Below are 121,896 nucleotides of genomic sequence, written 5' to 3'. Positions count from 1 at the left end.
AGGTTCTCAGAGTGTGTCATTGAGATAGCTGAATGCTATGGAATTCATTAAAGGAAAAGGGAGTTAAAGCCTTTCCACTTGATGATGCCCTTCTTAAAGTAATATAGAAGTGCCATATCTTAAGGTGGGCATAGCTCTTTGCCTGTCTGAATTTAAAGGATGCATAAGGGTATGTAGCTCTGCACCCTTGCTTTATGTGGTAGATGAAAAGGATCTCCCAGAAAGGTTATGTGATTAGTCCTATGCCAGCAACAGACAAGGAGCAGAGAAGAAAGTGACAAAGCCAAGCCTTCCGGTTCCTAATTAATGGTCCTTTCACCAAGCTTGGCTTCAGATCGTCTTGAGAGTTGCGGTATGTTGCTGGAATGATGTCACACATGAGAAGGCAGGTGGTCTCAAGGGAACACCAACTTTCCATTTTGGAGAAGACAATTTTTCTTCTTCAAAGAAAGAAAGAAAGAAAGAAAGAAAGGTATTCATTTGAAATGTACAAATCTGTGAAGTTTGAACAATTGCTTTGCTTAAGCAGTCAAAAGTAATGGCATAAGTAAAATCAAGTAATTTAATGTTCACATTTTTATTATGCAGAATCTATATATGTTTATCATTCTCAATGGGGGGAAAAGAAAAAAACAGGCTTCTTGTCAGCACAGCTGAATTGAGCTTTTTTTTTTTTTTCTGAATCAATATCCTCATTATTAATAGCAAACACTCTTCTGAACTAGTCTTGCTATACAAAGTAAAGCATGTTTGAGAGGAAGGGGCAGGCATGCTGAGAAGCTGGGGAGGAAAGTGATCTCATGACAGGATTCCTTTAAGTGACAGGGACATAGATGATAGGTGGGTAGGGTGTTGTGAAAGGGTATGATTGTTTCTATAATTATGATTTTGGTTTTGGTTTTACAAACTGGACAAGCCTTTTCAGCTTCACACAAATGATTAAGTAATAAGATACATCAATTTCCCCCTGAAGTTAATACCACTACACCACATTTTCATGGACAATATTTCTCCATTTGTAGGTGTCCCTTGTCTCAAAAACACAATCTACCTTACCAGTTTGCCTCTCCTTATGTACATCTAAAAAATGGATCCAAAAAAACTGGATGACCCAGTCACAAAAGCGCTAGTTTTTGCAGGGACTCACCTTTAAATGAACCTTGACCTTCAGAAACCAAAACCAGGATTTGTGTACCACTGGGGCATTTAAAAATCTCAGAGAAAATGTAATTTAAAAATAGGCAGAGTTTTCCAAAGACAACAACTACTCATTTAGACACCCAAACCAATAGATAAAAAAATACAGCCAAACCAATAGAAAAGCATGAGATTTCCATCAAACCATTGACTCCTTATGAGCCATAAGTGGTTACAGGAAATGTCTTCCTAAATTAGTATCACACCAATATCAGTCTTTTACAAGACATTTTAAAATGTGAACTTGTACAACACTTTATGTGCCTTTGTCTTGGTCTTTTTATTTAGACTTTTGCTAGTACTGGGGAGAGAAAGAAGCAAACGATTTCTGTTTAAGAAAAATAATTCAGGGAAAATCTCTTCTTAACCTTGAATTGTAATGTGCTCATGCGTGGCCATTTTTTTTTTTTTTTTTTAATTTAACATTCTTGTTCTCATGCGGAAAAGGCACACACAACCATGTCATAATATTAATAAGCTTATGAGCTACCAGTGAAGAAACTGAAAATCAGTTTTGTGGAACTTGTGGTATAAATAAAAACTGGTTGCTATCAAGGGATGGAAATTTACATAATTAATATCTAATGGCTTTAGCAGAGTGTGTTTAAATCTCAGTTGATACCAATTGATGAGAGCTATTTAGAAGGTTGGGTAAAGGGGTTGGAGAGATGTCTCAGGTGGTAAGACATCTTGCTGCTTTTTCAGTTCCTAGCATCTAGGTAGGGTGGCTAACAACCACCTGTAACTCCAGCTTCAGGTAACCTATCACCCTCTTCTGGCTGCTATGGGTATTGCCCTGGTATGTACATAGCCTAGCCCACATTTTTTTTCAGACTCTTTATTTTTATTTTTGTTTCACAGATATTGTGTTTTTTTTATTGTATATTTTCCTTATTTAAATAAGAAAAATATCCAAATAAATTTCAAATGTTATTCCCTTTCCTGCCCCCCCCCCCAGGAAACCCTCTATCCCATCCTCCCCTTGATTCTATGAGGGTGTTCCCCCACTCACCCACCGACCCAAACCCACATCCCCGCCCTGGAATTCCCCTACACTGGGACATCAAGCCTTCCCAGAACCAAGGACCTCTTCTCCCACTGATGCCTTACAAAGCCATCCTCTGCTACATATGCAGCTGAAGCCATGGGTCCGTCCATGTGTACTCTTTGGTTGGTGATTTAGTCCCTGAGAGATCTGAGGAGTCTGGTTGGTTGATATTGTTGTTCTTCCTATGGGGTTGCAAAACCCTTCAGCTCCTTTAGTCCTTTCTCTAACTCCTCCATTGGGGACTCTGTGCTCAGTCCAATGGTTGACTGTGAGCGTCTGCCTCTGTATGTCAGATTCTGGCAGAGCCTCTCAGGAAACAGCTATATCAGGCTCTCGTCAGCATGCACTTCTTGGCATCCACAATAGTGTGTCTGCGTTTGGTGACTGTATATGGGATAGATCCCCAGGTGGAGCAGTCTCTGGATGGCCTTACCTTCAGTCTCTGCTCCACACTTTGTCTCCATATTTGCTCCTGCGAGGTTTTTGTTCCCCCTTCTAAGAAGGACAGAAGCTAACCCACTTTTTTAAAAGTTAGGTAAAAGCAAGATCAAACTAAAGTTTAGTTTTGATATAACAAAATGAAACAAATCTATAACTAGATTTTTGAAGGGCAAAAAAGATGAAATAATTATGAGCTAGATGTATCTAGTAATTTTCAGGTATTGTAGAAGATGTGTCAGATCGAAAAAAAATATAACCACTTTGATATTTCCTTTATGCTAAGGAGTACCCTGTTGTTCCTTCCTGAATGAGGGTTGGTCCCCTGACTGCCTGGGTTAATTTCAGGATGGATCCCCCAAGAAGCTATCCACATCTGATTCTGTTTCCTAGAACACTTGTTTGAAGCCTGGAGTCTCCTGCCTACCTAAGTAGAGCTTGTTGAATAGGTCTTATAGAGGCTAGGGTCAACTCTCTTGCTACCCAGTCCTACTACCAAGATCACACATATGAGGGGAGGCCTGGGGCCATCTTTCAACTAACTCCTCTTTCAGCTGATTACCACAATGTTGTGTGTAATCTTCCAACTGATTACCTAAGTTGTGAAAGCTGAAGAATGAACCTGAAGTGTCTCTTTGAGTTCTGCCTATAGATCTGACACAAATAGTGTTACATTATCATTAAAATATCTTTTAATGCTGCCTATATGAGATGAACATCAAAAAGTGTAATATTTGAGTTTCTCGCATGACTGTGATTTAATTCTTACAATGTCCTAATCATATAGGTAATATGATTTTATTCACATCAGACCCAAAGCTGAAGAAACTTGAGGGTCAACACAATGAAGTATGTTCCCCTCAATCTCAACACTGGTGAAGGACGAAGCAAAGGCTTAAGTCAGGGAGTCTGATGCCAGTAACCTTAGACTTAACACGGGGACAGTTATCACAATAAATTTTGAAATTTTGAAATAAAATTATGAATCAATAATTGTGGGCTCTTGAATAATACCCTGGTTCTCGGGGCCTTCGCTCAACCAGAAATTTCTGGAAATGAGACTACGATTCACGGTCCACAAATAACTATTCATGAAGTGCTTGCAATACTGTAAAACACAGTTTTAAGGAAGTGGAAGGTCCATGAACACATATGTTAGTATAATAATGCATCTAATAAAACAGAAAATTTCCATATTTTCCAAAAAGATTCAATGGCCTTCATTAAACTATCCAACCTCCTTTCTAGTGAGTGCTTCTCTACTCCAATTTTTATTATTATAACCAGGAACACCGCTGGTAATTTTTATGTTGTTCACTTATTTACCTGTTTATTGCCTTGCTCAGCATTTTGAAAGTAAACTACATAGAGTTAGTGTGGTATAGTATGAACAGCCTTGTATCTTACTTCATTTTATTTTTAAAATATTTTTAACACAATGAGCTGACTTTTCTTCTCTTCCTTTGTGTTTTTTTTTTTAACCAGAAAATGCTAAAGGCATTGCAGCTAATATGTTTAAATACTGGGGTGAGGTGGGAGCATAGAAGGGTCTCCTGGGCTATTTCTTCTCTTTCAAGGGAAGTTATACTATTTTAGCTAGAACAAGTGTCCTTACTGTAAGCTAAATATGTGGTCCAGTCCTTATCAAATTTTAACCATAACACGTGTCTAGAATTTTAAGCTTTTATCTTGAGGATACATGACTTGTATCATATTATCAAAATAATCAATTAAGATAGTATAATTTTCCATTTATTTATTTATTTATTTATTTATTCATTCATTCAGTAATTGATTGATTTACACGACACTGGAAATTGAATCATGCTAGGCCTTAATCCTGCTAGGCTAGTGTTCTTTCATTGAACTATATTCCTCTCAAGGTCAGTTTTATAAATATGGCTTCTTAACACCTTTTAAATTGCTACCCAATAAAAATGTCTTTTTAGATGACTCTACTAGGTAAATTCTAAAATATTCAGTGATTTTAAAAGTTCATAAAATATTTCTTCTCATTTTATAGTGTCGTCGTATAATGTTTTGTTTTATTTTACTCTATGTTTTAAATATCTATACAATTTACTTCACATTCCCATAAAGAAATGCACTGATATAGAGGCAGCGAACACCTCTTCCTCAGTTTTCCATATGGCATTAGTATCCGTTGAGAGAAGCAGGTGTAAAATAACACAGGCAGACACATAACAGGGTAGATGTTGTCTTGAGACTGATCCAATAGCCCTGTGGATCAGCTGATTGCCAATCTAAGGCCCACTTGCAGCAAATGTAAAGCAACGTGGCGCCAGGCGGGACTCTGTGAGCAGACATATATCTGCACATCCGTCTGTGTGCCCTGGGGCTTCAGTGGGAACAGAGTGAAGAGGGTGAGGAGTACCACTGTTTGATCTTTTACAAAGGAAGTGCTTTGAGAGCATATCCTGTGGTGCACCTACCTGTTACCTACAGAACTGTATGCAGCATCCTGCAGGGGCGCTGAATGGAGCGCGAACCAATGCAAGCAAAGATCACTGCACTCCAAATCAAAAGAAGGGTCTTGTACTCCTAGTTCCCTGACTTGATCCACTCACACAAGCTCTCTGAGTTTCAAATCTTTACCTTGGAAATGATAAAAATCAATCCTGTCTACCTAAAGGCAAGGGAGAAGAAGAAAAGCAGCGATGGCCGGAGGGACATAGTGACTTTGATGTCCTCTGAAACTAAAGCTCCTTAGTTGAGAACCTCAAATAATCCTTGTTCAGTTAATAAATGTATTTTCATACTGAGTATTATAATGGTTTTTAGAACTATAACTTAAATAATGTATATTATATATAATTAATATAGTTTATATAAATATATATTTATATAGTATATACAAAATATATATAATAGTTATGTAATATAATATATTAGAATGGTTTATAGAATTATAATGGTTATTATAACTCATTTTAGGAATTGTACTTACAGGCTACCATTTCTTTTCTTACAGCCATCCACACTGTCTCCTCAGGAGAGAAATGACTTTAATTCCTTCAAATCTCACTAGCTACCCAGCAGCACCTTGGGATGGTAGCAAATGAAGTCACTTAATGAGGTGGAATGAAAGCAGTGAAGAAAAGAATTAATGGAACAGGAAGCTGTGGTGTTGGGGGGATATCTGGACTTTGGAGAAAAAGCATCCGTCGTTTCACGAGCAGAAACTCCACTTACGAGCTGCCTTCATCAGCTGAATATTTTCCCTCAAATTCAGATGTTGAGTTTTTCACCTCCACTACTTTAGAATGTAGCTTTATTTAGAATTGGGGTCTGTGAATAAATAAATTAGGGTCTGTGACTAAAATAAGTCCAGGTATATCCAGCTGGATGGGGGTAAAGTCTCCTAATGGGAAAAAGAAATGGGAACAGAGATGAGGTAGGAAGACCATGGACGGGTCAGAGAAAACATCCATCTATAAATTGTACTCAGATCCCTAATAATAGCCTGTAGAACTGTAAGAATACATTTCTGTTACTTGGGAGAACTTAGCATGTATTATCTTATTATAATGGCCCAGGAAAACTGCCAATTATATAACCTCAAATGCATCATCTGAGTTAAATTTGATGAGATACACCCTTAAATAATTATAGACACCTTTTTCCCCCCTCACAGTTGAAGGGGAAAAAAAGTTTTGTTACAAATCATCAGGAAGACAAGTACTTACAGATTTGTAGAAACGTGAGATGCATAACTGTTCTAAAGGAAATGTAGCATTTGTTATAGATAGGCTGAAATCATATTCAAACCATGTTTGAAAACCTGTCTCATTTCTGCATTTGGTAAGAATATACTTTTGAATAAAGAAGAATCTTATGGTTGCAAACTAATAGTAAAAGTGAATTATAGCAATTTCATAAATGTTTGTGTAGTTACATTATAGGGACAAGAGCCCTGTTGCCCGACAGTAGCCTAGGAATACCTAAACGTTTGACAATAGGCAATATCTCCCTGTGATCTTGGGGCCTAATTTGAACCAATGAGAATTCTACCTCCACAGTGAAAGACAAAGAGGACTCAATACAGAAACGAGGCAGAGTTTTATATGGAATGAAGGAAAAGTGAGACTCTATCTTCCATTGAAATAGAAACCTCCCGTTTCTTCAGTTATATAGCACCCATCTGACCAAATACTGAAATGCATAAACTCTTCACATACATTCGCCAATGGCTATAAAATTTATGTGGAGATTTTTTTCTTAAATAACCTTTATAGTTTTTTTTTAAATCTTCCAAGTGTTCTACATTATTATATATTGAAATTTAACTTAATAATAAACATTAAACTTTGGTCAACGATTAAAGTTGTGAGTCACTTAAAATACACTAACAATGACTTGTTCACCATTGATAATTTGAGAAGAATAGGTAATTTTCAAAAACTACTTCCTTTCCCTTTTTGGTGAATGATAGACTCATTCAGAAGTCACAGAGAACGCCTTGGGACAGCATACTTTTTCACAGTGGCTAGGCCGAGTACTGCTACATGCTATCCTGTTCTATGTGTCTCCTTCAAATCTCCTTTTGATGCATGACTGCAGATGACCCTCTCTCCAAAGACAGTGTGTTCACATCCATCAATCCATTTCTTTAAATCCTCTCTTGCTGTGTCAAGGCGCTGCTATTCAATTCCTTAAAATTTCAACTTTATTGGGCATTATTTTAGTCTTATGATCACAAAGTGTGTTTTTTATCCCTGTAGATTTAGATGTGATAAGCAGAGGCACATCGTGCTATGATAAATGGGCAGTGGGTCTCCTCCTACAAAAGCACATCTATAAGTTTCATAGTGGCCTCTGCCCAACTTTTAGTATGAAGGTATTTTAAGGTTTGTCAGCAATATAAAATATCCGTAAAATTTCCTTTATGTATCTCTTACAGAAAACAAACCAAAACGATACTTAAGGCTTTAAGCTATCTGCATAATAGTCTAAAATAATTATATCAGACACAGATTTTACAGCATTTTTAAAAATCACAATCATTTAAATCAGATATCTTTCCTTGGAGAGGACAGATTCCCTGCTGTATAATGAAAGTCTGGAGCAGTAAACAGAACCAACCCCCATACATATTGGGATTTTTTTCCTATACAGACACATAATAAATATTTGCAAGTAATTAATAATAAAGCAAAGTGCATAATCTGCCTTAATAAATGTTAGGTGGATACGGTTTCTCTGAAATATCTTATTGCACCACACTCATTCTTGCAAAGATTCAGAACGTACATGATGATATATGACATGAATAATGAGGCACTCAGAACAACATGCAACCTAAAACTCATCAATTGCTGTGTCTGGGATTTTCCATTTGATATTTTAGAAGCAGGATTAATTACTGGCAACTAAAACCACTGAAAGCAAAACCCTGAGTATAGCGTCTGCATTCACGTTAACACTTCTTATTACTGTGTAATCCTATTAAATATTCCATTTATTCAAGAACTATTTACTTTTTTCATATGTCACATACAGGATTGTTCTTCTGATCATCTCTTTGATGGATTCTGCTACTAAGAATCTTACTAAGAAGAGAGACATTTAAAAATGATAACAAAAATAAATGTAACAGAAACAAGACAGTAGGTTACCTCCATCTCTGCATTTTCTGAGCCATTCTCTTGGCTGGCTTATTTCAGGAGGACAGCCACCAAAGCTAGTAAGCTGACCCTAACTGTGGGCCAAGCACATTGTAAGACTTGTTTACTGGAGGTAAGAGCACTAGACCGGCAATGGTGGTAAGTGTGAAGTGGATCCTCAGCCCAATCTCAAAAGAAATTAAGAAAAGATGGAACAACAGACACATGTAATGCATGAATGAGATAGCAAATATCAAATGCACATAACTGTTCATTGTATATGGCATTATTATAAAGATAAATACAAGAACACTTTAAAATTACTTGAAACCCTTGTCTATGGCATTGAAAACAGTTTGGGTCTAGATCATTCCCCCAGAGTCCCTAGAGCAGACACTGGATATCCAACATGGATCTGTACCAAAGCCTTAAAAGGTGAAGTGAAACAATCAACAAGAGGGGCTTCATGAAGTTTTTACAGTCTCTGAGCAGAACAGGAAACTGTCAACTAAGTGAAGAGACTGCCCATAGAATGGAAGAAAATACAGGCATACAGTTGACAGAAAATTAGGCCCTAGATTATCTAAAGAATTCAGAAATTAAATGTCAATAAAACAAGCCAATTAATAAAAATGGGCTATAGGGCAGAAGAACTGGATCGGTAGGTGAGAGTGCTGGCTGCTTTTCCAAAGGACCTGCTTTGCATCACGGCACTCTCACACCTATCCATAACAACAGCTCCCAGGCTTCTGATTCCCATGGGCTCCTGTTTGCATGAGGTGAATACACATTCATTCAGGAAAATACCCATACACCAAAAATAATTTTTTTAAATGAGATATGAAACAGAACAGAAAGTTTTCAAGTTCTCAAAAGAGAATCACAAATGACCAAGCAATATCTTTCCAAGTGTACATCTTTCACCATCATGAGAATTCAAATTAAAACTACTTTGAGATTTCATCTTATCTCAGTCAGACTAGCTAGTCAAGACAATTAACTAGTTATCCCAGACCAAATGGTCAGTTCTGACAATGTACATAGTCAACTAACCTTATTTGACTGAGCAGGTTGTATTTGTATATTTATGGTGTGTGTGTGTGTGTGTGTGTGTGTGTGTGTGTGTGTGTAACAAAGAGAAAGAGGCCATGAATTTAAAAGAGAGAGATGTGAGGTACATTGGAGGAGTATGGAAGGGGAAAGGGAATAAAAAAATTATAAAATTATATTTCAATCTAAATTTTTTAAATAATATTTTAAAGAAAGAAAACATATGACAAGAGATGCTGGTCTGGGTGTAGAGAAAGAAGAAGACTCATTTCCTGTTTGTGGGAGTGAAAATGCATACAGCCACGATAGAAATCAGTATGGAGAGTCCTCAAAAAAGACTGATACAGGGCTATTATCTATCTCAGCTATGCCAGGCTGGAGCACATATGCAAAGGACTGGATGTCCTACTCCAGAGAGACTTGCTCACACATTTTCATTGCTACTGTATTCAAAATATGTAGGAAACTAAAACAACTTGCAAGACCATCAACTAATAAATGAGAATTCAAAAACGTGCTAATAAGCATAATGGAGTTTTATTCATCTGTATAGGTGAGTGAAATTTGTAGGTAAGTGGATGATACTGGGAAAATTGTACTGAGTGAGGTAACACAGAACCAGAGACACAAAGATCACACAGTTTCTCTCAGATGTAGCTTCAGACATGTCTGTTTAATTTGAAGCACCTGTAGAAACCAGGAACCTGCAAAGGGCCAAAGGAGGAGGGTTCTAAGGAGAGGGTTGTAGTAGAACGCAGTGGGTATAAACTGGGAAAGAGGGTTATGGGATGGCAAGTTTTTAGAGGTGGGAGGGAAGGAGAAAAGAGCGTGTTTAGAGGAGAAATAACTAACACCAAGAATGTTTGAAAAGTGATACAGAAACTTGCAATTTTATTTTATTTCTTAATGAAGAGTTCTTTAAAAAAAGATTTATATGTGAATATACTGTCGATGTCTTCAGACACACCAAAAGAGGGCATCGGATCCCATTACAGATGGTTGTGAGCCACCATGTGGTTGCTGGGAATTGAACTCAGGACCTCTAGAAGAGCAGTCAGTACTCTTAGCTCCTGAGCCATCACTCCAGCCCTAAATTGCTATTTTATAAGGTAACTAAAACTATATGGTGATACTAATTTACACTTTGAATAGAGGCATCCTATACATGGGAGAATGCTCATCCCATAAGCCAAAAATTATTAAAGAAAATTCAACAGTCTTAATCAGTTATGAACCCCAGGAAGTAAAGGTTCCCCCTGGCAAGACAGGCCTTCACCAGAGAAGATCTTTTTCCATGGAGAGCAGTTGATACGGAAACCCACAAGTGGACAAAGATCAGAGAATAAGTGGCTGGAGTGTGTGACCCTAACTGGAACATCTATATCATTGCCACATGAATGCAAAGCTCAAAGACCATCACAGGAACTGGGGCCGAAGCCTGGGAGGCCTGCTCCAGGGCAGTGGCTTTGGAACACCAGCTAGCCAATGCCCTCACGAACTCACTGCAGCTGCGGTTACCTGTACAAGACTGGGTTACCTGTACAAGACTGCAGGTTGGGGTTTCATCAAGGAAGCAGGAAGAGCTCATGACATCGCATCCCTAACTCAGGGGCTACGAATAATTAATCCTAGCTGAGAGGAATGGGGTCACGGTCTTTACGACTGTGACGATTGACTAACTGCCCATGCTCTGGTAAATAACCCCCACGAGTGTTCAGGAAACCTTATTTAAGTGAGGCAGATCACACAAATATAAAGGCATGAAAGGAGGAAGAGGATTTGAAGATGAGGCTTGAGAAGGGGCAAGAGGGGACAAGAGGAACTAGAATTCACTGTATACATGCATATAATTGTATAAGAATAAAAATAAATATTGTTAGAGAGGTGGAGCCAGTGGAAATGGATAGAACTTAGAGGTATTGCCCTTAGAAGGAACCAATGCTCATTTAAACAACATGTAAGAGTCAGCTGTTATAAAGTAAGGCTAGCCATACGATGTGCTTAGCCCCATCTATAACAAGGTCAGTCCTCTCAATTTCTATTTCATTCTGCAATTCAGCCAAGTGACACCCCCCCCCAGACTATTTTGCTCTGAATTCCCAGTCTTTATGATAGCAACATAGCTTTTCTTGTCCTGTAAATGAAGGACAGGTAATTTGGAGTCTTTGAAAATGTTACCGTTTTCCTATTTTTTTCTTTTTCATTTTGTAATAAATGCTTTGCCACATCCTATAAGGATCTTCCAAAATGAGAAACCTGTGAGTGCCTTCTGAAGACCCATCCTCCCCCCCCCGCCAAAAAAAAAGATGACAGAGTAAACAAACCTGAAATATTTCAATAAAAACTCACCTCCCAGAAACCAATTCACAGTGTCCACAAAGGAGGTGCATTCATTATGATGCCCACAAACTTGACTGTGGAGATTTTGGCAATCTAACTCCTTACATTACAGTAAGATACATTTGAGATAATTCTGAGGAAAAAAAAAAAAGTAGTTTATTATATGACAAATATTTGACCTTTTGTGAAGAAGCCATTTTCTCAACATGACTGCCGGAATGACAAGTGTGGCGGAAGGTCAGAGATGCCAAGGAGTGAGGGCTATTTGCATCTTGTAGAAATAAAGGCAGTTTGCACGAGTGCTGAGCAGGAAGCTGAATTTCGGATCCTTCATGGACAATAGATCTTCACCTCCTCACCAGGGGCTTTTGGTTGTTTCCTCAAGCAAAACGAACACTGAAGGAGTCATTCACCTCCTGTCAACCTTGTTTCAGAGGCTTTGTTTGTGAGCAAGGAAGGAAGCACGGGTGCTTCAGGTGATCCAGACTCCAGTCATGACAGGCAGGCAGGCTTTCTCATGGCGTCTAGCCAGCAGAACTACAAACACAGCACTGACCCTGACCCTGACCAGAGATGACCTCAAGTCATTTATAGATATGTAACGGGCCCATGGAATTAATCATCTGTATGCCTGGTACTCACCATTTCATATTTAAAAGTTTCAGCAACAGTTAATTGGTTCTTATTGGCAGTATCCTCCTATGGAAAATCGCTGGTGTAGTTCAATAGTGTAGTATCACCATTACTCCTACGTGTTGGGTTCTGTGCTCTGCAAACTTATCTTCACTCTTGAGAGCTCGTAAACAGTTCAGTTGTTCATTCTTTGAAAGTGTTGCATATGTCTATAATGTACGTGGTCTCATCTGCTCTTCGGCTCCCACTTCCAAGTCCCCTGTAGTCCCTACATAATATGTCCCTCCAAACTTCATACCCTCTTTTTCTTAGTCTATTTTTTTAACTCATAAGTCTAATTACTACTGCTCAGATACATATGAGACAGGGAATATCCACTGAGTTATAGGAAATCTACCACCTACCACCTACCAGAGGCCTCCAGCAAACACCAACTGATAACAGTTTTCCTTTAGGGGTGAAACCTCAGAATCTCCTTCCCAATCCATGTCTGAATTCTGCTTCGCTTGATTTTTAAATAGGTTTTGGGAATATATTTACTACTCTTGAGTTCATGTGTGCAACAGCCATGTGGAGTTCAAAGAAAGTATTTTGCAATATTCTTCCCCATCTACTGGCTCTTAAACTCTTGCTGTCCCTTCTTCAGTGATGTTTCCTGAGCCTTGGAAGGGACAGTAGATAGAGATGTCCTGTCTATTACCAAGCGCTCAGTCATATAAGCTCACCATTTTGAACAGTAATGCATTTCTGCATTGACCATTTCCAACAGCAATAAGAAGCCACTCTTACCAAGTTTTGGAGCAACATAAATTTATAGACAAAAATAGGAATATTTAAAAGACAGTTTCGCAATATCACCATTTAGAAAAGCATCCATATGATCATCTTTATGATTTCTCTAATCATGTTTTTGGTACTAAGTTTATGGCATTAGTTATGAGTTCCCTCCTGTGGAGCAGGTCTCAAATCTAATCAAGAGAGAGGCTGGTTAACAATCTTACAAATATAGCCCTGGTAGGTCGTTATTATATCATGAATTATCCAAGACTTGTAAGACAATTGATGCCTTTTCACCCACAGAAGTCTATGTAGCACCTTCCAGCCAGCAAGGAGAATTTCCTGTTAAGTTTAAAACACATCTCTCTGTGTCCTGCAACCAAAGAGTATGGTCTTTTCATCAATAGAGTCTTACGATGTGGTTATGGTGGGCAACCATGGCCAATGGGAATAGCCTGTATTGCACTGATTGTCACTGGGGCCTCTTTGACTAAAAAGTTGCAGACAGATAACCAGTGCCTGGGACTGAGCTTTTTAATAACCTGGGTTAACTGAAAACAGAGCTGTTCTATAATGCTGGCTACTTCAGATTCCCTTAACTTTTTTATTTTTAATTAGCTCACAAAGTGCTTGGGTTTCAAAGGACTAGTTTGTACATCCTTACTTTTTGTTAATCCACACTTTATCCCCCTTTTTTTGTTACCACCATTACTTATCCTGAATGGACTTTTAGCTCTAAGTATTTTCCAATTTCTCTTTCACATAGCATATGTTCTACTATCCTGTCATGTATTTTAATTTGGGTTTCAAAGTATAGGTTCCCCAAGTAGCTTCATTTTGTTGAAATCTTCCCTTGAACCTTCATCTCCCTGTTTCCATCTCTCCACTACCTGCCTGAACCCTCTTGCATCTGGTGTTTTTCCTCTCATTTCGCTTCACCCCATTCTCCTATAGCCCTCACAAATACATATTCTCAACAATGCCCTGTTTCTATTTTCTGAGTCTCTACATGTAATCCATGTTAAACAAAACAAAAAATTTGGAGCTAGGATGCTCACATGAGAGAGCATGAAACACATCTTTCGCCACCTATGTTACCTCACTCAGGACAATTTTTTTTCCAGTTCCATATATTTACCTGCAAATTTCATGGTTCCATTTTCTTTTATATCAGTGTAATATTCATTTGTATATATGTACCACATTTGTATTAACCATTGATCAGTTAATGAACATCTAGGTTAATCCATTTCCTAGACCTTTTGAATAGAGCAAAAGTAATGAATGAGGCTATGCAATTAGCTCTGCAATAAGACATAAAAATGATACAGCTGTGTCATACATAGATATCTTCCTCATATTTGCCTTTTGCTTTTTGCAACCTATCTATTGACTTCCAAAGCAGCTGCACTAGTTTACCCAGGCACCAAGAATGAATGAGGATTTACCTCCCCAAATTCAATCCAGTCCAGTCATTTGTGTTCCTAGTGATGGTCATTCTAACTGGGATAAGATGGATTTTTAGCATAGCTTACTCCACATTTCTTTGATATACAGGGATACTGCACACATATTTAAGTGTTTACTAGTCACTTTGTTTCTTCATGTGGAACTTTCCATTAAGTTCCATAGTTAATTTTTAATTGAGTAGCTTTTGTGGAATTTAGGTTGTGAGTGTGTGTGTGTGTGTGTGTGTGTGTGTGTGTGTGTGTGCAATCTTTGAGCTAGTGATTTTATCCACTGACTAGTAACGTAGCAACTTTCTGTCCACAACAGATGAGGGCTATAGCAAAGATACCTAGTACTGTTAGCAATCACCCCCCCTCAAAGAATGCAAGTAATAGGCAAATCCATACTACCTACATGTAGTGCCAAGACTCCCAATGGAGGTGCAAGAGCACCCTAGCCCTCATGCCACCTTCTACAATGATAAAAATAAACCCTAAGAATTTAAATGGAGATGCAGAGGCAACTATCACTATGAGGCGATGGCCTCAGAAGAATCATTATTTGTAAGTAAACCAAATGTCCCTCAATTATATGTTATACACATGTGCCTCTTCTGCAGCAGAAAATAACCTGTTTCTATGTGCTTTGTGCAATGCCTAGAGAGTGCTTGCAGAAGACGTGTGTGAGTGTAATTGAACTCAATCCAGTTAAAGAAGGATTGCTATGCTCATTTGGCTTCTGCCTTTCATCAATTCAATATAACATCTGCTAGCATGCTTATGACTTTTCAGGTGCAAAAGGTAGGCATGTTGAGAACTGACAGCAGCTCCCCTCTTCTTCCCAAGGCATTGGGTCTTGGCCATGGGAGACTGTGGCAATAATCCAGAAGTAAAAGCCAGAACATTACAGGGAGGAGAAATCCCTGCATTAGACTAATGTTTGAAAAGTACACATATAACTCACCCAAAGATAGCTGCTACTACTAAAGTCATTGATTAGTTACATTTCAATTCTATAATATTCTTATAAGATCATCATAAGCTAAAACATAAGACAGCAGGTAGCTTAACTGTACCTCCAGAAAAATCTCTGCATTTTACATTTTGATTCAAATCAAAGATCCATATTTAAAAGTAAGCGTTGTACTTGATGCAAATCATGTGTTTCTTTTCCATCAAAAGTTTGTAACACTCATACTAACAAAAGGAAATGAAAACACAACATAGAGGAGCCCAGCATTCAGGGATGAAGCTACAAAGCACAGTGCTCATGTCATTCCGAAGGCTGTGGTACCTACAGTCCTATCAAAGTGAATGGGTCCCTGATGCCTCTTTCACAGAACTAACTCTATGGCTCTTGCTTTTGACATCTATGAAGAAGGGTTTAAGAAAACAATTTTTTAGTATTTTTATGCATTTTAAATATGTGTGCATAATTTGTGTGCTCCAAGATACCACATGCTTGCAGGATGTCCTGAGAGGTCAGGGGACATCTCAACTCCTAGAAGTTGAGTAGTTATGAACTGCCTATAGTGGATGCTGGGAAACAAACCCAGGCAGGTCCTCTTCAACAGCAAGTTCTCTTCAACTTTAGCTATTTCTCTAGCCCCATGATAATGGTTTGTGATAGCAGTCGTTAATCTTATTACAAACACAAAACATACATACATACATACATACATACATACATACATACATACATACTGTAAATATTAGATGTATCAACAAAAGGCACCTACATAAGCCTTACTTTTATCTTTTACTTGACCAGTACTTGACCCTCCCATCAATTTGGTTAATAAAATTGCATTGGCAACAAGTGGCAACAGCATTTCTGTCTGATGCTCACAGCCATTTGTATCACATTCTGGTCATTTGGCTTCCACTTTTCACTCTTATTTTTTTCACCTGTCAGTTTTGTATCTCATAATCATTCCATGTATTCTTCAACATTGCCATCGATCTGTGCTGTAACCAAAGCACAAAACTGAAACAAATTGATAGAGTCATAACTAAGCTTTTCTTGATCCGTTTTGTAGTTGAAAGAAATGGACTAGATATAGAGGAATTTCAATGAAGCAACATGACTGCTCTGGAAATGGATCATATCCAAAGACCTAGGTCTGTGTGATCTGGCTAGAATGCAGACACATCACACACCTTTAACGCCCCTGGATACAATATAGGCAGGAGAATTATCAGGAGAATAAAAGTTACTTTTACACTACCAGCCAAAGGAACTATATACCATCCCAGGCCCTGGGTGCCCAAATGATTAGCTTAGGCTACATGTGTCAACCCTCTAGACTGCTTCAAAAATTGACCCTCTATTCTTCATTGCAAAATGGATCTAAAACTTCTTTTATGGCTACTACATAAGTCTGTGAAACCAAATGTCACTGTGTATATGAAATTGTTTTGTAAACTGTAAAGTGATGGAAAATACTGAATTCGTACTGTCCTCAAATGTGTAACTCTTACCTCAAAGAGTTGAAATGACAGCATGAGGTGATTAGTTTGAAGTGTAAAGATAAAAGCCATAAGATTGTTTGTAGGAACTAAATCAAAATTATGATAGCATCAGCAATAAGAATGTTTAATGTGATTCTATTTACACTGCTGCTGAAGTAAGACAGTGCCTGGGTAGCATTTGAATTTTGAACCACTGTCAATAAAGTGTTGATTTAATGCCTAAAGTTTGTTTGCCTAACAAATATCACAGATGCTAAGCTAATTTTGAGAAGCCATAATGCCACCTTTCTGTGACCCCCCAATCTCATCCCCATGCTTTACATTTCATTTTAGATTCATTATGCATTGCCTTCAAGGTTACAAGAAAGGGACTAGAAAGGATGAGTCAATAATGAATATTCCTGCCAGAAAAACAAATACTGAATTGGATGATTGTTCATAAGTATCACACGCAAAAACAAGTGAGGTAATTTTTCTGCCCTACTTGGCATTTTAAAAATGTTCAGCATTCTTTGGGGTTTCTTTGTTCCTTCATTCCGCCAAGAAGCTGGAAGAGAATCACAAGCAAATTAAAAAGTTAAGTAAATAAAAAAGGGTTGTAAGAATTGGGCAAACTTACTTACAAGGAAAATAAAATAACTAGCATGCTAAAAGGTCAAGGGAAGACAGAAGATTTAGAAACCACTTATACATCATGCAAAGGACAAAGAATCAAGCATTAATGATCTTACTAACAGGATTTATTGTTGGAAAGGAGAATATACTGTGGCATGTCAATTATTCAATTTTATTTGAGTGCGAAAAAGTATCATCTTGAAGATCTAACTTGAGAATCATCGCTCTGATAATCCTCAATTCCATCTTGCTTGATACACATGCCCAATGGCTTCTATTCTTTATATCCCTCCACTGTTACACATGACAAAAATAGGCACAAATACCCTGGATGATATCTCTCAACACTCACAGAAGGCTAAAGTGTAAATAAGCAGAGTAAGAGAAAGTTATACCTCACAGAACATACAAGTTTTATTTAATTGCTAAATTTTTCTAAACCTCAGAGAAAAATAAGTCTGATAGTATTATAAACAGTAACACCCTAAAGCATGATTGCCAGGAGACAGCTTAATGATGTTTCATCAAGAATATCATGACTTCTATGTTTCTACACAGTGGGTAATTTATTTTCATTTTGGACACCATGCAGGAAGTGTTTATTCCTGCCAAGGAAGATGTAACGTTCCCCTTTCCTCCCTGGAGCTGATGAGGCCGCTGCTACCACAGAGAAGAGTTGCCAAGTAGAGCACAGATCCAGATGGAAGATTGGAACCTGAGAAGAGTGCCACAGCATCACATGGATACAAAAGACATTTGGTGAGATTTTGAAGAAAACCAAGACTTCAAATGGAAATCATTTAAGAAAGTTTCAGTATACTGGGCACTCTGGTTAAAGATGGAAACATAAAATAAAAAGAAACAGCAAAATAACAATGAGTGGTAGACATTGTACTGGGACAAAGAAATTACATGTCTCATAGCAAAAGACATTAGTCTAAGGGTGTTTTCAGGAGATGTAAGATTATTTCTAGTTTTTAGTTTACAGATATTTCTAGATCCTTTTAACACAAGAATACATGTAGACCTAACACATGCAATCTAATATTATAGATTCTAAATGCATGTAACACAGGCATATATGTAGATCAGAAGAGAGAAACATAAAACAGTCGTGTACTGAGAGAGTCACTAACAAAATCTAGAAGAAACCACCCATGGACCAAATGTCTCCAACAGTCTGGAAAGACTAAGTAATTGAACTTCAGATAAAAAGAAAACAAGGCACTATCACTTTCAGATCATGTAACTTTTATCAGTTTATGACAAAATAGAATAATTTTCAACCAACAAATAAGTTATATAAAATGGTTCTCTGTGATAAAATATATAATTGAAAAGGAAAATGGACAGGGGCACATCAAGTGTTCATTAACTCTTTGAAATTAATCAGTACTTCTTCATTAATCAAAAACTATAAGAGTGTTGGAAAAGATTCAATTTACATAAAAAATGATGGTATGAAATTAATAACAACAGCAACAAAAAAATCAGAACTCTTTAATAAGACTCTATACTGCATTCCAAATGGATTCACTATTTTCCCAAGTAAGAAAACTTAACTTCATTCATGTAAAATCCATGCCCAGCTTTAAATAAATGCAATGGTATTCCAAACAGATGCTTGATATTGTTTCATTTTTGTTTTTTTCAAATAGACATGAAGACACAAAAGCTAAGGAAATATTGAAAAAGAATGACAAGAATCTATGTGTCCTGACAGATACTTAAATGGATTTCCTTGTTGTTGTAAAATAACATCTAGAATAAATACAAGAGACAAGTAAATCAGTGGACCACAATTAAGTTCAGAAATAATACAATTATTTATTAGAACCTATAAATAATAAATCTGACATTTCAGATCAGTGGGAAATACATATTTTACTCAATACATAAAATTTAAAAATTTGTCATCATATAAAAAGAATAGTTGGATTTTTTAAATCAGTCTATACTATACTCAATGGCACAAAGTAATAAAAGTTTTGAAATACTGAAAAGAAAAACAAGAGAGAAAATTTATAATACAACCACTCATTGTCAGAATAATCAAAAAGCACTCTTCATGTACCAGCTTGCAAAAAAAAAAAAAAATCCTCATATTCTCCTATATTTCTGGTAGAACTACAAAGTAATATTAAATGTGCACACCATGTCATCATAGACTGTTATGAGGCCCTAGCTCAACACACTTACAGATCCATGAAGGGTGGTAACAAAATATGTGTTTAGAGATAGATTCTTATATATCAATAATCAGAATACTAGCATATTAGTTACATTCCTTATTCCTATTACAAGACACCTGGCAAAAGCAACTTAAATATGGAGTTCATACTGTCACTTTGCTAACTTAAAAATAGACCTGCAAGTTGGTCCTCAGTTTGAGGGTGTATAGTTGGGAAAACCCAGAGTGGCAAGGGCACCGACGTAAGGCAGCCAGTTGGTCCAATCCTGTGCATACACTCAGGAAACAGAGAATAATACATTCTGGGGTCACTTTTTAGTCAGTCCTGGATCTCAGTTACCACATATAGGGTTAATCTTTTTATCTCAACCAAAATTTGCTAAACTATCCTCAGTCGTTTTCCTATGTTTGTCTTCCAGGAGATTCTAAATCCTACAATGTTGGGATCAGAGAGATGGCTTATCACCTAAGAGTAACTGCTGCTTCACCCAAGTTTGGAACTTCAGGCCTACAATGTGGCTTTGCAAACAAAATAAATAAATATGTATTTTTAAAAACAGTCTTGTCAAGATTAACAATCACAAATGGGATTCAGAAGTAATTTACAAAGAAAGCAACACAAATAATCACCTGGCATATGTGGCAGAAATTTCCCTGTCCAATCTATTTGTAGTGGGAGGCCTGTGATTGGACAGGGAAAAAGGAGGTGAAGCTAGGAGTTGAGAAGAGAGGAAAAACACAGGAGACCAGAGGAGAGGAGTGGAAAGAAGAGAAAGGGAGGGGAGAGGAAGGGAGGGAAGAGGAAAGGAAGGGAGGGAAGGGGAAAGAAGAGGAGAGGGAGCAGAAGATACAAGCCGATGTTAAGGAGCATGGCTTTAATCAGCCTTTGGCAGAGATGATATGAGGTTAGGATACTTGGGATAATTTATTTAATCTGTGTAGGCAACTTACCACTATTAATTGGCCTTGAAATTATTGTGTGGGGATACTGGGATTTGAGTAATTGATGATATATAAATCTGATTGGTTAACTACAAGCATTTAGAGTTTTGATTTACCAGGTTAATGGGTATTATGTTATCTAACTGAGAGAATGGACATTATTGCATGGGGCTAGCCTAGTGCCATGGAGGTGGTGGAGTTGGCATAGGGACCCGGCCAAGAGCTGTGGAGGCAAGCAGAGGCAGCAGCCATGCCAACGTCTCAGGAGCCCCAGCTGATGCTAGAGAGACTGCCTGCCGATGATGAGTTTAGTGTGGGAGCAAACCAGATGCCTCTTTTCTTCTTTTTTTTTATTGAATATTTTATTTATTTACATTTCAGATGTTATCCCCCTTCCCCATTCTCCCCTCATCCTCCTTTTTGCTTTTATACCATTTTAATTTCATGCAAGTATTAAGGTCAGTTCTAAGTTGAGGAATTAGCAATACAATAGATGCAAATAGTCAAGGAGCAAGCAAGACAATAAACATAAATAGTCAAAAAACAAGCAAGGCAATGAACAAAGTTCTGTCATCACTCCCGTCATTACTATTTCTAAGGGCTTATCGGGATGACCAAAATATCTGAGCCTACTTCCCTGTCCTAGCCCAAAGTCATTTTCCTGCCTGAAGCCTAGTTCTTTGTTCTAGCCTAAGATTTAGATTCCTGCCTGAAATTACTTCTTTGTTCTAGCGTAATGTCAGATTCCTGCCTGAAGCCCATTTCCTTGTCCTTGGCCAGTGTCAGATTCCTGCCAAGCAGCCCATTTTCTTGTCCTTGGCTCATGTCAGATTCCTTCCAAGAAGCCCCCAAAGCTCTCCACATCTTCCCCTTTTATATTTCACAAACAAGACTGAACCTGTCTTAGGTTGTGCTAACAAGAATGCCTTCCTTACCTGTCATGAAATATGCATTATCAAAAGCAATGCACCTCTGTCTTAGGTTGGTAAGGTTCTTTACTAACACCTCTCACTACAGGCATACAAAATCATCAGTAGAAATTCATTGCATTTTTTATTGAATTATCTTAATATTTATCAGATTATAATATACCCCAAATTAATTCGGAAATAAATGTCAGTGCTTAATAAATGTATAAACATAGAGTGTAGTGCTTCTTAGTATATTTTCCTGACACATACAAAGCAATATTTGGAGAACTCTGGTGGATAGAATAAAACTTCAGTCTAGATGCCTTTGGATTGGGTTCAGGTCTGGTTTTGCACCATTAGCTTTATGGTACTGACTACATCCCTAGATAGTGCTACTTCTTCCATATTTAACAAATAAAATGTAAGAACAGTAACAAATCAAAGGAAATGCCCTACCAAATTACATTACCCATAGACTCATCATGTTGGAGAAAAGCTGGTATAATATGCAGAAAATCAGAGTAAGCTTTATCATAGGCATACAAATGTATGTCAAAATTTAGGTTAATTTTATAAGGATAATTAAAATTCATTAGTATGTGCTCATATTATCTCTTAAAACATTGTAGAAATATTTTAATCTTCCTCTCATATTAATTTCAGTAGTATGCTCCAAATGTCAGAATCTTTGATTTATGTTTTCAAATTCTTAAAAATAGACTTATTCTTAAAAGCAAGTTTAGATTCACAGAAAATGTGTGACAGTGCAAGTGTTCTGATGTCTCTCATGCCCAGTAACTTAATTTTTAAAATTACATATGTTATAGTCGGTAAACTAACACAATACATTGTTAATGATCTAAGTCCTTAATTTGCTCACATTTCCTACTTTTTTCCTAAAATGTATTTTTTATTTATATCTAGGTTATTTCCAACATCTCATATTATTTTTAGATGTTGTATCTGTCACCTTTCATGCATGTTTCTTGTGATGGGTTCTTAGACCTGGGTTGTATGTTTTAGAAGCAAGTTATCATCATGCATTTGAAAAAAAGTGCAGGTCATACTTTTGTGAGAATTTATGCTTTTGTTTCTTTGAGGAATTATCTATATAAACTTTTCAAAACTCTATATGGGAGATATACCCTTTCAAATTAAATGATTGATTGAATTAAAAATTTATCATGTCAGTGATTTCATATCAGTGCTATCTAATACTTCCTTATATTATTTCTCAAATTAATCCAGCTATTCCAGTTGTCTCTTGTGTGGTTTCAGACATAGACATTGATATTGATTTTACCTACTCTCTGACACTGTAGTGTTCTTGAAGCTGAATTTGTATATTTTCTGCCAAATTCTAGAATTAATCATTTCACTAAGGAGTCCTAATTATCTTGAAGTTGTGTTTTCACAAAAACATGTAATACATTTGAGCATCCTGGCTGCACAATTTAACATAGAATAAAACAAACATTTTGAAATTTCTTACAATTAATTGCATAAGGAACACTGATGAGGATCCAGTATAAAAAGACACTGGAAAGCTGAATCAGTTCACATCAAAGAAACTAAATGATGATACATAGTTTGTTACAAGGGCTTCATTGATACTATTCATTATGGATTAAATATGTGTCTCCAACAGGCTCAGACAGGCAGATCTCATCACTGGGCTCTGTCTTCTGGGAGACTATAGATCCTTTAGGCATTGAGAACTACCTGTTTGAAGTAGGTGTCTTAGAGCAAGCCTTTGATAGGTATACCCCACATTCTAGTTCTATCCTCCCTCTCTGCTTCCTAGGCTACTATGACATGAATAGTCATGCCACACTCATTATGATATGAACCAGTCTGCCATGCCTTTCCAGCTATGATAAAATTAAACCATCTGAAGTTATGAGAGACAAATAAATCTTTCCGCCATTAGTTTGTTTCTGTCAGGTGCTTTTATCAGAGATCTGTAATGTGACACTGAAAGTGTTGGTTCATGATTATAAATAAACTTGACCTTGCGGTATTTGAGCTTGTGGGACTGGTTTTCAGGAGGAATGTAGATAAGTCTAGTAATGAAATGGATCAACACTGTTCTAGCAGGCAGCCCACTTGGTGTTTCTTTGTTGGTCTTGAATACTACCAGCTTTATAGGTATGCAGAATTATAGAATTATGAGGGCTTCTGTGATTTTCATTTTTTCGGAAACTTGAGCAATCTGTAATAGAAATGGATTCCCCATGAGGGGTTCCTGACAGGGAGATACATGAAGCAGATTAAGGTAATTGGAGATCCCAAGATTTTTTGAAACCAGGATCATGGACATTTTGAAAAAGAAAGCTGCAGGTCCCAAGTGCCTCTATCAGATGAGATAGGCTACACAAGCTGCTGCAGTCAATAATGGAAGAGTGGAGCAACTTAACCCTATTAGAGCATACAGCATACCAAATGCCTTGGATCCTGACCATGGAGATATAAAATTTAATGGTTTCCCTGCAGGGTTTGTATACTGTTTTATCCAGATTTTTCATTGCTGTCCTTCAGTTCTTTCCTTTGAGAATAGGAATATTTATCTTGTGCTCTATTATATGAAAAGCATCTAATTTTGACTTTGAGTTTATAAGGGCTTACAGGTTAAGAGTTTGTCTTGACTAAGAAAAAACTGAATGCTGGAATTCTGAACTGTGCTGGGAAAGTTAAGACTTTGAGGACTCTTAAAGTTGAATAACATGCATTTTGCAATACAAGAAAGCCATTAGCACTAAGGGTCCATGTCAGAAATTCTAGTTTGGATCTGAGACATGCCCTAAAGTCTTATGTTTTGATTCTCATTACCAGAAACTGACATATGCTGAGAGCTATAGGAGCTTCAGTGAAGTTTTGTTATGGATTGAATATGAAATATTTCAGCATGGGCTCAGTTATTTAAGCATTTGTTCACCAGCTGGTGATTCTACTTAGAAGAGTGAAGCACCTTTCTGATATTTGGCCAATAACTTGTAGAGGAAAGGCTTTATTTGGCTTACACAGTCACATCACTGTTCATCAGAAGAAGTCACAACAGGAACTCAAACAGGGCAGAAGTCGGAAGGCAGGAACTGATGCAGAGGCCATGGAAAAGTGCTCCTTACAGGCTTGTATATCATGGCTTCCTCAATCTGCTTTTTTATAGAACTCAGGACCACAAGCCTAGGGACAGCATCATCTTCAATGGGCTCAACCCTCCCTGCCCCTGTCAATCATCAATTAAGAAAATGCCTTATAGCCAGATCTTATGGAGGCATTTTTTCAATTGGGGTTCCTTCTTTTTAGATAACTACAGCTTGTGTCAAGTTGACATAAAACTAGCCATTGTAGTGAGTCATGTTGGCAGAAATGGATCCAAAGTGCACACCTAAAAGGCCTGTACATTCTTGGCCTGGGCATCTGCTTTTCAATCTACCAAGATGGTAAGAAACTATGTCTTACAATGCCACTGCCATGCGTTCCTCACGTAAGGGGCCTGAAACCAGAGCCAAGTGAAATTTTCTTTCTGTAACTTGTATCTGCCAGAAAGTTTATAACATAGGTAACAAAAATAAGCAATATTGCCTTAGCTTTCAGTAACAGGTCACTAGGGTGAACATTTGACTTCAAATAACCTTCAAAATTCTAAAACATTAAATAAAATGTTGCTAATTAAATGTAAAAAAAAGACAGAAAGAAAGGAAGTTAAGAGAAAAAGAAAAGGAGAAGAAAAACCAAAAGAAGAAAGAAGGCCAGCCCTACTCGCAGCTTCATTGCCAGCCATGAAGTGAACAACCTGCACCACACACTTCCGAAACATAAACAGTCACTCTACCATATCAAATTGAAACCCTCCAGAAGTATGAGCCAAAATAATTGTGACTTTCTGAAATTCTTTATGTGGAGTATTATAGTCATAATAACACAAAAATAACTAATAAGCCAGTAATCACTGAAGCAGAGGTAAAGGGCAAAAAGACCCCAACTTTAAACCTTGAGTAGTGGCTCCATATTGCAGGAGCAAAGGTACTACTAATAAAGGATTGCTTTACTCCCTGAGAGAAGGAAATTCTGTAATGTATAAGTCTACTCTGCTATACTGAAGAGTACTGGAATTTGAAAAGTGTGAGGAGCAAAACAAAACAAGTGAACATATGTCCCTTAAATACATATGAGTACACACACACACACACACGCACACACACACACAGAGAGAGAGAGAGAGAGAGAGAGAGAGAGACAGAGACAGAGACAGAGACAGAGAGAGACAGAGACAGAGAGAGACAGAGACAGAGAAACAGAGAGAACGAGAAAAAGAGAAAAAGAGACAAAAAGAAAAAGACAGACACAGAGAGAGACAGAGACACAGAGAGAAAACAAAAATCAAACCATCATTTTGGGCCATGAAGAAATAAGGAAGCTATCTTTTTCAAACAACAGAACAAAGGTACTAGAAGTAACCCAATGTGCATCAATTCTGGAAGGTTGTTGTAATAACACCACAGATTAAGTAGTATAAGCAACATGTGTATTTTTTCACAGTGTCAGAGACTAGAAGTCCAAGATCAAGGTGCTATCAGGGGTGACACCTTCTGAGGTGTCTCTTTGGCATGAGGTAGCCATTCTCCTTGTGTCTGCCCATGGTCTCTCCTTTCCATGTACTTAGCTGTTCCTAATTTGCTCTTATAACATAGACAGCAGTCAGATTGGATGAAAGGGCTTAGTCACCCATCAGCCTCATTCTTAGTTTGTTTCTTCTTCAAAGGGGTTTTTCCCTAATACAGACACAATCTGATGGATAATTTGAAAAAGTTATAGACTAGAACTATAACTTTGATATTTTAATTTGAAACCAATACGGTTCAGTCCATTGTGCAATCCAAACATCATTTTACAAAAGGGAAAATCCAAAGCCTGGGGATGTAAATGTATTCATCAAGGATTATAAAAACTTGAGATTAGAAGTCAACTTCTTCAACAAGGCTAAGAAGAAGAAGCCATTGTAATATTAAAATATATAAAGATGATATAGCTCAGGACAAAAAAATCTTTATAGTAATGTAAATATTCTGTTACTTTTTGTAAAAAAATTTGCTAAAGTCAGTGGTCAGACCAACAAAATTTAGTTGACCCAAAATTCAAGACATTATTTCATTTTGTAATTAAAATTTTGTGACAAGGCTATAGAAGTGGTATCTTGGTTTGCTTCATATTTTTGTGATTAAACACTATGACCAAAAACAGTTTGGGGAAGAAAGAAATTATTTGGCTTATAGTGCCCAATAGCCATTCATCCCTGAGGGAAGTCAAGGTAAGAATCTGAGGCAAGAACTGCCACAGAACTGTAGACAAATTTCGGTCATGGACTTGATCCTCGTGGCTTGCAGAGGACTCCCTGCCTAGGGGTAGTACCACTCAAAGTAGTCTGGGGACTCTCACATTAATCAGCCAAAAATATACCTCAGATTTGTCTATAGGTCAATCTGACAGAGGCATCTTCTCAGTTGACTCTACATCTTCTCAAATTACATTCTCAGACTAGCCATGTCAAGTTGAGAAAACAATAACCACAACACTATCAACAACAACAAAGCTAACCAGTATAGAGAACTCTGTAGTTAATAGTGCTTATTGTTCTTGCAGAAGACCCAGGTTTAGCTTCAAGGAATAATATGGCAAGTTATAACCATCTGTAACTCCAGTTCTAGGGATCCAATAATTTCTTCTGACCTCTGCATGCACACAGTACACGTACACATATGTAGGCTAAGAAATAAAATGTTAAAAACCTTTTAAAATTTATGAAATAACCCTGATACTTAAATATTCAGAAGATACTATAATACCTATCATATATATAATAGCTCTGAATATAATATGTTACTTTTATATTGAAAATTATACATTCAAATTCCAATGCCTTCTATTTTAAGACTTACTGTTATGAATGTATGTATATTATTCTCACATTTTAATATGCAAGCATATGTAGATATACATTACTACTTATGTTTTAAATTTATGTATCATGCTCTATTTTATCTTATTTCTATACACTTTGATCTCTATATATGGAACACTTATTGACTTTTACTTATTTTAGTTGGATGATTGTCCTATATTCTATGAAGATTAAAAAGTTTGTTTCCATGAGTATCGATTTTTTCCTTTTCTATTATGGCTTATACTGAACATATTTTCTTGGGAATATTTTAAAAATAATTCTGTGTTATAACATGGAAATAAAATTATCCTTCGGAGGCTATGTGTTTCTTTCTTTTTCCTAGATCGCCCAATTATCATCTCAAGCACATCAGTCTATCAACCCACCAGCAATATTTCAGAGTTTCTAGAAAATTATATCTTGCCAAGGCTTATATTACCTGACTATTTTTGTCCAGCTGATATATGTGAAATGATATTTCAATTTGGTTTAATTTGCACTTCTCTAATTAGTAGTTAGCTTGAATGGTTAATTTTCAGTCTAGTGGGCATTATGCTCTTCTTAAAAGTTCTCACTAGTGTCTTTTGCCTATGCTTTTTTTCCTCTACAGTTTGAGGACTTTTTCTTATATTAATACTTTATTCTTTATAGTCTATAATCTGTTGATTATAAGGATTATATATTTCAAATGTGTACTGTAATTATTTAAGGTATGCTACATGACTTATTTACATATGCATGATAAAACAGCTATTGGAGTCAAGCAAAATAGCATACCCCTTACCTCACAGTTATCTTTTTTTTATTAAAAATCATCTAAAATATGAAACTTTTAGCCTTGCTGAAGGTACAGCCTTGCTGAAGGGAATTCATCACCTGGAGTAGGGTTTGAAAGTTCATACTCACCCCCAACTTCCACCTCACTCTCACCTCCTGAATGTGGATGTAGATGTGACCTTTCAACTCTCTACCCTAGGCATCTGCTGTCATGTCTCTACCACCATTAGGAAATCTTTCTCTGGAATCATTTGTCCTGAAATAATTGTGAAGCTGTTTTACAAGTAATGAACTGATTTCTTAGGCAGAGTAAATTCCAAGACAGCATAGTTTTCAGGTTGTGTCCTGATTACTATTCAGTTATAATGAAGGCAGGGACAATGGTGACGACAGATAAGAAAGAAATAGTTTGATGAGGATAGCAGCATGAGCAAGTTTAGACTGTAAACAAGACGGGGACCAGAGACAATAGCAGTAATTGTTTAAGAAATAACACAATTAAAGTGAAATCTCATCTTTGCACTGGGAAAATAGGGAAGAATCTATGACAGTAAAATCCCACCTGTTGAAGGCCCCAGCTTACACACATTCAGACTCATTTGAAAGGAGAGAGAACAGTTTAGGCATGCCACTGCAGAGCTTCTATGATTAATCTAGGAAAGTGCACTCCCAGGTTCAGCAATGGAGATGCACATAAGATCTGTATCTCCATTCAAGTGAGATGCATTAGCAGGGAGACAAACTACATCTTGAGCTAGCAAAATAATGTCTGAGGATCATCCAGAGGGTGCTGGGTTTGTTCCTGTTCAAAGTATCAGTGAAGCTATGCAGGTAGGATCACATTCCTTCTAAGGAAGCCCTTCATTAATTTCTGAAGGTGAAGGTTAAGTAGTCCTGGAGATTCCAGAACGTTGGAAATATAAGAAACATTCAGGAAAGAAAGTTGTAGACATGAAGTTGATGTAAACTAAGACAGATGTGACATGTGATGCAGGCAGTAGAGCTGGAAGAGAAAGGGCTACAAAGACTTTGGAGACTAGTTTATGCCACCAAGAATCCAGAAGCTGGACATGGAGCTGCAGGGTGTAGTGCTTTCCCTTCTGGCTTTTCTTTCTATACATTCATTCCTCACTCTGGGAAAGGAAAGTTTATTCTGTTGTTGGACACTGGAGGTATCTGTAGTCACTTATGTTTTTGTTTTATATAGGATCACACTTAACAGTAGCTTTGAGCCTTAGGAGAGATCTTGCATTTCTGGCTTCTGAGCAATGTTCAGTCTGTTAAGATTTTTACGGCTTTTAGAGATGACCTAAAAGCAATTTGCATCATGGGATGCAAATGAGTCTTTTGAGGCGCTAGTGGTAGAATGTTCTGGATTAAAGTGACATGGTATGTGGTGAACTGAAAAGGGGTCAATGGCTAACCTTCATTGTCAGTTTGGTTGGATTCATAATCAGTGAAGAGACGCAGCTCTGGTCATGTCCATGGAGATGTCTGCAGAAAGGGTAATTAAGAAAAAATGGTATTTTCCCCTCTGATCTTATTTTTCCCTTTCTTTTCTTTTTTCTTCTGTTTCCTTCCTTCCCTTCCTCCCTCCTTCCTTCCTTCCTTCCTTTCTTTTTCTTTTCATTCTGTCAGGTGTAAGGTTGTTTGGATTTTTTAGTCTTTTTAAAACATAGGTATTTTTCACTAAATATTCCTCTTAAAACAGTTTTTTTTTGTTGCACCAACCTACTTATGCCTCAGAGTTTTTAAATTTTCTCCTTGAATTTATTCTATGAATAATTTCTCTTCAAGAACACATTATTGACTAATCTTTACAAATCAATGAGTTTTCCAAGTTTCCTTCTATAATATATTTCTAATATCCTATCATTGTGGTTGGAGAATATACTTAGTCCAATTTCATCTTCTTAAATGTATTGCGCTGTTTTATGACCTAACTTATTTCTCTCAGAGAGTGTTGGTGTGTGTTTGAAAAGCATGTGTATTCTGCTGAAGCTGCCTGGAATATTCAGTGCCTGGATGCTATGTCTGAATTGTTCTAAACTATTGGTAAAATCCAACATTTCCTTATTGATTTTCTGTTTGAATGAGCTATCAGCTATTAGAGGATTAAAGTCTATAATACAGAATTTTCTGTATATTTGCTTTGTATATTTAAAAGTACATTAGGGCATATATCATTTCAATTATAATACCTTTTTTGCTAAATCATCACCAGTAACTTGTGTCTCATCAGAATTTTTCTGATAAGTAGATCCCTCTCTTTTCGGTCTTTTACTATTTGCATTAAATATCTTTTTATGCTACTCACTTTCAATCTAGGTATCTTTAAATTAACATAAGTCTCTTATAGGCTGTATACTATGGAATATTTTTAATTTACACATTCTATGTCTTCTGAGTGGAAAATTCAAACCATCTGTACTAACAGTAATTAAGAATAGCTTTGCTGGTAATCCATTCATATTACATGAGCCAAATAAGAAATGCTATCTAAACAGCAACCAGTTGTTCACCTGTATATCTGATTTCTTTTGTTTCATACTATAAGATACATCCATTTAGTTAGTACAGGTTTTCATTCTTTCTACAGCTAATTTACTTTCATTTTGATGATCATTTTTCATAGTGTTTTTCTTTGTTTTTGAGATATGATCTCACTAGGTAGCCCAAGCTGGCCTAAAATGTATAAGCCTCCATTGTTAGCCTTTAACAGAAAGCTGGGATTATATGTATATGCCATCATACCTGGCATAGTTGGTTTAAAAATGATAGAAACATAATTTAATATATTTATTGTTATTGAAAGTATTGAATGTGTGGATCTTCTTAACTATATCATAGGCATTAATTTAGAATACATACTGCCAACAATTGTATGAAGTATCACAATTCACAGTCCCATCAGTATAGAAGTAATACTGCAATCGTAATTTGACAGATCCTTTATATTTTAGTCAGTGTTAGAAAAATATGGGCATCTCATTGTTCAATGTAACATCTATAAACCCTTAACTACCATGAGAACATTAAAAAAGTTTACCTCTGACTCTTGAAATTTCTCTGTGCAATTAGATTATAAAGTCATTTCCTATAGTACTAATCTAAGTGTATTTTCTAAAATGTTCATCTTATTTTTCACATTTACCTTTTGTTTGTTTGTTTGTTTTTCTGTTTTGTTTTTTGAGACAGGGTTTCTCTGTGTAATCCTGGCTGTCCTAGAACTCACTTTGTAGACCAGGCTGGCCTCGAACTCAAAAATCCACCTCCCTCTGCCTCCCAAGTGCTGGGATTAAAGGCGTGTGCCACCACTGCCTGGCCACATTTACCTTTTTTAACTATGTAAAAATTATTTTTGTATACAATGATATGCAAGTATATAGATTGACCATATTTCCAAAGATGCCTCAAATTTCTAAGGCCACTTACTGAATAGTCCACTCTCATTGCATTGATTCAATAATATACTGTTTTAATGACAGAAGATTTTGCTACCAATCTCTCAAAATGCAAACCTCAGAAAACATTACAGCTGGGTAAAGCAAAAATAAGCCTAAGAAGTTACTGTGCTCATTTTCGATTCCATTTGACTTTACTTTCTTTTAGATTTCATTGCATGAATTTTCTGAATATTATTACACCTGCCTTTTTAAATTTATATTTCTATATGCTTCTGTTATCTTCTTATATTTCTTTCATTATTTTTATGTGCAAAACAGAATTTCAATCTGTAATTAATTCTTTGACATTGTCATACATAAATAGGATGGATTCTGGTCACTTTACTCCCATTACCTTCTCTTAGCTTTTGGCCATCCTTGTCAATCTTCCCATCTCCTTATTTATCTCATTCCCAGAGTTTTGGGTTTTGGATTGTGACTCAGTATGTCACTAGGCTGAGACCATGCATTTGAGCTTAGTTCAGTCACCAAGGAAACACAACTAAGGTCAATGGCCTCCCCTCCTCCCCGGCCCCCAATCCTATCAGCAGCATGTAGTTTATCAGTGAGGGGTGAAGGATCATCAGTGATTCCTCCATCCATAACTGGCCGCTGATGGGCCCATCCCTGTTTAGTCGCTACAAGGCTGGTCTCTGTCTGTCTCTGTCTCTCTGTCTCCTCCATTCCCTCAATAAAGCATACATTAGGCTAAGCATGCAATGTGATTTTTTTTTTCAGATTCTCCCACCCCTGCCTGGCGTACTCGATAAACGATTACAGACATGTGCTACTATGGTCAGCTTTATATGGTTATGGGGATTTGAAATCTGGCTTTATACATGCATAAGAAGTACTTTATCCACTGATCCATACTGAATATTAGGTAAAGACTACTACTACAGTCCATTGAGTTAAGAGAAGTGATTGTACTGCTCTATTCTTCTATAGCTAATACTTTATTTGATTAATCCTTTATTAAATGAAGGCATTTAAATCCTTAATAATGAGAATGAGGTGTGACTTAGTGTTGAAACTTTAGAGCGCTTCCTTAAGATGGTGGGATAAACTACAGAAAGACAAAAACAGTTGTGTGTTTGTGTGTGTGTGTATGTGTGTGTAGGGGGTGTTCCTCAGGATATCTGAAGTAAAAATAAATATACATTGTCTTTATCTGTTTATTTGTGAATGTTTACTAATAGGAAACACTGTCATGATAACTTTGGGTACAGCAGTATAAAAGACATAGGAGTTCAATTTTGAAGTTTTCAAGGACCTGCATATTGATTTTCAAAGTGGTTAAACTAGTTTATGTTTCCACCAACTATGCCTAGGGCTCACCAACCTTTGTTACTGTTTGCCTTCCTAATGCCTTCCTAACACCCCTGCAATGGTGTGAGAGAATCTCAATGTACTTTGATGTGTCTATCCTTTACATATGACAGCAAAACCCAACTACTTGAAGAAATTATTCATGAAACACTTTCAAATTATATAAAATTAAAAATGTTTGAAAGGTTTTTATCACAATATTAGTCTTGCCATTAGAGTGGTTAAAAACTATATTATTTTTGTTCATTTAATCTATATTAATTTATGTCATGAGACAAAAATATAGTCACATATTATTATTTCAATGTCAGATTTTCTATTTGTTTTCAAGTACATAATAAAATATGAATTTTAGGATTTACTATAACCTGTCACTTTTAAAAACTTAAATGTTTCTATTATTTTGAGATTGTCATACATAAATGCAATGTGTCATTATCATAACTACACTTTTCATTCCAAATCCTGATGAAGCTTCTCAGTCACCCTCCCTAATTCATATCCATACAGAGGGAAACAGAGAGACAGAGAAAAAGAGAGAAACAGGAAGAGAGAGAGGGGGAGAAAGGAAGACAGTGTGAGAGAGAGAGAGAGAGAGAGAGAGAGAGAGAGAGAGAGAGAGAGCGAGAGAGAGAGAGAATCCTAATGAACCCAGGTAATGTTGCCAACATGTAATATAGGGCTGGCTACTTGGGTATGATCAACCTGTAAGATGTTTCACTTCTGAAGAGAACTCCCTCTCTCAGTGGCTACTGGTGGCCTATGGTTCTTCAACTTGGGATGGGGCCTTGTGATTCTTTCCTTCCTTGTCCTTGCTAGATGTTGACCGGAGTGGTCTTCTGCAATTGTACTGCCCGAAATGTGTAGCACAGCATCCATGTTATGTCTAGAAGACACTACTTTGCAGCAGTCCTCCCAGTTCTCTGGCTCTCTGTTTCTGCCTCAGTCTTTTGTGATTTTTCCTGATCCTTGGGGGTAAAGGTGATATTATAGAGGTCCCGTTTAGCCATGGGCACTCCATGGTGATTATGGTTGGCAGTTTGACCACTTTTCTATAATAGTCTCAATCTGCTGGAAAAAGAAATTCCTTTGATGAGGATTGAGAGCTGCACTTACCTATAGGTACAAGGATAACCATTTACAATGCACTGAGATACTACACCAATGTAAGAGAATGATAGTAGTTAGTTCTCCTGTAAGGTCCATGACCTCTCCAGCCACAGGTCTTGGCTAGCTCTATAGCACAGGCATGAATTCCTGGTTGTTGAATAGGCCAATTGAATGCCTACTGAATAACCCCCAAAACATTACTGCTGCTATGGTACCATTGGGTATACCTCTCCAGGCTGGTCATTAATGTAGTCTGCAGGATGTATTACTGAGCAGGACTGTGGATAACTGTTCTCCTCTAACATCTTGCATAGCATCTTCTGACAACGCGGCAGACATCACGGAGGAGGATTCTAGGTAAGTACCAGCTTGGTTTTTTTTTCAAGTCCTGTAATTGAAGCATGTATTGTCTTTAGAAATAAGGTCTTACCTTCAAATTCTAAAAGGCAACTGAAAGCCATGGCAATAGCCTGCATTGTTTAGTAGGGGGTGTCTTGAACTTCCTAAAAAACAATTTGAAGGGATGCACCATTACCTCCTACAGGGCATTTTGTTTGCTAGTTTAAGGCTTCTGTGGGAGAATTATCCCTTCAGTGTGGTGACTTAATAAAAGAAAGCTTATAAAATAGTTTGTTTCCCTGTGGCATTTTCAAAGTGTTACCTAATCCTCAACACACACACACACACACACACACACTCCTTCATTACCCTTCCATCTCTCCCCTAACCTACTTTTTTTCTTAAAAAAGAAATAAAACGATGGTAGGCAATATCACATGCAAACAGATGGAAATCAAACTTGTTTCTTTTAGCTATTTTAATGTTATAATATTTCAAACTATTCACATGATTTTCTTCAATATGATCCGGAAGGGTGTAAACTCAAAATTCTTAAGGAGGAGAAATAATTTTTGTGGAATAGTAACTTTTTATGTGGTGTTAAGACAGACAAAGAGATTTAAGAGTTACTTCTAAATTGGCTCTTAAATATTTTAAACGGCTGTGACTTGGCAGTGACTCCTTTGTTTAAGTTGTTTCGAATGCCACTCTCACTGCCTATATTGTTTACACTGCCTTAGTCTGTACTGTATTGTATAAGAAAAGGACTTGTATTTGCTTCCAAATTCCTGAATCGGACAATGTATACAAAACCATGTCTGTCATATGAAATGATGTAAATATGAACTTGTCTAGGTGGTAGGTTTTATTGATCTGTACACAAACGTCAACCCAGTTATCTTAAGGTATCTGTCTGAAAAATGATTAAATGAAGTTAATTGTACGCCGTATGCCTGGAGACAGAAACAGAACAAAGCTAACTGTTCTATAAGTTCCGTCTCCCTGACCTCATTAGTGTTGTTCTCAACCTCAGCGTATGCTCAGCTGTGACTTCTTGCAGACATTCTGGTGGACTAAAAAATTTTGTATAAATTTGATCATTCTTAGCATGCCAGCAGGAGCAAGAAGGCTCAAAATTACATGTATTCTCCACAAGTAGCTGTTTGTATCAATAAGACAGCTGGACAAGTGCAGGTCATATATCAGCACTGTCGCTACCCTTCAGCTTCCAGGGTATTGCATTGGTTAATGCGAACTGCTTATCTGGATCCCAAGTTTACTCTCAGAAAAGCCCTTTCATGATGTGTTTCAACAGCCAAGTAAGATTTACAAAAGGTTGACAAGCTAAATGCAGAAAAATTATCAACTTTATTTATGGAAGTTCATCGTTACTATCAAACATTGGTACCGGAAGTTGCAAAATGCAACACACTTTACTTACGTTCTTATATTTTCATATGTTCCTGGAACGCCGATAAGCAATGGGATTATTTCTCCCACATAAATAAAGTATAAATTCATGAGGTAAGCAGAGACTTGATCCATCCAACAGTTCCAATGACTTCTATCCTGATGGGACTGATTCTTATCCGATAATTGTCAAAGCCTAATTCGCATACCTTTAAGCAGCCTGAATGTCTGTTCACACAAACAAGAACATATACAAACAAAGCATATGACAAAAGTTAAGAAAACAGAATTACACAAAAATCTCTAGCACAGATACATACACACACCCCTCCTCCAAAGAATAAACACACGTGATTGTGATTTCTCTTGGGAAGCCTTGAACAGTAACAACAAAAAAAGGAGAAAATTATTAAAATGGAAAAACTCTGGGACAATTACGGGCAAGTATTTGATGCTACTTAGAACTAGAGTGTGGCCCTCTCCTTCACAGTCTGCAAAGAAAAGCAGATTAAACTTCAAAAGATTTGAATATAATATTACTAGAATTTTTCCAAATATATATATATATATAAATATATATATATAAATATATATATATATATATCCTAAATTTAAAATACTTAAAAATTTAAAAATCATATAGTTATGCATGCTTACAAAAATATCATTGCCAAGCATGGTGACACAAGCCTGTACTATTAGAACTTGGGAAGCTGAAGTAGAAGATGCAGGGTTCGAGGCCAGCCTGGGCTATAAAGTGAGATACTGTCATAACACAAGAGAAAGAAAGTGAGAGGGGGAGAGAGTGGGGCTGTAGTTGCTTTGCTCTTGTATAGAGTTTTCAGTTCCTTCGCTTTTTAGTTAAAGAGGAGAAACAAGTGTCCAGCTTCCTTACTGTTCCTTTACAGTGCACTGCTGGTTTTATTTAGTGCACATATTTAATTTAATTTAATTGTGTGGTCTTGCAGTCATTTCACTGCTTAGGGTTTCTAAATAAAGATCTTGATCTACGTTCCATTCTAAAAGTTGATACACAGTACAACTTTTACTTGCAACATACAAGATGCAGGGTAAATATTAGACATTAAGAAGTAATTTTAGATGCCACATTTAAAAGGAACAGAGTATTTTTTTGTATGTAAAGGACTTAAGGAGGAACAAGGATTCTTCATAAAAAGTAGAATAACTGGAAATTCAAAAGGGATTTTAGGTGTGAAATTGGTCAAGCTCAAAAGCCTTCTTTGCTGTGTAACAGAGACACCTGCTGGTCACTAAATAGTTCATGTCTCAGAACCCCAAATACATTTGATCCTTTGCTCCTAATGAAACACTCCCACACGAAGTCTTTAATCTCCTGGAAACTGAAACATAAATATGATGAACAAGCTCCATAAAACAGACAATAATTAAATTAATTTCATGTATATTGATTCATATTAAATCTTGAACAGGAAGTGACCCCTGCCAGCTAAGCAACTACACCTATCCCACTTTCCTGGACCTGGTTTGTACGACACAACTCTAGAGGACACACAAGAGACACGTGAGCATATCATGTGCTGGTGCTTCAAGAAGAAGTGGGCATTTTTGTATCTGAAGGTGTACAGTAACACCATGGTCAACAAAAGAGGAAACATTCCACAGCACACATTCCCACGACACTTGTTTAGGATTGTGATATTTGAAAAGTAACGTAAACTGTGATTATATAAAGGCAGTGGAGTTTATCTTATATTCTTTTAAGGGGATTAAACAAACTGACTTGCTTTTCTCACAATACTAGAAGATTATCTATACTAGATGTGTCCATAGAAACTAAATCAATTCTTGCAAGGTGTCAGATACGAGGACTGATCAGCTGTTATGAAGGGTACACGGGGACTCCTCCCCTAGCAGAATGTTGACTCATTAATAATGCATCCCTTTTCCTTAAATAATACAAATTGAAAAAAACCCACTCTGGTTAAACACACTTTTGGATAATGAAATATTCTTTGTATTTTAGAATCCTGATATTTAATGTTTTGTGGCACAAGATCTGATTGACACTTTAGAAGCCAAGATTTACAATTACAATCTTAGACAACACATCGCACTAGTAAGTTAGATAACATACACACTAGATTCATAGTGTAGGCATGTGAAGTTGCTTATTGTAATCAACTAACTCATTAATTAAAAAGTAGTTATTCACACTGTGCTCAATACTGCACTTAGCAGCATTCAGACACAGAACTTATAAGAACGTTTCTTTTCAAAGGGACCAGATTTTAATTGGAAATGTCGCTTATTTCATACAAATAATAATGTGCAATAAAAGTCAGAATTTAATTATCAGCTAAATTAAGTGATGATTAACCAAAGTCATGAAGACATTTGAACATGCGAGATGTGTTACTCAGGACAATGGTCCCAATGGACAGGAGCACTGGGGGGCTGGGCATGGCAAGCTAGATTTGTGTAGGGGAACATCTAGAGAACTGTTTCATGGGATTCCAGAACCTCATCTTCACTGTGTAACTAAAGAGAAGTTACAGAAAAGGGGCTGTTGTTGAATAACAACAAAAAAAATGTAGGCAAGGAGCTCATAGTCTTTAAGCAGAGAGTGGATTGAGGGTTTTAGCAAATGTTTGACTGGAAAAGAGTGGGCCAATTGAAAGAATTTTTGAAAGCCTGGCAATAAAATTTAGATTTGATGCATTAAGGTATAAAATGAGTTTTGATAAATTCAAAGAGAGTGACTTAATAAATTCAGTCTTTAAGAGAGATTAGTTTGGCAGCAACATTCACCATAAGTGGTCTAATATGGATTGGTTCCACTTGAGTTACTTTGCTAACAATATTTGGACTCAAAATTCATCTACAAAGAAAGCATTTCATATATCTTTATATATATTTTACAGGATGGTTAAATTATTTATTTGGTGTCTACACTAATAATACATGAGGAAGACAATGAAGTAATAAGTTTAACCAGAGTTTACAAAAAAAAAAATTCCCAAACTTATGCTCTTCTGCCCTGATTTTTCCACCTTATGATAAAACAAAACATAAGAAAAGATTCACTTTTACTCATCCATTGCATTTATTAAAAGTAGAGATATTGTTCTGGAGTATGTGTGTGTGTGTGTGTGTGCGCGCGCGCGCGCGTGTGCGCACACGCGCACATGCACGTGCATTACGGTTATATTTCTCAAGCATTAAACATATACCCTTTCACTTCTTTCTTAAAATACACCTGCTGGAGAGTCAGTATGATTTGTATTTCTGTAGCTCAAGACTCTGAACCTCACAAGGAGTGAAAAGGTCCCTTATATTGTATTTTGGGATATGAAGCCAGGTCTTTCTGGTCAAAAAGCTTGTGGTCTCTTGCATGCTCTTATTCAGATAATGAGTCTTGCCCCTCCTTCATTCTCACATGTCAAACTAAAAAGTTACACTTTGCTACATCAATATTATAGCATGCCAAACTGTGGGTGGAATTCCCCAGCACTGATCATGGAAAGCATGTGAACTGATAGCCAAGCCTGGCTAAGGAATCAAATGGCACAGTTCCAATTGTCAATTACAAAATGTATTTTGTGCATTCTAGAGACAAAATAGGGCTTGCTATTGAATACTAGATAAGAACATCAAAACCATATGATACCCTTTTAGGTTTCCTTCAGTTACTTCTCCAGTTACTTTTACTTTAACTTCAGTTACTTTTACTACTTTAAAGGTATCACTCACATAATTCTACATTCAGGCTTCATTTTATAGTTCTTCATATAAAGCACTGGCTTCATTTTTCAAGGCTGACTTTCATCTTGCATGATTTTCACTATTATTGATGAGAATATTCCTAATTGGATATCAAGCTATCTCTGATTCATTATTTTATTTTGGAAATAAAATAATAAATATTTTTATTGCAGTGGATACATTAAGATGAATTATAAATTATAATTTGTACCTATTGCTTCACATAAATTTATAAGCTTAATAGAATATTGAGGGACTATTCAACATTAGTATAAAGATGTAGTCTTCAAGTACTATTAAAACTTCAATAATACAGTCAAAATAATACTGTTTTTTTAATGTTGATCAAAGGCTTTATAAGTTTGGTAATGCTCAATAACAAGATGCCCATACAATCAGAAGTGCAAACCAATACCCAACCTACATATACCAATTATGACTGGTGGAGATACTCGAACATCCACCTCCATGTTTCTCTCTCTCTCTCTCTCTCTCTCTCTCTCTCTCTCTCTCTCTCTCTCTCTCTCTCTCTCCTCCTAGCTTCTCCTCATTTCCTTACTCCTCCTTTTCCTCTCCTTACTCCTCCCACCTTAGCTCCTCCTACATATCAACCTTCCTGTTAAAATAAAACTATTCTCTCAAAATACAATTAGAGCATAACTATACCAATTTGTGTCAGTAAAGTACAAGAGAGCTTAAGTTTAAAATCAAAGTACTTTTTGTACCATTTAAGAAATTGTAACTTCATCTTAATAACAATTATACATATTTCTACCAATAGGTCACAGCTATGCAATAAATCCTAGCTAATCCTCCCTGTTCCAACAAAACCACTACATTTCCCTAGAAAGACAGCCCAAAATTAACCACCTCAGTCCCCAAGACCAGGGAATAGGGGCACCACCTCTTCATTAACTTCTTCAAGCTGATTATGGGCATTGAAATATTAGAAGAGGGGCAGGGGGAAGAGAAAATTGATAAGCATCTGACACTGTGTCTTCACTGCAACCAGCTAAAATTGCAGGACATCAGGGGTTCAAGCAGGTCTGCTCAGCTTGCTTGATGAATAGATACACCTAGGCTGTGTATTCTGCTATATACAATTCTGAAAACAAATTTTAGTATCAAGATAATTTTTGTTTGAATTCTGGAATCTAGTCTTCTGGCGGCCTGCCTCTGTCATGTCTAATGCATATAATTTTGGGATTTTTTTTATGAGGGTGTGCTCCCACCATCCTCCCATTTCAGCCTCCCTGTTCTCAAATTTCCCAACACTAGAGAATTCAAACTTTCAGGCACTAAGGCCCTTCACTTACACTAATGCCTGACAAGGCCACCCTCAACTACCTATACACGTGGAGCCATGAGTCCCTCCCTTTGTGTTTTTGAGCTGAAGGTTTTAGAATGGCTACTCCAGCTTGTTTCTTAGGACCATTTGCTTGAAAAATTGTTTTCCAGCCTTTTACTCTAAGACAGAGTCTGACTTTGTCACTGAGGTGGGTTTCCTGTATGCAGCAAAATGCTGGGTCCTGTTAGCATATGTCTTTTAATTGGGGAATTGATTCCATTGATGCTAAGAGATATTAAGGAACAATGATTGTTGTTTCCTGTTATTTTTGTTATTAGAGGTGGAATTATCTGTGTGTGGCTATCTTGTTTTGGATTTGTTGGAAGAGGATTACTTTCTTGCTCTTTCTAGGGTATAATTTTCCTCCTTGTATTGGAGCTTTCCCGCTATTATCTTTTGTAATGCTGGGTTTGTGGAAAGGTATTGTGTAAATTTGGTTTTGTCGTGGAATATTTTGGTTTCTCCATCAATAGTATTTGAGAGTTTTGCTCGATATAGTAGCCTGGGCTGGCATTTGTGTTCTCTTAGGGACTGTATGACATCTGCCCAGCATCTTCTAGCTTATATAGTATCTGGTGAGAAGTTTGCTGTAATTCGGATATGTCTGCCTTTATATGTTACTTGGCCTTTTCCCTTTACTGCATTTAATATTCTTTCTTTGTTTTGTGCATTTGGTTTTGATGATTATGTAACGGGAGGTATTTCTGTTCTGGTCTAGTCTATTTGGCATTCTATAGGCTTCTTGTATGTTTATGGGCATCTCGTTCTTTAGATTAGGGAAGTTTTCTTCTATAATTTTTGTTGAAGATATTTATTGGCCCTTTAAGTTGAGAATCTTCACTGTCATCTATACCTATTATCCTTAGGTTTGGTCTTCTCATTGTGTCCTGGATTTCCTGGATGTTTTGTGTTAAGATTTTTTTTTGCATTTTGTGTTTTCTTTGACTGTTGTGTCAATATTTTCTATGGTATCTTCTGCACATGAGATTCTCTCTTCTATCTCTTGTATTCTGTTGGAGATGCTTGTGTCTGTGACTCCTGATTTCTTTCCTAGGTTGTCTATCTCCAGGGTAGTCTCCCTTTGTGATATCTTTATTGTTTCTACTTCCATTTTTATGTCCTGGATGGTTTTGTTCAATTCCTTCACCTGTTTGGTAGTGTTCTCTTGTAATTCTTTAAGGGATTTTTGTGTTTCCTCTGTAAGGGTTTCTACCTGTTTACCTGTGTTCTCCTCAAATTCTTTGAGAGTGTTATTTATGTCCTTCTTAAAGTCCTCTGTCATCATCATTAGAAGTGATTTTAAATCTGAATCTTGCTTTCCCAGTGATATGGGGAATTCAGGACTTTCTTGTTGGGAAAACTAGGTTCTAAGGATGCCAAGTACCCTGGGTTGCTGATGCTCATGTTCTTGCGCTTGCCTTTTGCCATCTGGATCTCCTTAGTGCTACCTGCCCTGTCTCTGACTGGAGCCTGTCTTTCCTATTATCTTGATTGTATCAAAACTGTGTTGGGTGGGTGTTACTACTGGGGTTAGATCTGGGGCCGAAGATCTGCTCTGTGCTCAGGAGCAGACAGGAAGGAACCACTGCTCTGGAACAGGAGTAAATTCCTCGGTCCCAGTAGGTCCCAGTTACTCCCTGTTTGGGGCTGGTGTTTGCTGTCTCCTTATGTAAGATATTGCCCGGGTTAGAGCTCCTAGGAGGCCTGCTTCCTCTGGGTTCTGTGAGATTGGTGGCAGAGTTGCTGCCCGGGATCTGCTTGCCCATGATCTGCTCAGTGTTCAGCCCAGACCGGAAGGGGTAGTTTCTAAATAACTAAGAACAAAATCAGGGCTTCTAGCTATCCTGTTGTATAATACTATATGATTTCTACAATAATAAGTAATACAGAGAAGAGAAGTTCACTGACTTAAATGGCAGAACATAAATCCTCTCCCCCTACCTACAAACCCTAACCCATAAATAAGAACTGGCACTTCACAGAGCATCAGTTAATTTCAGTACTGTAAATCTGAATGAGTTTTAAGGTTGTACCATAAGACATCTAGAGAACTGACATTTGTAAAAAAAAAAAAAAAAAAAAAATACATGTCAGATAGAATAAAGGCTTTTATTGAGAAAATAGTAGCATGCATAAAGCCTGGCTACATTGGATGCTAAGCTCTTGGGAGGTTGAAGAAAGCCTCCAAGGAACTAAAAAGTGAATCTTCTGAAACACAAAGAAGGACACTAAAAGGAATTCACAGAAGCAGAGATGTCCCAAAGCCACTGTCAGTCTCAACAGGTCTCAGATCAATGATGATGATCAGGTGGAATGATGATGGTAAGACTCACAGACTGGATGGAGACCTCGGGAAGAACTCTGCAGCCCTATGATTGTTGTCCTAATCAAGTTGGGTCATCTCACACATTCTTTTTTAATAAAAAATAAAACAATAAAATCAGACAACAAACATTTGAGGAAGAATAAAACAAATATATTTATTTGTCCAGAGAAACCACACAATTTAGTACTAAGCTGTAAGAATATCGGATAACTTGTGCAGTAAAACAGAATAGAGCAAGAAACAGACCTATGTACCCTGTAACCCTGTAAAAAAGAACATTTAACACTATGGGATTTATGTTCAGTAAATAGTCCTATGCTAATATCTATGCAGGAAAAAAAAGGAGTAGCATCCTCACATACTATCAGTCCAAGCTTGATTAGAGACCCAATATGAAAGTTTAAAAAGGATAACATGGTATAATATCCTAGTAAATTTGGAGTTAATAGTTAATGATATACAAAAGGAAACAACTATAAAACAACATTACATAATTAATAATTCAGATAATCTTAAAAGACATTAGTAGAGATATTTACAACACATATGGCCTGCTAAATACTGATGTTTAAAATATAAAGAAACATTATGATTTGGAAAGGGAAAATTACTAGAAAAATGTCCAAATGTATATGAATGGAGAAGGAAAAAAAGACAAAAATACTGAATTTCCCTAACAATCAGGAAAATTCAAATACATGTCATAGAAACACACCATTCTTTTTTCATCAGATAAAAAAAGATACTGGTGAATATGATGATGTTGAGGCTTCTCTCTGATGACTCTAGGCTGTGTCAAGTTGACAGTTAAAGCTGTCAATGTCAACTTGACACAAAAACAGATCACTTTAAACCATACACTTTCATTCCTTGCCAAGTCTCATATTAATATAATGGTAGAAAATGAAGAACTTTAAAAGTGCCACAGTCTTTAAAAAGTTCCAAGAATTAAAAAGTTCAATGTCTCTTTAAAGGTCCAAAGTCTCTTAACCTTGGATTCCTATAAAATAAAGTATAAGTTAAATACTTCCTATACCATAAAAGAACCAAGGCATAGAAAAAAGTTAGATCAAAGCAAACCTAAAACCTAACAGTGTAAATCCCTTTCTCACAAGCCCAATATTCAACATCTGCTATTCCTTCACTGGGAACTCTTCTGGCCACCTGTGACACACACAACTTGTCTAATGAGCTTAGGCCCACTCTACTCTACACCTAGAAATGTCCCACAATCCTGGCATCTGCAATATCCTATAGTCTCCACAGCAGCTGAGGTGGCATCTTTACTACTGGCCTCTCCACAGGCATCATGACTCTGCCATATGGTGTTAGGCTTCAACTATTCTCTATCATCATGTCATGCTTTCAAAACCAGCATCATCCATGTGCCATCACATAGTCTTTACAAAGTTCTGTTGTCAGCCTGAAATGCAACCTACCAACTCCCCCAAATAAAACAAAACAACAACAAACCAACCGCCAATTGTATACTATGACTTTGGGGAAAATACTACTTTGCTAATGATGTACAGTAAGTTTCACTTCAGTGACGCTAATTCCTTAGTAACTGTAGCTTATTCTTTAGTCCCAACTGATTGGCACATTCAGATTCTTAGCTGAAATGCCACACAAACGACCCGTCCCAGTTCTGATAAAAAGCTTTCCCTGCTTCTGAAACCTTACAAGCCAAGCTTCGATGGGTCACATTTCTCTTGGCATTCTTATCTTCCAAGTTCCTACAGAAGGTCTAACAAGCTTTCAGCGCTCAATGACTTCCCCATCACAACGTTCCAAAACCTCTCACATTCTTTCAATAAGAGTTCAAAAGTTCTATGGTAGTTTGAAGGAATAATGACACATACACACCCTGTCCAGACACACACAGAGCTGATGAATTTCAAAGCTTGATCCCTGGTTGGAGGCACTGCTTAGAGGCCATAGGAAGTGGAGCACAGATGGCAGAAATATATTATGGGGTGTATTTTGAGACATCCTTGTGTTGCCCTACTTTCAGTTTCCAGTCTCTGCTTCTTTACAATTGAAGATGAGCTGCCTCGGCTTCCTGCTCTGAAAGTTTGTCTGTGGCTTGTTGCTGTGCCTCTCCACCATTCTGTACTCTCCCAGTGCAGCATTAAGCCCAAACCAACTTTGCCTCTATAAGTTGCCTTTGTCATGGAGTTTCATCACAGCAATAGAAAACTAACACAACAGAACTGTACGCGGCCAGGACCACGGTCATAATATCCCATTCTTGGGACCAATTTTTGTTCTAGCTGAATTCTAATGACAAAAATACTTGTGAGTAAAAGCAACTTAGGGAACACGGGAAGGATCTGACTTGTACTCAAGATCATAGACCATTATGGAGGGAAGTCAGGGCAGAAACTTGGGCAGAATGTAGAAGCAAGAACCATGGAGGAGTGTTTCTTGTTGGCGCCCTCACAGGCCCATGCTTAGCCAGTTTTCTTAAACAGCTCAGGAGCATTTGCCCATGAAATGGTGCCAACATAAGCAGAGTGGACCAGGCTCTCCTGAATTAAGTAACCATCAAGATGACCTTCACAAACCTGCCTAGGTTAATAATATAATACAAGCAACTCTTCAATGGGCCTTCTTCCTTTAAATGAATTTATGCTATGTCAGGTTGGTAGTTCAAGCTATATATATTCCTGTATGTATAAAGTATTATGTAAGATTAATATAAAACAAAAAGGTAGTAAGAATGCTGGCTCAAACCTGTAATCTCAGCCTAGGACATGGAACCAGGATGTTCACAGTGAGTTTTCAGCTAGTCCAACAGTAAGCACAATGGATGTCAGGCTAGCTTGGACTATGGAGTCAAGGCACTGTCTCTACAAAACAACAGCAGCAACAACAAAAGATATAAAACAAAACAAATATAAGCACTGAGCCAAGGGGAAAAAAAAACTGAGTTTATGGGGAAAAAAAGTCAGTAATTCAGCAAGAAGACAGTGAGCAGAGCAGAAGGCATACCCATGTTCTGAAGCATCTCTGCAAGAAAATTATCCTCTGAAACTGCAAAGGGCAGAAACATGAGCAGACACAGAAGGAAGCCGTACGGTGATCAGCATAACTTAGGAGAGGAGCCTGCCCTTATATTCTTGAGTTTACAACACAACAGCTTGTCTGTCATATGTGCTAAAGCTACAACTGAGGAAGACTCTGTCTTTGACAACAATGAGTCTTCCAGCCAGCAATGCAATGGAATAGTGCCCCTCCTCACTCTGCTCCATCACAGTACACAGCAAGAAAATACAAAATGTGGGTAAGCTTTCACAGTTGCTTTTCTGTCATTATTTTCTCATGGGAGACCAGAACATAATTCTTAGTACTTAGATAGATGCGAAAGTTATTTTGATCAGTTATATAGCAGACTAGATAGATAGATAAATATAGAGATAGAGATAGAGATAGAGATAGATAGATAGATAGATAGATAGATAGATAGATAGAGATAGAGAGATAAATAGATATGGCTGTATTGTGTGCCTGGTTACCAGGGCTGCCTTCTGCTCTGTACTTGGCAAAGTGGAGATTGTTGCTATCAACAACACCTTTATTGACCTCAACTACATGGCCTATATGTTCAAGTATGACTCCATCCATGGCAAATTCAACAGCACAGTCAAGGCTGAGAATGGGAAGCTTATCATCAATGGGAAGCCCATCACCATCCTCCAGGAGCAAGATCCTGCTAACATCAAATTTGTTGATTCTGGTGCTGAGTATGTCGTGGAGTCTACTGGTGTCTTTACCACCATAGAGAAGGCTGGGACCCACTTGAAGGGTGAGGTCAAAAGGGTCATCATTTCCACCCCTTCTGCCAATGCCCCCATGTTTGTGATGCGTTGGAACCATAAGAAATATGACTACTCACTCAATACTGTCAGCAATGCATCCTGCACAACCAACTGCTTAGCCCCCTTGGTCAAAGTCATCCTTGAAAGGGCTGATGATTGAGGGCCATGCCATCACTGTCACTCAGAAGACTATGGATGGCCCCTCTGAAAATATGTTGTGTGATGGCCACGAGGCTGCCCATCATCCCTGCATCTACTGGTGCCACCAAGGCTGTGGGCAAGGTCATCCCAAAGCTGAATTGGAAGCTCACTGGCATGGCCTTCTGACTCCCAATGTATTCGTTGTGGATCTGAAACCTGCCAAATATTATGACATCAAGAAGGTGATGAAGCAGGCATCTGAGAGCCCACTAAAGCATATCCTGGGCTACACTTAGGACCAGGTTGTCTCCTGTAACTTCAACAGCAACTCACACTCCTCCACCATTGATGCTGGGGCTACCATTGTTCTTAGTGAAAAATCTGTAAAGCTCATTTCTTGGTATTACAATGAATACTGCTACCATAACAGATAGTGGCCCTCATGGCCTACATAGCCTCCAAGGACTAAAAAACCCTGGACCATCTACCCCAGCAAGGACACTGAGAGCAAGAGAGAGACCCTCGGTTGCTAAGGAGTTCGTGTCCCAACTTGGCCACCAACACTGAGCATCTCCCTCACAATTTCCATCCCAGACCCCCATAATAACAGGAGGGGCCTAGGGAGCCCTCCCTACTCTCTTTAATATCATCAATAAAGTTCACTATACCCCTCAAAAAAGACTTATTCGCAGTACCCCAAGTGTTAGAAAACCTTAATGAATCTAACAAATTGTGTAACATCTATTGAAAAAGTACTTCTATTGAAGTACATCTATTGAAGAAAAGTAGTTTAATGAAATCCTCATTAAAACAGAAACATACCGCCTTCTGGTCTGGGCCCAAGCACTGAGCAGATCTAGGGGTGGCAGCTCTGCTCCCAGTCTCACAGAATCCAAAGGAAGTGGGCCTTCCAGGAGCTCTAACGCGGGCAGTATCTTAGGCAAGGAGACAGCAATAACTTCCCCAAACAGGGAGTAACTGGGACCCACTAAGACCCAGGAGTGCCTGGCCCAGAGCACTGGTTGCTTCTGGTCTGGGGCTGAGCACTGAGTAGATCTTCAGCCCCAGCTCTAACCCCAGTAGTAACACCCACCCAACACAGTTCTGACACAACCAAGATAATAGGAAAGAAGGGCTCCAGTCAGAGATAGGGCAGGTAGCACTAAGGAGATCCAGATGGTAAAAGGCAAGCGCAAGAACATAAGCATCAGCAACCCAGAAACTAGGCATTATTAGAACCTAGTTCTCCCACACAAGAAAGTCCTGAACTCCTCATATCACTGGGAAAGCAAGATTCAGATTTAAAACCACTTCTAATGATGATGATAGAGGACATTAGGAAGGACATAAATAACACTCTCAAAGAATTTGAGGAGAACACAGGTAAACAGGTAGAAACCCTTACAGAGGAAACACAAAAATCCCTTAAAGAATTGCAGAAACCAAACCAAACAGGTGAAGAAATTAAACAAAACTGTCCAGTATCTAAAAATGGAAGTAGAAATAAGGAAATCTCAACAGGAGACTACCCTGGAAATAGAAAACCTAGAAAAGAGATCAGGAGTTATAGACACAAGCATCACCAACAGAATACAAGAGATTGAAGAGAGAATCTCATGTGCAGAACATACATACCATGGAAAACATTGACACAACTGTCAAAGAAAACACAAAATACAAAAAGCTCCTAACCCAAAACATCCAGAAAATCCAGAACACAATGAGAAGACCAAACCTAAGGATAATAGGTATAGATGACAGTGAAGATTCTCAACTTAAAGGGCCAATAAATATCTTCAACAAAATTATAGAAGAAAACTTCCCTAATCTAAAGAACGAGATGCCCATAAACATACAAGAAGCCTATAGAATGTCAAATAGACTAGACCAGAACAGAAATACCTCCTGTCGCATAATAATCAAAACACCAAATGCACAAAACAAAGAAAGAATATTAAATGCAGTAAGGAAAAAAGGCCAAGTAACATATAAAGGCAGACCTATCAGAATTACACCAGACTTCTCGCCAGATATTATAAAAGTTAGAAGATGCTGGACAAATGTCATACAGACTCTAAGAGAACACAAATGCCAGCCCAGGCTCCTATACCCAGCAAAACTCTCAATTACCACTGATGGAGAAACCAAGATATTCCATGACAAAACTAAATTTACACAATACCTTTTCACAAACCCAGCATTACAAAAGATAATAGCGGGAAAGCTCCAATACAAGGAAGGAAATTATACCCTAGAAAGAGCAAGAAAGTAATCCTCTTCCAACAAATCCAAAAGAAGATAGCCACACAAAGATAATTCCACCTCTAATAACAAAAATAACAGGAAACAACAATCATTGTTCCTTAATATCTCTTAACATCAATGGACTCAATTCCCCAATTAAAAGACATATGCTAACAGGACCCAGCATTTTGCTGCATACAGGAAACCCACCTCAGTGACAAAGTCAGACTCTATCTTAGAATAAAAGGCTGGAAAACAATTTTTCAAGCAAATGGTCCTAAGAAACAAGCTGGAGTAGCCATTCTAAAACCTTCAGCTCAAAAACACAAAGGGAGGGACTCCTGGCTCTTCCTGTATAGGTAGTTGAGGGTGGACTTGCCAGGAATCAGTGTAAGTGGACGGCCTTGGTGCCTGAAAGTTTGAATTCCCTAGTGTTGGGGAATTTGAGAGCAGGAAGGCAGGAATGAAAGGTTGGTGGGAGCACAACCTCATAGTAATTGGAGGAGAGGGGGTGGGGTAAGGGGTTAGGCATCAGTGGAAGGGAAGGGACTTGGTGCCTGAAAGTTTGAATTCCCTAGTATTGGGGAATTTGAGAGCAGGGAGGCTGAAATGGGAGGATGGTGGGAGCACACCCTCATAATAACTCCCAGAATTATATGCATTAGACATGACAGAGGCAAGCTGCCAGAAGACTAGATTCCAGAATTCAAACAAAAATTATCTTGATATTAAAATTTGTTTTCAGAATTGTATATAGCAGAATACACAGCCTAGGTGTATCTATTCATCAAGCAAGCTGAGCAGACCTGCTCTAACCCCTGATGTCTTGCAATTTTAGCTGGTTGCAGTGAAGACACAGTGTCAGATGCTTATCAATTTACTCTCCCCCCTGCCCCTCTTCTAATATCTCAATGCCCATAATCAACTTGAAGAAGTTAATGAAGAGGCGGCGCCCCTTTCCCTGGTCTTGGCGACTGAGGTGGTTAATTTTGTGTTGTCTTTCTAGGGAAAAGTAGTGGTTTTGTTGGAACAGGGAGGATTAGCTAGGATTTATTGCATAGCTGTGGCCTATTGGTAGAAATATGTATAATTGTTATTAAGATGAAGTTACAATTTCTTAAATGGTATAAAATGTACTTTGATTTCAAACTTAAGCTTTTCATTGGTATGAGCTTCCTATTGATATAAAAGTGAGATTAATATTGTTACTCTCATAGGCATTGTGCCTATATAACACATTTAGGAATACAAGGCTTAGATCCAGTCCTTCTTTAACTTTTCTAACTGATTTGAGATGGTTAGCCTGTGAGTTAAGGGCCTATAGCAAATTCATGGCTCTGAGTTTTTCGTTTGGGTGTTTTCTATATTTTATTTAGAATTAGCGGATAAGAGTTAACAGACAACAGTCCAGATTGTCTTGCATGAATAGTTGGTTTTCAAAATGTCAGAAATCCACAGAATTGACATTACAAACATTTCTGTATTAATGTTCATTTTGAATAGAGACCTGTCTGCTCCTGACAGCTTCCTGTCTTGTATTCTAAGAAGAAATTGAGCATCTTTGGAGTTACTCCAGTTGTGGTGAGACAACTACTAGGCAAGAATTGCCTTTTTTCATCTACAGACAAATTACTGTCCAGAAAAAAATACACTTGCAGAATAGTCGATTGATTATATCTGCCAAGACAGAGTAATCGGCCCTTAATAATTCTGCATCACTAGGTCTGTCAGATGATCCTGGGCCAGAAAGCTGAAGATCAGATGCTCCAACGTTCTGTAGTATAGGAGCTTTCCAGGTGTTCAGCGGTCTCTATAAAATGGTTAAGTTTTAGAAGCTATGCTTTGTGCCTCCCATAATTTCAGTTAATTCAGTCATTCTGGATTTCTGACGCAGTTGGAGTCTTATAGTGTCATAGCCAATCCCAGCTTTTTACTTTGAGAGAAAAGATTTGAAAGGATGGTTTTCAGCTGACATTCATTCTAAAGCCAAGAAAAAAGCCAGGTTCAATACTAAGTCTTTTAGTTAGGAGGGATGACAGAGGTTCTGGTTAGTCAACGAAATGATGGAGTGGGTATTAGGTCTATCTTGCACCTTACTGACACAAATTGGTATAGTTATGCTCTAATTGTATTTTGACAGAAAAGTTTTATTTTAACAGGAGGGTGATATGTAGGAGGAGCTAAGGTGGGAGGAGTAAGGAGAGGAGGAGGAGAAGGAGATGAGGAGCTAGGTGACAAGAGAGACGGGAGGGGGTGGGACATGGAGGCAGATGTTCGAGTGTCTTCGCCAGTCAAAGATAGTTGATATATATAGGTTGGGTATTGGGTTACACTTCTGATTGTATGGACATCTTTTTATTGAGCATTTCCAAACTTATAAAGCCTTTGATTAACATTAAAAAAAAAAACCAAAACATACCAGTTTTCTAGATGGACATTCCACTACTGCCATACTGTCCATTTCCCTCTTATCAACACATAAACATAAATGGTTTTGTCTAAATTTTAAAGGAATTATAATAATTTTACAAGTAAAGGAAATAAGTTGATTTGTAAATTGTGTAAAAATTATGATGAAAGTAGAAAAATATTAAAAGAAAAACTAAGTAATTTTGTCCATTTAGATATAAGTGTCTATGATAAAGTCCCAAGGATACAGCAATATGTTACTGACCCACAATAATCCAATGAAACAACTATCAAGAAAAGATCTATATGCCTCAGTGTGTGGTTTTGTCTGTTAGGTTACTTATTATACTAGGAAGTGAACCTAGAGGATTCTACATGTGAGCGAGGCATCTTACCAGGGTGTTACATCCCTCTTTCATGTTTATTTTTTGACAGAATCCTACTAAGTTGTGTGCGATGACTTTGAATTCACTCTGTGTAGCCAACTTCGTCTCAAATTCCTAATCTTACCACTTCGACTTGTGAGTAGGTAAAATTACAAGCCTGTACCATCAGGACAGGGCAGAATTATATATATGGCATATACAGCATTAAAACAAATACATACAAGTAACATTGTACAGCTGGACATATTGTATTTATGTATTTAGGAACACACTCACGTATGTATATTACAACAATTAATGAAAAATATTTATGAATTTGAAAGATAATAAGGAGGAGGCTGTGGGAAACTTTGGAAGGAGGCAAGGGAAAAAGAAAAATGATGTAATTATATTATAATCTCAAAAGGTAATTAAAATCAATCAGTGAGAATTTGGTTGTGGATTTTCACACTTGTAATAGTTGCTCTACTAGGCGGATCATAGGAGTGACTAGATAAGTGAGTAACATTGTTTTTAAAACAAGACATAAAATAGACAAAACAAAAGACCAAACAAACAAAAAAGCGAAAAGAAAACAACCAAAAATTATTAAAGGAATCAAAACCAAAATAAACTATTAGACTAATAAGAAAGAAATATTAATCAATAAATACTAATGGACTAGTTAAATATCGAGAAGAAAGCTAAAAATTAGTCTTACATTATAATATTCTACTAAATCTGTAATTTGAATATATAAATAATGTGTAAAAATTGTTATAAACTACAGGAAAATATGTATTATATATGTTCTAAGCACATTTCTGCTGATAAAATATATAGATATGCTACATCTATCTGTGCCAGAGGAAAATTAAGAAAATAGAAGACAAAGAGAAGCTGGTTAGTTTCAGAGTTTTCTTTATTGTGAAGTCTATACTTTCTACAATAGGCTATATAGAGAAAATATTTTCAGATGTCCTAAAATTTAGAAGAAAAAAATCCTCATCAATAAAAGAATAAACCTAGGACATCAGTCTATTTCATTGGGTCTCTGAGCTCATCATCTTTGTGAATAAAACAACGCATTGCTTAGTCTTGAAATCCTTCAAGTAGACAGCACTGAAATAAGCTTATAGTGTCTGAAATGCTGCTGAAGGTAAGTTTTAGGAAAAGGACAGCTAATTTGTATATATATATATATATATATATATATATATATATATATATTGCATGTTATTACTGTAGATTATCTTCATTGAAATGATCCTACTAACAATAACATTTCTCTTTTCTGTTAAAATAAAAAAAACCCTCAAAAACAATAAAACATTTTCTTTAACAAATGTAGTAGGGCCAGGTGGTTTCTGGGAGCTTGGGGCCAGGAGGAAAAATAGCGTGACATATAACAAAAGTACCTACAACTGTATGATTTAAAATAAGAGTAGCATCATTGCAGAACTATGATCCAGGAAAACATATACCAAATTTCTGACCTACGGAATTGTACAATAATACAATGAGTTTTAAGACACTTTGTTAAGGCAGTAACAAACAATGAAAATAACCTGTGTATGGCATGCTATATTCCTTTTGGAGAGTAAGACTTTCCTACTCTGAGATGATGGTGTTTATGGTTGCATATTAAATGAAAACTGCAAAAGGAAAGGGTATATACTAGCTACCAATTTATTGCTGTGATTAAAATGGTAGACAGAAAGGGAGTATCTTAGCTACTTTTCTATTGCTGTGATGAAACCCTAACTAAGGCAACCTATAAAAGAAAGTGTTTACTTTCGCTTACTGTTTCAGAAGCTTAGAATCCAAGACAGTCCAGTGAAGAACAATGTCAGAGTACCTGAGGGCTTACAGCTTTAACCTCAAACCACCCCAGCAACTCAAGAAAACCTTTACATTGGCTTACAGTTCCGGAAGGCTAGATATTCGTATTGGCAGGAAAGACAGGGCAACAGGCCACCAGTGCAGGAAGCTAAACGACCATACTAAGTGCAGTCAAGCTACAAACTCTGAAAGCCTGCTTCCCAGTGATGGACTTCCTCCAAAAAGTCTCCATGTCCTGAAACTGCCCTAACTTCCCCAAACAGCAGCAACAGCTAGGTACCAAGTGTCTTACTACATGAGCCAGTAGGAGACATTTCTCGTTCAAAAGACAACAGCATGGTGGGCAGAGGGAATTGTAATGAGCAGTGCTTAAATCCCTGATCCTCTTGATACTGGCACCATTGCTGATGAATCTAATGCCTGGCTGCTTCTATACTGTTGGTAAGTGGGCTCCTTTTAGCTAGATTACTAACACCTGGCTACTTCATATCGTATCTTCCCATCAATTTACACTTTGACTCTCACATTTCAAAAACAAAACAAAATACCAAAAAACCTATCAAATACTGGAACTTCTCTTCAAGGTAAATCTATATAGGCTTTCTCACATCTTTTTCCTCCCCAGTGTTCATACTATTCTTATGGCTCACAGAATGCTAAATTAAATTTCTGAATTTACCTTTTCTCTTTTCTTTATTGTTGTCAGTGGCTACCATTGTGCTAAACACACAGTAACTGTTCAATAATATTTATTCAAATTATCATTATCCATAAGAAATCATCCACTGGATGTTTGAATTATGCTTCTTCAGTCTTCGTAAGAAGTTTGGTAATTAATAGTCAGATATTCACATGCTTTTCATATTTCACATAAGAAGGTATTTAAAAACACAAAAGTGTATCATAATGGGTTTTCATTAGCCATAATTCAGATTTAAAATCATTATATATGTATGTGTGATAATCTATCTGTAGATAGGTAGATAGATGACAGATAGATATAGACCAATATGTCATAAAGTATGTAGATAGCTAGAAAGATAATAGATACAAGATTTTACACAAGTAGAAAGCCAGTAGAGGCTTATTCCCACAACTAGTAGACCTGTTGTCAGTTGGGACTACTTGATTTGTGTCACAGAAAGAGAAGCTGATTAAAGTTTCTAGGACCTTAAATGTTCCTGAACTTTCCCAATAGTAATAGTAAAGTCACGTTCAGAGTCCTTAAGTCATATCAAATGTTAAACAGTGAGAAAAAAAAAAAACAGGTTTTATATCCTAAAAAGCATAAGTATCCTCAATAATTGTAATTAATCTTTTCAACTTGCTGGGATTCAGAATCATCATGGAAGTAAACTTCCGGGTATGTGTATGAGGGAGTTTCTGACCTGACCTGATTAATTGAGATAAAAAGACTTCGCCTAACTATGGGCGCTACTATTCCATCCAGCAGGTTAAAGGCCTGCATTTCTTCTCTCTGCTTCCTGACTGGATGCATTGGGAACTGCTGGCCAAAGGTCTTGCCTCCACGACTTCCTTTCTATGACCAACTGTACCATTGAACTTTGAGCCAAAATAAATCTTGTCTTCCTCGGATTGCTTTACTAACGTATTTCATAGCAGCAAGGAGAAATAGGATCGTCAACACATGTGAAGTGAGCTGTCCAGGAAGACAATTCTGGGCATTCGTGACATAATTAACACGAAAAGTAGAGTGTATTGTTTCATATTTGTCTGTAACAACATATTTGAATGTTAGTATTAGATTTAAATATATCTTGGATAAACCGTACCGTCTTGGATAAACCTCATTCCTAAGGAGTCTGTGAAATAATTTTAACAGCACCGGGCTGGTGATGCTTGTAAGGATTGCAGAGATGTTTACAAATCAAAGAGCAAGCACACCAGACGGAACGCCTGTAGGGCTGCCCCATTGCGGAATGCAAAGGGGACTTTGGAGGGCTTAGGAGAAGTCTATCTAGAATATTGATTTCGACCAAAGGCACAGCCTTAAAAAGGAGGCTGAACAACGAAACAAAATAAAGAACAAAAATAAATAAATAAATAAATAAATAAATAAATAAATAAATAAATAAATAAATAAAAATAAAAAAGGAAGTTTGAATCCCGCGCCAGCCTCGCAACGCAACCCACCTCAGATTCTTAATTGGTTTTATCCTCCTTACGCCTTCCAAGCTCTGGACAGTCCAGAACTGCAGCTCCCACAATACAACGCGGTGAGGCGGGGCTACGGAAACTGTTTTTTTTTTTTTTTTTTTTTTTTTTTTTTTTTACGGCAAGTAGGCTCGCGGCTTTTAGGGTTTCATGAATGACAAACTCTGGGCTTTCCCAGAGGCTGCTCCCACAACAAAGCCGGTTTGTTGGGCCTTCATGCGTGGGGAGGCCGAGTCTTTCCTCACTGGCCTGAGTGGAATCCGCCCCGCAGCCTCATGGTAGATGGAGTCTTTGCTGTGGTGGGAGTCGTAGTTCCTCCGTCTACCTCGGAGACGACGGACTACATTTCCCAGGAGGCTGCGGGCCAGCCGGCGGTAGGGGGTGGTGCCTCCCGTCGGTACAGTCATCCTTCTGCTTGTTCGGCGGGACTGATGGCCGGAGAGATGACAATCTTAGGTCAGTATCTCAGGGGGTCCCTGCTGCTATGGCAGTCGATGAGGCGGTTTTAAGTGGTCTGAGTGGGCAGTGGTTGGTTGTGTCACTCTCTGAATCACAGGTCACGCAGCCGAAGGGAACCTGCAAAGGGGGCTAAGGCTGTTTGGAGCTGGTGGGGGCGGGGCGCCTGGAGCCGGGGTCTGGCTGCTGGAGGCTTCTTGGGGGTCCTGCCACCAGCCACAGGTCTGAGGGATGAGGGCCTAGGAATGCAAAAGACCGCGGTTTTGAATTGGTAGCTGAAATCGGTTCTCTGTGCTAGAACCCACTGTGAATAAGAAGGGGATCTCGAGATGAAGACTCTTGGCTTCACTTGGGATGCCGAATTGGGAGGGATTCTGGTCCTTGTTCATTTGTAGCTGGGTTCTCCTTCGAACCTACCGTTTGGGAATCACATTCCCTTGGCAAAACGTGATGAGACGCTTTTGAGATTCGTCTGTAGGTTGGAAAAGACAAGTGGATAGGTTCTTGATCTGCTTTAATGCGCCAGGCATTGATTTGAAGGAGCTAACAATTGCCAAAAGCACTGCACACTGACATTCTGGGTTTGCAGCATGGATGAGTGGGAACAGGTGTATAACACAGACTAGTGAAACCAAGTGAGATATTAATTCTAAACTCAAAGTGATATCCTTATTCGCGATTGTGTACAATATGCATGATGTTTATATATGATCGTTTCCCTTTGATATTTGCGGAGCCTCTGCTCTTGGTGAGCCATACAATGGTGAATAGAATTTGCCGTCGGGAAGCTTACATATTGTTGCTATCAGGGTTAACACTGGTCTATTTCTTCCCTAACTACTACCTCTTTGAGAGGTATATCCTTAATCATGCTTAAATATGCAAAAACTCTTCTGGGACTCTGCTATGAGGTAACAGTAACACCTAAGCAGTTTTCAGATCAGCACATCCAACTTATGTATTTGACCCTTTTGAATACGTAAAGATGATAATCAAAGAGGTGAGTCTTACATACCAAAGCTTTCGCTGCGAGACAAAGCTTTTTTGTGTGTGAGAATTTTATAATGGCATTTCATTTTAGTAATGACTGGTAAAACTTTATGAAGCTATCAGTCTAAAGCAATGAGATAAGAAAACTGGATTGTGTCAGCTTTTGCTCACAGTTGTGATGCTTTCATTCAACCACAGCATAATTGTTACTTAAATACCTACATTTTATTCCTTCATCCTCATGTAATGAATTATACAAAAATACAGTTGTGAGGGCTTTTGGTTTTGGAGGATTTTTTTTTCTCCTTTGTTTTTAATTGTAGCCAAGTGGAATGTTAAACACTTGATGTCCAAAAGAAGTAGTTATTAATTCTATAAAGTAAAACATGTTATGCTTTGTTTCAAAAGTGTTATTAAGGGGATGTTGCTATAGGTACTGTATATGGTAGTAGCGTCATAAAAACATGGTTTTTACTTTTTTCAGGTTCAGCTGTTTTGACTCTCCTGTTGGCTGGCTACCTGGCACAACAGTATTTACCACTGCCTACTCCAAAAGTGATTGGCATTGACCTGGGTACCACCTACTGTTCGGTTGGTGTATTTTTTCCTGGGACTGGAAAAGTAAAGGTGATTCCAGATGAAAACGGGCACATCAGCATCCCCAGTATGGTGTCCTTCACTGATGGCGATGTGTATGTGGGCTACGAAAGCCTGGAGCTGGCAGATTCAAATCCCCAAAACACCATATACGATGCTAAAAGGTTCATAGGTAAGATCTTCACCCCCGAGGAGCTGGAGGCTGAGGTTGGCAGATACCCGTTTAAGGTATGAAATTCATCTAAAATCTGTGTCCATTTAATTTAACTGCACCATTTCCATTCATGCTTTGGCTTCACCATTGGAATCATTGCATCCATGCTGGCTTTATATGTCAGGGAGTTGTATTCTCTCAAGTAAGAAATTGCACAGCAGCTGCAGGGTGAATCAGTTCAGTGGCTTCCTGGTGCTACCTGGTCTGGAAATGGGGCCTCACTGTGCACTCATTCCACCCTCATCACAGGCTCCAGTTAGTTCTTTTAAGATATTTTAGGAAGGATGCTGAAGCCCCATATACTGTGAATAGATATTCTCTGTGGATGTACATTTTTGTATGCATACAATATTTATACAGTTACTTTCATGTTCTCTGGCTTGTTTGAAGTGCCTCAGTATGTCACACACATTTAGAACATGCACCTCACTAGCTTTAATAGCTGAACTGCTATTTTCTTACATAATTAATCTATCTCAAAACTATCTCTTATATTTTGCTAGTTTCACATTAATTTTTGAAGTTCAATATGTATATATACACATACACATTTATATACATATATCTTTGTCGGAAATTGCCTATGTTGTATAATTTTGAGTTGAATGTATATGTGTGGGTTTTTAAAAATCATTTTATTTATTTATGTTCCAGCTATTGTCCCCCCTTCAGATTCCCCCTCCCACAGTTTCTCAACCCATTACCCCTCCCCCTTGCCTCCAAGAGGGTGCTCCCCTCCCCACTGGGTATCCTCCTTCCCTGAGGCCTTCTTGAGGATTAGGCACATCTTCTCCCACTGACGACAGACCAAGCAATGTTTTATTATATGTGTGCCACTGGGGCCTCATACTACCTCATGTATGCGTCCTTGCTGGGGGCTCAGTCTCTAGGAGCTCCCAGGGGTCCAGGTTAGTTGAAACTTCTGGTCTTCCTATGGGGTTGCCCTCCCCTTCAGCTTCTTCAGTCCTTTCCGTAATTCCTCCATAGGGGTCCCTGACTTCAGTCCTTTGGTTGCCTGTAAGTATCTGCATCTGACTTTCAGCTGCTAGTAGGGCAGAGGGCAGCCATGTTAGGCTCCTGTCTGTAAGCACATCATAGCATCAGTAATAGTGTCAGGCCTTGGTGGCCCCCATGAGATAATCCCGAATTGGGCCAGTCACTGGAGAGCCTTTTCTTCAGAGTCTCCTCCATTTTTGGCCCTGCAATTCTTTTAGACAGGAACAGTTTGGGGCAGAAATTTTGACTGGATTAGTAACCCTGTCCCGCCACTTGTGGCCCTGTCTTTCTACTAGAGGGAATCCTTCAAGTTCCCTTTCTCCACTGGTGGGCATTTTGGCTGAGGTCCCTCCCATTGAGTCCTGAAAGTCTCTTACCTCCCAGGTTTCTGAGACTTTCTAGAGGGTTCCCTCACTCACTCTCACCCCAAAGGCTGCATAATTCCATTCATTCTTTTGGTCCTCTGGGCTTCTCTGTCTCCTCCACACACACACCACTGATCCTGTTGCCCTTTACCTGTCCCCTTCCCTCTCCCACCCAGTTCTCTCCCTCCCTCTGCCTCCCATGATTATTTTATTACCCTTCTAAGTGAGATTGAAGCATCCTCACTTGGGCCTTCCTGATTGTTAAACTTTTTATAGTCTGTGGGTTATATCCTGAGTATACTGTACTTTTTGACTAATGTCCACTTACCCGTGAGTACATACCATTCATGTTCTTTTGGGTCTGGCTTACTTCACTCAGGATGATATTTTCTAGTTCCATCCATTTGCCTGCAAAGTTAATGATGTCCTTGTTTTTAATAGTTGTGTAGTATTCCATTGTGTAAATATACCACATTTTCTGCATCCATTCCTATGTTGAAGGACGTCTGGGTTGTTTCCAGCTTCTGGTTATTATAAATAAAGCTTCTGTGAGTATAGTGGACTACGTGTCCCTGTTATATGTTGGAGCATCTTTTGGGTATATGCCCAAAAGTGGTATAGCTGGATCTTCAGGTAGAGCTATTTCCAATTTTTTAAAGATTGATTTCAGAGTGGTAGTACCAGCTTGCAATCCCACCAGCTATGGAGGAGTGTTCCTCTTTCTCCATATCCTTGCCAGCATCTGCTGTCACTTGAGATTTTGATGTTAGCCATTCTGATTGATATAAGGTGGAATCTCAAAGTCATTTTGATTTGTGTTTTTAAGGAATTTTATTTATATTCCCAGATCAGAAAGGCTACATGCTCTTAACATTTGCTTTTGGGAATATCTGTATCTTTAGCAGGTAGTATGGTTTTCTTTACTTATTGAGCTAAGTCTGGCTCCATAGCCCAGGCAGTCACTGAACCGTAAAGCGTCAGCCTCTTGAGCAAGTCAGCCTGTGCCACCTGGTCCAGTTTATTTTATGTTCAACAATCCACAAGTGAAAAATGCCATTTTGTATTAAATGTCTTTTATTTTCTTTCCAGGAGTTATATTTAGTGGTATTTTTTTCATTCTTTTACAAATTCTGTTGGTTGATTGATTGTTTAATTCAGGAACAAAATTTGTAGACTTGGCTGGCCTAGAACTCACAAAGACCTGATTGTCTCTGCATTTCTTCTTGTTTGTCCTGATTTGACATTTTTCTCTTTTCTTTAATGACTAAAGTTTTTTTTAATGTGTTTTTGTTATTTTCTTTTTTTTTTTTTTACCTTATCATCTCTATGGTGTATAATTTGTTGTTCCTTTCAAAGTAGGCATTCATGAAATCTCAATTATAGAAAAGTGGCTTTGATTCCTATAGTAATTAGTATGAACTTTGACCCTTTGCACTGGCTTGTTTTTTTTTTTTTCTTTCTTTTGGTTTTCCATCTTAATGCTTTTATGCATTTATTTTTCAGTGGCTTTTTAAAAAACACTTAATCTTTGTTTTTTGCTTATCCTGTATGGGACTTTTCTTCTAAGTTATGAAGTGCTCTACTGAGTCTACATGCACTAGACGCACTAGGTAGTTGTACCATCATGGCTTACTGAATAAAGTGTTGACTCCTTTATGATTTGAGTTTCTGTCATTTTCTTGCCGTGATTTTAATTACCGGTTCTCAATGGCCATACATATAAAGTGCAAACTCCCATAAATGACCAATATGTAGGTTGTTTAGGAGGAGCATGAAGATATCCTTCACTGTGCTTCCCAGTCTTCCCCAGCCTGTGGACCCTCCCATTGTTCACTCTATTCTCTCGGCTTTACTCACTCAGCAGCCGGCCTGGGTATCATGTGTAGCAGGCACTACAGTGCTGTCATTAGGACAATACTACAAAGGAATGGCCCCAAAATGCAGTATTAGTGGTGATGGCTGCTTGTGTATGTTGATGAGAAGCTGTAAAGTGCTTTGTCTAAGTGAAAAGTTGTCCACTGAGGGTCTTGAAACATAGAGCTCACAATAAAAGGAGTCTCCTGAGTGTTGCAATTCATTCTTCCTGTGAGTATGTACTGTGAATATTCTAGGCTTCTGTTAAATTGTTGGCTATTACTGAAATCTGTAAGATAGATTTATTTTATAACTTTTTAAGTATCACATTCAGTGAATTCTAGTCTTGAAAAGGGTACTGAACAGATAGATGATAGTGAGGTTTTTTTTTTTTTTAATTTTTAAAGGTTTTTGTTGAGTCAATCCAATATGTACATGTCAAAGTAATTGGAATTTTGTGTATACATACATATCTTTACATTCCTGCTTTTCCAATCTTATTCACAGGTTTTACACAAAAATGGAATGGCTGAGTTTTCTGTGACAAGTAACGAAAGTATCATCGTTTCTCCAGAGTATGTGGGCTCTCGACTGCTGCTGAAGCTAAAGGCGATGGCAGAGGAATACCTCGGCATGCCGGTCACCAATGCTGTCATCTCTGTGCCAGCAGAGTTTGACCTACAACAAAGAAATTCAACCATCCAAGCTGCCAACCTGGCTGGTAATAGCACCCCTGACTGACGTGCAAAGTCTTCTGTAAATCACCTATAGGCATAAAAACTATATGGCAGATGAGTTAGATTTCTGTTTATGTAGATTTGCAATAATAATTATGAACTCTGGTACAACATTAAATGCTTATATTAGGGAGAAAAAGCAGTGGAGGGCTGGGGCTGAAACTCTGATAAATTGCTTCTCTCGAGCACGTCAGGCCCAGCCTAGGTTCAGTCCTCCAGGACACAACCGTCCTCAAAGCATGTTAGAAAAAAAAAAGTTGAGCTCATCAGGCATATGACAAAGAGTGGGAGAGAACGTGAGCACTACTGTACTTCAGATGAAAGATATGATCTCTTCGTTGTTCAGGTGAAGTGTTTCCAGATTTTCCAAAGTGAAAAGGATGTAACCTGTTCTATATAAATCTGGCTTTTGTGGTGCTATATCCAACTAGATAGAAGCATGGAATAAACGTACTGTGCACATAACATGTAACATTTTACTATGGGAACTTCCTATACTTATTCTCGTCTGCAGTAATAGCAGCTGTCTGGCCCTCCTCGTGGAGAGCCACCAGCAGTGTCCTTCGTACCATTTACTTCAAGGGGATGATCTGTCACCTCTTGTTCAGAGCTGCTGGTATAGCCATTATCAGAAAGTAGCTTGAGTGGAAGCATGGAGGTCCACAGCGTGTCAGAGCTAGGGGTGGCTTATAGAATGATTAGGTATGCCTCCCGGAAACAGTGACTCCCTGCAGGTGACAGAACAGAGCAAGAAGATTGATAACCAAAGGAAGGGCAACATAGTCCATGGGAGAATCCTCAGTTTCAAATGCTGGTGTGGCTCCTGAGGTATAATCTCACATCTTGTACACCACTCTACCTGGAGAAGTTAGTTCAAAGCAGGAATCTTACTCAAGGTAACGTGGTCTTTTACACAAGATCAGCCTACCGCATTTCCACAACTATGTATTTCCAAGTAGGTTATCAATATTAGAAAAGGCTGGAAGAGATGTTTTTCAATTGTTAATAAAACATCAAGATACTAAACTTAAGGTTTTCTTTTGTTATGGTGTATTCTTTTAGAATAATTTTAGTTATATCAGTGAAAAGAACTTGCATTTTTCATACTAATGGATTTTTCCAACTGCTTTCATTACTGCTGGGTGAAATTCACGTTAAAGAAGGAACAAGCACGTTGTTATTACAAGTTGAGTAGAAACTGTTTCCTCCCGTGTTCTTTCAGGACTGAAGATCTTGAGGGTGATAAATGAACCTACAGCAGCAGCGATGGCCTATGGTCTCCACAAGGTTGATGTCTTCTACGTGTTGGTCATAGACTTGGGAGGAGGAACTCTTGACGTGTCATTACTGAATAAACAAGGAGGGATGTTTCTAACACGAGCAATGTCTGGTAAGAAAAGTGCAGAATTAAAGAGGTTCAGGCGCATTTTCCTCAGTATTCCTAGCATGTAGGATGTTGGTTTTGTTTTCAGAATATTTTGTGATTTTCTGTATATTGTTGCTTCTATCTATGTACATATCAAAGTTAACTGTCAAAATAAGATGGCTGGACTTCCTGTAAGTCAAATAAGTTAGTTCCTTTAGAGCTTTCCTGATGATGGTTAAAGGGAAGATCAGGGAAAATGTCAAAATGAAGACGTTCAGTTATTTCATCTGTTTTATGTTTCATGATGAGAATGTCCTAAGAAACACAACTTTAGCATCACTGAAGAAATAAGATCATTTACTTTCAATCTCTTTTTAAGATTTTTTGCTTTCTGCTTTTTTAGGTTAAAAATATAAGGGTGCTTATTGACCTATACAAGCATTCTAACATGTGTGTGTGTGTGTGTGTGTGTGTGTGTGTATATATATGTGTGTGTGTGTGTGTGCACACTTATACACACACACACACACACACGTATACATATATTCACTCTTAACCAAATTCCTTAGAGCCAAAATACATACTTTGAGTTTATATTCCATGATTTTCTTCCTATAGAACTATTTCAATTAAGATTTTAATCATTAACAGTGAGATAAGATAATATATTTATTGGGACATGTTAATCATAAAAATTACTTTCTTCTGTTGAGAAAATGAGGTAGTGTTTCAAATGATGCTGACTTCATTCTTTTGTGTTTGTCAGAAATTACTTCATGTAATTGAGATACCCGCTTCTAGATCATTTAGAATTTCTAACCTTGCTAGGCACTGATTATCAATAGTAGAAGTTAGAAATAGAAATAATAATAATAATAATAATAATAATAATAATAATAGTTGAGATAAGACAGTTTCTAGAATCTGGAAGTAAGTAACCATCTGCCCTTACCATTTAAGTTAAAATGGCTTTAACATAGGTCTTTTCCTGTCAATAGTTACATTAATAAAATCTTACTATATTACAGGATTTGTTATCCTTAGAATACCTTAACATACAGGGTTTATATTTATGTGCATATATGTATGACATAAAATTTTTAATTTTTTTTTTTTTTTTTTTTAGGAAACAACAAACTTGGAGGACAAGACTTCAATCAGAGGCTGCTTCAGTATTTATATAAAGAGATCTATCAAACGTACGGCTTTCTTCCTTCCAGGAAAGAGGAAATCCACAGATTAAGACAAGCGGTGGAAATGGTCAAGCTAAACTTGACACTACATCAGTCTGCCCAGGTATCAGTTTTACTCACTATAGAGGAAAAGGACAGCCAGAATCCTCAGAATGGTGACTCTGAACTGCCACAAGACCAGCTAACCCCAGGGGATGGTCACCATGTGAACAGAGTGCTTAGACATGGCCTTTCTGGAAGCAAGAGTGGAAAAAGTCAGGTTTTATTTGAGACGGAAATATCCCGCAAGCTCTTTGATGCACTCAATGAGGATCTCTTTCAGAAAATACTTGTACCCATTCAGCAAGTATTAAAAGAAGGCCACTTAGACAAGACTGAAATTGACGAGGTGGTTCTAGTTGGGGGTTCTACTCGTATTCCTCGGATCCGCCAAGTTATTCAGGAGTTCTTTGGAAAGGACCCAAACACATCTGTAGACCCTGACCTGGCAGTGGTGACTGGAGTGGCCATTCAAGCTGGGATTGATGGGGGCTCCTGGCCTCTCCAAGTTAGTGCTTTAGAAATTCCCAATAAGCATTTACAGAAAACCAACTTCAACTGACCTCTGAGGCAGTGCTGCAAACTGATCTTGTCTAGAGGTGTTAATGATTTCCATGAGAACCTCCTCCAGAAAAGAAGTCCATGAAGTAACTCAGATTCCTTCAGAGGACATTTATACAGGACAGCTTTACATAGTGTTTTGTTTTAGAATCGAATATGACCAGATGAGTCTTGTTTGAGTTTGTAAAAAAAAAAAAAAAAAATCAGTATTTTTAAAGTAACAGAGTTTATTAAAACTTTCCTGGATTCTGGAAGTAGGTGGCCATTCACACTTACTAGTCTGGAAACTTCAGTGCCAACTCTGAGGCCCAGGTTCTTACTGAATTTTATTAGTAGGGGCTGATAACTTCTTTATTTGGTTGTCACATACAACTCTTAATTCAGTCTATACTTGAAGGACTGTTGTGTCAGGTATATACGATGGCTGGGAGATAGCAGTATTATTAAACTGTATAGAGAGTATTCATCAACTGCCATGAAATTTGTACTTTCAGAAATCCACTGTCTTTTTACATGTTACATTCTCCTAATCTACAGATTTTAACATATTTGAAAGATCAGTTTTTCTTCCCAAAATAGCTAAAGATTTATTCAAATTTCTTTCTGCCAGATAGTAGACATGCCCAGTTTATACTCTACTCTAGTCCTTTTATCTTCAGGCTGTCATTTTCTGCTTATATTTTCACACTTCTGCTTTGTAAGAATAAGAGGACACTAGAGAATTATCAGTTGCCTTTTCAACGTGTTGATGTCACAATAAAGCTGTATTACTCTCTGACTGTTTTGCTATCTAAGACCATAGCATAGATCAAATATTTGTAGCAGCTCTTTGGTTTTGGTTATGCTGTTTCCCCTTTTCCCAGGGCCAAACCTAGAAGTGTAAGACTATAATCCAGCTACTCTAGAAACTGAGGCAAGGGGCTTACAACAAGTTCAAGGCCTATCTGAGCTACTTAGGAAGTTCTAGACCAACTTAGGCAACTCAGATCCTGTCCCTATCTCAAAAAATGAGATTCAGGGTGGTGGGGGGAGAGGTGGGGGAAGAAGAACAAGCAAGGACCAGTGAAGAAAATACTGTATGTTGATTTTGTGATGGCCATGTCATTGGAAGATATATGTCAGGGTGGGATTTTTTGGGTTTTTTTTTTTTTTCTTTAGTACAAGAATTATATCCTGGCTATCAATTCATATAAACTATATTCTGTTTATCAGTGTTGTAATAACTGAAGAAGAGAACTAAAACTTTGAATAAGATTAATCACTTCATCTTCCCAGAGTGTAATGCTGAAAGGTGTTGGGTTTTGGGTTTTTTGTTGTTGTTGTTGTTTTTGTTTTGGTTTGGGTTTTTTTTTTTTTTTTTTCAGCTTTATAAAAAATATTTTTTTGCTCAGTAGTGAAATTGCAGTTAAACAAGTCATTTTCATGTATCAAAGCATGTGCATTAGGTAGATAGAAAAAACATAAACTGCCATGCTTTATTTTAGAACTAATGGAGAAATGCCAAAGATGAGCCCTTCACAGCATTCTGAAAATCCTCAAGACTGTGAATCTTTGATTTTAGTTTGAAAAACATCTGTGAACATGTTTGAGACTTGAGTATTTAAGTCTCAAATGTGCTACAGTCTCCATGTGTGCTTTGAATTCTCACGTAGGCCATTTAGGATTATAAACAGCAAACTTGAATTTAGCAGATATCTGACAGAACTCAAAACATGAACAAAAACAATTTGCAGAATGGAGCAGATAAATAATACTAAAATGGGAAGGTAAATAATTTTTATGAAAAAACAGAATGGTAGTGTTGGAGGTGGGGCTGAGTAGTTAGCATCCTCTTCTCTAGTAGTTTCAATGTTAAAAACATGAAGGAAATTGTCTTCAATCATAAGGTAGAGTCATGTGTACCTAATCCTGACACCAGTATAGTTTATTTAAAAGGTACAAATGAATCCTGAAATGGGCCATTTGTTAGAATCAGATTGTTTTTCATAAAATGTGCTTTTTAGTTGTATATTTGGCTAAAGTTTTTTTAAGTTTGTAACTTTAAAAATACTAAGTAATATATAATTTATTTTGTATCAATGTTTTGGTACTGTGTTTTCACTCAAACCACTTATCAGATACCACTGTGTATAATATGAATTCAGTATGACAGTTACTGTATAGATCAGATTGTGCCTCTTAAATATGTGTGTACAAGTAATTCAAATTTTATTGTAAACGCATACTGTTTGCAGTTTTGCTTTTAAATTGTATACTTTATTTTCCACCCATGAGTAGCTTGGAGTATATTTTTGATGTATATAAATACAAAGAGAGAGAGAGAACTGATGTGATGCTTACAACATTCACTATCAGGTGGTCTACATTCAGAAGTGTCACATCTTCCTGCATCCTATATGTCTCCTGGCATTTCTGCTACGTTTTCTGCATAGTTCTAATTTAGAAGAGCTAGTTATGTGAACAGTTTCTTTAGAACTCTGATTAACAAGCTATGGCTTGTAACCAGTGGGAGTCAAGTGCTGACTTGATTCACACAGTTGATGAGTCTGCATACCCCCAACTGTCATCTTTCAATTGACACTTAATACTTCATAATTTTCTAATAAAATCTGTGTTATTCTTTTGGAAAAAAATGTTTTCTGTCTTAAGAAATTCATTTTATTATGTCATGAAAATAAATCCCTGGAGCCTGAATGGATACCTTTATGTTTTAGAGCACATGTTCTTGCAGAAGATACTGGTTCAATTCCCAGCTCCACATTGTAGCTCATAACAATCTGTATTACATCAGTAACTTTAGTCTAGGGCATTGGACACCTGCTTCTGACTTCCAAGTGCCATATAGAAGATTGTTTAGGAAGGAGGAAGGAGAAGTGAAAAAAAAAAGGAGTTGATAGATAAAATAATTCATTAATAAATTCCTGGAAGAAAAAATACCATTGGGGTTTGGACACTTTATATTTTAAGAGCAAAGACATACAATATTGCTTCTACCACAGGAAAAAAAAACAGTGACTCATTAAAATATAATTATATCCAAAACATGAAAGAGTTACAACTCAATAATTTTCTCCTGAGTATATACTGACACTATCTCACTTAGACTGATCCAGCCCCGAACTTTAAAATAATGGAGTATTATTTTACTTAAAGGGAAAAGTAGATACAAAACATTATTTTAAGCCAAAGATAACATTCCGTTAATTTGGGACCAAATCCAAAGCTGCTCAAGGGCTTACTTTTATGAGTCCCCTTCATCTGCTAAGTTGGACAGTTGCTCAGCACATGCGTACATAGGTATTTACAACATATGAATCTGAAATGCATGGTTATATGCTACAAAGACTGCTAGTAACATACAGACTAAGCTAAACAGATTGGTGTTGAAGTAAAATGATAATAAGAATATAATAATAATAATTTTACCCCACCTTTGATCATTCAGTTCCCAGATAAAAGGCACAAAGCCTTTATATTTATAATAAGCCTTAAGAATACTAGAGCTGGGCAGATATCAACCCTTTAAGCTATTTTGTCTACTTCCCTCTCAATTATAACTTGCCATGATACATAACAATACAAACCTCAACAACTAGAATGGCTGTAAACTTTAACACTGGTACATACAACAACTCAACCCAGAGGCTTGCTTCTGAACATCTCTCACTGCCATTATTTTTAAATATTAATGCACTATATCATTCAGGAAAGGCAACATACAATTAAACATACTCATTCCTTTGTCCCTGAGTATTGCTATTCTGATTTCTGTTGTAATTCAAAAGAAAAGTCCTTTCTGGCTAACCAAATTCTGTGGCACCTTGAATTCCATAATTCTTCTAGAGTCTAGAACAAGCACCCTGGAATGTAAAGAACATGGAGTTGAAAAAACCATAATTGATTTTTCATTTAACCCTTACAAAGAGATGGTTTAAACTGCCACATTAATTATTCCAGCTCAAGATACAAAAACTACTTAATGCAGAAAACAAATATTTCTAGCATTTCTTTATCATTAAAATATTCCTCTAATTATTTTGGCAAGTGTTTTCTATACCTTTGGGGAGAACATCTAACTTTGTACATAGGTTAAAATCTCTGCCCAGTGGTAAGTATTTAATGTATTCCATATCTTCATTATCAACCTTCAAGAAATTGTTTTGTTATTACAAAGAAAGAAGATGTTCCTGCATGAATCAATGAAGCAATATAATCTGTGGGCAACTGTCAAGATGTTACAATGAGAAAAATCCTTTGTAATTATGTTCAGCACCAAATAATCAGTCTTAAAATCAATACAGGCTGTTGACTCATCTAAAATGAGAATTTTTTGTTTGATGAAGCAAAGCACAAGCAAGGCAAAGCAGCTACCATCGTCCAACTCTGAAACAGTAAAATAATTCCAGTGGTCATTTTTTTAATAGCAACTTCTAGTTCTAATTCCCAGAAACTAGCATTTATTCTAATGCCATACCTTTATTTGTTTATTCTCTTCAAAAGAGTGCATTATGCCATTTATGTGTATCAGATATTGCCCAGGTTATGGGAATAGAACAGAGAAAAAAAATATCACATTGGAAAAATGGCTCAGCAGTTAAGATTCTGACTCAGTGACTCACTGACTCAGCTGCCAGACAACCTGTTTGAGTCCAAGTACCCACACAATGAGTGGCTCACAACCATCTGGTAACTCTAGTATCAAGGGATCTGATACCTTCCAAGGGTGCTACATATATGTGGTTCACAGACATACATGGAGACAAAAAAGGAAAATAGAAAAAAAAAACAGTAAAATTCATATACATGAAATAAAAGGAAATGGAAAAAAAACCAAAAATTTGTATAGTATATATTATTGAGGGAAAGAACAAGGACCAGGGTATTAGGCAAAACCATAAGTTCTACTAATTAATGGGCTGAAACCTGGCTCTTTCCATGACTTATATTTTTATAAGCTTTGACTTTGAGATGATTTTCTTTGTTGAGTAAGCTTTGCTTTTCATGAGTTGGAAGCTTAGTTGGGTGGGGTCATGAAAGAGTATCTCACTTCTTTTGTTCCATTTAGCATCAGGCTTTTCTTTTAACCTCTCATCTTCTTGAGCTCAGGGCTTGGCTTCGATACTACATTGTCTGATGCTCTTTTTCTCCTCAAACTTATATATTGTATTTCCCTTAGTCAACTTTCCTCTTTTTCATTGTAGATCTACATAAAAAAAGATCACTAACACCAAATCACACAGTCAATACTAGGGTGTCTTGAAATCTCCTCTGCCAATGATTTTAAATTAAAACTCTTCCATTTTTGTACTTTTTTGACAAGGACAGAAAGCAACCACATTATTTGCCAAAATACTACAATATTGGTCTTTACTGTTAATCCCCTCTTGAGTGTGTCATCCATAGGCTACATTGCAATGCTGTTTTCCAAGTTGATACTAGTATGGCCCATTAAGCCCCATTTACGGCATTCAACCACTTTCCTAATATAAATCTGTAGGAAGCTGCGGTTAGCGCCATTCCAAGATGGCACGGACATCGTGTCCTCCCCACTAGTAAACAATTAACTGCGCAGGTGCAAAGGCAGAAAGTGCGCCAAAGTCACTGGCCAATCCCGAGGTGTAATATTGGGTGATGAGTGAACAGCCAATCAGAAGTGAATATGTCACTCTAGGGTGTATTTAAGCAGAGCCTCTTCCTGTCGTTCTGCCTTTTCTGCTTCTGCTGTTACAAGTAAAGCCTCGTCTGTGGTAACCACCCGAATACTGCCTCACGTGTCTCTCTTCCACGGGCGAAAGGGGACATGGGAGGCGCGAGGAACATCTGGCGCCGAAAACCCGGGAATTTCAAGGCCATCTCTGCAGCTGTGATAGCCGACACAGACATGGTTAATAAAGTTACAGCAGCTACTGTTGTTAATCAAATTTCAGAAAAGACCTCTAAGGCTTGACCATTTTACAGAAAGTGGATGCATATCAGGCATCCTGTTGGTCAATCAGAGTTGATTTGCTCCAAGCCCATGTGGAGCAGCTCACGGATGTGGTTCAAATAAGCTGCATGTCAGCAACCCCACATCCAGGTATTACACCTCTGAGATTTGTGAATGATACATTTATTCAAAGCCATAATCTTTCTGCTTATTTAAAAGGGAAGTGGACTAGGAAGTTGGACCAGGTGCAGCAGCAATTGCAGATCTGAATTTTGAGCCTTGATGGAGCACAGATGGACCCTGTTTCCCTTGGCGATTTTACTTCTTGAATTTCTTCTGCCTCTTTCTTTCTTTCTTAATGGGTGGGGATAGGCCTGTTTGATGCAGCCCTATGTTGTGGGTGTTCATGATGGTTGGTCTGTAAGCTCAGAGCCCAGCAAAAACATGACAAGGCCGCTATCGCCCAAGCACTCGAAGTCTTGGAGCAAGGATCTCCCCCTGAAATTTGACTATCTAGGCTAAGAAAGTAGCCGATGACTGAGCCCCTCAGTCGATGCACCCCAAGGGTTCAGCCCATTGCATTGGGTCGATGAGAGGTCTAAGTCCAGCCAGCCCTTGCCTAAATAGCTGTGGTACCTGAATAGTAGGTTGACAGCCCTTGCACTCCTGGGAACTATACTCCATTGCACAGGGACGGGTGTCAATTCCTCTTTACATCCCCTTAGCCCTTGCACCCAGAGGACTTGTTTCCATTGCACCTGGTAGGGTAAGGATGAATCTTTGGGCTGTAAGCTCTTGATCGCTTATTCCCCCAAGATGGAGTTTGCTTGATCGGGCTTGAGTTCGAATCTTGATTGGTGCTGCGCTTAATAAGCAATAGGCTGTTCCATATTAATAATTTAAACAGGGGGAGATGTAAAAAGCCGCGGTTAGCGCCATTCCAAGATGGCACGGACATCGTGTCCTCCCCACTAGTAAACAATTAACTGCGCAGGTGCAAAGTCAGAAAGCTTGCCAAAGTCACTGGCCAATCCCGAGGCGTAATATTGGGTGATGAGTGAACAGCCAATCAGAAGTGAATACGTCACTCTAGGGTGTATTTAAGCTGTGCCTCTTCCTGTGTTTTGGCCCTTCTGAGGTCTTCACTTCTGCTTATACAAGATTAAAGCCTCGCTGTGGTAACCACCCGAATTCTGCCTCTCGTGTCTCTCTTCCACCGGCAAAAGGGGACATGGGAGGTGCGCGGAACATAAATCCACAAAGTCCACATTCTGCTAACAAGCAGTGTTGGGAGCCGACTTTTAGCAGAAAGCCACTATCAGCTTTGCAGCCATCTTGAGCCATATACCCTGACATGAGACTTGGATTACAATAGCCTACAACAGCTGAGCACACTCTGATAACATCTTGCTTTAGATACCCAGGACTTTCCTTGGGTGTGTGAGATTAAAGGTGTGTGAGATTAAAGATGTGACTTAGAGATCAGATTTAGAGATAAGACCTAAGGGCATGACTTAAAGGCATGACCTAAAGGCACAGCTTAGAAGTGAGACATATAAAAGGCAAGAGGCAGAGAGGAGAATCAAACACCTTAGAGAGTACAACTTAGAGAACAATTTGGAGTAACAGAGATTCAGACACTATGAGTAGGAGTAGGCATTAGACACTCGGAAGAGAACAGATTGAGTACAACTAGGAACTAGGAACTAGGAACTCAAAACTTGGGACTTGGACTAGGAAGAGAGACTGAAGAATAAATGGGATTGAATCACACTCTGTCTGGTCTCCATTCTTCAAGTCCGTCCTCACTCTCTCTCTTGCTGAACCCCAACCTGCAGACTGGAGCGTCAGTTTGGGCCGGGTGATACAGTGGCCACCAAGCGTGGAGTGGAGAGGGCCTAAACATTTTAGGCCACCAAAGTGGGCCAGCTTAGGCCTCAACATTTTTGGCGCCTGAAACGTGGGCTAGTGTGGTTCCCAACATTTATGGCCGCCCAAAGTGGGGCAGCTCGGGCCTCAACAAAGCAACATGATCAGGCCTATCAAAGTAATATGCCACTCTTTGGTACTAATTTCTGTCTTTCTTATTGTTTTATTTCTGTGAAGAGACACAATGATCAAGTCAGTTTATAACAACAAGAAAACATTTAATTGGGGCTTATTTACAGTTTCAGAGAATTGGTGTGTGATGATCATGGTGGAGAATATATCAGCAGGCAGGCATGGTGTTGAGTGATTACATCTGATTCACAAGATGAGGGGCAAAAAGAACATGAAACTGGGCCTGGCATGTGCTCTTGAAACCACCAACTCTGTTCCCAGTGACATACCTCCTTCAACAATGTCACACTTTCTAACCCTCCCTAAACAGTTCCACCACCTTGGAAACAAGCATTCAATTATATGAACCTATGGAGGCCATTCTTATTCAAACTACCCCACTATATATTTATAGTGGTAGTAATTTTAAGTACTAGAGGCCATCATTGAGAAAAACACACTGAAAAAAATTTCCTCTTATACAGTATGTATGTAAATGGGAAGATATAGGTTTAGCCATGAGCCATATAACTAAACATATTGTTCAATAATGGTTACGATGTTGAAGAGCAGAAACAGGAAGAGAGGTTTCTTACTTTTCAGTGTTTGTTAGCAATTGTGTGACATGGTAAAGGTACTTAGTAGGTAAGCACTCTGTGAAAAGAGAACAAACTACTTGTGCCAAGGACAAATGTTTTTTTGGCATACCAGCCAGAAAAGTATCAAGAAGTAGAAGAACATGCAAGAGTATGTGGTACCTGAGCAATGAGGTAAAGCAGTTTATGGAGGAGAGATTCTCTGTCAAAGGCCAAGTCATGTAAGGTGAAGTCTGACTGTGGAACATTTGTTAACCAGATACAGGAGGACCTATAGAGTGGTAATGTCAAAAGACAGTCTAACAATGAACAAAGGAAAGGAACTAGGAAAAGCAAGTACTGGTAATCCTTTTCCATAAAGTGAACAGAAAGATAAAGTTCTAAGGTGTCTGAATAAACATTCCTCTTCTACATAAATAATTTTGGCATAATATGCATTTCCTTAGCAATAAAAAGTCAAATGTATGTATACATACATTTAACAAAACAAAAACACCTCTTTCTATGTATTCTGATTTGAATCTTGACAAATGCTACTGCCAAAAGTGATAACACCAATAGACTGAGCTAGCTTGTGTTGGTTTGACTAGGTATGGCACCAAAGATTCATGTGTTTGAATGCTTGGTCATAGAGAGTGGCCATAGGACATGTGGCCTTATTAGAGGAGTTGTGGTCTTGTTAGGGAAAGTATGTCACTGTAGAGATTGGGATTTGAGGTCTTATATGCTCAAGGTACGCCAGTGTGACACAGTCCCCTTCTGCTGCCTCAGGATCAAGTATAGAACTATCAGCTCCTTCTCTAGCACCATGTGTGCCTGGATGCTACCATACTCCCCACCATGATGAAAACCTACTAAACCCCTAAAACTGTAACCAAGCCTTAATTATAAGTTTCCTTTATAAGAGTTGTCTTGGTCTTGGTGTCTCCTCATAGCAGTGAAATCCTAACTAAGGCATAGCTGAATATTAGATACTGGAGAATAGAAAGATGATCTGATTGGTCATGAAATTTGTACAAATAAGAAAAGCAAGTCCAGAATGACTCTACAGGAATATTTAAAATTCAAGTGGAAGAGAGAATATGCAAGAGGATGTTTTAGCATCTTAGTAGGCTAAGAAGAGCAAAGAATAAGGATGTTTAAATGTAGGAAATAAAACAAGTGGCTAACAAAATAAGGTCTGAGAGAAGGCAGGGAGAGCTACAACAACAACAAAAAAGGAAAATAGCTGAAGAGTGAGGAGATAGTGAGAGGCTAGGCAGGAAGGAGAGAGTAGAAGGCAAAAGCTAACATACTGACAGGAAATAGAGTAACATTCCCACCTGTTTTTTTTTTTTTTTTTTTTTCTATTTTGGATGAACAATTCCATCTGTTTGAAGAATTTTCAGTCCAGGAGGAGGGAATGAAGCATGGGAAAGACCAAAAGGAAGGAGAGTCTAGGGACTTATAAAGAGACCAGCTCAGAGACTGCATGGTGATCTATGGGCTCTGGAGACCCCAGACTTCCTAACAGGCACTTTCTGCTCTTTGCTTTCCATTGTAATAAACACCTGTGTTCACCTTTTCTGTATCTTTACTATTTTTGTCCCTGGGTGTTCATTTTCTGAATAACCCTGTGGGAATCTGGCCCACATGGTAGCAACAATCCCCTTACAGAATTATTGAATTCTTTTCTTGGAAGGAGCTATCTCTTTCTCAGACTAGTGTGCAAAAGAGAAAAGAAAATAACCCCATAAGTGGCACGAGGAGGATGTGAAATTGTAACTTTCTTGTTTTTATCTGCCTTATAGTTATTGGAACTTGAAGAAAGAATTTAAGCTATAAGCAGAAGATACAGGTGAATTAAGCATTCTGCTCTCTCAATAGTCTTTTTTTCTTCACTATTTGTGGTTAATTAGAACCGTCAAAAATGTGATCATTTAGTCTATGCTTCCAGTTCAGAAAGATGTTAATGAGGTATACATGAAACAAAATATATAAGCAATAAATGTAATTAAAATTGTACTGACTCTCAGTAATTATGAGATGACTATATTAATTTTCTCAATATAACATCTGTACAAAGTTATAATTATAATAGTGTATTTAATGCTGCATCAGAGCAGGTCAACTCATTGAAATATAATTTATTTTATTGTTTAATTTATTTTTTAATAATTTCTCAGTAATATCTTTATTTGCCAATTATTTTGATTTTTCCTGGCATTGAAATGCTTAATACCATGTCAGAAAATTAGAAATATATGTTTCATTTAAGGAATTGACAGAGATTGCAACCTCATAGGAAGAACAACAGTATCAAGTAACTGGACTCCTCAGAGCTCCCAGGGACTAAACCACCAACCAAAGTGTAGTGGTCCATAGCTCCCACTACATATATAGCAGAGGACTGCCTCATCTGGAATCAGTGTGTGTATGTGTGTGTGTGTATGTGTGTGGAGGCATTGTGGGGGATGCACTTGTTCCTGTGGAGGCTTGATGCCCCAGAGAAGAGGGATGCTAAAAGGATGAGGCAGGAGTGGGTGGTGGGTGAGGAACACCCCCTTAGAGGTAAAGGAGAGGGGGATGGGTTCAAAGGTTCATGGAGGGGAGACAAGAAAGGTGGATAACATTTGAAATGCAAACAAATAAAATAATTAATAAATAAAATTTTAAAAATTACTTCCAGTTATTTCCACCATGGCATATTGTGGCCAGGGCCAGCACGTGCAGATGGCGATGGTGCTGCCCATCATTCTCATCTTCAGATACTTGCAAAATAGATCTTGAGTTCAAAGGTGGCTGAATGAGCAAGTGAATATGAGGATAGAGGATTGCATTATTGGCTTTGATGAGTATAAGAACCTCATATTAGATGATGCAAAAGAGATTCATTCTAAAACAAAGTCAAGAAGACAACTGGGTAAGATCATGCTAAAAGGAGATCATATTGCTCTACTCCAAAGTGTTTCCAACTAGAAATGGTCAAGCATGGGAGAAGCTGAGAAGCAGTTCAGTGTTTTTAAGGATGTCTTCTGCTGGGAACTACATTTATGCATTTGGGGACATTATCATTAGGTGACAATAAATGCAATGAGATTGTTTTTGTTTAAAAATAAAACAAAATTTACTTTCAACATGCAAATTCAAGAGGTGTGACAATACTTAATCCCACTGTCATTTAGTGGTTATTTAGGAATTCCTGGATGTGACAGAACACCTTGACACCTCTAATCCCACAGTTGGTCACAAAGGCAAGAGGATTTGAAAATGTAGTGTTCAGGCAGATCTGAACTGTATAAGAACACTACATTTTCAAAAAATGAAATGAAGTCCAGAAATGTTTATGTCTTCACCTGTATTTTTAAATTCACATATTCTTTGAGTGGAAAATTTGCATTTGTTTCTATTTCACAGGCTTTCTTTACCAAATATTTACATATACCCTCCTGCGCTTCCTTACCTATTTCAGGTTTGTTTCCTGTTGTACGTACCAACCAGTTGATACATAGAAGCAAAATATGCAGATAATTTAAGTATTATACTTTGTAGCATTCTAATTCTTGTCTCTTCTAATTCATAGGTCATTAAGATAAACAAAATAGGTTGATTTATGTGCCCTTTTCATTCCAAGATGTTGATGATGTACCCATGAAACAGAAGGTGTAAATAACACATTATAACTAGTTTAAAATTTGAATGGATTCAGTAATTATAACTAAATAAGACAATTTCTTCAATGAAAAACCCTAATAAAATTATCATTGTAAATATGTTCTACCTTGAATCAGTAGGAAACAAATTTTATATCCTTTTCTATTCCCTTCCTCCCTGTACCATCCCCCTCCTTCTTCTGAGTGCTGGGGACCAAACTGAAGGCCTTGCATTAAGTAAGTGGTCTACCCCTGAGCTATATATACCTAGCTTGAATTTTCATTTGCTTGGATTTGAGACTACTCTATTTGATGGTCTATTTAACCTGAGCAGATACGGATTTGAGGCTCTTTAAATGTTTTATTTAACCCACTAAGACATATTTTACTAGAAATATGTTTTACTAGAAACATCGAAATGTCAGTGTTTGATTACTGGTGTCTGCTCTAGACCCTACTTGTGCATATGTACCATGTTAATTTCCTAGAAGCCTAAATTCTCAATTCTAAAACATAACTAGGTGAAGGGTTGAGATGAATGATTGATAGAATTAAGTGATTTAAGGTATTTGCTTGGTCACAAAGGTGGCACCGAAATGTGGATATCACCTGTGGCTATCTGTGTTATGTACGATAGGACTTACTAGGAAAAATATTTCCAAGCCAAAACACAGAGCTGATACTGTTCCTAGAATTTAAGGTATCTCTTAAGGTGGGGCAAAGAGAGAATGCCAGCCTTGATGGAGAAAGGCCCTATCTTTTAACAGTCCACAGATCTATGGAGCTAAGGGAGCAGGGGATTTGTGGATAGCTCTATAACAAAAAGAGGTTTCTGGTTCTTTAGGGCTGATCATGGCATTAGCCTAGTCTTTCTGTGCTAACTTTAAACTGTTGAGCCAGCTTCCTGTTAGTACCAAGGGAGAAAAAGAAATGAGCCTCCAGGGTAATATAGCTTTGTGTCTTATTACTTAATTAATGCAATCTATATTTCAGACAAGCCATGGAGAAGAGTGTCTAATTAATTGTATTATACACAATACCATGTACCACAAAATCATTTTTACTTACATTTAGGGCATAGGACATAGACAAAGCAACTATCACTAAATCTATGGAATTGCCAGTGCAGTCAGCAGTGCAAGAAAGAAGAGCATTAAGTTGGGGACAAATTCAAGCCCCAAAGACAACCACCTGTAATAAATAGGATAACTTCCAGAGTTGCAGAGACACACAACTTTGGGTGCACTTTGTCCACGTTCTTCTCTGAGAGACTGAAGCATAAACACTGAGAACTGCTTTGTGCTACCTCTGCAGTTATTTAGAATTCAATCAAATATAACATTGTCACAATGATGACAGCTTAAAGGATTGATCTGCATAAAAATGCACTTTACTTTGCAGATTTTGGCTTTAAAAGGCAATCAGAAATTAAAAAGTGAAAGAAAAGAACACTTGTTAAAATGATAGATGGCACTGAAAAAGAAAGATCAGAAAACTCAATTACTGTTCCAATTATACTTACTGTAAAATTAGATGCATTTTATATTCATGATAAAATTATTCCCTGTACATTAACATGTGCCCAGCTACTATAATATGTCATGCTCTCCTCTTACATGAGATTATAATTTTAAAGTGTTACAGTGTATCGAAACAAAATGTATCTTGCAAATACAAAGTATAAAACAAGAGCCATGTCCACTCTTCATTCCAACTACAGCCTATTTGTTCTTTCAAAATTTGTTTCCATAAAAAGTAGTGCGCACTTTCATATGAATGTAAGTCAATACAGTTTCATTTATATGTATATAATAAAATATGTTCCGAGCCCCTCCGTGTCCCCTTTGCCCGCGAAAAGAGACACGTGAGGCCGTGTTCGGGTGGTTAGCACAGCGAGGCTTTACTTCTTGTATAAGCAGAAGTGGAAAGACAGAAAGACCGGAAAAGGCACTGCTTAAATACACCCTAGAGTGACGTGTTCACTTCTGATTGGCTGTTCACTCATTACCCATAATATTCCCCAGGTTATAATACTGCCGGGTTGGGCAGTGACTTTGGCACGATTTTTGCCTTTTGCACCTGCGCAGTCAGTTGTTTACCTGTGGAGACACGGGATGTCAGCGCCATCTTGCAATGTCGGAATGTATTACCGCTAACTGCGGCTTCCTACAAAAATACTTAGTACTTAAATGTCTACTTTTAAGTTGATGGACTCTTCAGATACCTTTTGACTTAAAAAATTATTGGTCATATCTAAGAAGAGACTCATCATGAGTGTATATGTTGATGTGACTTATTTGTTCAAAATTAAAGACCACATTCTCATTTACTACCTCTTTGTTTTGATGGATCAAACTTGATATCACAACCCTATACTCTAACTATGTGCATTTCCCATCAGTTCCCATAAGTGAGAAATGGTAGGAGAAAAGAATGTTCCCCACAACAGCAAGGCATGTAGAGAACTTGCCACATCACAGAATCTTTAGTCAGAAGACAGGATAACACAATTGAATTGATAAGTCAGAAATTGCTTTGATGGTAGAAAAGAAAAGATCACTCTTTTGTAGTGAGCTAAAGAGTGAGACCTTTACAAACTTTAGCATGGTCTAACACTTTATATGATGAATATGGCCTTATTTGCAGGCATGAAGAAAATTCCCAGGATGAGTTCATTCTAGATTTATATGTTCATAAATTTAAGATGAGCTTTAATAATGAGCATCTAATAGACAGCAAAAAAAGACTGACACATAGTGAAAAGGCCATGTGAATACCATGACAGAGCTGTGTCTCCATGTCAACATGCCAGAGATTGATAACAGCCAGAAAAGGTGGAAAGATACACAAAGCAGACTTTCCCTCAGTGCCTTCAGAATCTGTTTACATTTTGATATTGAACTTCTGTTCTTCAGAATTGTGAGAGTGTGATTTCTGTGGTGCTTTGTCATAAGGCACCTGGTAAACAAATACTCCATTATAACAATTAGAAGTTCAAACTCTGGGCAGAACAGCTAGAACATAATTGGGTGAATTTTCACTTTGATAGTTCTCTCTGATGAAATTACTGACTACCTCCTCTGGAACTGATTCTGTGGCACATGTTGAAAATGTAATTAAGAACTCTACCCATCAAATTATGGATGCTACAAAGAGTACATACTGTATTTTCACTTATATACAATAATAGAAATAATTTTTCCTCACCAAAACATAGTTGTCCAATATGATTACAACTAGTAATTCTCTACTCTCCATTTTTTCTCAGGATAAAGGCAATTGAGACTAGTCATGGCTGTGCCTCAACTAAAGAGTAATGCCTTTAGTTAATGGAAACATTATTCATTAATTTCTGACAATAGAGAGCAAATAGAATTGAAATGCAGGAGTTATCAGTTTTGCACATTTTTAAGAAAAATCTCTGATCTCAAATTTTTGTAAGGTTCAAAACTATCTTTGGTAAGATAAACTTATTGAATAATCTAAACAAGCTACACAAAGGGTTTTAGTTAGTAGTTTACAAATTCTACTTTATGCAAAGTGCCTGGAGAATGTAGAGGAGTTTCAAAATTGAAAGACTTCAAAGAGGGCTTAAGAGGTTGTGTAACTAAGTGTTGGGGTCCACACTAGCCCCACGTTGGGGCGGCCAAAAAATGTCGCGGCCCAAGCAAAATGTTGAGGCCTGGGCTGACCCATGTTTGGGCGGCCATTGTATCCTGGCCCAAGCTGCCGCTCTGGTCCTTGGGTCGGGGTTCAGCAAGAGGGAGAGTGAGGACAGACTCGAAGAATGCAGACCAGACAGAGTGTAATTCAATCCCGTTTATTCTTCAGTCTAAGTCCTAAGTCTTGAGTTCCTAGTGCCTAGTCCCTAGCTCCTAGTCCCTCCGAGTTCCAAGTTACTTCTTCCAAGTTCTCTTCCAAGTGCCTGCTACCTGTCTTCTCTCTGCTGTGTCTGGTTCTCTCCTCTGTGTCTCCCTAATGTCTGATGTGTCTGATTCTGATCTGTTCTGTCTCTGACTTTTATATGTCTCACTTCTAAGCCACGCCTTTTGGTCACACCTTTAATCATGCCCTTAGGTCTTGTCTCTAAATCTTATCTCTAAATTACACTCTTAAGTCACACACCTTTAATCTCACACACCTTTAATCTCAAGGTATCTAAACCAAGATTATCGGAGTGTGCTCAGCTGTTGTAGGCTATTGTAATCCAAGTCACATATGTCAGGGTATATGGCTCAAGATGGCTGCAAAGCTGATAGCCTCTTTCTGCTAAAGTAGGCCCCCAAAAATTAAGATATGATGTTTTTCGGGATACATATCTTTAGGGTAACTAATTCAAGGGAGGATAGTTTTTCCAAGATGAACAGTGTACATGTATAGATAGTTCATAGAATTTAAATGAACTGTTGAAGTCATGGGGTATTTCCACAAATATCCAAAGGCATCTACTTCAAGAACCTTTGATATGGATCAACATTTCTCATACTTTCAGATGAATACCATGGAAGATTTGTTAAAATCCAAACTGTTAAAATGTAAGCTCTTGGTCCCCACACTGATATATTGACTCAGCAGACCAGGAAATATGTCTGAAATCAGACTTAATAGCACATGTATAAACCAAGCCTTTTGCTTAGCTGAGGAGATAAATGAAGCCCAGAAAGGAAAGTGAATGACTATTGCAGTGATCAAGAATGAGACTAAAACTCAGGGCTCCTGAATAAACATTCAGGACTTCTTTGGCTCATTGCTACCAACGGAGTTTGAGCTTTAAATGTTTTTCCACTCCTGTTTAGTATTGTATACTCATAGTCACTGTCTTAGTCAAGATTTGTACTCCTGCACAAAACATCATGACCAAGAAGCAAGTAGAGGAGAGAAGGGTTTATTCAACTTCCACATTGCCATTCATCATCAAAGGAAGTCAGGACAGAACTCACACAGGGCAGGGTCTTGGAGTCAGGAGCTGATGCCTTCCCCTGTCTTGCTCAGCTTGCTCTCTTATAGAACCCAGGACCTCCAGCCCAGGGATGACACCACTCACAATCAGCTGCCCCTCCTTTGATCACTAATTGAGAAAATGCCTTACAGCTGGATCTCATTGAAGCTTTTCCTCATGGGAGGTTTATTTCCCAGTGATAATTCCAGCTTGCGTCAAGTTGACACACAAAACCAGACAATATGGTCACCATGGTATTACCAAGTAAGCATTTATTTGCAATGTATTGCAGAGCATAACACATTAATTTTTAATATCATTCTTTTACATTTAATTCATTTTTTTAAAAAAATATGAGACATGGTCTCCAACTTAAGAAATACACAGATTTTTAAGAAGGTAGTTTGTAGCCTTCTATAATATTGTCTACTAACAATGCAAATGCTCATAATAGGTTACATAAGGAGTTAGATCTTGCAGCACTGTTTTAATAAAGAATAAATCACACAAAAATGGAATGTAACCTAGCGTGTGAGGAGTTAACTAAAATTTAGAGAGAAAACAGGTAATGTAGGAGGAATGATAATAGCATTGTCACAGATATGAGATAATTACCATTCTGTCTTGAGAAGACAAAATTGCAATGTAAATTTAAAGACTAAAATTTTTGGAAATCATTCATTTCTAAAAACTGCAACCTTGAGAGAAGAGAGCCTCAGAATACTTTTATATTTAATTCAAAACTCACTTTGAGAAATCTTGTTTTCTACAGTAGCTTTACCATGACATAATTTGTGAGGTTAAATATTGGTGACATTTGGATAGAAAGATAGAACATTAAGTATCATGACATATTCTTTGCACTTCCAGTGACTCTGTACCAATACCTGGGATATAACATAAAATTGCATCTGTTTTTTGTTGGATAATAAAGTAAATAAAATTTCTCTGGACAGATACATAGAATACAGTTTTGTGATGCAGGAAACATATGTGACTGACAGTGCCAGGGATCAATCCTCTGGAACTACTGAAGCATGAATATGAAGACTCTCTCTCTCTCTCTCTCTCTCTCTCTCTCTCTCTCTCTCTCTCTCCCCCTCCCTCCCCCGTGTGTGTGTGTGTGTGTGTGTGTGTGTGTGTGTGTGTGTGTGTTTGAAGACAATGAGTAAAGTAAGGTGGAGGTAAAGCAGACCATTGTTGGAGAAAAATGAGACCATACCATTATGGACATTTCTGCATTTCTGAACCCTTTCTTTCTATCTTGTTCTTCTGACTTTTCTCTCACAGGTACCAAACTTGCACCATGATATGAAACTCATGGTCTGAAACACCTTCTTCTGTTTTCTCTCTAACAAGGGTTTAGATATTTAGATATAACTAACTTTCTTGCCCAACAGCTTATATTAATGGGCTTATCCTGAGCTGGTGAGTTCTCTATTGAGAAGAAATTGGGTCATGGAGCTTCTGATTTATTTAATGAATTATTTCATAGATGAATTCATAACTTGATTCAACATTGGAGATGATGGGAACATTTGGTGGGGTGCAGTTGGAGGAAGTCAGTTACTGGGGTTATATTCAGTTACTTGAAAATATCGTTTTTATGTTCCTCTTGCTGTCTTTGCTTCCTCCATGAAGTGTCATGAACATTATCTCCCTACTACTTCTTATACATTCTTCTATCATGAATTTGCCTCACATCAGTAACATAGCAGTGGAACAGTCAACCACTGATATAAACATCTGAAAATGCAAGCCAAAACAATTATTTTCTCCCTTAAGTCTCTTTTATCTTACTTGTTCTGTCACAGCAACAAAACATTGACTAATCCATTATCCAATATCTATTATCATTCCATGCATTTGATCCAGTAAGTGTCTGATGTATTCATTTCTTGGGCTCTGCTTTGTGCAGAACACAGACTAACAAAATCTTAAAATCAGACTTAAACTCCGTAGACATAAAAGGTTAGTATACATAAGAATCCAAGTCCCAATTATTTAACTATATGATGAAGAAATAAATTTAAGTGAAAAGCACTCATAATGAGGAGTGGAAATACTCTACAGTGAACAACACAGTGTACAACCCTACCAAGTCCTCAGAAAGTAATAGAAGTATGGATCTTTATAAGAGTATCCTGAAAAACTGATATTGACATCACTCCCAGACTGCCCTCCAGTCATCTTTCTAGGCTTGGAATGGATGACTGAAGAAGCCTAAAGCTTCCTTGACCCAGAAACTGCCATCAAAAAGCCTTTGATATCTTAAAGAAGACCTTAATTTCTGTACCAGCCTTGAGATTGCCAGATGTAACTAAGCCCTTCCACCTCTTCATGGGCAAGAGATCTGAGGTGGCAAAAGGGATATTTGTCCCAAACCCTTGGGCCCTGGCACCAACCTGTGGCCTACATCTCAAGAAAATTAGACCCAGTGACCAAAAACTGGCTCCCTTGCTTACACATTATAGCTACAATGGCCCCTTTGGTCAAAAAAAACGCTGACAAACTGTCATTGGGCCAGAGCCTGACCATCACCATGTTCATGCTATTGAAGGGCTACTTAAATAATCCCGATGGATGGCTCACCCATGCCAGAATGACTCATTATCAGTCTCTCCTCTGAAACCCTCCTAGGATAATCTTTCAGGCCCCAAATGCCCTGAACCCAACTACCCTACCACTGGGCCACTACATGAACACTCAGACTTCTGGTCCACATTCAGGGACCAGACCAGATCTTCACGATATCCCTTTGATAGATGCAGAGACAACATGGTTCAACAATGGTAGTAGCTTCATTCAGGACAAACAGAGGCATGCTGGGGAAACAAGAGTCTCAAACCCTGAGATCATATGGGCAGAGCCACACCCAGCTGGAACATCAACACAGAAAAAAGCTGAATTAATAGTTCTAATTAGGAGTTGGAGCTAGAAAAAGACAAAAGACTTAACATCTACACAGATTGTAGGTGTGCCTTTGTTACTGCTCATATAATGGGGAAATTTATAGAGACAGAAACCTTCTGATAGTAGAAGAAAGGACTATCAAAGATTAAGAGGATATCTCCCTACTAAGGACTCAATGGAGGCCTAAAAAGCTGGCTGTTATTCACTGTTCAGGGCATCAAAAGGAAAAAAGCTCCATCTCAGAGAGCAAAAAGGCAGATTAAACAGCTCAGCATGTGGCCCTAAAATTGGGCCCCTTATGCCCTTGATTGCTTTAGACCCATAAGCCCCACACTCCCAGAACAGTCTAATGATACTCCAGAAGATGCAATCTGGACCAAAAATCTGTCCATGTCACAGTGTCATAAAGGTTGGAGGATGACAACTGACTTCAAACTAATTGTACGAGAGAAAATGGGTCTACACATACTGAAAAAAATCATTGTTCTTCAGACAAGGGGACGTGGAGAATGCAGGACTTAGTCCACCAGTCCAATATCAAAATTAGAGATGTCAATTTGAAAATAGCTTAAATTATTAAGAACTGTAAGGCCTGTCAATTGACCAATGCAGTTGCCAATGAGAAGAACCCTGGTACAGGATACCAGGGCACCAAGCCAGGAGTCTCTTGGGAAATGGGAAATGGAGGTAAAGCCAAAAAATTCGGACATAAATATTTGCTGGTGTTTATAGATACCTTTTCTGGACTAAGGTTTTCCAACTAAACGTGAGACTGCTCAGATGGTAACAAAGAAAGTACTAAAAGAAATTCGTCAAGGTATGGTTTTCTGAGGCTTATAGGGTCAGCTAATAGACCTGTATTTGTGTCCCAGGTAAGTCAGAGGTTAGCTAATATTCTGGGAATTTATTGGAAACTTCATTGCGCTTACAGACCCCAGAGTTCAGGACAGGTAGAGAAGATACCTAAAACCCTAAAAAAATGACCTTAATTAGATTGACCTTGGAGACTGATGGTAACTGGGCTCTTCTCCCTTCTGCCCTTTATAGGATATTGAACTCCCCATACCAGATGGGACTTACTCCTTTTGAAATTATGTTTGGTTCACCCTCACCCCCCATTACTCCTAGTTTACAGGTAGAAGTTATTGCAAAAACAGATCACCAGTTATTAGATATGGAAGGTATCAGTGGGTGCACAAACATATTTGCCCTAAACTTCATGCTCTATATGACATAGGTCCACTTCCAGAGCCCCACCAATTCCAATCCTGGAGATTGGGTCCTAGTAAAGAGACACCACCAGGGGTCACTAGAGTCTGCCTGGAAAGGCCTTTATGTCACCCTTCTGACAACGCCCACCACCCTGAAGGTTGACAGAATGGCAGCATGGATTCATCATACTCACACTAGAATTGCAGATCCACTTGCAGTTTCTCTTACAAGACAAACTATATACAAAATAACAATTATGAAAATTACAAGGTAAGATTTACATTTAGAATGTCCGGTCCATATGTATTTGGCAACCTTGTACAAAGTATTCTACAATCCGTCCTATCTTGGTGAGTTCAGAGTTCTGTACCTAAAACAGTTTCTAGGATAATTTCCATTACCCACCTAAAACATCTTAAAGTTAAGAAAATGTTCTTAAATCCTAAACAACTTAAGCTTAATTGTGAGACTCTAAGTATCTAGTCTTTGTCCCAATCAGAGACCTGAGAAGAAATAAAAATTACCCCAATATGCAGGAAATCCAGGCAGTTAGCTTCCAAAACTATACAAGTGACAGAGGATCTGACTGCCTGGAGGGTCACCCAAGATTTCTCTGTGTTGTTGGAGCATCACCTTCAGTCTTCTGGTCCAGAATATCTGACAAACTTTTCTGTGAAGTAGGAATTATGAATGGCTTACCTTGTCTTGGCAAAGCTTGGCAGTCACCTTACCTGTGTTCCACTTGTCCATTTTGGATATTATCCTGTCAGGAGTAGAAGCCCAGTGGTTAGCTTGTCACATATGAAGCAAACTCTGTAACAAGGTTCTTTGATTATCATCATCTTCCTTGAAGATGAAGATGGGGTGCTTCCAGGAGCAGACCTATATCATTGTCATAAGAGCCTTTTAATGATAAAATGATAAATCATTAAATGACATTCTGTGGCTCTCTGAGGTGTTTGCAGATCATCAATCTGTCTAAGTATATATGAATAGTTAAAAACATTGATTGTTTCTAGCTATTTACTATCTGTTCAACCTTGGAAACATATTACTGTAATAAACAAAAAATAGCATCTAACATGACCATAAATTTGATTGATTAACTATGAACTTGAATTTCTTAATTATCTTAAACACTTTGTAAGAGCAGCTTTCAAAAGGCCTAGAACTTAACATTGCATAAGTATAATACCTTAAATAAAAGTGGAAACATTTATGTGTAATGTCTTGTAGCAAAATATAACCCTAATCTATATCAATATACAAACATATACAACATAGCAATGTAATCAAGTATTATCTTAATTTTTGTATCCATATACAAAGATCTATTCCAATGTAAGATTTTTGTCTAGTACCACCTCCATAGTTTAAGATTAGATTTAAAAAATCTATCCTTTATGCCATATTATTCTATGCTTTATTCCTATATTATCCCTATACCCTCTTTATACCCCCTTTTTCCTTTTCATCTTTCCCCCATTTTCCCCCTAACACTAGATAGGAGAGAAAGAAGGATAGAGAAAAGAAAATTAAAGAGAAAAGGATATCCCTGAATATAGTTTTTCTCATTTTGTTTCCTCTCTGTCCAAGACCATGACAACTTGTAACCATCCCACTTAAATGATGATAAGTGTCCATCATCCATTGAGAGACCAAAAACTCTCCATCCTGCCTCTTGGAAATGGGGGCACCGATCACTTAAAATTCCTTCCAGCTGATTTGGGGCATTATTTTTCTTTTTTGGCCCCCTAACATATTAGTATATTGGTCAGTCTTAAGTAAGCTATTTCTAGCACTTTATGTCTAGTCTCTGCATGCTAAGAAAATGCAGGCTCAACTGAAGTCCAACAAATCTGGTTGGCTATAGAATCCTCAAGACTTTCAAATGCAATAGGTAGAAATTTATATTACAGTTTGGTTATATAATTCAATATAACTTGTTAAAAAAGGACAGTTGCTTGAATGGAGAATGGAGACTCATCTTTAACTGAATTGTATACACTGCATATTCCATATAGATGTTATTGCAGAAATATATGTTACCTGTGAGAGTTATATGCTTACAGGCACCAATGAAATAAATGCACCACTGACAAGATGCACCATTTAGGGTGCTGAGACACCTAGACATGTTTATTTTAACATCCCATTTGGTCCTGCCTTGAACTGCCTTAATGCTTTTTTCTCAAAGATCTGCATCCAGGAAAATTTCTAAATAGCTATCTAGTTCATTCTGCATTACAGACTGCTCCAATCAGGACTTCAACATGGATGGTGATGGTGGTAATGGTGGTGATAGTTGTGATGGTGGTGGTAATGGTCATGGTCGTGGTGTATATTTAGGGGAGTGTATGTGAAGATGAGTGTAGATGCCCTCAGAGAACAGAGGCATTGCATACTTGAGCTGTTGTTACAAGTGGTTTCAGGCTGTCTTTTGTGGATGTTATGATCCAAATTCGGGTTCCTTGTAAGAACAACAGGTGCTTTTAATCACTGAGCTGTGTCTTCATTCCCAAAATTCAGCCTTTTGATTGTCTCAGAATTTATCCTGCAAAACTTCCTTGATACATGACATAATCACTTTAAGTTTTACTTTAGAAAAATGACAATTATTCAGTAAGGTCACAGTAGGACATAGCCACTGAGAATGATGGATTGCTAGAATATTCTGCAATTTGGTGAGGAAAGCATATGTTTTTTAGTGTAATTAGGCAAAATTCAACATTCATTTGAAATATATATATTTTTTTCCCAAAAACACTTTATCAGTATTTGTATATACATATATACTTATACATGTATACATATATACATACATATATGAACAATAATTAAATAAGATGTATTTGAACAGTATTGGGGGTTGGAAAGAGTGGGATGAAGGAGAGAAAGAAAAAATTATGTAAATACAGTGCTCATATGAAATTCTCAAAAAGGGATCCATTTTTTAAAAAATGTTCAACAGATTAACTTGCATTTTACAATATAAAAATAAATATGACCTATAATTATGTTGAAGGACATTTTAACTCACTACAAACTTTGAAATTTAAAATGAAATCAATAAAAATTATTTTACCCAGCATACTAACAAAAACCACAATAACATTTTATAATTCAAAGTATTTCTGAGAACAAGAAAATGGATTGTCAGAAGCTAAGTCAGCAGAGCCAGGGGGACACTGTGTGTCCTTTTTTTTCTTTTCATTTCTTTTTTTCTTTTTTTTGTCTTTTTTTTATTACTATCAAATCATAATTTTTACTTTTTAACACAGGGGTTATAAACACGAAAATGTAGGATGTGGGGAAGCACAGGAGCATAGGTATTCAGGGGGAGTACAGATATCTTTCAGAACAGGGTATCAGCTGGGTGAAGGTTCAGGGGTCAGGTCACTATGACTCTGCCTATGCTTCACTTGTCCTTATCTAAGTTGGTACTATCAGCCAAGGCTGCCTATTTACAAGGTCTATAACTACTCAAGCTGGTAGATTTCCACAAAATCTGCCTGTTTACAATAGTTTATAGACATCTGTTTCAGTGTTTTTCCATAGAGACCCAAGACTTTGTGTTAGCAGGCATGTAAGTCAGGCCTATTGCTGATTTTAGGCTTATGGCTGATTTTAGGCCTTCAGTGTATAAGCAGGGCTTCCCCTGACATCTCCTCCCTTCTCTAATTATAGAAGGGCTGTGGCGATTCTAATCTTGCCAAGGCAGGGATAGAGGCCTGACCTCCAGTAATTAAAGGGGACCTTGTAATGGCTCCAGTCTTCCTGTCGTCCAGTGAGGCATGAGGGCCATACCCGTCCCGGTGTCTTTTTCCTGGAGAGGGGATACTTTTGACATCAACCCCTATGCAGTCAAGCTTGTCCCTCAGGGAAACCAGAAACATATTTTTAACTTTTATTTATATTCCTTTGCAGTGCTTAGCCTTGCAGCCTAAGCAAGAATTCAGACCGCCAGACAGAGGGGGTTCTGGGTGGCCCCTCTCTGCTTGGTCTAGGGGCAGGAGTCCCCATTTTTAGGTTGGGTGGAGATAGGACTTGGGAGCACCCTGGATAGAGTAACATCCTCATCTAGAGTCTTGTGGTCCTCCATAGCTAATTTATGATAATGTATCTGAATAGATTTTGCTATCAGATTATCTATCTGTTGTTTCACAAAGTTAATCAGCCTATTTAAGGCCCAGGGACCAAAGGAAATTAACAAAAATAACCCAATTAATGGTCCCAAGATGGAAGGAAGTAGGGTTAACAATCATGGAGAGGTTGAAGACCAATTCTTGTACAAGCTCTCATTTTTCTCTTTCTCTCTCTGTCTTTTCTCAAGACCTCCTCTGGCCTTTTTCATGCTCTCTTTAATCATCCCTGTTTTGTCTATGTAAAAGCAGCATTCTTCTTTAAGGGCTATACAGAGTCTAGAGCTGTACACAATCTTTTCTATTGTAAAAAAGAAAATCAAGTCCAATAAAGTTCTTTGCAATTTGGGGGGATTGCATCAGACAGCGAAACGGGGGATTTCTTCAGATTAGTGATGTCAGTCTATAGCTGTTTGATGTCCTTGTCAAAGGCCCATTGGAGGTCTGAGTAGCATAAGTCCAGAAGCCAGCATCAGGATTAGAACTCCTAACAGCAGACATCACCAGTGATTAATTTTTTATCTGGAAAGGAAAGAAGAAGGGAATTCTCAGGGAAATTTCTCTTCCCTGGATGTCAATTGTTATTCATCTTATTTATAATTGGGCCTGGTTTTGTGGGGGGTATCTATTTAGTTCATTAATCTTTTTGGTGGCCATTTAGCTGTGCCTTCTGTGGTATCAAACATGCATATCAATCCTCGGTCCCATGTAGGAACTGGGTCCTGGCCATTCCATTTAAGAGTAAAAGAGTCCTTCCACATATTTGTGGCTTAGTTTTTATTGGTCTCAGCGATGCCAGAGGCAATCAGCAGCAGATTTGCCATAAGCTTTCAGTTTTAGAAAGTTAAGAATAAACAAGGCATGCCCCTTCCACCCTCAGATCAAAGGACTATTATAAAACAGCCAACAATTAATCAATCTATATCAATCTATGTAATATATAAATTAATGAGAGCTTCTACTTTTTGTAAAATTACTCCTCTTTTGTCAATTAATTGTTGAGAGAAATTAGGATTTGCATCTCTCTTGAGAATATTAAACAGAGACATAAATTCTTTTGTGAAGAGCTTAAAATAAGATCTTAGCCAATAAGCATCTCCTGGAAACCTTTGAAAATTGTTTGAAATAAGTAAACTATCTTTTTTTTCCAGACCCATTATCTGGGTTTTTTTTTTTATATATATATATATTTTGCATATTTACCTTTCACTGTTATCTCCACTTCCTTTCTACCCCAAAACCCCTTATCCCATACCCTCTTCCAATTTTTATGAGGGTGTGCTCCGACCATTCTCCCAATCCCGCCTCCCTGCTCTCACATTCCCCAACACTATGGATCCAATCTTTTGGAGACCATGGCCCTCCACGTCCACTGTTGCCTAATGAGGCCACTCTCAATTACCTATACAAGTGGAGTCATGAGTCCCTCCCTTTCTGTTCTCAGATCCTGGGGCTCTGGTTGAGTATTTTGCTACTCCTAAAAAAAAAAAAAAGGCACCCACACTTTGGTCTTCCTTCCTCCTCTTGGGTTTCATGTGGTCTATGCATTATGTCTTAGGTATTGTGAGCTTTGGGCTAATATCCACTTATCAGTGATTGTATGCTATGTATGTTCTTTTATGATTGGGTTACCTCACTCAGGATGATATTCTCAAGCTCCATCCATTTGCCTAAGAATTTCATGAACTCATTGTTTTTAATAGCTGAGTAGTACTCCATTGTGTAAATATACCATATTTTCTGTATCCATTCCTCCAACTTCTGGCTATTATAAATAAGGCTGCTATGAACATAGTGGGGCATGTGTCCCTGTTGTATTTTGAAACATCTTTTGGGTATATGCCCAGGAGTGGTATAGCTGGGTCCTCAGATAATACTATGTTCAATTTTGTAAGGTACCACCAGACTGATTTCCATAGTGGTTGTACCAGCTAATAATCCCACCAACAATGGAGGAGTGTTCCTCTTTGCCCACATCCTCACCAGCATCTGCTGTCACCTGTGTTTTCAATCATAGCCATTCTGACTGGTGTGAGGTGGAATCTCAATGTTGTTTTCATTTGCATTTCTCTGATGACTAAGAATGTTGAACACTTCTTTTGGTGCTTCTCAACCATTCGAGATTCCTCAATTGAGAATTCGTTTATATAGTGAATTACATTGATGGACTTCCGTATATTAAACCAACCCTGCATTCCTGGGATAAAGCCTACTTGATCATGATGGATAATTGTTTTGATATGTTCTTAGATTTGGTTTATGAGAATTTTGTTGAGTATTTTTGCATCAATATTCATTTGGGAAATTGGTCTGAAGTTCTCTTTCTTTGTTGGGTCTTTGTGTGGTTTAGGTATGAGCATAATTGTGGCTTCATAGAATGAATTGGGCAGTGTTCCTTCTATTTCTACTTTGTGGAATAGTTTGAAATGAATTGGTATTAGGTCTTACTTGAAGATCTGATAGAATTCTGCACTGAAACCATCTGGTCCCAGACTTTTTTTCGTGACTAGATTTTTAATGACTGCTTCTATTTCTTTCAGGATTATGGGACTGTTTAGATGGTTTATCTGCTCCTAATTTAACATTGATAACTGGTATTTGTCTAGAAAATTGTCCATTTCCTCCAGATTTTCCAATTTTGTTGAGTATAGGCTTTTGTAGTAGGATCTGATGATTTTTTGGATTTCCTCAGTTTCTGTTATTATGTCCCCTTTTCAGTTCTGATTTTATTAATTTGAATACTGTCTCTCTGCCCTCTGATTAGTCTGGCTAAGGGTTTATCTATCTTGTTGATTTTCTCAAAGAACCAACTCCTAATTTTATTGATTCTTTGTATAGTTTTTTTTGTTACTATTTAGTTGATTTCAGTCCTGAGTTTAATTATTTCTTCCTGTCTACTCCTCTTGGGTGTATTTGCTTCATTTTGTTCGAGAGCTTTCAGGTGTGTTGTCAAACTGCTAATGTATATCCTCCCCAGTTTCTTTTTTTTTTCATTTTATTTTATTTACATTTAAGATGCCATCCCTTTTCCCCATTTCCCCTCCCTAGAAAACCCCTGTCCCATGCCCCCTTTCCTTTTTGCTTTTATACAATTTTTTTAAATGTTAATCAAAGGATTTATAAGTTTGGTAATGCTCAATCAGAAGGGTAATCCAATACCCAACCTAGATATAAAGACTATCTTTGACTGGTGGAGACCTGTGAACATCTGCCTCCATGCCCCCTCTCTCTTTCTCTCTCTCATCACCTAGCTTCTCCTCTCCTTCATCTTCTCTCCTTACTCCATCTCTTCCTCTCAGTACTCCTTCCCACTTAGCTCCTCCTACATATCACTCTTCCTGTTAAAGTAAAACTTTTCTCTCAAAATACAGTTAGAGCATACTTATTCCTAATTGTACCAGTGAGGTATAAGATAGTTCTAATACCCAGTCCATCATTTTGTTGACTAACCAGAACCTCTGTCATCTCTTCTAACTAAAACATTTACTTTTGATCCTGGCTTTTTTTTTTTTTTTTTGAATGTCAGCTGAAAACTATCTACTCAGATCTTTTCTCTCAAAGTAAATAGCCAGGATTGGCTATGAGACTATGGGTCTTCAACCCCGTCAGAAATCCAGAATGACTGAGTTAACTGAAGTTATAGGAAGCACTAAACATAGCTTCTAAAACTTAGCCAATTTATAGAGACCTCTGAACACCTGAGAAGCCCCTATACTACCAAATGTTCGAGCATCAAATCTTCAGCCTTCTGGCCCAGAGTCATCTGACAGACCTTAGTGATGCAGGATTATTAAGGGCTGATTACTGTGTCTGGGCAGATATAATCAGTCGACTATTCTGCATGTGTGTCCTCTTCAGGACAGTAGTTAGTCTGTAGATGGAAAGAGGCAATTCTTGCCTAGTGGCTGTCACCACACAACTGGCATAACTCCAAGGATGCTCAATTTCTTCTTAGAATCCACTCCCCAGTTTCTTTTTGTAAGCACTTAGAGCTATGAGTTTTCCTCTTAGCACTGCTTTCATTGTGTCCCATAGGTTTTGGTATGATGTGTCTTCATTTTCATTAAATTCTAAAAAGTTTATAATTTCTTTTTTTATTTCTTCCCTGACCACATTATCATTGAGTAGAGTATTTCCATGTGAGTGTGGGCTTTCCCTTGTCTTCCTGTTTGTGTATCCAGCCTGTTAGCCTATGTCTTTTTATTGGGGAATTGAGTCCATTAATGTTAAGAGATATTAAGGAGAGGAGATTATTGCTTCCTGTTATTTTTGTTAAGAGCAGAGGCATTGTTTGTGTGTTTATCTTCTTTTGAGTTTGTTGGAAGAGACTTACTTTCGTGTTCTTTCTGGGGTATAATTGCCCTCCTTATATTGGTGCTTTCCTGCTAATATTCTTTGTAGTGCTGGGTTTGTGGAAAGATATTGTGTAAATTTGGTTTTGTCATGGAATATCTTGGTTTCTCCAACTATGGTAATTGAGAGTTTTGCTAGGTATAATATCTTGGGCTGACTTTTATGTTCTCTTAGGGTCTGTATGACATCCGTCCAGGATCTTCTAGCTTTTATAGTCTCTGGTGAGAAGTCTGGTGTAATTCTGATAGGTCTGCCTTTATATGTTACTTGGCCCTTTTCCCTTACTGCTTTTAAAATTCTCTCTTTGTTTTGTGCATTTTGTGTTTTGATTATTATGTGACGGGAGGTATTTCTTTTCTGGTCTAGTCTATTTGGCGTTCTGTAGGCTTCTTGGATGATTATGGGCATCTCATTCTTTAGGTTAGGGAAGTTTTCTTCTATAATTTTGTTGAAGATATTTATTGGCCCTTTAAGATGTGAATCCTCACTTTCTTCTATACCCATTATCCTTAAGTTCTGTCTTCTCATTGTGTCCTGAATTTCCTGGATGTTTTGTGTTAAGAACTTTTTGCATTTTGTGTTTTCTTTGACAGTTGTGTTAATATTTTCTATGGTATCTTTTGCACCTGAGATTCTCTCTTCTATCTCTTGCATTCTGTTGGTGATGCTTGCATCTATGACTCCTGATTTCTTTCCCAGCTTCTCTATATCCCTGATAGTCTCCCTTTGTGATTTCTTAATTGTCTCTACTTTCATTTTTATGTCCTGGATGTTTTTGTTCAATTCCTTCACCTGTTTAGTTGTGTTCTCTTGTAATTCTTTAAGGAATTTTTGTGTTTCCTCTTTAAGGGCTTTCACCTGTTTATCTGTGTTCTCCTCAATTTCTTTGAAGGTGTTATTTATGTCCTTCTTAAAGTTCTCTATCATCATCATTAGAAGTGATTTTAGATCTGACTCTTGCTTTCCTGATGATATGGGTAATTCAGGACTTTCGAATGTGGGAGAACTAGGTTCTGATGAAGCCGAGTACTCTAGGTTGCTGGTGTTTGTATTCTAGCGCTTGCCTTTCCCCATCTGGATCTCCTTGGTGCTACCTGAGCTGTCTCTGACTGGAGCCTTGTCTTTCCTATTATCTTGGTTGTGTCAGAACTGTTTGGGATGAGTGTTGCTGCTGGGATTAGAGCTGAGGTCCAAGCTCTGCTCAGTGTTCAGGCAGAAACAGGAAGGAACCAGTGCTCTGGGCCAGGAGTGAATTCCTGGGTCCCTGTGGGTCTTGGTTACTCCCTGTTTGGGGTGAGTGTTGCTGATTTATTTATTGCTGTCTCCTGACCCGAGATACTGCCCAGGTTAGAGCTCTTGAGAGCCCCACTTCCTCTGGGTTCTGTGAGATTGGGGGCAGAGCTATCTCCCAGGATCTGCTGACTGCCCAGGCCCAGACCAGAAGGTACCAGTGCTCCTGGCCAGGAGTGAATTCCTGGGTCCCTGTGTACCCCGGTTACTCCCTGTTTGGGGTGAGTGTTGCTGATTTATTACCTGAGATACTTCCCTGATTAGAGCTCCTGGTAGCCCCGCTTCATCTGGGTTTTGTGAGGTTGGGTGCAGAGCTGCTGCTGGTGGTCCGCTCAGTGCTCCGGCCCATACCGGAAGTCCGATACTCTCTCTATATTTTTTATTGGATATTTTATTTACATTTCAGATGCCATCCCCTTTCCGCATGCCCCCCCCAGAAAACCCCTATCCCATGACCCCCCTTTTTGCTTTTCTACACTTTTTAAAAATGTTAATCAAAGGCTTTATAAGTTTGGTAATGCTCAATCAGAAGTGTAACCTAATACCTAGCCTAGATATATTGACTATCTTTGACTGGTGAAGACACGTGAACAACTGCCTCAATATCCCCCCTCTTTCTCTCTCGTTCTCTCTCTCATCACCTAGCTTCTCCTCTCCTTCTCCTCTCCTTACTCCTTCTCTTCCTCTTGGTACCCCTCTCACCTTAGCTCCTCCTACATATCACCCTTCCTGTTATAATAAAACTTTTCTCTCAAAATACAATTAGAGCATAATTATGCCAATTTGTACCAGTGAGGTACAAGATAGTCCTAATACCCAGTCCATCATTTTGTTGACTAACCAGAACCTCTGACATCTCTCCTAACTAAAACACTTAGTTCTAGACCTGGCTTTTTTCTTGGATTTAGAATGAATGTCAGCTGAAAACTGTTCACTCAAATCTTTTCTCTCAAAGTAAATAGCCAGGATTGGCTATGAGACTATAAGTTTTCAACCCTGTCAGAAATCCAGAGTGACTGAGTTAACTAAGATTATGGGAAGCACAAAGCATAGCTTCTATGAACACCTGGACACTCCCTATACTACAAAACGTTGGAGTATCTGATCTTCAGCCTTCTGGCCCAGGATCATCTGACAGACCTAGTGACGCAGAATTATTAAGGGCTGATTACTCTGTCTAGGCAGATATAATCAGTCGACTATTCTGCAAGACTGTCTTTTTCTGGACAGTAATTTGTCTGTAGATGGAGAGAGGCAATTCTTGCCTAGTGGCTGTCTCACCACACAACTGGAGTAACTCCAACGATGCTCAATTTCTTCTTAGAATCCAATACAGGAAGCTGTCAGGAGCAGACAGGTCTCTAATCAAAATGAACATTAATACAGAAATGTTTGTAACGTCAATTCTGTTGACTTCTGATGTTTTGAAAACCAACTATCCATGTAGGGTAATCTGGACTGTTGTCTGTTAACTCCACTCAGATATTTCTAAATAAAATATAGAAAACACCCTAACAATAAACTCCAAGCCATGAACTTGCTATATAGTCCCTTAATTCACAGGCTAACCATCTCAAATCAGTTGAAAAAGTTAAAGAAGGACTGGGTCTAGGCCTTGTATTCCTAAATGTGTTGTACAGGCACAATGCCTATGAGAGTATCAATATTCATCTCACTTTTATGTCAATAAGAAGCTTGTACCAATGAAAAGCTTAAATTTGAAATCAAAGTAAATTCTGTACCATTTAAGAAATTATAACTTCATCTTGATAATAATTATACAGGTTTCTACCAATAGGTTATGGCTATGCAGTAAATCTTAGCTACTCCTCCCTATTCCCACAAAAGCCACTACTTTTCCCTAGAAAGACAGCCCAATATTAACCACCTTAGTCCCCAAGCCCAGGGAATAGGGGCACTTACTCTTCATTAACTTCTTCAAGCTGATTAAGGGCGTTGAGATATTAGAAGAGGGGTTGGGGGAGGAGTAAATTGATAAGCCTCTGACGCTGTGTCTTCACTGAATTCAGTTGGAATTCCAGGACCTCAGAGGTTTGAGCAGGTCTGCATAACTTGCTTGATGAGTAGATACACCAAGGCTGTGTATTCTGCAATGTACAATTCTCATAACAAATTTTAGTATCAAGATAATTTTTTAAGAGAGCTGACATTTTATTAAAGACGTTGGTTCTAACAGCTTTTCTTTTTCCCCTCTTTTTTTGAATATAATATTTACATTTAGAATTTTATCCCCTTACACCATTCTCCTCACCACCCATGAACCCCTTATCCCATACCCCCTCCTCCTGCTTCTATGAGGGTGCGCCCCACCTACTCCCCACTCCCACCTCCCCACCCTCAGATTCCCCCCCACTCAGTGTTCAGCCTTCATGGGACCAAAGATCTCCTCTCCCTCCTATGCCCAACAAGGCCATCCTCCCCTACATATACAGCTGGAGTCATGGGTCCCTCCCTATGTGCTCCCAGGCTGGTGGTTTAGACCCTGGGGGGCTCTGGTTGGTTAGTATTGTTTCTCTTGGGGGCATCAACCCTTTCGGCTCCTTCAGTCTTCTCTCTAACTTCTCCATTGTGAAATATATTTTTAATTCTATTTTCATATTATTTTATTTCCATCTTACATGTGTGGTTATTTTTGCACATACACATAAGTATATTAGTATATTTTAAGATTAAAGCCTATACTGTCTAATGTAGAAACCATTAGTAATACAATATCTTGAACATTTAAAATGTGCTAACAATTTAAACTTGCTATAAGTATATAAGCCAGTATTTTAACATTTTATAAATTCATTTTAACTAGTTACCTTTTATAATGATTAAATTTGTTGTTGGGGTTTTGATTTGTGCTTACAAAGGAATTTGCAAGTCCAATGCAGGTTCCTGTCAACAGTTAATTTTTTTTGACTGATCAATAAGGAGCCAACAATCAATGGCTGGGCAGGGAAATAGAGGTGGAACTTTGAGGATTCTGGAGGGGAAAGGCATGACAAGAGAAAGGGGAGAATCGACATGATGGGGAAGCAGAGAGATAAGACATAAGAGATACAGGAGATAAATCATCTACCATGTAAGAGTCAGGGAAGTGGTCCCAGGGGCCACTCTCTGGATTAGGTCTGAGGTAGCAGAGATGAACCATAGATTTTAAAAGTTGATAACTCGGGAATATAGAAGGGGAAAGTGGGTTAGCCACATGGAGTTAGGGAAAAGCCCAACCATTGCACTCTTAAGGCATAATAAAAATTAAGGAGCCTTGAGCACACATGCTTGTGTGTGTGTGTGTGTGTGTGTGTGTGTGTGTGTGTGTGTGTGTGTTCCATTCACAACCCAGAGAGCTCTTGAAGGTGGGGAGAAGCAGGATCACCTGCAGGGAGCTCAGAGTGGTTTACCTATTTACTGCCACAGTTTGTGATGGTAAAATGTTTCACAAAATGTTGTCATATTGTATTTCATAAAACGTCATAATTATTCTGACTTTTGAGTTTTGTGGCTACTATTTTAATTACATTGCTGTTTACATTCTTTCTGTTGGACAGTACAATTGTAAGTGCTTCCTAATGAACACAATGAGGAAACCTCTACAGGCAAACAGATGCATGAGGAAATACTTTATCTTTTCTTCATTCACCATATATACGACTTCTGAAGATTTGTTACAGACAGGGTTTGTTCCTGATAGTCCAGAGAGTTCCACAAGTCATTCTATTTTATGTTCCTTCTTATTATTCTAAACCAGTGATTGCCAATGAATGTGAAAATTAAAAATTCAGATACTAAATATTTTTAATTTCTTGACTTCATTAACCATTTCAACATCTTCTCAATTATATCTTTGGGGATGTGACATTCTTATACATTAATTATAGATTACCTGAGAATTATTATAACTTCACAAATATTTTCTAGACCAGTATATTAATATCTGTATTCCCCTATATTTCTACAGACTATATTAGAAGAACTACAATTATTATCATCTTTAGATATGCTATTTTGTGGGGTAAGTGGACCATGCCACCAGACAAAAGAACTGATAATGTTGAATAAGACCAAGCCCAGTGAATCTCAGAACTTAAAATAGTAAGAGTGGGGACACTCCTTGCCTAACTCTACCAGCTCTGGAACATGTAACCACAACACCCTGCTGAGAGGACCTTGGCAATCAGTCCCATAGCATAAAAACCTGGAGTTCTCTATGCTAATGAGGTATCTAGATAGGCCCCAAACATTCAGCCAATGAGCTTCTCTTCCTGAGCATTTGTTCCTGCAAAGGTATCTAATCCCTGCTTCACCCTGAGTAAGGTGTATACATACATATCTGTCATCAAAAAAAGAAGTTTGAATAAGCAAGGATGTCTCTTCACCAAGGATTATTGGGGAAGGCCTCCATAGTTAGGATCCCTGCCTAAATCTTCTGGAGAAGGCATTCTCTCTTCAGGCACCTCCATACTCATGCCATTGACTTGGGAACAAACTGGGTTCTTCCCTATACTCAGACTCTGTCTTCCCCTTTTTCTCCTTCATTCCTAGTGGGTATTGATGCCCTGAGGGGACGTGGACCAGAGACCCTGTCTCACACCAGTATGCCAGACAGTGGCATTTGGGTACACAGGAGACTCGGAAACACAGCAATTGTCCCCAGAATCCATTGTTTCCCACTTTGGGAAAACAGCGACTGAGGACCATCATTATGGACTGTGTTCTGACTCCCACGAGCAACATGTAGGCAACACTCCAGAGGACCCACTGGTGAGGCAGGATGCAGCTCAACGCTATCTCACAATGTAAGTCTTTCCATATTGATGATTGGTCTGCAGATCTGGGCTCAAAATACTGAGGTTGGAAGCTCAAAACGTTATCTAACAGCTGAGAGTTCAAGGCTCCAGTGCAAGGCTCCAGTGCAGCCAGGAGTCCTTGGCTGAGTGCATAGGCTCCTGGGCAGACAAAGAAACCGAACACAGAGGATAATTCAGATCAGATTCACAACTTAAAGCAATTTCATGTTTTAGTTCTCAAAGAACCTTTTGCTTACAATAGCACATTTGAAAATTGACAACTCAAACTGTGTGATAGGCTCTCATCAGTGACACAGAGAGGAGGTGACAGAGAGATACGAATGATGGAGAAGAACAATTTGTGTGTGGTAGAGACAGGCAGAACTGGTGGAGTGACAGTCATGAGAGAAGGCTGAGGTGAACAGTGGATCATGTTGCCCAATGGGGGTCAACCAGATACTGTGCAGCAGACAAGGAGTTTAAGCAAATGCAGAAACCATAGCCACCCCCTCCAAAATAACAAACAAACAAACAAAGCCAAAACCCTGCCAGCTGTGGAATTACCATAGGTCTGGGCAAAGGTGGAGGTCCAAGATGAGGAATGGTCAACTTCCTAGATTGGACTTTCGTGCAGGACCATCACTATGTTCCATGATGCCACTGATGGTTATGTGTGGGTCAGCAGCCTGATGCGGCCTGGGTCCGGTTGATATCTGAGGACCATGTTATCACCTTTGTGTCAAAGAAGGCTATGTCTGAGTCTTACTGTTGCTTGGTCTCTGTTGATCTTTGAAGCCTGTGCTACCACCAAAGGTTAAGGGGATGTCCAAGGTCTGTATTGCATCCTGAATCCGTGTTGATCTCTATGATCCCAGCAGCACTGGAGAGCCTCTGGGTCTCTGACCTTATTGCAACCCACAGTCCTGTTCAGGGTCTCTGTAGATGTCAGAAAACATGTGGAAACCCACGATCCATGCTCCTGCCCTCCATAAAGAGCAAATAAGCTACTTTGGCCATGATTGTTTGAAGAAACACAGCTAAAAAAGACGGACAAGGAAGACTTCTGTGACAAGTGCTACCTCAACCCTACTCCCATCTGCCAAATAGAAACAGCTGAAACAGAAAGCCATTGAAGAGAACTCTAAAAAACTATGATAGGATGCTGATGTGTTGCTTTCCACAATAGGTGGCTTCCAGAAGAGGCGAGAGGGATGAAGGACTCAGCTCTATTTAGGGGGCAAGCCACTGAGAGCTTGCCAATATTCCATTGAGTAGATCCATAACACAAATTGGACTATTTTTTTCTTCTAATTTTGCTGGGGGGAGGGGAGGTCACAAGGAGTGGGGTGGACAGGAAAGGATTGGAAAGAGAATATGATAGGGGGATATGATACTAAATCCCCAAAGAATCAATACAAATACTATGTTAAATAAAAGTAAAAAATGAAAACCCAAATAACATACATTGAAGTGCACACTTAGGAACCAAAGTAATGCCTGTAGTGCCCTTGGTGTAGACATCTCTGTAGCATCAGAGCAGAGCTTGCTCCACTCACGATCACAAGAATTTACAGAATGTATGAGACTTTCTGTATCATAGGACGTCCCACAGGACAATGCAGTTATTACTAGTGTTGTTAGCTCAATAGTTCCAAGCTTTCTAGATGTTAAACAATTGAAGTGTTTGCAGTCTTCACCCACCCACACTGTTGGTGAGTTGAATTGTTCTAAGAAATAAATAACATAGGACCCCTCAAAGTTAAAGAATTTAAGTGTTGGTGCCAGGGCTGCAGAAGAATCTATTTTATTTCCTCAATGCCTGCCAATATTTAAATGATAGATGAATTATTTCTTCAACATTGGTTTCTAGTATAAGAACGTTTCCTTTCCTAAACTACCAAGAGGACACATGGTTTGAGTGAAGAATAAGTACACTTGTTGGGCAGGGAGGTTTTTCATACAATTAACTAAGAAGAGATTCAACTTTATCTGAAGAGGCAAGAAAAGAGATAGTTGAATCCAAAACAAAAAATATCATCCGTGAAAAACTGTAAGGAGTGTTTAGTGAGTAAGAAGAATAAAAGAAAAAAAATGTCTCCAAATTGGGAAACTGGAAGGTCTAGATCAAGAGATGTTTGTTACCATAGTTGTTTCAAACATGGGTATATGATGAAATTATTCAAATTAGAGTTGTCTATGAAGGGATGGATATTTTTTGAAAGATACAATTTCAACAGCAGGTGAAATCTGAGAAGGAGATCAATGAAGAAAAGAAGCATGGTGGATAAATAAAAGAGGTTACGATACCCTGGACTTTCTGATTAGATGTGTTTATTGAGTTGTGGTTTTCAATACTGAGTGTCAATACATAAAGGCAGTTTTCTCTTAAATCTTCAAAATATAATTTATTCTTTGAAAATTCCATTTGACCAGGAGCATGGTCAACCTACCAGTGGCCATATCCCCAAAGATAAGTGTCTTTCAATAGCCTTCAAGGAGTCAATAGCTTCTCAGCTATTGGTGGGACCATGGAATCCATTCTTACATCCATGCTAGGAGTTTGACTGGCTTGGTCATGGACAGGATTTGTGCAGGCAGGAAAGTCTACTCTGATGATGACTCCATGGACCCACAGCGCTGTATTGTATGATAATATAAAACATTCCTCATAAAAAATATGCTGCCAATGTGATCCAATTTCCTTTGAAAGTATCGTGTCTGAATAAAGCAGGATGAAAACAGTTGATTCTCACTATTTTAAATTATTTTAGTCAGTTTCTTTATATTTGAAACATAATACTTGTCCATCTAATATCTGAATGGGTTTTTTTTCTCATTTTTTTTTCCTCCTACCTTCTACCAATCCTCCTCCTGTACCTACCCAAATCAGGCTACTAACTTTCTTCATAAGTAAATACTGACTGTTCTCAGTATCACTATTCCTAAAGTTGACAATATTTGTAACACTTATACACTATTTTTTCCATGCCCTTAGCTGTCTATGCAATGATTCATAACTTATTCCTAGTCCCTTCAATGGCCAGGACATCTCTTTTGAATATTCTAACCCATCAGATATTGTATTATTTGTCCACTCTTCTTACTCCTTCCCAAGTGAAACATGAAATGCACTCTTGGAACCCTAATTCTTTCTATTGTAAACTTGAATTATTGCTGGAACATACATTTTCATTCTTCAGTTACAGGAAACGTTTTAGAATATTATGCACTTAATAATTTTGTCTTCCATTTACAGAAATATTTTTTGTAGGCTATTTAAATTTCCTGTGCCATTTCTTTAATTTTATCTTATCTATCATTTTTTTCCTTTCTAGTTTTGCTACTGTACCTCTGTTTTGATTTCTTAGATTATAGCTTTTTATACCTATAAATCTTTTTTAAATTCTTAAATTCACTCAAGATCTACTCATAAAGTAGTGCCTTATCCAGCCATTATTAGAGACGTTTCCTCAAGCATCAGATGGGAACAGATACAGAGATCCATAGCAAGAGTATTATGCAAGGAGAAAGTCTAAAGAGAGTCCACCAAATTACTCACTTCAGGGCTCAGGAAATTCTGAGGAAGAGGAGGTGGAAAGAGTGAAAGAATCAGAAGAAATGGGGACACCAAGAGAATGCAGCCCTCTGAATCAACTAAGCAAGGCACATATGAACTCACAGAGATATGAAGTGTACGGCCTACATGAGTCTGCACCAGGTCCTCTGTGTATGTTATAATCATTACCTTAGTATTTTTTACTATCTCCTGACTATGAGAACAAGTGGGTCTTTGACTCTTTTGTTTGCTCTTGGGACTCTTTTCCCTCTGTTGGGTTGCTGCACCCAATTTTGATACCTGAGTTTGTACTTCATCTTTTATTTTATTTTGTCACCTTTCAGAGCTGCTTCCTGGAAGCCCGTTCTTTTCTATAAGAGGCAGTAGATGTGGAGTAAAGGGGAGGTGGGCAAAACTGGGAAGAGAAACTGTAATGAGGATATGTTGTATGAGAAACTAATCCATTTTCCAATAAAAATAGAAGAGCTGTCTTTTTCTTAGTTGAATTTATTTCCACATTCTACTCACTTGTTTCATGAACACAATATTCTTAATCTATGGAGATAATAATTAGAAAGTTTGAATTTCTTTTCTAATTCCAAACATTATTGTTTTACTTCTAGGCTCAGATACTCACTTATTAACTCTTATTTTGAGTTAGTTTGATTAAAATACATGGCCACTCAGCATTGCCAGCTTAAATACATCAGGGAAACCCAGTTGATTCGTATGAACATTCCATGTGACTTCCTTATGGCATTGCTGTAGGTTTAGATTTTATTTAAAAGCTACTTTTAAAAAGGGTTCTAAAACCCACGCCCTTCTAGCCCACCATCCAAAAGTAGGGGAGAAAAGATGGCAAATAGGACCAGAGGCTGTGGACCTGTTTAGAAGTAGTTCTTTGGGGCAATCTTAATCTCTGTCAGTATACTGACAGTCCAGTTCAGTTGTGTCAGGATACCAAACAAGAATCAGCAACGGTGAGTGGCATGATCTAGAAGAAACCTCCAGGTCTCCGCTGGTACTGGTGGCTCCCAGTGACCTGGTCCCAGTCAGGGGATGCCAAGAGAAGCTTGCATACCTCTCTCAATGAAACAAAGATCAGTGAAGACAGGAGACCAACAAAGCATTGCAAAACTAGCTATGCAAGTGCACCATCACTGTCCAGTAAGTCTTATTTATATTCTCTCCAAATATTACTTTTCTTCTCAAAGGTCTTTCCTCAACAAAACACCACATGATTCTGTATTAGCAAAATATCACATGAGTCTGTATCATCTGACATATCCGGAACCCTCCACTTTAATTGTACACATTAATTTCTCTTAACATTTCTCTTTCTTTAATGGAAGATGTTGTACCAAGACCCAATTAACTTGGAAGATAGGACACTGGAAGTTTTGCTTAAATCATACATGTAAGGAAGATCTTGTACCGAGACACAATTAACTTGGAAGATAGGACACTGGAAATTTTGCTTAAATCATACATGTAGAATGTCACTTTTCAGAAGGTCTTCTGTATTTGTCACACATTTTGTAAATCCAGGCTTCTTCTTTAAACAACTTTATTTCTAGTTTTCAGTGGGCACCTGCTATGGCCATGGAATGATACACTGGTAGAGGTAGGTATTGTAGAAAGGATTTAAATCTCACAGAACAATACAATGCTCTAGTGAATTCCTTTGATAACTTCCACGTGCTTCCTTTCTGCTCACTGACCATGAGCTTCCCACTTTTCCATTGCTTGACTAAGCATCTCCTTTTCCTGCGACAGCTTCTTCAGTATTTATTACTGGCAACAGATCTTCCTAACCTTGATTCTCTTAACCACATAACCGTTTAGGTAGACATTTATCACTCTGAAACCCCCTCAAGCATCCCCTTTCATATTTATTCACTGTCATCTCAGTAGACTTTTGTGTGGTAAGTAAAGCAAATGATCCACTCAGTCATTTTAAACTGGAAGCAAAGCACACTCCTTAAACATTGAGCTTGGAAAATGCAGTATCCATATTTTACGTGTCTGAGAAAAGGGACGCTCCTAAAGGTAAGATATAAAACTCAATAGATGAGGATGTGCAGGCTGTCCCTGAGAAATCAAAAGCAAATAGCTGAGACCTAGTGGAAAAAAATGTTCAGGGCTATTTCTTTCTTCAAAAATGAGCTGAGATCTTTATTGTTGTTATAAAATATAAATGTAAAGTGTTCCGCTTCAGTAGTTCAATTTTGTTGAATGTTAGGCCTCTATGATAGTCACAGTAAACCTCTACTATTAATACATGAAAGTTGCACTTGGGCTTTCAAGATTTGTGTGTATGTGTGTGCATGTGCATGTGCGTGTGTGTGTGTTTGCCTTTCTGAGTTTATGGGCATAGCATGCAAGCAGAAACCCAAAGAGACAAGTAGAAGAAATAAGACCCTGGAACAGGTATTATAGGCAGCTGTGAGCTTCTTGATATGAGTCCTGGGAACAGAACTGGGTCCTTTGCAAGAAGAATAAGCTTTCTTTACTGCTGAACCCCCCTCATGACCCATTTTTCTGTTTAAATTCTTTTTTTTTTTTAAATAAATTGAGCTAAGATGACACTAATAAGTCACTGGATCAAGTTTCCTAAGATGTAGCTATGTTTTCTTGAATAAAAAGTAAGAAATTCATTGTTTTTTATTTTAATGAATACCTTCCTTTTATAGAAATGTAATTTTCAATTGGCATTTATAAAACAATCCTTACTTAATGCATATAAGAGATTTGAAATGTAAAAGTTAAAAATGACAAAATAGAGAATGTGTATGTGTCAATGACTGCAAAAAAAAAGCTAAATCAGAGAGCCAGCCAATCAGGGTGAAATCCTTATATTCCATTGGGTAAAGATTTGCCTTTATTGCCAATGCTTCTTATGCTAACTACTGCTTCACTGAAAATAAGAGTTCGTATTTTAACAATAATGTTTTGTGCAGTGAGCTTCCAAGTTTTCTGTCATCTAAGTAATGTGTAGAGTGCACTCATAATATTCTTCAAAGTATAGTGAATGTGCCCTGATGTTCTGAAGTGTTCTGGATTCATGCAAATGTAGAAGACAGAAACAGACAGACAAATTCGAGTATATAGAGCAGATTCCCCTCCTGATAAAAAAAAATGTAGACATTTGTCTGTTTATTCCATATGGGCTGATGTCCTTGAAGCCAATAAATTTGACTCAATGATTTAAAAATCAAACATGTTCTGTAGCCCATCTTTCTCATTACGGATAATCCTCGTATCACATGTTAATCACCAACATTGAATGACAGCAGAATCACACACTTGTCCCACAGTGTATTTATTTTTTATCTTTGTGATAAATCACTTATCAGTGGGTCCACAGTTACACATTGCGAACAGAATGGGAGAGGGGCAGAGAAAAGCAAGGCTCCTAATGAGTTTCACAGTCTTTGATTTTATTTTTCAGTCATCAACTGTGGGTGAGGGGGTTTAAAGTATACCACTGTGGCATACTAACTATTTTAAGCTAAAGGTACCTAAAGGACATTTTCCCTGTCCTGTCTCTTCATAGCAGTAGATGAATTCCTATAAGATGAATGCTCTCCTCCTGCTGTAAGCACAGTTTCATTTGCCCAAGGTCAGGCAGACATGTCCAAGAAAATTTGATGCAGACCTCTCACAACTCTGATCTTTAAGATTTATTTGCCTCTTCACACCTCATTATCATTTCGCCAATTAGTACATACAGAGCTCTCCTAGATTGTCTTTTGAACTCTTCACAACTCTATGCAGCCTCCTGTTCCACTGTAACCTCTATTAAATAAATGGGCATCTGTATGCACGCATATACACACACACATGCACATGGAAATTCATGGTTGCACACATGTGCATGTTCATGTGTTTTATAGCACCTTAATAGTAAAAACTACCTGAAAAGAAACCCCAGTGGGAGCTATCACAGGTAAGGGCTCTTATACAGAGTTTGGTTCCCATAACACACTAGCAACTTACACCCATCTGTAACTCCAATTCTAGAGTCATCAATAGACTTTTCTCATCTCCACTGTGTACCCAGGCTCTCATACGGTATACAGACATACACTCCAGCAAAACTCTCATCTGCATAAAATAAAAATAGACAAATCATTACCAAACAAATGTAAATAAAATATTAAAAAATTAATTAAAAAAGAAAAGAAAGAGAACACAGATTCATAATCAACATTTCAGAAACCATATGTTATAATGCATCTGTGAATATTGTCTTCTTTAAGTGTATATGGTAAATACACACTGTTCTACAACTTGTATTTAATATAATTTTTGAGATTTTTAACCTAATATTTTCAATTTCATGTGTAATGAGCATTACTATTTTTCTTAAATAAAGTTAGATTTTAGGAAATAACATTTTATTTTATAATACAGAAATATTTTATTATTTTACCATAAAAGGTTTAACATAGTCTTTGTACCAGTTACAGTTGTTTTTTATATTGATGTGACTATTTTTTGGGCCCAAGTTTGAAAACAGTATCTAATATTTCATCTTTGAACTTAAATCATTAGGCTAACTAATTAGGACTTAAATCATTATTTTTTTAAGTTTTGAAGGAAGGAGCTTTTTCTCTTGTGGACTTTATATAGTAGCATGAGCAGGACACATTCTATGTCTAAGTCACTTAGTAAACACACTATCAAGTTATTCTTTAGGAAACCAATTTGCTCTGCAAATCACAAAATGTTCTCTATACTTTCTTATTTTATCTACTATAATAGAGCATTTTCTGTTTGCTCTCTCCCTTCTGGCAACCCCACAGCATGAATCCATGTGTGGAAGGCTGTGGTACACACAGTGTACAGGTCAGTTCCAGCGTTGGAGAAAAAGACACTGTTTTATAGGCACTTTTCTTTTTTGGAATAGCTCCTTATGTATGATTTGGGTTAATTACTGTCATCATCCTTCAAACCCTTGGCATGGCTTCTGTTTGGATAAGCAAATTTTGAATTGGTGTGAAGCCAAGAAATTAATTCTTAATGTAGCTGGACATAAAATGCAATGGAACCCAACTGTTAAAAGGGAATTAAGTCTTCCTAATTAGATTTAACTAACAAAACCCAATATTTTATTGGACACTCTTATAGACAGTATTGCTTTTCCAAATTAAATTCTGGGTTTTTTGTTTGTTTGTTTCCATAAGAATATTTTGCTGGACTTTGAAACTTTGCTGGAGATAGGAGGTTTATTTTTTGAGTCTTTTAATAAAATACTATTTTATGCTGGTAAAACATTTTAAAAATAAATCTTCTTCTGTTTATTCAAAACCTCAGGAAAGCTTGCATAGCAGTTATTTATGTATTTTTGTATAAGGTGAGGTGAGTTAGGTTCTAAAATCACTCTCCCTGCAGAAACCGTATGTTGCAAATAACAAAATATAGATGATAAAAGATGAGTGACTAGGAAAATCTGGAGGAAAGCAAGAACACAGTCTAGATGCTTTGATGGTATTCTATTTTATTTTAGTTAAAGACATTACAATGCATTTAACGAAATCAATGCATATACCTCATATATGCAAAAAAGAGTTAACACATTTTAACTTTTATTAGAAAAGAGGTCCAGGATCATGCTGTAGGATGACAGTTCTGTTACATCATAAAGAATATCATATAAGATGTGGATATTCTTTAGACTTTGCAAAAAAAAAAAAAAAAAAAAAAGGACTGACAATGTCAACGTCACTTATGCCAGAGATCAGAGGGCAGATCTGAACTAGGAACATACATTTGGAAGAATTCCACATAGAGGATATATTTAAAGCACAGGACTGGATGAGAAGACTTAGACATTATGACAGGTGCAGCAGCCATAACAAAGAGCAGTCCAAGGTCCCCATGACCAACAAGAACTGACTCTGTAGCTTATTGAGTCAGGGACATCTGGGGTATGCATGACATTCTACCCTGATATATCTATAATCTCCACATACTCTGGGTACACTTGACCTTTTCAAAAAGTAATAGGTTGCCTGGCTATTACTACATGCAAGCTTCCTCTTATACAGCTCTGTACTATTGAATGTTGAAGTTCTTGCTTCCCTGTAACCTTTGTCAACTTTTCATTTCATCACTTATTACTAATGACTCTGCCCTGACTTTTAACCTTTTATTTTTGGATTCCCTTATTGCTAGAATTTTCTTTTGTCATTCAAATTTCTGTTGGGGCAACTGCAGGGAAAAATTAGGGAAAATAACTTAATAGCATTATTTGTTCCATTTTTCATTTTATTTCCCTATTAAGGATATAAAATAAGTGTCAATATATAATATATGATATGTAGATAATATATATAACATAAAAATAATATATAAATGTATATCTATATTTTATATAAATTTTATTTATAATACATAATTTATATAATATATTATATTTCATATAATATGCTATACATAAATTTATTTTATATAATATATAATTTATATAATATACAATATATTGAGATAATGTTGTACTATTTCCCGTACCTACATACCCTATAGTCTTTGTTTTCTCTCCTTTCATTCCCTTTTCTTCCTAGGGAGAAAAATCAGGACTAAGGTGAAACACCATGTTTATATTTCTATGTCACTTATGCTGACATGGTAATTGTTTTAGAGCATTGAGGAATTCTGAGCTCCCAAACTCTTTTTAAATTCCTATCTGCATAACAAATAGATTCTAGGAAATGGGGACTGTTTTGCATAAATCTAATTATATTAGCTTTATGCTACTGGAATTGGCTAAAGGGAGCTGACAATCTAATGAAGATATGTTTTCAAACTAAATCATATCCATCTTACTTACAAAATTAAATGTCCTTATTTAACTTACACTTTAGAATTGGAAATCAGTAAGTACATTTTTATGTCCATTTTAATATCTGTATCGTTTTTATAAGATGGATTTTAAAAGCTAAAACATAGTAAATTAAGTAGTATATGATTCTTGTTGGCCTGGTGGTATTTTAATATCCACTTACCATTTTATCCCAAGATTTGGTCTTTTTGTGTAGTTCTAGAGACAATTAAACTGATTTATTTTAATACATAAGGCAAAGAGGAAGATGGTAAGTGAATTTATGTCTGTATGAGCAAGTATCTTACAAACTATATGTATGATAGGAGAGTATATGAGCTGCATCCCAGTGCATCCTGGGAGCCCACTTGTTTTCCCCATTTCCATTTCACCCAAAATGTAATGTACTAATACCACTAAGATCTAATAATGAAAAACTCCATAGAGAATAGATTCTTATGAGGACATTAGAGTGGTATTCTTACTTAGAAGAACCACATACTGGTTAATAAAAAACAGGACTGTAGCCTTAAAAACAACAATGTAAGGCCATCAAAATGACTCAGGGTTGACACATGCTTTTGTGGATTCCTGATGGTCCTCAATTTGATCCTGTAAAATTATAATGGGAAAAGAGAACCAATTCCCAAGAGATGTTTTCTCACTGCCAAATGCTTGCTGTGGAACATGTATTCCTTCCTCCACACATACAATAGTAAGTTTCCCAAGTTTCATGTGTATGTGAAGTCACTATTATGAAGATCATAATAAGCAGAATGGCATGTCCTCCAAACCAGTCTAGTATCATGTAGTTATTTATATTCCTAAATCAACTCCTAATTTGCAAACCTACCCTATTAGAAAGTTATTAGTTTTCCTTACTCTGCAGCTAAAAGACTGAGACACTGAATGGTTAGAGTCACACAGACCAAGGACCCACGCTTAGAAATATCTGGGCTCTGCATTCAAGTATTTGTTAGTAAAGTTGTAAGACAAATGCTCCAGAGCTAGGTAGATTTTTTTTTCATCCTTAAATTACAATGCACACATTCCGAAACATTCAGATTTCAGGCATATTATTTAAAAGGATTTGTATTTAGAGATCTTTGATGACTCATTATGAATTTTAGGCATGGCTGTTTTTATTTCTAGAAACAGTCATGCAGCCCATCCTCTACAGGAAAGAATCCAGTTTAACTCCATTAATTTAGTAAAATATTGGTGGTAGGGGCCACTGTTTGGAAAGTGACAATTCACTTTGGAGATATTTCAGGCTCTCTTCCCAAGACTGTAATAATATTTAAATTTAAATATTTGTGATGTATGGTGTACTTCTACATGCGTTGTACAAACAGTAGAGCAAAATGAGATCAAAAGGTAAAGAGAATAGACAAACATACTCAGAGTTTGCAGAAGGGAAATTACCACTCAAGGAGGATAAGTGAGTTGTCTGAAATCCAGAGTCATCATGGAGAGACATGGAGTGTGGGTAGGAGAAAGGATTCTTAAATCAGTTGGGAAAAAATTCCTGGACCTTCATGTTTGATCACAAAATGCAAGATGGGCAGGACAGTACTGTTGGCACAATCTCTTCATCACATGGCTAGAGAGAGACAGAGTGGGTGTTTTTCTAAGGCATGGAATATGACACCTGACTAGGTTAGCTCAGATTCTAGGTCATTGCTTCAGGGGATATCACACTGAATGTAAGTAGAATTTTAGCTACAATTTAATGGTGTGCTTTAGATCAATGAAGTTTATGTTTGGCTTATATTCTAAGGTAGCTAAAGAAATCCCATATACAGTTGTCCCTTTGTAAGTCTCTATCTCTTCACCGACCATTCATCTATCTTCTACCTCATCCTGTGACAAAATATTTTATGACTGCTTTTTATAAGCCTTTAAATTCTCTCTAAGAACCTCAAACTCAAATTCTCAGAAATATTTGCCTTGGGAAACATACTCTATTTCTAGAACAAAGATTATCTCTCCCCTTTACCTTCCAGATTGGTAATTTGACCCAAAAAAGTTATGTAATATTCTTATAACTCTATCATATTTCATTTTACATGATGACATAGATCTATCAGTCAATCTTTAAGAACAATGCCTTTCTTTTAGTCTGTTACAATAGAGGACTTCTGGATGGCAAAGCTCTCCAAATGCAAGAAAAGGATGGTACTTGTTTTGAAAGGTGAATCCAAACAGTAGCAAATGCAACTACATCAACACAATATTTTGTCCACATTTCACTGTAAGTTAAATATAAAGCGTAAAATTTACATTCTTTATGGTTTTAGATCTGCCGTTCCAAGGTCACACAATCTCTGATTGATGTAGCCTTTAAAATAAATGGAGGGAGGAATGAAGGGAAACAATGCTTAGCAAGAAATAGGGTTATTTGTGGTCCTTGGAGATAGGCAGCCAGATTAGTTTTATTTTCTCTTTGTTTCCTCGCCTTTTTCTTGTTCCCTGAAGACATGAAGCAAATTAACACTGATTTTGGTTTTGGACGTAAATTTATGATATGTTCCCTTAAATATGAAATATTTAAGCCAACTCATAACTCGTCATTTTAAATCTTCATTTATGGTTTGCAACAATTCGATGTAAATTTTTGTCTTGCAGGCTTACTGCTAAATGAGCTGGCCCGTTTTCATTCTTTCTGAGCTCTGGCTGGTCAATCCGCTGCTCTGACTCAAACTCCTAGCTGATTTCTATTCGGCTTCTCTAAGCTTCTGATTGGCCTCAAACTAATTCTGGCAGTCTGCTCTAATCTTCTGGCTCTTCTCTGGCTTCAACTGCCTCTGCTGACCTGCACGGAGCTGCATGAACTCATGAAGAAACTGAACTCCACCGCACTGCACTCAGTGCACTGCACTCACTGACTGAATAAACTCAACTCAACAGACTGAACAGAACCGACTTACTCTCTCTCTCCCTGCACTGCCCTTAAATAACACCTCTTTCCGGCACTGTTCTCATGAGAGTTGGGCATATCCTAGCTCTGACTCCTGTCAAATATTTCTCTGATGCTGCCCCTCAATTTGATGTCAGTTTCCAACATGGCTGCTTCCTTACCTATATTGTTTGAGATTAAAGTTGTGAACTAAAAGCACATCTATAGTCCAGAGTAGCTATGTTGCTGGATTAAAATTCCTCTACAAGTATTTTATACATATTCATAAAATTTAATCAAATGTATTTTTTTCAGGTTCATTTCAATAAGTAAAGACATTTGTGTATTATTTTTGGATATATCCATTTTATAACATGTATTCGTTAGCAGAGTCACTATCTCAACAAATCTGTAAACACAAACCATTAAAAAATGCATATGGTTTTGCTGTTAGATAAGACTTAAGCTCATTTTACACATTATGAATTTGAAGTTACTTTGCATGTGAAACCAGAATATTGCTAGTGTCAGAAGAGTGCTGTAGGAACTGAAGATATAAGGGAAGGAACACAACAAGCAAGCAGAGGCAAATGAATCTTCATGTTTGGTCCCTTTACAAAACAACTGATTCATCATTATTTCTAAATTAATATATTAAATTTTAAGATAGAAATAAAAATTATGGAGGGTTTGGTTGGATTTTTTGTTTTGTTTGCTTTTTTGGGTTGTTTGTTTTTTGTTTTTGTTTTGTTTGGGGGTGGCAGGTAAAACTTACCAAGATACCACTTTTCAAAACATAACTAGAACCAATCATAAAGAATTCGCTATGGTACCTACATTCAACTTGGAATGTACAATGAAATAACAATCGCATATGCTTGACACAAGCATGAACCTAAAAGAAAATGTTTCTGTAGAAAATATTCACTAAAGTTTATTCTGAAAGAGGAATGCAAGTGTCCACTCTTTCCAGATGAAATTTGTTGAATTTGATTAAACAAGGAATTAAGAGAACTGGAAGTCTGGGGTCAGTGCTAAGTGGAGCAGCCTTCCACTGCCATTCTAGAAAGTACATGTTTTTCAAAAGGCAGAAGGACTCAATCACTTTTTCAAAATTCTGCTCTCTAACATGAACATCTATAACTTACAATGAGTCATCAGGAGATGGATGACAGCCCCACTGTGCACAGCTCTGGACAGACTCATAAGATGCTTCAGGCCCTCACTTATGTTCATACTGTGGAAAGGAACAGGGAGAACCCAGAATAAAAGTATTTGTCTGGAAGCACTGCAAGCCCAGATAGCAACCTAAGGAATACTCAAAATGTTCTTGAGATTCCCATGCCTAATCCTGTCTGATTTTTCTAGTTCTAGTAAGTTGTTTGAGATAAGGAGATGCTTCCTTTTCCTTAGCTACTTGCTTTATAAAAGAATTTGCTTACAAACGAGATAAGGATTTCCAAAGGTCTGTCTTTGACAATTATGCCTGAAGAATATTGAACAAGAGCCTTAGCTGCCAACTTTATCCATGCAGACACCAGCAATCATTTTTAAATTGACGCATAGGAAATTGAGAATAATAGCTAAATTACCAAGGCAGTAATCATCATGTCCTATTTTCTCATGTAGAAAGATTGGGACAAGTCTTGTTGGCAAAAGTGCAACTCTAGGAGGCTAAATTCATGAATATATATCATTATGTGAGAATTAAAGTTGACGTATATAGCCATCTATGGGGAATTATTCAGCTGATTCACTTTGTGTTCAGTGTTTACAGATTTTGTTTTGAAACACTCAGTGCACAAAAGGACTTGGTCAATCACCCATAAATGTAAAATGGCACTGTCTAGTTATATTTTGCATCCTCTTACTCAACAAGTATCTCAAGATGACATCATTTTGGGTGGCAGGCTAACCTTTGAGAGTCCCATATAAATAAAACAGAGGTCATGATTTAGCATGGGAAAATATATATAAAAAATGTGTAAAAATGTCGCATATCCATGTAATTTGTACTCATTTCTATTTTGATGTGTGGGCTGTTGCTATGGATTGTAATGTTTTGCTAAATTCTGTACCTGAAGGTCCAGTCCTACGAGTGATTTCTCATGTTTACAACCTTTTGTTGTGTAAACCTTGTTTATTTTTTTTATTTAAAACTATCAGATAAATAAAATTAGCTACAGCCAGTTACTGGAGGGATTAGAGGTAGGTGGGTTAGGAGTGACCTGGTTGGAGGAGGAAAGATCAGGAGGAAAAGAGGGAGAAGGAAAAGGAGGAAGAGGAAGAAGAGGAGGAAAAGGAAGAGGAGGAAGAGAAGAAGGAGAAGGAAGCCATCAGGAGGGGAAATACACCATGAGCACATGACCAGGAGAAACAGCAAGTATCTGGGGTACATTGCTGGGGAAGGCCTGCAGATAGAAGAGCAGATTAAGGATGACCTCTAGTAATTGTCAAAGCCAAATAAAATAACCATAGTCTGAGTCTCATTCGGGATAGTTGGGGACAAGCTTAATTGTTTATATTACATTTGTATGTTACTTTTAATAGTTCCAACTCATAAATCGAAGGGTTATTGGGAAAATATTGAATAAAAAGTATTTGGTACAAATTTAACACTGGACAAGGTCAGCCTTGTCACCAATGAATTCATCTTCTACCAACTTCAACCTTTTTAGTTTCCTCATTTATTCTCTTGTCTACAAACCTTGGATACCCATGTCTCTATTCTCATCCTTCATACTCCTGAGTATAAACCTAGAATACCTATATTCCTGCTCACACTTGTGCCACAGGGGCTGGCTCTCTCAATGCTGCCCTCTAGTGATTGTGACTTGCCAACTATACTAATCTGCTCTTTTGTACTCTGAATGAGGTTGTTCTGCCTGGGAGCATGGATTATCCCAGAGATGGTCATCTAAAAAGAAAAGAAAGGTTCTTTCTCCCACCATTCCAGGTAAAGTGATGCATTATCTTCCTCCTGCCTTGCTGTGTTTTATTTGTCTATCTGATTGTTGAAATAAAAATCTATGAATGGGACGTCATTCTCCCTCTTTAGTCTCTGAGCACCCATAGTATTGATCCACTCTTCCCTACATCCAGTGTGTAGTATTAAATGTTTAGAACAGATAATTGATTAAAATCATTGGCAAAAACCCAGTAAATGGAAAACTCTTTGAATGGAGGTTGACAGTTCTCTTATCATTATGCACTCCCAGAGCAGAACGAGGACATATAATATTAATTAATACATGCTTGCAGTTAATTAAAGAATATCAAAGGAAACGATCAATAAAAGCAGGGGAGAACTCTGCTTTCAATGTCTGGTTATGCCCTTGTGCTGGCTAATCTTGGTTGTCAATTTATTGTATCTGGTTCAGCTAAGTAACAAGCTTCTGAGTGGGTATGTGGGATATTTTTTTGGAAGGACCAACAGAGGATTGGAAGACCCTTCTGTAAATGGACAGCAACTTCCCATCCTGGCCCAGGTACAAAGTACCTTGTTGCTGTTTACCACCCCCATCCCGCCTGCCTTCCTGCCTGCCTGCCCACCTGCCTGCCTTCCTGCCTGCCTGCTAGTTAGGCTGTAAAACTCCATTGCTGCTGCTGTTACTACCATCCTCTTCTGACATCATAATCTAGGGTTTTCAGCTTTTCATCATGGACCTGTAGCTTTCCAGGGATCCTCCAAATCTTCAATGCCAGATTGAGACTACTGAGGCATTCAGTCTGGTGGACTGAGCAGCCATTGGATAGCCACTTCTCCAGGGTACAGACTGCTCTTGCCCAGCTAATACAGTAGAAACCAATTGAATACATCTCTTTTAAAATGCAAGCATGTAACTTTATTCTGTTATGCTCATCATATGTTTTGAGAGATTTGTTTTAAAATGAGCAATTCAAAGCACTTCAGAAGGTGTCTTACGGTTTTGGTGCTGTGAACAGACACCATGAACAAGGCAACTCTTATAAGGAAACCATTTAATTGGGGCTGGCTTATACTTTCAGAGGTTCAGTCCCTTATCATCAAGGCGGGAGCATGGCAGCATCCAAGCAGGCATGGTGCAGGAGGAGCTGAGAGTTTTATGTCTTCATTTGAATGCCGCTAGGAGAAGACTGGCTTTTTGACAGCTAGGAGTATCTTAAAGCCCACACCCACAATGACTCACTTCCTCCCACAAGGCCACACCTACTCCAATAAGGCCACACCTCCAATAGTGCCATTGTATTTCTGGATGTAATTCATTCCAGATGTAGTTGACTTGACAGCCAGGAATAGCCATCGCAAAATGTAATTGTAGAAAGCAAAAATTATGATTAATAATTAGATATTAAGTTGATAGCTCAGTTTTGGATTTAAAAATGCTTTATAATTACATACTGTCCCATAATTCATATTTTTAAAAACTGGGTTTTGTCAAAAATAATATTCACTTTGCACTAACAAATTTGAATTCAATTTCTTTATGGTATTAGCTATGTTATCTCACTCAGAGACAGTGGAGATGCAAGAAAAAAATTCAAGGATTGGAAAATAATAAATATATTTGATATTATTAAAAACATTGCACCCGCCAAGCTATTGATTATGAATGTATCAGCTTAGTCACAGGTACATTTTGGTTATTCTGGATTCCAAATATTTCTGCTTCATATGATTTTGCTGTATTACAAATTTTATTTATGAATTTTGAAACTATGACATGTCCAGAGAACTTGGGAAGAACCGAAAGTACTCACTAGGCATTGCTTATCTTAATAGCAATGGGAATTGTGGACAAAGAATGCTTTCACATTCATGCCTTTTTTTTTTTTTTTAATGTAGAGAATAGAGTTTATTCAGGGAATGGGAAGGGGAGTTGAGAAGGTAGTAGAGACAGAGAAAGGCAGAAAGAATAGAGGAGTAGAGGCTGCCATGGGCACTGGAGAGAGAAGGGGAGGGGAATGAGGAGAAAGAGGTAGCAGGAGGGAGAGGGCAGAGCTTGAGCAAGATGTCAAGAGCTCATTCATACTTAATGGAGATTTTAGTCATGAGCCGATAATCCCTATGGGTATTTATTTGGTTGCTAATCTTTCTTTTTGATTAAACTTTAAAACACTGAGCATTGATATTCACCAATACAACAAAAACAAAGTAGAATGAAGAATTAAATTAGAGTTGTGGAGATAGTTAAAAGCCCTTGCCATACAAATAAGAGGACCAGAGTTCAGATGCCCTCCAAACCTGTGAAAATGCTGGGTGGATACGACCACCAGCCTGTGATTGACACTAGGCTTAAAAGCAGAGGTATGTTATTTCTGGGGCACGCTTGCTGGTGAGACTAGATGTATGAGTAAGTCTCAGTTTGACTGAGAGACTTTGCCTCAAAGAACAAGGTAAAACAGTGACTGAGGAAGATTACCAATTTCAGCATGCATGTGTACACAGAGGCAACCTCACACTTGAAAACACCTCATGCATACACATGAAAAAAAAAAGAATAAAAGATAAGTAAAATATTGGAAAAATAATCTCACTTAAGCATGAATGAGCTAGTGTGGAGATGGCTGAGTAAGGACAGCAGTCCAGAGTCCCTGTGGAAACTGAACTTGCTTCTCTGTACTAGCTGTCCCAGCACAATGTGAAAAAACTTATTAGAAATGGAACTGAGCAGAAGCTCATCAACTAAAACTAAAATGATGACATTCTAATTGGTTCCTGTAATTCTTCTACTAGATATTAAAGAGGCAATTGCTTTTTAAACATTTTCTAGTAAGCTAATTATAAATAATTGTTTTCTTCAATGTTTTATCTTTCACGGGTCTTTTATAATAAGGTTATTTTTATTTTGTTTTTATTGTTTTTATTATAAAGCAAATTATTTCTATAAAAGTTGGGCACAGAAACCTAACAGGAGAAAAAGAGACTCAAGGACAAGCAAAAGAGTCAGAGATTCACTTGTTCTCATAGTCAGGAGTCTAATAAAAACACTAAGCTAATATCTGTAACACATACACAGAGGACCTTGAGTAGATCCATGCAGGTCCTGTGATTGCTGCCTCAGACTCTGTGATCTCATATTCACCTTGGTTAGTGAATTCAGAAGGCTGGGTTCCAGTGCCTCCATCTCTGCTGACTTTTACAGTCTTTCTACTTCCTCTTCCAGAGGATTCCCTGAGCTCTGAGGAAAGGGATTTGATGGTGACTTCCAATTTAGACTCTCTCTGCCCACGTAAAGTCTAGCTTCTCTAATGATGACCGGACAAGGCACCATTTTATGAATATAACAGAATATCATTCAGAATCATTTTATTAATTTTTTTTAGATCAAAAGTGTTTGGTTTTCCCTTAGGTGTCTAGGCTATCTTGTCTCTGGTTCTTGGTTACCCATCAATGTCATATTTGGCTTCCTTCCCATGGCATAGTCAAACAAGACATTGGTTGGCTACTCCCATAATTTCTGTATTGCCATTGTTTTACCACATTTTGCAGGCGTGACAGATTGTAGGTCAACGGTGCTATGGCTGGGTTGGCATCTATGTTCCTTTTTGTTAGTCTGCAGAATATATTTCCACACCAAAGGGACCAGATTGTAGAAGTGAAGTTCCATGTAGGCATCAGCCCTTCTTCATCATGTTCAGTGAGTTGTGTGAATGTAGTTCTTGGGAGTGGGGTGTTCCGTCAGTTTGTGGACAGAAACTCTGCCTTAACACCATGGATTCATTAGCCCCCCCCCCTTGGGCAATGACTCAATTGAATGTAACCCAGTACCTCCACTGGAAGCCTTGTCTGGCTACAAGTGGAATGTCCCTTTTGTTTCACATCCTGGCCAGCATGAGCTATCAGTTATGTTAGTAATCTTAGGTCAATCTGACAGGGGAAGGATGGAATCTCAAAGTAGTTTTGATTTTGCATTTCCCTGATGTCTAAGGATGTTAAGCATTTCTTTAACTGTTTCTCAGCCATTTGAGG

The 121,896-nt window shown here is 37.8% G+C and overlaps 1 protein-coding gene, 1 long non-coding RNA gene and 1 pseudogene across 2 annotated transcripts; 2 read left to right on the top strand and 1 right to left on the bottom strand.

The window, feature by feature from the left end:
* Nucleotides 1-19,565: 19,565 nt before the first annotated feature.
* Nucleotides 19,566-56,526, bottom strand: LOC143444076 (uncharacterized). The gene is made up of 3 exons (XR_013113618.1): nucleotides 56,436-56,526; nucleotides 36,073-36,269; nucleotides 19,566-34,680 (listed from the first exon to the last, which is right to left on the bottom strand). It is a non-coding gene; the product is annotated as an uncharacterized LOC143444076 (long non-coding RNA).
* Nucleotides 56,527-56,574: 48 nt separating this feature from the next.
* Nucleotides 56,575-66,599, top strand: Hspa13 (heat shock protein family A (Hsp70) member 13). Its single transcript, XM_034515516.2, has 5 exons — nucleotides 56,575-56,912; nucleotides 58,387-58,727; nucleotides 62,436-62,649; nucleotides 63,888-64,055; nucleotides 65,158-66,599. The coding sequence occupies exons 1-5, from the start codon at nucleotides 56,732-56,734 to the stop codon at nucleotides 65,823-65,825; spliced, it is 1,572 nt and encodes a 523-aa protein (XP_034371407.1). The 5' UTR covers nucleotides 56,575-56,731; the 3' UTR covers nucleotides 65,826-66,599.
* A 10,466-nt stretch (nucleotides 66,600-77,065) lies between these two features.
* On the top strand, nucleotides 77,066-77,344 carry LOC117718306 (small nuclear ribonucleoprotein E pseudogene; annotated as a pseudogene).
* The last annotated feature ends 44,552 nt before the right edge of the window (nucleotides 77,345-121,896 follow it).

The sequence above is a fragment of the Arvicanthis niloticus genome, chromosome 12 (assembly GCF_011762505.2).
Source record: "Arvicanthis niloticus isolate mArvNil1 chromosome 12, mArvNil1.pat.X, whole genome shotgun sequence".
In the NCBI taxonomy this organism is placed as follows: Eukaryota; Metazoa; Chordata; class Mammalia; order Rodentia; family Muridae; genus Arvicanthis; species Arvicanthis niloticus.
Note: the sequence above shows the minus strand (reverse complement) of the source record. Positions and strands in the feature narration are given on the sequence as shown.

Excerpts from the sequence above, each read along its gene's own strand:
- Hspa13 (XM_034515516.2), top strand. The coding sequence starts at position 56,732 with ATGGTAGATGGAGTCTTTGCTGTGGTGGGAGTCGTAGTTCCTCCGTCT. Across the intron at positions 62,650-63,887 it reads CCAAGCTGCCAACCTGGCTG|GACTGAAGATCTTGAGGGTG; the intron begins GTAATAGCACCC and ends GTGTTCTTTCAG. Across the intron at positions 64,056-65,157 it reads TCTAACACGAGCAATGTCTG|GAAACAACAAACTTGGAGGA; the intron begins GTAAGAAAAGTG and ends TTTTTTTTTTAG.